We start from the raw sequence: 121,896 nt of genomic DNA on the forward strand, positions 1-121,896 counted from the left end.
TATTCAGTGACAATTCATTGTCACGAAGGCACCCTGGCAGCATTATAGTGCCAACACGACCTCTGGAGGTAGAAAATGACCAAGAAGACCTCTATAGGAATATGTTGGCCAAGAAGACACCACTTTAGGCAAAAGGGATAACCAGGAGATTCTCCAGGATAAGGTATCCCACTTCCCATGGCCAGTGGTACCGCAATAAGTCCTCTGGAGACCTCTATCCAAGGGTCGGCTATGCTTCTAAGGCACGTTAGGTTAAGGGACTTAACATTGCACTAACCTGCACTAACCCACACTAACAACCTGCACTTAGACGTACTATTTTATATCAAGACACTTCCAAATTCTGTAGATTTAGGTCCAAAATATTTTGTAGTCAGGGGCAGTGTCAGCCTCATTTTATCCGCCTGAAGCATGCCCGACCAATGGATAACAACGGTCACACACTGGAGGCAACAGATGGTCAATAAGACCTCTGGAGGTCGAAGGCAATGATTGCCAAGAAGATATTCAGTGACAATTCACTGTCACGAAGACGCCCTGTTGGCAGAAGATTTCCATGAAGAATAACGAAGGCTATCATAGCCAAGAAAATATTCAGTGACAATTCACTGTCACGAAGACGCCCTGTAGGCAGAAAATTTCCAGGAAGAATCATAAAGGCTATCCTAGCCAAGAAGATATTCAGTGACAATTCACTGTCACGAAGACGCCCTGTAGGCATAAGATTTCCAGGAAGAATAATGAAGGCTATCCTAGCCAAGAAGATATTCAGTGACAATTCACTGTTACGAAGACGCCCTGTAGGCATAAGATTCGAGGAAGCATTATGAAAGCTATCATAGCCAAGAAGATATTCAGTGACAGCTCACTGTCACGAAGATGCCCTGTAGGCAGAAGATTTCGAGGAAGAATTATGAAGGGTATCATAGCCAAGAAGATATTCCGTGACAATTCACTGTCACGAAGACGCCCTGCAGGCAGAAGATTTCCAGGAAGAATTATGAAGGCTATCCTAGCCAAGAAGATATTCAGTGACAACTCACTGTCACGAAGACGCCCTGTAGGCAGAAGATTTCCAGGAAGATATATGAAGGCTATCCTAGCCAAGAAGATATTCAGTGATAATTCAATGTCACGAAGACGCCCTATAGGCAGAAGATTGCCAGGAAGAATTATCAAGGATATCATAGCCAAGAAGATATTCAGTGACAACTCACTGTCACGAAGACGCCCTGTAAGCAGAAGATTAACAGGAAGAATTATGAAGGCTTTCCTATCCAAGAAGATATTCAGTGACAATTCCCTGTCACGAAGACGCCCTGTAGGCAGAAGATTTCCAGGAAGAATAATGAAGGCTATCCTAGCCAAGAAGATATTCAGTGACAATTCACTGTCACGAAGACGCCCTGTAGGCAGAAGATTTCGAGGAAGCATTATGAAAGCTATCATAGCCAAGAAGATATTCAGTGACAGCTCACTGTCACGAAGATGCCCTGTAGGCAGAAGATTTCGAGGAAGAATTATGAAGGGTATCATAGCCAAGAAGATATTCAGTGACAATTCACTGTCACGAAGACGCCCTGTAGGCAGAAGCTTTTAAAGGAAGAATTCGGAAGGTTATTATAGCCAAGAAGATATTCCGTGACAATTCACTGTCACGAAGACGCCCTGTTTGCAGAAGATTTCCAGGAAGAATTATGAAGGCAATGCTAGCCAAGAAGATATTCAGTGATAATTCACTGTCACGAAGACGCCCTGTAGGCGGAAGACTTCCAGGAAGAATTATGAAGGCTATCCTAGCCAAGAAGATATTCAGTGACAATTCACTGTCACGAAGACGCCCTGTAGGCAGAAGATTTCCAGGAAGAATTGTGAAGGCTATCATTAATAAGAATATATTCAGTGACAATTCACTGTCACGAAGACGCCCTGTAGGCAGAAGATTTCGAGAAAGAATTATGAAGGCTATCCTAGCCAAGAAGATATTCAGTGATAATTCAATGTCACGAAGACGTCCTGTAGGGAGAAGATTGCCAGGAAGAATTATAAAGGCTATCATAGCCAAGAAGATATTCAGTGACAACTCACTGTCACGAAGACGCCCTGTAGGCATAAGGTTAACAAGGAAGAATTATGAAGGCTTTCCTATCCAAGAAGATATTCAGTGACAATTCCATGTCACGAAGACGCCCTGTAGGCAGAAGCTTTTGAAGAAAGAATTTGGAAGGCTATCCTAGCCAAGAAGATATTCAGTGACAATTCATTGTCTCGAAGACGCCCTGTAGGCAGAAGCTTTTGAAGAAAGAATTTGGAAGGCTATCCTAGCCAAGAAGATATTCAGTGACAATTCACTTTCACAAAGACGCCCTGTAAGCAGAAGATTTCCAGGAAGAATTACGAAGGCTTTCATAGCCAAGAATATATTCAGTGACCATTCACTGTCACGAAGACGCCCTGTAGGCAGAAGATTTCCAGGAAGAATTATGAAGGCTATCCTAGCCAAGAAGATATTCAGTGACAATTCATTGTCACGAAGACGCCCTGTAGGCAGAAGATTTCCAGGAAGCATTATGAAAGCTATCATAGCGAAGAAGATATTCAGTGACAGCTCACTGTCACGAAGATGCCCTATAGGTAGAAGATTTCGAGGAAGAATTATGAAGGGTATCATAGCCAAGAAGATATTCCGTGACAATTCACTGTCACGAAGACGCCCTGTAGGCAGAAGCTTTTAAAGGAAGAATTCGGAAGGCTATTATAGGGAAGAAGATATTCCGTGACAATTCACTGTCACGAAGACGCCCTGTAGGCAGAAGATTTCCAGGAAGAATTATGAAGGCTATCATAGCCAAGAAGATATTCAGTGACAAGTCACTGTCACGAAGACGCCCTTTTAGGCAGAAGATTTCCAGGAAGAATTATGAAGGCTATCCTAGCCAAGAAGATATTCAGTGACAATTCATTGTCACGAAGACGCCCTGTAGGCAGAAGCTTTTGAAGAAAGAATTTGGAAGGCTATCCTAGCCAAGAAGATATTCAGTGACAATTCACTTTCACGAAGACGCCCTGTAAGCAGAAGATTTCCTGGAAGAATTACGAAGGCTTTCATAGCCAAGAATATATTCAGTGACCATTCACTGTCACGAAGACGCCCTGTAGGCAGAAGATTTCCAGGAAGAATTATGAAGGCTATCATAGCCAAGAAGATATTCAGTGACAATTCATTGTCACGAAGACGCCCTGTAGGCATAAGATTTCCAGGAAGCATTATGATAGCTATCATAGCGAATAAGATATTCAGTGACAGCTCACTGTCACGAAGAAGCCCTATAGGCAGAAGATTTCGAGGAAGAATTATGAAGGGTATCATAGCCAAGAAGATATTCCGTGACAATTCACTGTCACGAAAACGCCCTGTAGACAGAAGCTTTTAAAGGAAGAATTCGGAAGGTTATTATAGGCAAGAAGATATTCCGTGACAATTCACTGTCACGAAGACGCCCTGTAGGCAGAAGATTTCCAGGAAGAATTATGAATGCTATCCTAGCCAAGAAGATATTCAGTGACAACTCGCTGTCACGAAGACGCCCTGTAGACAGAAGATTTCCAGGAAGATATATGAAGGCTATCCTAGCCAAGAAGATATTCAGTGATAATTGAAAGTCACGAAGACGCCCTGTAGGGAGAAGATTGCCAGGAAGAATTATAAAGGCTATCATAGCCAAGAAGATATTCAGTGACAACTCACTGTCACGAAGACGCCCTGTAGGCAGAAGATTAACAGGAAGAATTATGAAGGCTTTCCTATCCAAGAAGATATTCAGTGACAATTCACTGTCACGAAGACGCTCTGTAGGCAGAAGATTTCGAGGAAGAATTATGAAGGCTATCCTAGCCAAGAAGATATTCAGTGACAATTCACTGTCACGAAGACGCCCTGTAGGCAGAAACTTTTAAAGAAAGAATTTGGAAGGCTATCCTAGCCAAGAAGATATTCAGTGACAACTCACTGTCACGAAGACGCCCTGTAGGCAGAAGATTTCCAGGAAGAATTGTGAAGTCTATCATAAACAAGAAGATATTCAGTGACAATTCACTGTCACGAAGACGCCCTGTAGGCAGAAGATTTCCAGGAAGAATTATGAATGCTATCCTAGCCAAGAATATATTCCGTGACAACTCACTGTCACGAAGACGCCCTGTAGGCAGAAGATTTCCAGGAAGATATATTAAGGCTATCCTAGCCAAGAAGATATTCAGTGATAATTCAAAGTCACGAAGACGCCCTGTAGGGAGAAGATTGCCAGGAAGAATTATAAAGGCTATCATAGCCAAGAAGATATTCAGTGACAACTCACTGTCACGAAGACGCCCTGTAGGCAGAAGATTAACAGGAAGAATTATGAAGGCTTTCCTATCCAAGAAGATATTCAGTGACAATTCCCTGTCACGAAGACGCCCTGTAGGCAGAAGATTTCGAGGAAGAATTATGAAGGCTATCCTAGCCAAGAAGATATTCAGTGACAATTCACTGTCACGAAGACGCCCTGTAGGCAGAAGCTTTTAAAGAAAGAATTTGGAAGGCTATCCTAGCCAAGAAGATATTCAGTGACAACTCACTGTCACGAAGACGCCCTGTAGGCAGAAGATTTCCAGGAAGAATTATGAAGGCTATCCTAGCTAAGAATATGTTCAGTGACCATTCAATATCACGAAGACGCCCTGTAGGCAGAAGATTTCCAGGATGAATTAGGAAAGCTATCATAGCAAAGAAGATATTCAGTGACAATTCACTGTCACGAAGACGCCCTGTAGGGAGAAGATTTCCAGGAAGAATTATGAAGGCTATCCTAGCCAAGAAGATGTTCAGTGACAATTCACTGTCACGAAGACGCCCTGCAGGGAAAATATTTCAAGGAAGAATTATGAAGGCTTTCATAGCCAAGAATATGTTCAGTGACCATTCACTGTCACGAAGACGCCCTGTAGGCAGAAGATTTCCAGGATGAATTAGAAAAGCTACCATAGCTAAAAAGATATTCAGTGACAATTCATTGTCACGAAGGCACCCTGGCAGCATTATAGTGCCAACACGACCTCTGGAGGTAGAAAATGACCAAGAAGACCTCTATAGGAATATGTTGGCCAAGAAGACACCACTTTAGGCAAAAGGGATAACCAGGAGATTCTCCAGGATAAGGTATCCCACTTCCCATGGCCAGTGGTACCGCAATAAGTCCTCTGGAGACCTCTATCCAAGGGTCGGGTATGCTTCTAAGGCACGTTAGGTTAAGGGACTTAACATTGCACTAACCTGCACTAACCCACACTAACAACCTGCACTTAGACGTACTATTTTATATCAAGACACTTCCAAATTCTGTAGATTTAGGTCCAAAATATTTTGTAGTCAGGGGCAGTGTCAGCCTCATTTTATCCGCCTGAAGCATGCCCGACCAATGGATAACAACGGTCACACACTGGAGGCAACAGATGGTCAATAAGACCTCTGGAGGTCGAAGGCAATGATTGCCAAGAAGATATTCAGTGACAATTCACTTTCACGAAGACGCCCTGTTGGCAGAAGATTTCCATGAAGAATAACGAAGGCTATCATAGCCAAGAAAATATTCAGTGACAATTCACTGTCACGAAGACGCCCTGTAGGCAGAAAATTTCCAGCAACAATCATAAAGGCTATCCTAGCCAAGAAGATATTCAGTGACAATTCACTGTCACGAAGACGCCCTGTAGGCAGAAGATTTCCAGGAAGAATAATGAAGGCTATCCTAGCCAAGAAGATATTCAGTGACAATTCACTGTTACGAAGACGCCCTGTAGGCATAAGATTTCGAGGAAGCATTATGAAAGCTATCATAGCCAAGAAGATATTCAGTGACAGCTCACTGTCACGAAGATGCCCTGTAGGCAGAAGATTTCGAGGAAGAATTATGAAGGGTATCCTAGCCAAGAAGATATTCAGTGACAATTCACTGTCACGAAGACGCCCTGTTTGCAGAAGATTTCCAGTAAGAATTATGAAGGCAATGCTAGCCAAGAAGATATTCAGTGATAATTCACTGTCACGAAGACGCCCTGTAGGGAGAAGACTTCCAGGAAGAATTATGAAGGCTATCCTAGCCAAGAAGATATTCAGTGACAATTCACTGTCACGAAGATGCCCTGTAGGCAGAAGATTTCCAGGAAGAATTATGAAGGCTATCATAAACAAGAACATATTTAGTGACAATTCACTGTCACGAAGACGCCCTGCAGGCAGAAGATTTCCAGGAAGAATTATGAAGGCTATCCTAGCCAAGAATATATTCAGTGACAACTCACTGTCACGAAGACGCCCTGTAGGCAGAAGATTTCCAGGAAGATATATGAAGGCTATCCTAGCCAAGAAGATATTCAGTGATAATTCAATGTCACGAAGACGCCCTATAGGCAGAAGATTGCCAGGAAGAATTATCAAGGATATCATAGCCAAGAAGATATTCAGTGACAACTCACTGTCACGAAGACGCCCTGTAAGCAGAAGATTAACAGGAAGAATTATGAAGGCTTTCCTATCCAAGAAGATATTCAGTGACAATTCCCTGTCACGAAGACGCCCTGTAGGCAGAAGATTTCCAGGAAGAATTATGAAGGCTATCCTAGCTAAGAATATGTTCAGTGACCATTCAATATCACGAAGACGCCCTGTAGGCAGAAGATTTCCAGGATGAATTAGGAAAGCTATCATAGCAAAGAAGATATTCAGTGACAATTCACTGTCACGAAGACGCCCTGTAGGGAGAAGATTTCCAGGAAGAATTATGAAGGCTATCCTAGCCAAGAAGATGTTCAGTGACAATTCACTGTCACGAAGACGCCCTGCAGGGAAAATATTTCAAGGAAGAATTATGAAGGCTTTCATAGCCAAGAATATGTTCAGTGACCATTCACTGTCACGAAGACGCCCTGTAGGCAGAAGATTTCCAGGAAGAATTATGAAGGCTATCATAGCCAAGAAGATATTCAGTGACAACTCACTGTGACGAAGACGCCCTGTAGGCAGAAGATTTCGAGGAAGAATCATGAAGGCTATCCTAGCCAAGATTTCCAGGAAGAATTATGAAGGCAATCATAGCCAAGAAGATATTCAGTGACAATTCACTGTCACGAAGACGCCCTGTAGGCAGAAGATTTCCAGGAAGAATTATGAAGGCTATCCTAGCCAAGAAGATATTCAGTGACAATTCACTGTCACGAAGACGCCCTGCAGGCAGAAGATTTCCAGGAAGAATTATGAAGGCTTTCATAGCCAAGAATATGTTCAGTGACCATTCACTGTCACGAAGACGCCCTGTAGGCAGAAGATTTCCAGGATGAATTATGAAGGCTATCATAACCAAAAAGATATTCAGTGACAATTCATTGTCACGAAGGCACCCTGGCAGCATTATAGTGCCAACACGACCTCTGGAGGTAGAAAATGACCAAGAAGACCTCTATAGGAATATGTTGGCCAAGAAGACACCACTTTAGGCAAAAGGGATAACCAGGAGATTCTCCAGGATCAGGTATCCCACTTCCCATGGCCAGTGGTACCGCAATAAGTCCTCTGGAGACCTCTATCCAAGGGTCGGGTATGCTTCTAAGGCACGTTAGGTTAAGGGACTTAACATTGCACTAACCTGCACTAACCCACACTAACAACCTGCACTTAGACGTACTATTTTATATCAAGACACTTCCAAATTCTGTAGATTTAGGTCCAAAATATTTTGTAGTCAGGGGCAGTGTCAGCCTCATTTTATCCGCCTGAAGCATGCCCGACCAATGGATAACAGCGGTCACACACTGGAGGCAACAGATGGTCAATAAGACCTCTGGAGGTCGAAGGCAACGATTGCCAAGAAGATATTCAGTGACAATTCACTGTCAAGAAGACGCCCTGTTGGCAGAAGATTTCCATGAAGAATAACGAAGGCTATCATAGCCAAGAAAATATTCAGTGACAATTTAACTGTCACGAAGACGCCCTGTAGGCAGAAAATTTCCAGGAAGAATCATAAAGGCTATCCTAGCCAAGAAGATATTCAGTGACAATTCACTGTCACGAAGACGCCCTGTAGGCAGAAGATTTCCAGGAAGAATAATGAAGGCTATCCTAGCCAAGAAGATATTCAGTGACAATTCACTGTCACGAAGATGCCCTGTAGGCATAAGATTTCGAGGAAGCATTATGAAAGCTATCATAGCCAAGAAGATATTCAGTGACAGCTCACTGTCACGAAGATGCCCTGTAGGCAGAAGATTTCGAGGAAGAATTATGAAGGGTATCATAGCCAAGAAGATATTCAGTGACAATTCACTGTCACGAAGACGCCCTGTTTGCAGAAGATTTCCAGTAAGAATTATGAAGGCAATGCTAGCCAAGAAGATATTCAGTGACAATTCACTGTCACGAAGACGCCCTGTAGGCGGAAGACTTCCAGGAAGAATTATGAAGGCTATCCTAGCCAAGAAGATATTCAGTGATAATTCAATGTCACGAAGACGCCCTATAGGCAGAAGATTGCCAGGAAGAATTATGAAGGCTATCCTAGCCAAGAAGATATTCAGTGACAATTCACTTTCACGAAAAGCCCTGTAAGCAGAAGATTTCCAGGAAGAATTATGAAGGCTTTCATTGCCAAGAATATATTCAGTGACCATTCACTGTCACGAAGACGCCCTGAAGGCAGAAGATTTCCAGGATGAATCATCAAGGCTATCAGCCAAGAAGATATTCAGTGACAATTCACTGTCACGAAGACGACCTGTAGGCAGAAGATTTCCAGGAAGAATTATGAAGGCTACCCTAGCCAAGAAGATATTCAGTGACAATTCACTGTCACGAAAACGCCCTGTAAGCAGAAGATTTCTAGGAAGAATCATCAACGCTATCATAGCCAAGAAGATATTCAATGACAATTCACTGTCACGAAGACGCCCTGTAGGCAGAAGATTTCCAGGAAGAATTACGAAAGCTCTCCTAGTCAAGAAGATATTAAATGACAATTCACTGTCTCGAAGACGCCCTGTAAGCAGAATATTTCCAGGAAGAATTATGAATGCTATCCTAGCCAAGAAGATATTCAGGGACAATTTACTGTCAAGAAGACGCCCTCTATGCAGAAAATTTCCAGGAAGAATTATGAAGGCTATCCTAGCCAAGAAGATGTTCTGTGACAATTCACTGTCACGAAGACGCCCTGCAGGCAGAAGATTTCCAGGAAGAATTATGAAGGCTTTCATAGCCAAGAATATGTTCAGTGACAATTCACGGTCACGAAGACGCCCTGTAGGTAGAAGATTTCCAGGATGAATTATGAAGGCTATCATAACCAAAAAGATATTCAGTGACAATTCATTGTCACGAAGGCACCCTGGCAGCATTATAGTGCCAACACGACCTCTGGAGGTAGAAAATGACCAAGAAGACCTCTATAGGAATATGTTGGCCAAGAAGACACCACTTTAGGCAAAAGGGATAACCAGGAGATTCTCCAGAATCAGGTATCCCACTTCCCATGGCCAGTGGTACCGCAATAAGTCCTCTGGAGACCTCTATCCAAGGGTCGGCTATGCTTCTAAGGCACGTTAGGTTAAGGGACTTAACATTGCACTAACCTGCACTAACCCACACTAACAACCTGCACTTAGACGTACTATTTTATATCAAGACACTTCCAAATTCTGTAGATTTAGGTCCAAAATATTTTGTAGTCAGGGGCAGTGTCAGCCTCATTTTATCCGCCTGAAGCATGCCCGACCAATGGATAACAACGGTCACACACTGGAGGCAACAGATGGTCAATAAGACCTCTGGAGGTCGAAGGCAGTGATTGCCAAGAAGATATTCAGTGACAATTCACTGTCACGAAGACGCCCTGTTGGCAGAAGATTTCCATGAAGAATAACGAAGGCTATCATAGCCAAGAAAATATTCAGTGACAATTCACTGTCACGAAGACGCCCTGTAGGCAGAAAATTTCCAGGAAGAATCATAAAGGCTATCCTAGCCAAGAAGATATTCAGTGACAATTCACTGTCACGAAGACGCCCTGTAGGCAGAAGATTTCGAGGAAGCATTATGAAAGCTATCGTAGCCAAGAAGATATTCAGTGACAGCTCACTGTCACGAAGATGCCCTGTAGGCAGAAGATTTCGAGGAAGAATTATGAAGGGTATCTATCATAGCCAAGAAGATATTCAGTGACAATTCACTGTCACGAAGACCCCCTGTTTGCAGAAGATTTCCAGGAAGAATTATGAAGGCAATGCTAGCCAAGAAGATATTCAGTGACAATTCACTGTCACGAAGACGCCCTGTAGGCGGAAGACTTCCAGGAAGAATTATGAAGGCTATCCTAGCCAAGAAGATATTCAGTGACAATTCACTGTCACGAAGACGCCCTGTAGGCAGAAGATTTCCAGGAAGAATTATGAAGGCTATCATAAACAAGAACATATTCAGTGACAATTCACTGTCACGAAGACGCCCTGTAGGCAGAAGATTTCCAGGAAGAATTATGAAGGCTATCCTAGCCAAGAAGATATTCAGTGACAATTCACTTTCACGAAAAGCCCTGTAAGCAGAAGATTTCCAGGAAGAATTATGAAGGCTTTCATTGCCAAGAATATATTCAGTGACCATTCACTGTCACGAAGACGCCCTGAAGGCAGAAGATTTCCAGGATGAATCATGAAGGCTATCAGCCAAGAAGATATTCAGTGACAATTCACTGTCACGAAGACGACCTGTAGGCAGAAGATTGCCAGGAAGAATTATGAAGGCTATCCTAGCCAAGAAGATATTCAGTGACAATTCAATGTCACGAAGACGCCCTGTAGGCAGAAGATTGCCAGGAAGAATTATGAAGGCTATCCTAGCCAAGAAGATATTCAGTGACAATTCACTTTCACAAAAAGCCCTGTAAGCAGAAGATTTCCAGGAAGAATTATGAAGGCTTTCATTGCCAAGAATATATTCAGTGACCATTCACTGTCACGAAGACGCCCTGAAGGCAGAAGATTTCCAGGATGAATCATGAAGGCTATCAGCCAAGAAGATATTCAGTGACAATTCACTGTCACGAAGACGCCCTGTAGGCAGAAAATTTCCAGGAAGAATTATGAAGGCTATCCTAGCCAAGAAGATGTTCAGTGACAATTCACTGTCACGAAGACGCCCTGCAGGCAGAAGATTTCCAGGAAGAATTATGAAGGCTTTCATAGCCAAGAATATGTTCAGTGACAATTCACTGTCACGAAGACGCCCTGTAGGTAGAAGATTTCCAGGATGAATTATGAAGGCTATCATAACCAAAAAGATATTCAGTGACAATTCATTGTCACGAAGGCACCCTGGCAGCATTATAGTGCCAACACGACCTCTGGAGGTAGAAAATGACCAAGAAGACCTCTATAGGAATATGTTGGCCAAGAAGACACCACTTTAGGCAAAAGGGATAACCAGGAGATTCTCCAGAATCAGGTATCCCACTTCCCATGGCCAGTGGTACCGCAATAAGTCCTCTGGAGACCTCTATCCAAGGGTCGGCTATGCTTCTAAGGCACGTTAGGTTAAGGGACTTAACATTGCACTAACCTGCACTAACCCACACTAACAACCTGCACTTAGACGTACTATTTTATATCAAGACACTTCCAAATTCTGTAGATTTAGGTCCAAAATATTTTGTAGTCAGAGGCAGTGTCAGCCTCATTTTATCCGCCTGAAGCATGCCCGACCAATGGATAACAACGGTCACACACTGGAGGCAACAGATGGTCAATAAGACCTCTGGAGGTCGAAGGCAGTGATTGCCAAGAAGATATTCAGTGACAATTCACTGTCACGAAGACGCCCTGTTGGCAGAAGATTTCCATGAAGAATAACGAAGGCTATCATAGCCAAGAAAATATTCAGTGACAATTCACTGTCACGAAGACGCCCTGTAGGCAGAAAATTTCCAGGAAGAATCATAAAGGCTATCCTAGCCAAGAAGATATTCAGTGACAATTCACTGTCACGAAGACGCCCTGTAGGCAGAAGATTTCGAGGAAGCATTATGAAAGCTATCATAGCCAAGAAGATATTCAGTGACAGCTCACTGTCACGAAGATGCCCTGTAGGCAGAAGATTTCGAGGAAGAATTATGAAGGGTATCTATCATAGCCAAGAAGATATTCAGTGACAATTCACTGTCACGAAGACCCCCTGTTTGCAGAAGATTTCCAGGAAGAATTATGAAGGCAATGCTAGCCAAGAAGATATTCAGTGACAATTCACTGTCACGAAGACGCCCTGTAGGCGGAAGACTTCCAGGAAGAATTATGAAGGCTATCCTAGCCAAGAAGATATTCAGTGACAATTCACTGTCACGAAGACGCCCTGTAGGCAGAAGATTTCCAGGAAGAATTATGAAGGCTATCATAAACAAGAACATATTCAGTGACAATTCACTGTCACGAAGACGCCCTGTAGGCAGAAGATTTCCAGGAAGAATTATGAAGGCTATCCTAGCCAAGAAGATATTCAGTGACAATTCACTTTCACGAAAAGCCCTGTAAGCAGAAGATTTCCAGGAAGAATTATGAAGGCTTTCATTGCCAAGAATATATTCAGTGACCATTCACTGTCACGAAGACGCCCTGAAGGCAGAAGATTTCCAGGATGAATCATGAAGGCTATCAGCCAAGAAGATATTCAGTGACAATTCACTGTCACGAAGACGACCTGTAGGCAGAAGATTGCCAGGAAGAATTATGAAGGCTATCCTAGCCAAGAAGATATTCAGTGACAATTCAATGTCACGAAGACGCCCTATAGGCAGAAGATTGCCAGGAAGAATTATGAAGGCTATCCTAGCCAAGAAGATATTCAGTGACAATTCACTTTCACGAAAAGCCCTGTAAGCAGAAGATTTCCAGGAAGAATTATGAAGGCTTTCATTGCCAAGAATATATTCAGTGACCATTCACTGTCACGAAGACGCCCTGAAGGCAGAAGATTTCCAGGATGAATCATGAAGGCTATCAGCCAAGAAGATATTCAGTGACAATTCACTGTCACGAAGACGACCTGTAGGCAGAAAATTTCCGGGAAGAATTATGAAGGCTATCCTAGCCAAGAAGATGTTCAGTGACAATTCACTGTCACGAAGACGCCCTGCAGGCAGAAGATTTCCAGGAAGAATTATGAAGGCTTTCATAGCCAAGAATATGTTCAGTGACAATTCACTGTCACGAAGACGCCCTGTAGGTAGAAGATTTCCAGGATGAATTATGAAGGCTATCATAACCAAAAAGATATTCAGTGACAATTCATTGTCACGAAGGCACCCTGGCAGCATTATAGTGCCAACACGACCTCTGGAGGTAGAAAATGACCAAGAAGACCTCTATAGGAATATGTTGGCCAAGAAGACACCACTTTAGGCAAAAGGGATAACCAGGAGATTCTCCAGAATCAGGTATCCCACTTCCCATGGCCAGTGGTACCGCAATAAGTCCTCTGGAGACCTCTATCCAAGGGTCGGCTATGCTTCTAAGGCACGTTAGGTTAAGGGACTTAACATTGCACTAACCTGCACTAACCCACACTAACAACCTGCACTTAGACGTACTATTTTATATCAAGACACTTCCAAATTCTGTAGATTTAGGTCCAAAATATTTTGTAGTCAGGGGCAGTGTCAGCCTCATTTTATCCGCCTGAAGCATGCCCGACCAATGGATAACAACGGTCACACACTGGAGGCAACAGATGGTCAATAAGACCTCTGGAGGTCGAAGGCAGTGATTGCCAAGAAGATATTCAGTGACAATTCACTGTCACGAAGACGCCCTGTAGGCAGAAAATTTCCAGGAAGAATCATAAAGGCTATCCTAGCCAAGAAGATATTCAGTGACAATTCACTGTCACGAAGACGCCCTGTAGGCAGAAGATTTCGAGGAAGCATTATGAAAGCTATCATAGCCAAGAAGATATTCAGTGACAGCTCACTGTCACGAAGATGCCCTGTAGGCAGAAGATTTCGAGGAAGAATTATGAAGGGTATCTATCATAGCCAAGAAGATATTCAGTGACAATTCACTGTCACGAAGACCCCCTGTTTGCAGAAGATTTCCAGGAAGAATTATGAAGGCAATGCTAGCCAAGAAGATATTCAGTGACAATTCACTGTCACGAAGACGCCCTGTAGGCGGAAGACTTCCAGGAAGAATTATGAAGGCTATCCTAGCCAAGAAGATATTCAGTGACAATTCACTGTCACGAAGACGCCCTGTAGGCAGAAGATTTCCAGGAAGAATTATGAAGGCTATCATAAACAAGAAGATATTCAGTGACAATTCACTGTCACGAAGACGCCCTGTAGGCAGAAGATTTCCAGGAAGAATTATGAAGGCTATCCTAGCCAAGAAGATATTCAGTGACAATTCACTTTCACGAAAAGCCCTGTAAGCAGAAGATTTCCAGGAAGAATTATGAAGGCTTTCATTGCCAAGAATATATTCAGTGACCATTCACTGTCACGAAGACGCCCTGAAGGCAGAAGATTTCCAGGATGAATCATAAGGCTATCAGCCAAGAAGATATTCAGTGACAATTCACTGTCACGAAGACGACCTGTAGGCAGAAGATTGCCAGGAAGAATTATGAAGGCTATCCTAGCCAAGAAGATATTCAGTGACAATTCAATGTCACGAAGACGCCCTATAGGCAGAAGATTGCCAGGAAGAATTATGAAGGCTATCCTAGCCAAGAAGATATTCAGTGACAATTCACTTTCACGAAAAGCCCTGTAAGCAGAAGATTTCCAGGAAGAATTATGAAGGCTTTCATTGCCAAGAATATATTCAGTGACCATTCACTGTCACGAAGACGCCCTGAAGGCAGAAGATTTCCAGGATGAATCATCAAGGCTATCAGCCAAGAAGATATTCAGTGACAATTCACTGTCACGAAGACGACCTGTAGGCAGAAGATTTCCAGGAAGAATTATGAAGGCTACCCTAGCCAAGAAGATATTCAGTGACAATTCACTGTCACGAAAACGCCCTGTAAGCAGAAGATTTCTAGGAAGAATCATCAACGCTATCATAGCCAAGAAGATATTCAATGACAATTCACTGTCACGAAGACGCCCTGTAGGCAGAAGATTTCCAGGAAGAATTACGAAAGCTCTCCTAGTCAAGAAGATATTAAATGACAATTCACTGTCTCGAAGACGCCCTGTAAGCAGAATATTTCCAGGAAGAATTATGAATGCTATCCTAGCCAAGAAGATATTCAGGGACAGTTTACTGTCAAGAAGACGCCCTCTATGCAGAAAATTTCCAGGAAGAATTATGAAGGTTATCCTAGCCAAGAAGATATTTAGTGGCAATTCACTGTCACGAAGACGCCTTGCAGGCAGAAGATTTCCAGGAAGAATTATGAAGGCTTTCATAGCCAAGAATATATTAAGTGACAATTCACTGTCACGAAGACGCCCTGTAGGCAGAAGATTTCCAGGTAGAATTATGAAGGCTATCCTAGCCAAGAAGATATTCAGTGACAATTCATTGTCACGAAGGCACCCTGGGAGCATTATAGTGCCAACACGACCTCTGTAGGTAGAAAATGACCAAGAAGACCTACAGGAATATTTCAGCCAAGAAGACACCACTTTAGGCAAAAGGGATAACCAGGAGATTCTCCAGGATCAGGTATCCCACTTCCCATGGCCAGTGGTACCGCAATAAGTCCTCTGGAGACCTCTATCCAAGGGTCGGCTATGCTTCTAAGGCACGTTAGGTTAAGGGACTTAACATTGCACTAACCTGCACTAACCCACACTAACAACCTGCACTTAGACGTACTATTTTATATCAAGACACTTCCAAATTCTGTAGATTTAGGTCCAAAATATTTTGTAGTCAGGGGCAGTGTCAGCCTCATTTTATCCGCCTGAAGCATGCCCGACCAATGGATAACAACGGTCACACACTGGCGGCAACAGATGGTCAATAAGACCTCTGGAGGTCGAAGGCAGTGATTGCCAAGAAGATATTCAGTGACAATTCACTGTCACGAAGACGCCCTGTTGGCAGAAGATTTCCATGAAGAATAACGAAGGCTATCATAGCCAAGAAAATATTCAGTGACAATTCACTGTCACGAAGACGCCCTGTAGGCAGAAAATTTCCAGGAAGAATCATAAAGGCTATCCTAGCCAAGAAGATATTCAGTGACAATTCACTGTCACGAAGACGCCCTGTAGGCAGAAGATTTCCAGGAAGAATAATGAAGGCTATCCTAGCCAAGAAGATATTCAGTGACAATTCACTGTCACGAAGACGCCCTGTAGGCAGAAGATTTCGAGGAAGCATTATGAAAGCTATCATAGCCAAGAAGATATTCAGTGACAGCTCACTGTCACGAAGATGCCCTGTAGGCAGAAGATTTCGAGGAAGAATTATGAAGGGTATCCTAGCCAAGAAGATATTCAGTGACAATTCACTGTCACGAAGACGCCCTGTTTGCAGAAGATTTCCAGGAAGAATTATGAAGGCTTTCATAGCCAAGAAGATATTCAGTGACAATTCACTGTCACGAAGACGCCCTGTAGGCGGAAGACTTCCAGGAAGAATTATGAAGGCTATCCTAGCCAAGAAGATATTCAGTGACAATTCACTGTCACGAAGACGCCCTGTAGGCAGAAGATTTCCAGGAAGAATTATGAAGGCTATCATAAACAAGAACATATTCAGTGACAATTCACTGTCACGAAGACGCCCTGTAGGCAGAAGATTTCCAGGAAGATATATGAAGGCTATCCTAGCCAAGAAGATATTCAGTGATAATTCAATGTCACGAAGACGCCCTATAGGCAGAAGATTGCCAGGAAGAATTATGAAGGCTATCCTAGCCAAGAAGATATTAAGTGACAATTCACTTTCACGAAAAGCCCTGTAAGCAGAAGATTTCCAGGAAGAATTATGAAGGCTTTCATTGCCAAGAAGATATTCAGTGACCATTCACTGTCACGAAGACGCCCTGAAGGCAGAAGATTTCCAGGATGAATCATCAAGGCTATCAGCCAAGAAGATATTCAGTGACAATTCACTGTCACGAAGACGACCTGTAGGCAGAAGATTTCCAGGAAGAATTATGAAGGCTACCCTAGCCAAGAAGATATTCAGTGACAATTCACTGTCACGAAAACGCCCTGTAAGCAGAAGATTTCTAGGAAGAATCATCAACGCTATCATAGCCAAGAAGATATTCAATGACAATTCACTGTCACGAAGACGACCTGTAGGCAGAAGATTTCCAGGAAGAATTACGAAAGCTCTCCTAGTCAAGAAGATATTAAATGACAATTCACTGTCTCGAAGACGCCCTGTAAGCAGAATATTTCCAGGAAGAATTATGAATGCTATCCTAGCCAAGAAGATATTCAGGGACAGTTTACTGTCAAGAAGACGCCCTGTATGCAGAAAATTTCCAGGAAGAATTATGAAGGCTATCCTAGCCAAGAAGATGTTCAGTGATAATTCACTGTCACGAAGACGCCCTGCAGGCAGAAGATTTCCAGGAAGAATTATGAAGGCTTTCATAGCCAAGAATATGTTCAGTGACCATTCACTGTCACGAAGACGCCCTGTAGGTAGAAGATTTCCAGGATGAATTATGAAGGCTATCATAACCAAAAAGATATTCAGTGACAATTCATTGTCACGAAGGCACCCTGGCAGCATTATAGTGCCAACACGACCTCTGGTGGTAGAAAATGACCAAGAAGACCTCTATAGGAATATGTTGGCCAAGAAGACACCACTTTAGGCAAAAGGGATAACCAGGAGATTCTCCAGGATCAGGTATCCCACTTCCCATGGCCAGTGGTACCGCAATAAGTCCTCTGGAGACCTCTATCCAAGGGTCGGCTATGCTTCTAAGGCACGTTAGGTTAAGGGACTTAACATTGCACTAACCTGCACTAACCCACACTAACAACCTGCACTTAGACGTACTATTTTATATCAAGACACTTCCAAATTCTGTAGATTTAGGTCCAAAATATTTTGTAGTCAGGGGCAGTGTCAGCCTCATTTTATCCGCCTGAAGCATGCCCGACCAATGGATAACAACGGTCACACACTGGAGGCAACAGATGGTCAATAAGACCTCTGGAGGTCGAAGGCAGTGATTGCCAAGAAGATATTCAGTGACAATTCACTGTCACGAAGACGCCCTGTTGGCAGAAGATTTCCATGAAGAATAACGAAGGCTATCATAGCCAAGAAAATATTCAGTGACAATTCACTGTCACGAAGACGCCCTGTAGGCAGAAAATTTCCAGGAAGAATCATAAAGGCTATCCTAGCCAAGAAGATATTCAGTGACAATTCACAGTCACGAAGACGCCCTGTAGGCATAAGATTTCGAGGAAGCATTATGAAAGCTATCATAGCCAAGAAGATATTCAGTGACAGCTCACTGTCACGAAGATGCCCTGTAGGCAGAAGATTTCGAGGAAGAATTATGAAGGCAATGCTAGCCAAGAAGATATTCAGTGACAATTCACTGTCACGAAGACGCCCTGTAGGCGGAAGACTTCCAGGAAGAATTATGAAGGCTATCCTAGCCAAGAAGATATTCAGTGACAATTCACTGTCACGAAGACGCCCTGTTTGCAGAAGATTTCCAGGAAGAATTATGGAAGGCAATGCTAGCCAAGAAGATATTCAGTGACAATTCACTGTCACGAAGACGCCCTGTAGGCGGAAGACTTCCAGGAATAATTATGAAGGCTATCCTAGCCAAGAAGATATTCAGTGACAATTCACTGTCACGAAGACGCCCTGTAGGCAGAAGATTTCCAGGAAGAATTATGAAGGCTATCATAAACAAGAACATATTCCGTGACAATTCACTGTCACGAAGACGCCCTGTAGGCAGAAGATTTCCAGGAAGATATATGAAGGCTATCCTAGCCAAGAAGATATTCAGTGATAATTCAATGTCACGAAGACGCCCTATAGGCAGAAGATTGCCAGGAAGAATTATGAAGGCTATCCTAGCCAAGAAGATATTCAGTGACAATTCACTTTCACGAAAAGCCCTGTAAGCAGAAGATTTCCAGGAAGAATTATGAAGGCTTTCATTGCCAAGAATATATTCAGTGACCATTCACTGTCACGAAGACGCCCTGAAGGCAGAAGATTTCCAGGAAGAATCATCAACGCTATCATAGCCAAGAAGATATTCAATGACAATTCACTGTCACGAAGACGACCTGTAGGCAGAAGATTTCCAGGAAGAATTACGAAAGCTCTCCTAGTCAAGAAGATATTAAATGACAATTCACTGTCTCGAAGACGCCCTGTAAGCAGAATATTTCCAGGAAGAATTATGAATGCTATCCTAGCCAAGAAGATATTCAGGGACAGTTTACTGTCAAGAAGACGCCCTGTATGCAGAAAATTTCCAGGAAGAATTATGAAGGTTATCCTAGCCAAGAAGATATTTAGTGGCAATTCACTGTCACGAAGACGCCTTGCAGGCAGAAGATTTCCAGGAAGAATTATGAAGGCTTTCATAGCCAAGAATATATTAAGTGACAATTCACTGTCACGAAGACGCCCTGTAGGCAGAAGATTTCCAGGTAGAATTATGAAGGCTATCCTAGCCAAGAAGATATTCAGTGACAATTCATTGTCACGAAGGCACCCTGGGAGCATTATAGTGCCAACACGACCTCTGTAGGTAGAAAATGACCAAGAAGACCTACAGGAATATTTTGGCCAAGAAGACACCACTTTAGGCAAAAGGGATAACCAGGAGATTCTCCAGGATCAGGTATCCCACTTCCCATGGCCAGTGGTACCGCAATAAGTCCTCTGGAGACCTCTATCCAAGGGTCGGCTATGCTTCTAAGGCACGTTAGGTTAAGGGACTTAACATTGCACTAACCTGCACTAACCCACACTAACAACCTGCACTTAGACGTACTATTTTATATCAAGACACTTCCAAATTCTGTAGATTTAGGTCCAAAATATTTTGTAGTCAGGGGCAGTGTCAGCCTCATTTTATCCGCCTGAAGCATGCCCGACCAATGGATAACAACGGTCACACACTGGAGGCAACAGATGGTCAATAAGACCTCTTGAGGTCGAAGGCAGTGATTGCCAAGAAGATATTCAGTGACAATTCACTGTCACGAAGACGCCCTGTTGGCAGAAGATTTCCATGAAGAATAACGAAGGCTATCATAGCCAAGAAAATATTCAGTGACAATTCACTGTCACGAAGACGCCCTGTAGGCAGAAAATTTCCAGGAAGAATCATAAAGGCTATCCTAGCCAAGAAGATATTCAGTGACAATTCACTGTCACGAAGACGCCCTGTAGGCAGAAGATTTCCAGGAAGAATAATGAAGGCTATCCTAGCCAAGAAGATATTCAGTGACAATTCACTGTCACGAAGACGCCCTGTAGGCATAAGATTTCGAGGAAGCATTATGAAAGCTATCATAGCCAAGAAGATATTCAGTGACAGCTCACTGTCACGAAGATGCCCTGTAGGCAGAAGATTTCGAGGAAGAATTATGAAGGGTATCATAGCCAAGAAGATATTCAGTGACAATTCACTGTCACGAAGACGCCCTGTTTGCAGAAGATTTCCAGGAAGAATTATGAAGGCTTTCATAGCCAAGAAGATATTCAGTGACAATTCACTGTCACGAAGACGCCCTGTAGGCGGAAGACTTCCAGGAAGAATTATGAAGGCTATCCTAGCCAAGAAGATATTCAGTGACAATTCACTGTCACGAAGACGCCCTGTAGGCAGAAGATTTCCAGGAAGAATTATGAAGGCTATCATAAACAAGAACATATTCAGTGACAATTCACTGTCACGAAGACGCCCTGTAGGCAGAAGATTTCCAGGAAGATATATGAAGGCTATCCTAGCCAAGAAGATATTCAGTGATAATTCAATGTCACGAAGACGCCCTATAGGCAGAAGATTGCCAGGAAGAATTATGAAGGCTATCCTAGCCAAGAAGATATTAAGTGACAATTCACTTTCACGAAAAGCCCTGTAAGCAGAAGATTTCCAGGAAGAATTATGAAGGCTTTCATTGCCAAGAAGATATTCAGTGACCATTCACTGTCACGAAGACGCCCTGAAGGCAGAAGATTTCCAGGATGAATCATCAAGGCTATCAGCCAAGAAGATATTCAGTGACAATTCACTGTCACGAAGACGACCTGTAGGCAGAAGATTTCCAGGAAGAATTATGAAGGCTACCCTAGCCAAGAAGATATTCAGTGACAATTCACTGTCACGAAAACGCCCTGTAAGCAGAAGATTTCTAGGAAGAATCATCAACGCTATCATAGCCAAGAAGATATTCAATGACAATTCACTGTCACGAAGACGACCTGTAGGCAGAAGATTTCCAGGAAGAATTACGAAAGCTCTCCTAGTCAAGAAGATATTAAATGACAATTCACTGTCTCGAAGACGCCCTGTAAGCAGAATATTTCCAGGAAGAATTATGAATGCTATCCTAGCCAAGAAGATATTCAGGGACAGTTTACTGTCAAGAAGACGCCCTGTATGCAGAAAATTTCCAGGAAGAATTATGAAGGCTATCCTAGCCAAGAAGATGTTCAGTGACAATTCACTGTCACGAAGACGCCCTGCAGGCAGAAGATTTCCAGGAAGAATTATGAAGGCTTTCATAGCCAAGAATATGTTCAGTGACAATTCACTGTCACGAAGACGCCCTGTAGGTAGAAGATTTCCAGGATGAATTATGAAGGCTATCATAACCAAAAAGATATTCAGTGACAATTCATTGTCACGAAGGCACCCTGGCAGCATTATAGTGCCAACACGACCTCTGGAGGTAGAAAATGACCAAGAAGACCTCTATAGGAATATGTTGGCCAAGAAGACACCACTTTAGGCAAAAGGGATAACCAGGAGATTCTCCAGGATCAGGTATCCCACTTCCCATGGCCAGTGGTACCGCAATAAGTCCTCTGGAGACCTCTATCCAAGGGTCGGCTATGCTTCTAAGGCACGTTAGGTTAAGGGACTTAACATTGCACTAACCTGCACTAACCCACACTAACAACCTGCACTTAGACGTACTATTTTATATCAAGACACTTCCAAATTCTGTAGATTTAGGTCCAAAATATTTTGTAGTCAGAGGCAGTGTCAGCCTCATTTTATCCGCCTGAAGCATGCCCGACCAATGGATAACAACGGTCACACACTGGAGGCAACAGATGGTCAATAAGACCTCTGGAGGTCGAAGGCAGTGATTGCCAAGAAGATATTCAGTGACAATTCACTGTCACGAAGACGCCCTGTTGGCAGAAGATTTCCATGAAGAATAACGAAGGCTATCATAGCCAAGAAAATATTCAGTGACAATTCACTGTCACGAAGACGCCCTGTAGGCAGAAAATTTCCAGGAAGAATCATAAAGGCTATCCTAGCCAAGAAGATATTCAGTGACAATTCACAGTCACGAAGATGCCCTGTAGGCATAAGATTTCGAGGAAGCATTATGAAAGCTATCATAGCCAAGAAGATATTCAGTGACAGCTCACTGTCACGAAGATGCCCTGTAGGCAGAAGATTTCAAGGAAGAATTATGAAGGGTATCTATCATAGCCAAGAAGAAATTCAGTGACAGTTCACTGTCACGAAGACGCCCTGTTTGCAGAAGATTTCCAGGAAGAATTATGAAGGCAATGCTAGCCAAGAAGATATTCAGTGACAATTCACTGTCACGAAGACGCCCTGTAGGCGGAAGACTTCCAGGAAGAATTATGAAGGCTATCCTAGCCAAGAAGATATTCAGTGACAATTCACTGTCACGAAGACGCCCTGTAGGCAGAAGATTTCCAGGAAGAATTATGAAGGCTATCATAAACAAGAACATATTCAGTGACAATTCACTGTCACGAAGACGCCCTGTAGGCAGAAGATTTCCAGGAAGATATATGAAGGCTATCCTAGCCAAGAAGATATTCAGTGATAATTCAATGTCACGAAGACGCCCTATAGGCAGAAGATTTCCAGGAAGAATTATGAAGGCTATCCTAGCCAAGAAGATATTCAGTGACAATTCACTTTCACGAAAAGCCCTGTAAGCAGAAGATTTCCAGGAAGAATTATGAAGGCTTTCATTGCCAAGAATATATTCAGTGACCATTCACTGTCACGAAGACGCCCTGAAGGCAGAAGATTTCCAGGATGAATCATCAAGGCTATCAACCAAGAAGATATTCAGTGACAATTCACTGTCACGAAGACGACCTGTAGGCAGAAGATTTCCAGGAAGAATTATGAAGGCTATCCTAGCCAAGAAGATATTCAGTGACAATTCACTGTCACGAAAACGCCCTGTAAGCAGAAGATTTCTAGGAAGAATCATCAACGCTATCATAGCCAAGAAGATATTCAATGACAATTCACTGTCACGAAGACGACCTGTAGGCAGAAGATTTCCAGGAAGAATTACGAAAGCTCTCCTAGTCAAGAAGATATTAAATGACAATTCACTGTCTCGAAGACGCCCTGTAAGCAGAATATTTCCAGGAAAAATTATGAATGCTATCCTAGCCAAGAAGATATTCAGTGACAATTTACTGTCAAGAAGACGCCCTCTATGCAGAAGATTTCCAGGAAGAATTATGAAGGCTTTCATAGCCAAGAATATATTAAGTGACAATTCACTGTCACGAAGACGCCCTGTTGGCAGAAAATTTCCATGAAGAATAACGAAGGCTATCATAGCCAAGAAAATATTCAGTGACAATTCACTGTCACGAAGACGCCCTGTAGGCAGAAAATTTCCAGGAAGAATCATAAAGGCTATCCTAGCCAAGAAGATATTCAGTGACAATTCACTGTCACGAAGACGCCCTGTAGGCAGAAGATTTCCAGGAAGAATTATGAAGGCTATCATAGCCAAGAAGATATTCAGTACAATTCACTGTCACGAAGGCACCCTGGCAGCATTATAGTGCCAACACGACCTCTGGAGGTAGAAAATGACCAGGAAGACCTACAGGAATATTTTGGCCAAGAAGACACCACTTTAGGCAAAAGGGATAACCAGGAGATTCTCCAGGATCAGGTATCCCACTTCCCATGGCCAGTGGTACCGCAATAAGTCCTCTGGAGACCTCTATCCAAGGGTCGGGTATGCTTCTAAGGCACGTCAGGGGCAGTGTCAGCCTCATTTTATCCGCCTGAAGCATGCCCGACCAATGGATAACAACGGTCACACACTGGAGGCAACAGATGGTCAATAAGACCTCTGGAGGTCGAAGGCAGTGATTGCCAAGAAGATATTCAGTGACAATTCACTGTCACGAAGACGCCCTGTTGGCAGAAAATTTCCATGAAGAATAACGAAGGCTATCATAGCCAAGAAAATATTCAGTGACAATTCACTGTCACGAAGACGCCCTGTAGGCAGAAAATTTCCAGGAAGAATCATAAAGGCTATCCTAGCCAAGAAGATATTCAGTGACAATTCACTGTCACGAAGACGCCCTGTAGGCAGAAGATTTCCAGGAAGAATTATGAAGGCTATCATAGCCAAGAAGGTATTCTGTGACAATTCACTGTCACGAAGACGCCCTGTAGGCAGAAGATTTCGAGGAAGCATTATGAAAGCTATCATAGCCAAGAAGATATTCAGTGACAATTCACTGTCACGAAGACGCCCTGTAGGCACAAGATTTCTAGGAAGAATTATGAATGCTATCATAGCCAAGAAGATATTCAATGACAATTCACTGTCACGAAGGCGCCTCAAGGCATAAGATTTCCAGGAAGAATTATGAAGGCTATCATAGCCAAGAAGATATTCAGCCTGAAGCAATAATGAACTTTAAGTGAAAGTACAGTCAACTGCGGTTATAACGAATTCAAAAGGGTCACTAATTTTAGTTCGTAATAACCGTAGTTCGTTATAAGCGAACCCTACCTCCCGGCCTGACAGTACACACATAAGTACTACAGCCAACAGAAATATAAATAATCCAGACAACTGAGCCACCTATCCCCATCCCCACCCCACCCCACCCCACCACCACCACCACACACACACACACGCGCGCCTAATTGATAGTCTGAAGTGCCGCTTACACAAAACGGACATTTGTTTTCTTAATATATATTTATAGGATAACGCGCCATCGAAGTCCACTTGCAGTCACTGCAAGACGATTCAATGAACAGTACTCTTTCTTTTACCCATCCAATACATATGTGTGCGAACTGCTACACCTTTTACATGTATCTGTACAATTTAGTTATCTTCCCTAATTATGTTTATAGTCATCATCAATTTTTTCTTTTAAATATCTATTTATCTATTCACATATTGTTAGCTAATATTAACCCGTGACCAGAATAAAGTCGTGTCCACTTGAACATGATATTGTCTGAGGTATTAAGGAGAACCGCCGTGTTGTCAGACTGTAATTACTCATCCACTGTCAGTACCAAAGCATAGACAGACGTTTCCATCCCATGTTGACCGTTTGTCCACGTATCGGCCCACTACCTCTAACACCGTGTTGACTGACGCGGATGGTATTGACATTGAACTCCATAAACATTTGCTTTTCTAAGCATTTAACCTCTTTATAACAGATTGAGTGGACTGTCCGCAAACAAATACAAATCTCTACGAGACCCTGTAACGGTTTTCTTAATAGCATGTCAAATAATCAACGGGCTAAGTGCTTGTGTTTTTTCTGAAAAAGAGATCAATCTGTCACATCGTGCTGCGTAATAACTAAATATAGTTATTTGGTAGGCAGGGTGATATGAGATGGTAATTGTAATCATCAATCATCAATCATCATCAGTCATCATCAATCATCTTCAATCACCATCAATCACCATCAATCGTCAATCGGGGGCACAGGTGGCCCAGTCGTCTAAGGTGCCGCGATTCGCTGTGCACGCGTGCTGTGTCAACCGTGCTGACTGTTAACTGTCAACTGTCCTGACTGTTATCTGTGTCATCTGTGCTGACAGTTAACTGTGTCAACTGTGCTGATTGCTAACTGTGTCAACTGTGCTGACTGTTAACCGTGTCAACTATGCTGACTGTTAACTGTGTCAACCGTGCTGACAGTTAACTGTGTCAACTATGCTGACTGTTAACTGTCAACTGTCCTGACTGTTATCTGTGTCATCTGTGCTGACAGTTAACTGTGTCAACTGTGCTGACTGTTAACTGTCAACTGTGCTGACTGCTAACTGTGTCAACTGTGCTGATTGCTAACTGTGCTGATTGCTAACTGTGTCAACTGTGCTGACTGTTAACTGTGTCAACTGTGCTGACTGTTAACTGTGTCAATCGTACTGACTGTTTACTGTGTCAACTATGCTGACAGTTAACCGTGTCAACTGTGCTGACTGTTAACTGTGTCAACTGTGCTGACTGTTAACTGTGTCAACTGTGCTGACTGTTAACTGTGTCAACTGTGCTGACTGTTAACTGTATCAATCGTCCTGACTGTTATCTGTGTAAACTGTGCTGACTGCTAACTGTGTCATCTGTGCTGACTGCTAACTGTGTCAACTGTGCTGACAGTTAACTGTGTCAACTGTGCTGACTGTTAACTGTCAACTGTGCTGATTGCTAACTGTGTCAACTGTGCTGATTGCTAACTGTGTCAACCGTGCTGACTGTTAACTGTGTCAACTGTCCTGACTGTTAACTGTATCAATCGTCCTGACTGTTATCTGTGTCATCTGTGCTGACAGTTAACTGTGTCAACTGTGCTGACTGTTAACTGTGTCAACTGTGCTGACCGCTAACTGTGTCAACTGTGCTGACTGCTAACTGTGTCAACTATGCTGACAGTTAACTGTGTCAACTGTGCTGACTGTGAACTGTCAACTTTGCTGATTGCTAACTGTGTACTGTGCTGATTGCTAACTGTGTCAACTGTGCTGATTGCTAACTGTGTCAACCGTGCTGACTGTTTACTGTGTCAACCGTGCTGACAGTTAACTGTGTCAACTATGCTGACAGTTAACCGTGTCAACTGTGCTGACTGCTAACTGTGTCAACTGTGCTGACTGTTAACTGTATCAGTCGTACTGACTGTTTACTGTGTCAACTGTGCTGACTGTTAACTGTGTCAACTGTGCTGACTGTTAACTGTATCAATCGTACTGACTGTTTACTGTTTCAACCGTGCTGACTGCTAACTGTGAACTGTGCTGACAGTTAACCGTGTCAACTGTGCTGACTGTTAACTGTCAACTGTGCTGACTGCTAACTGTATCAACTGTGCTGACAGCTTACTGTATCAATCGTGCTGACTGTAACCTGTGTCAACTGTGCTGACTGTTAACTGTATCAATCGTGCTGACTGTAACCTGTGTCAACTGTGCTGACTGTTAACTGTGGGATCTGTGCTGACTACTAACTGTGTGAACTGTGATGACTGTTAACTGTACTGACTGTTAACTTTGTTAACTGTGTTAACTGTGCTGACTGTTAACTGTGTCAACTGCGTTGACTGTTAACTGTGTCAACCGTGCTGACTACTGTGTCAACTGTGGTGAATTTTAACTGTGTTAACTGTTCTGACTGTTAACTGTGTCAACCGTGCTGATTGCTAACTGTGTCAACTGTGCTGACTGTTAACTGTGTCAACTGTGCTGACTGTTAACTGTGTCAACTGTGCTGACTGTCAACTGTGTCAACCGTGCTGACTGATAACTGTGTCAACCGTGCTGACTGCTAACTGTGTCAACTGTGCTGACTGTTAACTGTGTCAACTGTGCTGACTGTTAACTGTGTCAACCGTGCTGACTGATAACTGTGTCAACCGTGCTGTCTGCTAACTGTGTCAACTGTGCTGACTGCTAACTGTGTCAACTGTGCTGACTGCTAACTGTGTCAACTGTGCTGACTGTTAACTGTGTCAACTGTGCTGACTGTTAACTGTGTCAACTGTGCTGACTGTTAACTGTGTCAACTGTGCTGACTGTTAACTGTGTCAACCGTGCTGACTGATAACTGTGTCAACCGTGCTGACTGCTAACTGTGTCAACTGTGCTGACTGTTAACTGTGTCAACTGTGCTGACTGTTAACTGTGTCAACTGTGCTGACTGCTAACTGTGTCAACTGTGCTGACTGTTAACTGTGTCAACTGTGCTGACTGTTAACTGTGTCAACTGTGCTGACTGTTAACTGTGTAACCCGTGCTGCCTGTTGACTGTGTCAACTGTGCTGACTGTTAACGGTGTCAACTGTGCTGACAGTTAAATGTTGCAACTGTGCTTTTAACTGTGTCAACTCTTCTGGCTTTTAACTTTTTATCAATTGTGCTGACTGTTAACCGTGTCAACTGTGCTGACTGCTAACTATGTTAACCTGTGTATTTGGGCTGACTGCTGGCTGTGTTGTAACTTGTGTCAAAATTGTGTTGACTGCTTATTGTGTTAACTGTTTTGAATGTTAACGTTTTAAACTGAGTTTGTGGACTGTTTGCTGTGTTGACTGTGTGTGAATGTTACCTGTGTAGACTGTGCTGACTGTGTGTGAATGTTACCTGTGTAGACTGTGCTGACTGTGTGAATGTTACCTGTGTAGACTGTGCTGACTGTGTGTGAATGTTACCTATGTTGACTGTGCTGACTGTATGTGAATGTTACCTGTGTAGACTGTGCTGACTGTGTGTGAATGTTACCTATGTTGACTGTGCTGACTGTATGTGAATGTTACCTGTGTTGACTGTGATGATTGTGCCGTGTTAACTATATTGCCTGTTGACTGTTAACTGCGTGGACGTTGCTGACTGTGTTCACTTTTTTAACTGCTGACTGTGTTAATTGTTGCCAGGACCGTCTCTGTGGTCTAGTGGTAGAGCGTCCGCCCGGAGAGCGGAAGGTCCGGGGTTCGATCCCCGATCGCGTCATACCAAAAGACGTTAAAAGATGGTACTTGTTGTTACCCTGTCTGGCGTTCGGCATTAAGGGACTAAAACAAGGACTGGTCGGCTTGGAGTCAGTATACTGTGTCTGAGTGGGGTATTCATGTTAAACTGCGGCATGGTATCTCAGTGAGCTAGCACTATAAATCGGCATCAGTCCGGACTAGTACAAGCAGCCACACAAACACACACACGTACATGCACGTCGCTATATAAGTGCAATAATCTTGGACGCGACGTTAAACCTCATTTCACCTCACCTGAAAATTGTGAACATTGTGAACATTGTGCCAAGCATGATCATGCGATTGTATATCACGATGTGTCCACTTAACGTCGGAATCATAAATAATGGAATTTGCGATTTAAACCAATTGCAACGAACATAGGATTCGCGTTTCGTTGACAGCCGAAGCCCACAAATTCCTCAACATTTAACACAGCTTGAAATGTAGCGCTACTCTACTGTGACGTCATGTCTTTCTCGTCACGTGAACTGTACGACTTCACAAAAATGGTGTTTAATTCATAAATAATCTCTTTATTTTCTCTTGGGATCCCAGTTTGAATAATGCTTACATGATATTTGCGCCAGATCATGCTATTGTATCTTTGTGAAGTGGTTTATATACTAGTATCGTGGTGCAAATTGTGATTTGATGGCTCTATAAACATAAACTTCAGGGTTAGAATAGGCTTTCAGCAACCCATGCTTGTCGTAAGAGGCGACTAACGGGATCGGCTGGTCAGACTCGCTGATTTGTTTGATGCACGTCGTCTTATACCAGTTGCGTGGATCGATGCTGATGATGTCAATCACCGGATTATCTGGTCCATATTCGATTATGTACAGACCACCATCGTATAGCTGAAATATTGGTGAGTGCGGCGATGAAAAACTAAAAACAAACAAACAATATAAGGTAAGGCGATACGGGATTGAAAGTCGGGTTTATGAATAACACACATTTTGCGACCTGCATGCGCGTATGCGTTTAACAACATACACACTACAGACGCAAATATATGTCTGCTGATAAAAGCCAGTCTACTGATCCCTGAATCCGTCCATTCACCCTACTACAACATTAGACTCAGCGGAATCCACAGCACCCCGTCGCCTCCCTGGTTTGTGGATAGAGTGAGTGAAAGGTCGGCTGCTTGATCCCCACCCGCGCTATACCGAAATACCTTAAATCATTCGTCACCACTCGCCCCTTTCCGTCACCTGCAAGAAGACTCGTCCCCCTGTGGATGAACGTTATGTGCGAAAATACGACCAACCAATCAGAATGCGCGTATGATTTCAAATTCTTCGTCAAAGAATCCCTCAGAAATAATTTTTGATTTTACATATGTCTTGCATCTAAAACACAGTTAGATGTGTTCAATCATACTGTATAATTCCGCACGTCCCGATGTGCTTTAAATTACATCTGAAATAAATATAATATATTGGGAAAATGTGTGAACCCTTACGCAACGTGTTGACAATTGTTTTAGGTATGCCCGTTTGCGCAAAGACGGAACCCGGTCGCAAAAATGGCCACGAGAGGGGCACGAGTCGCTATTCGGCTTGTCCCAGAATAACACGATTTGGTCACGAATGACCTTAAATAGACCCGTGAAGACGCCGGGGTAGAATAGGTCTTCAGCAACCCAAACTTGCCGTAAAAGGTGACTATGCTTGTCGCAAAAGGCGACTAACGGGATCGGGTGGTCAGGCTCGCTGACTTGGTTGATGCATGTCATCGATCCCAATTGCGTGGATTGATGCTCATGATATTAATCTCTGGATTGTCTGGTCCAGACTCGATTATTTACAGACCGCCGGCATATAGCTGGAATATTGCTGAGTGCGGCGTTAAACAAACAAACAAACAAACCTTAAAAAGCTGTATTTGTTTTTCCCCTTGATGGCGCTCGGGGTTAATGAGAAAAAAGACAAGGGCTGGTCACACGCACGCACGCACGCACGCACGCACGCACGCACACACACACACACACACACACACACACACGTTGTGTAAAACTAGAGTGGAGGATTCGATAAATTGAGAACACAGTAGGTATATATCCAAAGTGGCGTATCTAAGGTTCATAGTATGTATGTATATTTCTCAAAAACAAGGTCATGAAAACTATTTAGTACGCACCCTCCTTCTTGATACGCATATATTGCAATTCGGTACCGATCACAATTACCAACTGCAGAATAACATGCATTGTAGTCTGCGGCATAAAACATATATTCCAAACCATTTCATATTTATAATCAAGGTGCTCACGTGATTTGATGCACTTCGTGAAGTCAGACCCGTTTAATTACAAAAAAGAACCTGATTATTGATCAGATCGTCTTGAGTGGACGCCGCAATTTTGTTTGAAGCAAATGCATGTGATATGAGGTGGAATCTGATTGGTCAATAAGAGGGACATAGAAGGGACATAACTCGTAATAGCCACACAGCTCGTAATTCCAGCCGAGTTCGGCAAGGGTGGAAACTGGCATTTTACAATCAGTTAACTCCCTTGCCTCGGCAAGATGCATGTCCTGAGCAAACTGGCGGATCAACATGCCGTGGGTACTGTCCAAGAAAGAAATATAAAAAAAAACCGCACAAAACATGTTTTATTAAAACAAATGATCTCCAGTTAGGTTTTAATTGGTTGGTATCAACCACTTTCGAGGGCAGTGAACATAAACAGTATCTACGTATTACCAGTGTCCTCAATACACCGTACATCTGACACCAGAAGTAACACGGGCGTCCTTGGCCCTATTTATGGTGTACTCGGTGTACAGTGTACTAGGCAGGTGGGTACGTCACCTCGGGTCTAGACTAACATTTAGTCTCTGAAATCTTATATTACACAATATCCTTCTTGACTCTAAAAATAAAAAAAAATCCCTATGCTGTGGAATAGAACTAGCTTGAGCTGGCTAGACTTGCTTTTGTATGCATTTCTAGATTATTATTTTTTCATAAAATAAATGTATTCCACAGTCATGGTGCAGGACTACCTCGGGTTGTAACACCGGTTTTATGGGCATTGCTTGTACCAATCCTAAAAATAGGGATTAATAAGCAATCTGTTTGTAACAAACTTTTTATCTGGTTGCACGAAACTTAAAAGCAACACACGAATAAATTTGTTTTTTATTATATCAGAATAATAACGAAACAAAGTAAAATAAATACAATCAATCAGAGATTCGCATCAACTGATGAGGTACTAAAAACAAATGACCGATAGACAAATTGAGTAAATTAGTGCCATTTATGCGCTAATCGAGCGTCAACAGCCATTAAGCGCAATGTTGATGTACTGGAATTATGTCGCGCCGCGAACAGCTGTAACATTGTTGATGCGGCGTAAAGCAATATTCACTCACACACTGGAATTATGTCGTATGCTGATTAACAAAGAAATGATTAGATACTCTAGTCATTCATATTAGCTTACCTCGAGACGGTAAACAAGCTATGGGTGTTGCGTATAACTTATTGCTTCCTTTCTGATTCAACCATAGCGTTACACATCTGATATAAATATAATGTCACACAGTGTACACACAATATGCAGACCACCCCTACACGAAACATCGCTGTTTTGACGCCTGTATTGTTCTAGGATAACACAGATGTGCGTTTTTTGGCCTCCCATCAACAAAACCTTGGATTAGACGAAGTTTGGATTGTCTGTTGTTTAACGCAATATTCCAGATATATGACGGCGGTCTGTAAAAAATCGAGTCTGGACCAGACAATCCAGTGATTGACATCATGAGCATCGATCCACGCAATTGAGATACGATGACATGCATCAACCAGATCAGCGAGCCTGACCACCCGATCCCGTTAGTCGCCTCTTACGACAAGCATAATCGCCTTATATGTCAAACATGAGTTGCTGAAGACCTATTCTAACCCAGATCTTCACGGGTGATGATTGCCGTGACTCTTACCTCGGCTTAATTATTTTCATTGTTCGTCAGTTTGAATTTTTATTTCATTTTAACTATCATGTAATTGGTATAGTAAGAATGTATTAAGTTGGGGATTTTCCGTTAGTCTTAAAAACTCGAACCATTCTGAGTGAACAAACAAAAATGACAATTCACCTGGACAATCCAAAACGTTTTCAAAATTCACTATGGTGGCTTTCCCAAAGACATAGACCACATCATTCAAAGTACGTTTATTTCTACCATAGTTTTAATCGTAGTATACTTGTAATTTTAATTGTTGGCTTAACCTTCAAACAATCACAAGTAGCCAGAGGGTTGTGTAAATCCTGCTGGAGTACCCTCTAGGTAGCAGAAGTACCGTTAGTCCCCATGGTAACTAGTATGGTGACCTACCTTTGGTTGTTGGTGATCTATAGCCCATTTTTATTTTGTATTGTTATGAATAGTTCAAATTTTATAATGACATGCTAGTTTTAATATAGGTCTGTGATAATCTAGTTATTTTACTGTCCTTTGTCGACAGGTTTTATAGTTCAGTTTTGTGTTTCATGAATATATATAACTTGATTTAGTCACGATATGGCTGAAATATTGCCGATATGACTATAATCCAAAACTCACTCAAAGACATAAACAAAAATATCAAACGTGACTACATTTGGGGTAAGAGGACAAATTTCAAGATTCGTGTAATGGTCGCTTCAACACTGACGGCAACGATGATACCCAGAGTGTAACGAAGGTGTCACGCACTGGGAAGGAGCTTGCTTCAGTGTCAGTCGTGGTTTCCATATTGTGGGTGTGAACACAGAGGATATATGTTCTTGAATGACAGAGTCTTTGATGATGTGGAGCAGAGTTCCTCAAGGCTCTGGTAGAGTATACCCACGGGGAATATTACCACATCTCTTGCTGCCATAGAAACGGGACATGACTTCAACTGTGTTCTTTACGGTTCGTTGCTGTTCTTCTTTGCTGCCAAGCAACGCATTAACTTCCACACAGTCAAGGACACTAAGACGACCTGTAACACGGGCAAGTTACACGTACAACCACAAACCGCAAAACACAACTATTTTGTTTTCGTTAATAACTGGTAATCTGCACCCCCCCCCCCCCAATGAGTGTGTATATTTATAATGGACCGAGCAATTACCTGAACAACATGTGATGCATCTTCCCGAAGCAAGAGAGTTAACTGACTTTAAAAGTCCAGTTTCCACCCTTGCCGAACTAGGCTGGAATTACTGGGCTCGACCGTTGCGCCCCCTAGTGGCTATTACCAATTATGTCCCTTCTAAGCTTCTCCTATGGACCAATCAGATTCCACCTCTCGTATCACTTGCGTTTGCTTCACACAAAAAGGTGGCGCCAAGTCAGGACGATCTGATTGATAATCAAGATCTATATTGTGATAAAACGGGTCTTACATCGCGAAATGCATCAAATCACGTGAGCACCTTGATTGAAAACATGAACGGATTTGGAATATATCTGCTGACGGTTCGTTGCTGTTCTTCTTTGCTGCCAAGCAACGCATTAACTTCCACACAGTCAAGGACACTAAGACGACCTGTAACACGGGCAAGTTACACGTACAACCACAAACCGCAAAACACAACTATTTTGTTTTCGTTAATAGTGCGAAAGCGGCGGTCGGGTAGCCTAGTGGTTAAAGCGTTCGCTCGTCACGCCGAAGACCCGGGTTCGATTCCCGACATGGGTACAATGTGTGAAGCCCATTTCTGGTGTCCCCCGCCGTGATAGTGCTGGAATATTGCTAAAAGCGGCGTAAAACCATACTCACTCACTAATAGTGCGAAAACGGCCATGAAACTAATCATAAGCATCCTATTTGGTCAGCCTTGAATGACGTGCAAACACGAGGGTTTGTTTGTTTGTTGTTTTACGCCGCACTCAGCAATATTCCAGCTATATGACGGCGGTCTGTAAATAATCGGGTCAGGACCAGACAAAATAAACAAACCCTTTGTCCATTTTCTAAGCTCCCGGACGTGTATTACGTCGAATACGGTATTTCAGTTACATTACAGCTGGTAAAATGAAAGAGAATAAACTATCATTAACAAGGTAACTTTCAATACTGTAAAACCCCGTAAATCCGGAATTCACCGCCTGAACAAAACAGTCCGGATTAACAAATGTCAGGATTAGCTTGGGTAATTTGTAATATCGGGTAAGTTACATTTCGACCAGCGTCCCCAACAGAAATTTTTGGGAAGCGAGGATTCCGGTTTAACTTGGTCCGGAATATCGAGGTTTTTATGTATACGGATAGTATCGTAAAGGGGTGAGACACGTATGTTGTTGATAACGGTATTCTATCTCACCTGTAGCGGCCACCTCCTCAGCTATGTAGTACGCCTCTCTCAGGGACAAACCGCCGGGCACTGTAACACATACATGACATAATGGTGAGGTGAGGTGAAATTGGGTTTAACGTCGCGTCCAAGATTATTGCACTTATATAGCGGCGTACATGCACGTGTGTGTGTGTGTGTGTGTGTGTGGCTGCTTGTACTAGTCCGGACTGATGCCGATTAATAGTGCTAGCTCACTGAGATACCATGCTGCAGTTTAACATGAATACCCCACTCAGACAGAGTATACTGACTCCGAGCCGACCAGTCCGCTCTCCGGGCGGACGCTCTACCACAAGACCACGGAGGCGGCCATGACATAATGGAATCTGCTGGAGTATAAATGAGTACGTACAGTTTCGGGAATTTCGCCAGATTCGTTTATATTGGACAACAAATGCGCTTCACACTTTAAACTGGTCAAGAAACGTTAAACTGGTCAACATACGATAAACTCGTTAAGGTGGGCAGGATACTTTAAACTACGAAAGAACCTTTTAAACTTCGTAAGATGCGTTAAACTTCGTAAAATACTTTAAACTTGGCAAGATAACTAAGATTTGACAAGATACGGTATTCTACTCCATCATATTGGAGCTAGTGCCAATGGCCTGGCGACTAACCTGCTGTCCCCGTGGAAGGGATGATGTCGGGGTCCATGGCGTCGACATCAAAGCTCACGTGGATTGGGCGAATCCCACTGAAACAACAGTTCACACATACACTCTGGTCAGACACTCTCTGGCCATGCTAAGTGTTAATAGTCATTGGTAATGGCTAAAACGCATCGTTCTTGTTTGTTTGTTTGTTTGCACAGCATGACCTTCGATTTACCCAATAGGGATACGATGACATGCATCAACCAATTCAGCGAGCCTGACAATCTGATCCCGTTAGTCGACTCTTACGACAAGCATGGGTTGCTGAAGATCAATTCTGACCCGGATCTTCGCGGGTAGCCAAATTCGGTGGCTCCTTATACGACCAGCAATGGGGTGCTTGGGACACATTCTACCCCACGCCCCACTGCACTTGTCACTTATCATGAATTCTACAACTGGTGAGGGGGCACGGGTGGCCCAGTCGTCTAAGGCGCCGCGATTCGCTGTGCAGAGTTGCGTCCCTTGGGCACGCCAGAAACCTATGATTGTGGGTTCGAATCCCGGTTCGCCCCGATTATGTTTCTAGGTTTGTCAGCACCATACCCGTGCTCGTTGGTTTCACCGAAGTGGTAAACGTCTGAGACCTGCATCACTTCGGGCTTTCCTCCCACATTAAGCTGACACGCCGCGATATAGCTGGAATACTGTTAAAAGCGGCGTTAAACCTAACTCACTCACTCACTACAACTGGTGATGCCTTCCTACCTTGGATCCATTGCATTCAACGCTCTCTCAACAACAGCTGCCACGCCGAACTTGTCAACCTCGTGCATGGAGAAACTGTGTATGCCCAACTTGTCAATTATCGCCCTGAAATACACACCAATCGATTTCATAACGAAACACTTCATAACTGGCCCATTTGTAAAATTGTATTATAGTGTGTTTACATATTGAAGTTCTAACAATGCGAAAACTCACTTCTCTCCACCGTCCACGTCTCGTAGGCCGATGTACGCTATGTCTTTAGCTGCCAAACTGAAAAGTAAGTAGGGTTTTATATCTTTTCATAATTCGTAAATATTCAACGAAGTGTGTAAATGTTATCTGAATTGAAAATAATTGTGAAGAGCATGAGAATATTACCAACCATTTTATACAGGTACCGTAATACATGCACACCTCTGCAAAATGCTGCATTATCAAAACGTATAACCACATTGATAGACTATATCTTGATGGCGTAGCACCCTTTCTTGTGGAAACGGATATACAGTGAATGAGTGAGTATGGTTTTACGCCGCTTTTAGCAATATTCCAGCAATATCACGGCGGGGGACACAAGAAATGGGCTTCACACATTGTACCCATGTCGGGAATCGAACCCGGGTCTTGGGCGTGACGAGTGAACTAGATTGTCTGGTCCAGACTCAATTACTCACAGACCGACCCCACATACCCGGATTTTTGCTGATTGCGGCGTCAAACAACAAACAAACAAATCTAATTATATTTGCATTCAACTTCTGCAGGCGATCCTAACATTTAGGATAGTAAGTTCAGTACTGCGGTGATAGTCTACCAAGCTGAACATACAAATACAGTCTTCCACTCACCACGGCTTGGCCCACTCGAACCCAGGGATAGTGGGCATGTATGGCTCCAGTTCCTTCACGATGAAGGAGAGAGGCATGCCGTGCACGTTGCCGCTAGGAGACGTGAGGGGGGTGTTGATGTCGGCATGGGCGTCCACCCACAGCACCACGAGGTCCGGCTCCGCCTGTATGTGGCCCTGGATAGAACCCATGGCGATGCTGTGATCCCCGCCCAGTACCAGACATCCCTGCTTCTGTCGCACGACCTTCTCCACATTCTCACACAGCTGAAGGATGAGGATGATGATGGTTGCAACATTAACATAAAATCAAAAATATTACCACAAAAAAGCCAACTTGTTCCCCATGCTACCATCACAGATGCTTTGTTGTGTGTTTGTTGTTTAACGCCGCACTCAGCGATATCACAGCTATATGACGGCGATCTGTAAAATAATCGAGTCTGGACCAGACAATCCAGTGATTGACATCATGAGCATCGATCCACACAATTGGGATCGATGACATGTATCAACCAAGTCAGCGAGCCTGACCACCCGATCCCGTTAGTCGCCTCTTACGACAAGCATAGTCGCCTTATTACGGCAAGCATGGGTTGCTGAAGACCTATTCTACCCCGGAATCTTCACGCCTGTTTGGAGTATGGTTTAACGCCACTTTTAGCAATATTCCACCAATATCACGGCGGGGAACACCAGAAATGGGCTTCACACATTGTACCCATGTGGGTAATCGAACCCGGGTCTTCGGCGTGACGAGCGAACGCTTTAACCACTTGGCTATCCGACCACCCCTGTTTTCCTCAGAGCTCTTTAGATATAGGAATAATATCACCAACAATTTCATTTGTTATCCAGTTCCGTACGATGTTATCAGGCGTTAAATGAGAATCAAAGGGAAATATTGAAACAGATTTACCTCTATACACGGGGAAAACATACGCATCTGAACATGAATGTTACGCAACGTAAATACTGCCTGAAACCAGTATGTGTACTGCACATGACATTCGTATGCTCTCGGTTGAGAACGAGATGTAAAATACGTAGATTGGAGAAAAAAATGGCGCTTGTCGGGCACAGATTACTGCATGAGGGTACTAAATGTATTGGATGGTCAGATTCGGTGATTGTGAAATCAATCATTGGTTTGTCTGACACAGATTCAGTTGTATAGATGAAGTGTTTATTTTTTTAACAATTGTATCGGTTTGGGTTTATAAAAATGTAATGCCATTATAACAAACTATTAATTTTGGAATAAATACCAGCTTGTTGGCTGCTCCCACGTTTTTGGGTCTTGAAACGTTTTTGATTGGTTCGTCAGAGGCGATGTCAACCACTGCCAAATCTCCGTGATCTATCACGTCGTTCCCTGCAACAGCGTCGTGAGGAAAATAAATCGCGAAACAGGTGACCGTTAACCAGATAACTAAAGAGTGCAAAAGACAGTATATTTGTGCATAAATTAAACAATCACCTGATTCATTTCATGCCACAGTATGTATTCCTACAGTGAGTGAGTTGGGTTTAACGCCGCTTTTAACAGTATTCCAGTTATATCACGGCGTGTCAGCTTAATGTGGGAGCAAAGCCCGAGGTGATGCAGGTCTCAGACGTTTACCAGTTCGGTGAAACCCACGAGCACGGGTATGGTGCTGACAAACCTAGAAACATAATCTGTATTCCTACATCTGGAATGTTTATCAATCTCGTTATTTTGGACTGCTTTGATATAAACAACTGTTTTTGGTTAAACTATTGTATGTTTTCGTTGCCGAATTTAATTATAAGCATTGACTGTGTACATTGAGGTTTGAATCGAAAAACCGATATGCAAACTGTATAAATCCGCTACTACGCCGATGAATCGAAAGAAATACACAGTCAATCCTTAATAAATAAATAAATAAATAAATAAATAAATAAATAAATAAATAAATAAATAAATAAATAAATAAATAAATAAATAAATAAATAAATAAATAAATAAATGTCACGTTGGTGAAGTAGTAATGGGTCCTACGGATGATCTACAAACAAGGATCACCTGCTTCCCTCATCTTCTCCAGCATCCCAGCCTGACGGATCAGCTTCGGGGCAAGCTGCGTCCCCGCCTTGGGCTGCACAACAAAACACTTCATTATAGATAATCAGCATATTACATCACGTTACTTATATTTTTTAGCCACAATATATCAAAATATTCGATTGCGATTGCATGCAACAAAACACCGCGCCTCACATAATGGTATTGTCTCTAAATGTATCTACACGGGCGAAGAAAATGGTAACGTGTTTCAGTTCTTCTCAGCTGGTCTCAAAAATCCGAGGTGGTGCAGGTCTTAGACGTTTACCACATACTGACTCCCCCAGCACGGATTAGGTGCTGACAAACCTACTTGCCTAAGGCACGCAGCTCTGCACAGGGATTACAGTCGTCTAAGGAGACCGAGCCACCTCACTACCTGTAACGTATTCATTGCCTATGAAATGTCTCAATCTCATTAAAATGAGATCTTAGTTCTCGCTGCCACTAAACAAAGATCTGAGGACATCACATTACGGGTCACGTCAGACCGACCTTGCGCGAACTTTGACCGACCGATAGAAGGACTGACAAGAAGTCGACATTAGCCAATCAGAAGGCAGCTTTCTCGTGCTTTACGGCACTAAGTTCAAATTGGCCACTAGGCTTCGAAACATATTTTGACAAATTCTCGATTACAAATTTGAAACCTGAACAAAAGAACATTCTGGAATGGCTTATAGATGGTATACATCATATGGATTCAGTCGTTAAACCCGTAACTATCGTTCGGAATACCGAGTGTTCAAGTTTTCGAGTTTGCATTATCAGAATTCACATTCCGAATGTCACTTTCATGATCTGGTAAGCGACGCTCTGATTGATCGGATGAAAGGTCATTCTGACGTGACCCCTAATGGGATGTCCTCAGATCTTTGTTTGGCGGTAGCGAGAACTAAGATCTGATTTTAATGAGATTGTGATATGTCTATGCAAAACACGACATAAGGATAAGATATAGATGAACAACTTCTTTATTACCAGTAGCTTCACTGGAGTGGAGAAACCTAATATGTGCACAAAAGGGGTTATGTAAGGTAAACATCTTAACAGGGGAAGCCAGCAGTATAAATAAAAGGAAATATGACTGATTGGGTCATTAATGAGCTGGTGATACGCAGGGGGTATGTTATAGCATTGATCACGGTTGATTGGTGGTTGGAGCGACAGTCTTCTGGTTCTGGGCCGGGAGAGCGAAACCTAGCCATAATGAACTCTAAAATCTCTTCGCTTTCGTGAAGCTACAGTAAGACTGGTCACGCTACAGTAAACACGGGATATTGCTATACCGGGACTCTCAAATTACAAGAAAAACACAGAAATGCGTATACCGTAATTACAGTAGTAATTTATTAGATGCTGAAGTATAGTATAGTTGCACAAAAGCACTTTACATTTAACAAATTTCATAACTCTAATACTTTAATATTTCATAGATGTACATTATAATTTCTACAAAAACAATAACTTATATCTTAAAATATAATGGTAAATACCGAAATACATTCTATAATAAATTTGAGGTTACACTGGCATACACGTTGTGTTCAAGTCATTCACTCCAAGTGGATCAGGTCACCAACGTGATCTGTGTGTTTGGAGGTCGGGCGCTAATCTAAACTACGGTAATCCGGTGTTTTTATAGCAATTACTCATTTTTCGCTTTCGTAGGACAACTACCCCAACTTGGGTTTTCGCTTTACTGATACTAGGGAAAATTGGATTTTCGCTAACCCGGCACGACACCGTCTTCTACCGTCCGGTGTAACAACATCCTAATCTACTGCCAGGGCTCTGTTCCACAAAGCGATCGTAATTCTACGACTGTCATAGGTCTATGTTAAAGTATGGGAGTTACGATCGTCTCAGCGCTACGCTCGCTTTGTGAAGCAGGGCTGTATCAACCCTGCCTCATATATAAATGCTTGTCAACCATACTCTGATAATGATGTTAGAACTTACAACGAAACGCCGCTCCTAATTGTTATAAAGTTGTTCATCCATATATCTTATCCCTACTTAGTACTCCAACTTCTGAATGCGACCCGTGAAGTTCTGGGTTTGAATATGTCTTCGGGAACCCATTCTTGCTGTAAAAGGCGACTATGCTTGTCGTAAGAGGCGACTAACGGGGTCGGGTGGTCAGGCTCGCTGACCTAGTTGATGCATGTCATCGATCCCAATTGCGTGGATCGATGCTCATTATATTAATCACTGGATTGTCTGGTCCAGACACGATTATTTACAGACCGCCGTCATATAGATGGAATATTGCTGAGTGCGGCGTTAAACAACAAACCAACCAACTAACTTCTAAATGCCTGTCATGTATGGTATTATTTCAAGTATAGTTAATTCTTTATGTTTGTGATTTTTTTTTTTTTAAACAAAAAACTCTAACGTGTCTGCTTTTATGAATGCTTCGCTCACTAATATCGAGAATTAAGAAGCCTTGCGGCTGAATGACTGAGGAGAAAGCTCACCTGACGTGACCTCCTATGAGGTGTCCTCAGACCCCACGCAACCCCACCAACCGGGATACAAGAGACCACACAATATACACATTAACATAATTTAGATCATATAACAAAAATGGTTACGATTTACAATACAACCAAAGAATTCTCAAATGTGCTTAACTCATACATTTACATTCTGGAAAGATTGTGATAAATGATTATGTTCCCTCGTCTTTTGAGAGCATAAAATGCGTTTGGATTTATATAAATTAGGCCATATATAATACATTTAACTAATACACTGATTTCTCTCCCTTAAAAGGCAGTACATTTAAAGATATACAGTAAACTACGTTTATAACGAACCCGCTTATAACGAACTGACCGATATAACGAACTTATGTTTTAGTCCTGGGCCCCGTCCCTCAAAGCGATCTTAGCACTAAGATGATCGTAAGTCCCATACTTTAACATAGGCTTACGATCATCGTAGCGCTAAGATCGCTTTGAGGAACTTGGCCCTGGACATTTGTTGCATATATGCTGTATATAGATGCTTATAACGAACTACGGTTATTACGAACTAAAATTAATAGTCTCTTTGAGTTCGTTATAACCGTAGTTTACTGTAATCGTATGGAAGAAAATTATTTGATTTTTCTTTCAACATTGTACTTTCAACAATGTATAACAATGAAATATATTAATCGTTATATCACGAATATGGACCTGATGTCAATATTACACATTTTTATTTGTAGCTATTAATGAACGCGTCAACTAGCAATTGAACAAGTTTCCTTCTATATGGATATTACATACCTGTCCTTTCGAGAAGGGCATTCCGATAACGCCGATCTTCATTTTTGCACCTGTAGTAGAGATAGGCATGGTCATACGTGTAGGTGTTGAAATAATTCTCCTGGAATCAGCCTCTGACTGCCGACAGTTTTAAATGAACTGGTTAAATACCTGCAGTGTCACTAAGGTGTCTTCTCCCATTGGCTGGGAACACTTGTTGCGTCAAAGGGGCGGGGCTAATTCATCGGCAACATATGTTCCCAGAAATGGGCGTGAGAGTCGTGTGCTTCTTCTTCTGGAGATTTAACGAGCCTTTCCGGTGGATCCAATTTCGCACTCGGGGCATATCAAGAGGGACATAGTATATTAATGAGATGATAAATAAAACTGAAAGAAGTATTTGCAATTGATGCCCAACTTTTTTTCCATGGGTGGTTATGGGTGTTGAGGGAAGAAAATAATCACGAAAGAATAAGAGGGATATTTGGAATATGGGACTTGGGAGCAGTGGATGGCTGTGCCTGGGTTTCTTGTGGGGGGGTGTTCGGTTGGGTAGTTATATTCTACTGTTTTATTTAGTTTTTATTACGTGAGTGAGTATGGTTTTACGCCGCTTTTAGCAATATTCCAGCAATATCATTGCTGGGGACACCAGAATTAGCTCCACATATTGTACCCATATCGACGTCATTTTCTTAGGAGATTATGGAAGACTTGAGATCCATAATCAAGGCTTGGCCTTATTAGTGTTTGGAAGATATTTAGTACGGTTTGTTTGTTTGTTTGTTTGTTTGTTTGTTTAGTCCCCAGTTTGAGCCACTTTTCGCTCACATGATATTTAAGTCCTAAGCACACCTGCTTTTAAGGTCTTGACGTGTGCTTCCCTAGTGAGATGTAGAACAACCCCAGGGATTTTGGTTGCGTGTTGAATGCTATATTTTGTCCATTTATGGAAATTAGGTTTTTTGGGGGGCGCTACTTGCAGAGTTTGAATACTATGCCTGTGTTTTTTTTATATGTTTAGATTGAAAGTTCATTTGGCTGACCACTCGGCGACGGTGAGGTGAGGTGAGGTGAAATTGGGTTTAACGTCGCGTCCAAGATTATTGCACTTATATAGTGACGTGCATGCACGTGTGTGTGTGGCTGCTTGTTCAAGTCCGGACTGATGCCGATTTATAGTGCTAGCCCACTGAGATACCATGCCGCAGTTTAGCATGAATACCTCACTCAGACACAGTATACAGACTCCGAGCCGACCAGTTTCTTTTAACGTCCTTTGGTATGACGCGGCCGGGGATCGAACCCCGGACCTTCCGCTCTCCGGGCGGACGCTCTACCTCTAGACCACGGAGGCGGTCACTCGGCGACGGAGTTAATTGCGTTTGTTGCTACTTGGATTTGGTTTGTGCGGACCCAGAGGGTCCCGTCGCCTGCAAACATAGATGTATTAACTGCGGGAGGTCGTCTATCGTTATATTGAGGGGGCACGGGTGGCCCAGTCGTCTCAGGTGCCGCGATTTGCTGTGCACAGTTGCGTCCCTTTGGCACTCAAGAAACCTATGATTGTGGGTTCGAATCCCAGTTCTCCCCGATTATGTTTCTAGGTTTGTCAGCACCATACCCGTGCTTGTGGGTTTCACCGAAGTGGTAAACGTCTGAGACCTGCATCACTTCGGGCTTTCCTCCAACATTAAGCTGACACGGCGTGATATAACTGTAATACTGTTAAAAGCGGCGTTAAACCCAACTTACCCACTCACTCACTCACTCACTCACTCAATATATTGAATAGAGCTGGGCTTCGTACGCTGCCCTGAGGTGGACCGTTTTCTAGCTTATAGGTCGAATGTGGTGCCATCAGCTCCAACTACAAAAAGACGTGGATTAAGTTTGTCATTGTACCTTTCATGCCTTTGTTTTTTAGTTTTTACATTAGAGCGTGGTGCCAGACCATGTCAAATGCTTTAGAGAAATAAAGGAACTGCTACTGTATATTGTTTTCGAACTGTTCCTCCACCAGCATCCTCTTGGAGCCTGTTAAGGCACCCGATCCAGGAAATATTACCTACTACTAGCACAGCTTTGTTAGCAACTGTGAGCAGCTACTAGTAGGTACAAAGACGGTCTCTACGTCTCTGGAGACTAACATTTACTGCTGCAATTAGCAAAGATGGTACTTGTTGTTACCCTGTCTGGCGCTCGGCATTTAGGGGCTAAAACAAGGACTGGTCGGCCCGGAGTCAGTATACTGTGTCTGAGTCGGGTATTCATACTAAACTGCGGCATGGTATCTCAGTGAGCTAGCACTATTAATCGGCATCAGTCCGGACTAGTACAAGCAGCCACACACACACACACACGTACATGCACGTCGCTATATAAGCGCAATAATCTTGGACGCGACGTAAACCCAATTTCACCTTATTGAAAGGCAACAATCCAAACAGTGTTAGTATAACTGTAAGCTAGATACAAGGGGGCATGCAATGGGTATGACCATGGCATGATAGGCTGAATCTCAAATCTGAAAAAAACAGTAGATCTATTTTATACCATTGTTGGAGTGCATGATAACACACATTTATCACCCAAATCTGGCTCCCACAGGAGATATCGCTTGAGTGAGATCAAGCGATATCTACACTATAGATATCGCTGCAATGAAATTGCATCACAATGCTTTGCAGACCATTGTGACGTCATTGGTTACCATGACGTCACAATCAATGACATCACTAATGGCTCTGCTACTGAAGCTGTTTGCAGTACTTTTTACTATTACTGTCTACAAACTGAAAAAGTTGGAAGAATGATGTTGGATATAAATAAAATCTCACCCTCGTGTCTTTTGATGTCAAATATATCAACACTCGTTGATAAAAGTGGAAAAAATCCTCGGCAAGCCTCGGAGTTTTCCCACTTTTATCAACTCGTGTTGATATATTTGATATCAAAAGACACGAGGGTGAGATTCTCTATATATAACCAATCATAGCTTCACTTCCAAACAGATTCATAGGAAACAATGCAAGTACAAGGTTATTACACTTACTAGTACATTCCATTATTAGGACACAAAAAGGTGAAAGATGATGGCATGACTAAATGGAACTTATGATTGAAACATAGCACATTGCAGATTGCAATATAGTATTATAGCCTGTTAAATGAATAACACCATGATACATGAGTACCTGGCCAAAATAACATTCAATATGGCTGCAATGTCGTCAGCTAATTGAGGCCAGATGTGCCCATTGTATTAAAGTGGTGCCATTAAACTGACTCATGTAACAGAGCTCCAGAGAACTTTTTGAGCACTTGAGTTTTTACTCTAAAGTTTCTATTTTAATTGGGTTAGCACATTTTTCATTGGGTAACCAATATTTTTTCACTCATCTATTCATCACTCTATTGGGTCTTTCCCAAAATTAGTGAACATTTTAAGATTTAAAAAAAAAAAATGAAATAATGTTCTAAATACATAGGTGTTTCAGAAATTAGGTCCTGTGTACGCATGCTGAAAAAGCTTCATTGGGCATTTACGCGAGCTGTTTTAATAATTTAATGATTTGAGTTTTTCATTTAATGCATGCCTTTCTGTACACAAGTTAATTGAAAGTAGTTGGGTTTTAAATAATTTTGGGGGTATTTTACACAAATACGCTGCTTATCTGTAGCTCTGATGTAATAATTTTCCCCTTCATTACCTTTTGGCTGTCCCCTCACATGACTGACAGAAATACTGTTCAAACAAACTTTAGGTGTTAAAATGGCTCTGTAGCTCCCTTGAATTTTTTCCGGAATATATTATTACATCAAAAAGGCAATACAAGGGTATAAAAAATAAGCGATAGAAACAAAACAATTTATCTACAGAACAGACTTTCTCACAGCATCTTGGCCAAATATAAGGATGACAGTATATGCAAGAAGACAAATTCACCATTATCCCCTAAATATTAAATACTTGCCATGGAAACTAAATATTTGTTTAAAAAATCCCAAATTATCAAAAGGCACCAGTTCAACACTTGACCTATCTATGTGCCATGCTTGTTAAGGAAATCTTGTAAGTTTTGTTTAATCTGCCCAGAAAGGAGCACTACCCTCATTTTCAGTACGACTCAAAGTTGTGGCATCTCAAAAAATTAATTTTAAAAAAAATCCTAAACTATCAAAAGGCACCAGTTCACCACTAGTCCAATCTGTGTGTCGGGTTTGGTGAAGAAATATTGTAGGTTTTTAAGGTCTGTTCCAAGAACGAACACTACCCTCCTTTTTCAGTCAAAGTTGTTGCCATGGAAACTAAAAAGATACATTTTACAAAAACTATCAACAGGCACCAGGTCACCACTAGGCCTATCCATGTACCAAGATTGGTGAAGAAAATAGTAAACGTTTTTCAAAATCTTACACAGAAGTATGAATGCAAGGACTGACCATGTCCATTTTAATACCCCGCAAAACATGTTGTGGGGGATAGTAATTGGTAATGTAATTAGTCAAAAGAACTCATTCATCATGACTGCTGCAGCAGCACATGAAGACAAAATGTTGCAGTTAAATATAAGAATAACTTGCAAAATATTACCCTGTTGTTGGGTTTACCAAATATTTACTGTATATCAAATTTCATAATGTAAACGCAGAAGTGGCTTTCTAAAGGGTGAAAAGTATATATAATAGTTGCCATGTCTAGACAGCTTGAAGTTGTATTGGCATCATGTTAGTGGGAACAAATACACAAAATCTCAGGTTTTTGAAAATATGATTTTCAGAGAAGATATTGAAAACACAAACAAACTTCATAACTGTTGTTTTGTTATTATGAATTTATTTAGATTTTGTGATTTGAGTTTGGATAAGTGATTCTTGAATAAAGCAATACCATTAGAGTGTATGTTTAGTTTGGTTGCTATTTTGAGTGCCTGATCTATATAGTAGTTTTAGGGCGATGAGACGCATATGATCACACACTGACATTTAAAAAGTGGTCAAATGTAATGAATTTGGGATAACAATTTCTTTGTAAAGTACAGATTCAAGTTCTTTTTTGGTTGGCCGGGACTGGGTAGTGTTGTGGTTTTATGTCCGATTCCTCTGGGGATACTTAGGGGCACGGGTGGCCCAGGCGTCTAAGGCGCCGCGATTCGCTGTGCAGAGTTACGTCCCTTGGGCACGCAATGAACCTATGATTGTGGGTTCGAATCCCGGTTCGCTCCGATTATGTTTCTAGGTTTGTCAGCACCATACCCGTGCTCGTGAATGAACTAGGCGTGAATTCCTGGGCTCGATCGAAGCGCCACCAGTGGCTATTACGAGTTATGTCCCTTCTATGCATCTCCTATGGACCAATCAGATTCCACCTCTCTTATCACTTGCATTTGCTTCAAAGAAAACGGCGGCGCCTCAAATCACGTGAGCACCTTGATTAAAAACATGAAAAGATTTAGAAAATATCTGTTGACAACGAGCTAGCGGTGCACATGCTTTGCAAATCCTGCAGTCGACCGAAATCTGCATGACACTTTACAAACCGGATTTCGATTTCGGTGCGCGATTTTGATTGGACTATGCATAGACTCGGTGTACGATAAAGCGGAGAAATTTACTGTTTTTCCTTGCAGAATAAATTCTCGGACAACACTTAGAAATGTCTATTTTTAAAAAACAGGTTTAATATTTGCGCTTAAATTTACACCATCAAATAGGAAATTTGATATTCCCCACCTCTGCGTAATTTTATAGCCAGAGGAAGATCCAGTGCCGCGTGAGCGCAATTCTCGCAAAACCTTCACTTTTCCGATCTTAGGAAAATGTGCGCCAGAAAAATAACCTCGGCATCCAGAGGGTTAAAGCGGGAAAACTAAAAATGTTGCCGCTTCCACATGTATCTAAATGTTCACTGAGTGGAATCGTGCGGTTGTGTGGCTGCTTTATTTGTGAACGGTGAAGATTCATTCTTCTTTTTAATTTATGTTCTGTCTTCCCGGTATACTTTTCATTGCATCCACTACAAACAATCAAGTAAATATCGTTTCTAGTATCACAAGTCATATTTTGTTTTACAGTAAATTTAGTGTCCTTTGTAATTTGGACTGAACAGCCTTCAATTATATTGCTGCAAGTAAGGCAACGTTTGTCACCGCACTCAGAAACCTGTGGAGGGATGACAATAGATTCAAAAATGTGAACTTGGCACAATCTTCAGATTCACCGAAGTGAGCTAGCACTATAAATCGGCATCAGTCCGGGCTAGTTAGTATAAGCTGACACACACACACACACACACACACACACACACAAACATACACACGTACAAGCACGTCGCTATAGAAGTGCAACGTTACACCCCAATTAACCTCAATGATTCTGAAACGTCATCTAAAATCTTTGACATGAATTGTGAACACGAACAAAGGCGTTTCCCAAATTGAACAGCTGCTGTTTACATAAACGTATATTGTATTGCATGGCTTCTTGCATGCAGTGACATCTGCGAGCTTCGTGTCATCAATATATCAATAATGTGGTTCCTATCTTTTCCCCAGTCAATTTACACCCAAGTGCATCTTTAGAATTCAGCACTTCTGGTGAGGACGATGTTTGCCAAAGGACACATGTCAAGGGCAATGCCGTACCAATAACCTAGTGACGCACGTAACAACGACTGTCAATCTGTCTGCTACAGCTACCATACCATCATCCCTGTCACAACTGGCTTATTAACGGCTTATTCAAAATATTAATTGTAGAAAGTTCGTTAAGACCAACGTATGTCGTATACAGTCCTCTTATTTGATAAAAAAAAGTTGGTTGGTTGGTTTGTTGTTTTACGCCGCACATCAATATTCCAGCTATATGACGGCATGGGAGTGTTATTGTATCGACCTGTTCCATATGTAAAGAGCGTGAAGCGAGCCATTGTCGATGTGGTGAGGTAAAGTGAAATTGGGTTTAACGTATATTTAACGCACTTATGTAGCGACATGCATGCACGTGTATGTGTGTTTGTGGCTGCTTGTACTAGTCCGGACTGATGCCGATTTATAGTGCTAGCTCACTGAGATACCATGCCGCAGTTTAACATGAATACCCCACTCAGACACAGTATACTGACTCCGAGCCGACCAGTCCTTGTTTTAGTCCCTTAATGCCGAGCGCCAGACAGGGTAACAACAAGTACAATCTTTTAACGTCTTTTTGTATGACGCGGCCGGGGATCGAACCCCAGACCTTCCGCTCTCCGGGCGGATGCTCTACCACAAGACCACGGAGGCGATCGCATTGTCGATGTAAAATTTATCTAAATATACAACTGGTAAATAACATCCAACAGCGAACGTTGGTTTAAAAAGAGCATTCTGGTGCATCCTTGAGCTACAAAAAATGCTGAGTGCCAGTCCTGTTCATAAGCCGATTTCAAACGTTTTACAAATTCAGAAATAAACAGTTTAGATAAATCGACACCCTGACTCTCCCAAATATACCCAAAACCAAACTTATACAAAAGCAGCTTTATTTTAGATGTCAAATTACATTTACCATTGGCAGCTGATACAGCATGTTATATGGTAATGAGATTCAGGTATATTTACAATCTTACACCAATATGAAATACATCCCTAAAACACTTTTGACGTGGATGACGTTACATCTAAAAACTGCTAACATACAAATAAATGGACAGATTCAATTTCTTTGTAGATAGCTAGCCCCCAAATTTCAGCTCCATATAATAAAATTTGGGCAACTTTCGTATAAAAAATCTTAAAATACACATCATAATAATATGGTTCAAATTCCTCGGGGACTTTAAAACAGAGAACAAAACCTTTTTGCCTGCAGAGATATATTTGACACATGTTTGCTCCAATTTAATTTTTTGGTAAATATGGCCCCACGTATTTATAAGATGACACACATTCCCAGCAACAGTCACCATAATAAGTTTCCGCCCTTTATGAACATAATTTTTGTTTTATCAAGATTTACACTAACAGAATACCTACTACAATAACTCCTAAGAAAGTCAATACGCTTGTGGAGACCAAATACAACGTCAGCAACAACGCGAACAACAGAAAAAGCTCTATCATGTATCATTCAATCTTTAAAAGAGGCAATTATTAAAATACGAAACGAGCCATAATACCATGTTTTTTTAACCTAGCAAAACAAAACAATTGATAGCAAACTGTTCACGTCAGCAACAACGCGAACAACAGAAAAAGCTCTATCAGCTCTGGGTGGAATTGGGCCATGATACTATTTTTCATTTTTTGACAATTTTCCGCCCTTTATGAACACAATTTTAGTTATATCAAGATTTACACAAACAGAATACAGAAAAAGAAAAACAGAAAAATCTCTATCACCTCTGGGTGGAATTGGATTCCTGGAGAGCACCCCGATTCCATCTCCTTTGCTACATCATTCATGAACATATTGAATAAAACCGGACTCATTATACATCCCTGCCGAACCCCATGGTAACATTCAAAACTCTGAAAAGTGATGGTCATATTAAAGTAAGAATATACACATTTACAGATAGCTAAAATAGTATTATACATCTTTGGAGAAATCATATTGTCATTCAACCCACACATATCTTAGTCCCATCGATAGAATCAAACGCTTTAGTGAAGTCCGCAAAGAGAGTCTATATTTTACCCCTTTTCTTAGATATATAACGCAGAAGAACTGATTGGAGAATGAAACCTACCTGTGATTCCACTAGTTTATCACACGCCTCACTCCAAAACGGCAATCTTGTATTGAGAATGGAAATATAAACCTTACTAAAGCTACTTAAAATGCAATGCCTCTAGTTTGCTAGTGAGTAGTATAGACAATGACAGTTCTGGACCACTTCCACAAGAGCCTGATTTATATACCTATATCATTACTTCAGATGGAATTTTTTATGGAAAAATGATGACGCGATTCAACGATCGTCATGATTCGTATCAAGAGGGCGTCTTTTTCTTCTTTGGCACCCCCAATTTCGGCACCCGCTACAATTTTTTTCCACTAGAGCAATAGGATGTGCACAAAGCATACAACTGTGCCCAACGAATTCCCAATTGAAGATTTGTGCCCAACTACAGTATAAGAACAAAAATGGAAGAAGCGAACAGCGCACGGGTGGCCAAGTAGACTAAGGCGCCGCAAGAAACCTATGATTGTGGGTTAGAAACCCGGTTCGCCCCCATTATGTTTCTAGGTTTGTCCGCACCATACCATACCCACATTAAGCTGACACGCCGCGATATAACTGGATTACTGTTAAAAGCGGCGTTAAACCCAACTCACTCACTCACTCACTCACGATTACACTGATCCTGGTCGCTGATCATGTGACTGAAATCTACAAGTGAGTGGCAGGTGCACCGACACTGACCTAGAAATGACCTTAAAATGGCTACAGAATGTAAAACAGAGTAGTTGGTGATGTGATTTTGTCTACAACACTTGTCCGTATAGCACCGCTGGGTGCAAAGTCGCCCTTACCGGCGTCAGCACCACACAGCCGTTTAATATACTCAAGTTCATTGCACTGGACACGTTTAACAGGACTTTTCCAAATGAGTTCACAAGGATATCGCACGAGAGGGCTTTAGGTTAATATATTCACCAAGTGCAGAAGAGTCATCAATTCCTAGCCATCCTGCAATATCGTCATCAACCGAATCTACTTCAGTTCCCGTTCTTGCGTTAAAATCGCCACGAGTCAGTATGTGAATAATTTATGCAGTAATTCAAACAACCATTCAATAGGCATTGCTATTCCACAGTTTTTTGGGGTTTTGTTTGTTTGTTGTTTAACGCCGCAATATTCCAGCTATATGACGGTAATATATGTAATATATGTCTGTAAATAATCGAGTCTGGACCAGACATACCTTGGTGATTAGTCAGACTTTAGTCATGCAACAAGACTGAGTGGGTATTATTTTACGCCGCTTTCAGCAATATTCAAGCAATATCACGGCGGAGGACATCAGAAATGGGCTTCACATACTATACCCATGTCGGGAATCGAACCCGGGTTTTGGGCGTGACGAGCGAACGCTTTAGCCACTAGAAACAAGAATCTTTTTTTAGATTCAACACAAACAATCAATAAACATTAAAAATACAATAAATACAACATCCCCAAATACATGCTCTTTCACATATTTGACTAATGAATGGTCAGGCTCGCTGACTTGGTTGATGCATGTCATCGTATCCCAATTGCGTGGATCGGTACTCATAATGTCAGTCTCTGGATTGTCTTGTCCAGATTCGATTATTTCCAGATCGCCGTCATAAAGCTGGAATATTGCTAAGTGCTTAGTTAAATAACAAACAAACAAACAGAAGTTGACTACATTCGTTTGACTTTGATGCGGATTTCGCGGGTTCGAATTCTGCCGTCTACTCACGTTTTTCGTGAAATTGTCCTATAATCAATGCCAGTTCAACTGTATATCAAAAGTTCGTCCGTAAAAGAATACGTTACTCAAATACTCAACGTAATTTATATCTTGATACAAACGATGATAAAGCATTGTTGAACTTAGAAATCAATATCAGGGTTGTGTCAAACTTCGACGCATGAAATAAGATGCGTCTATACAACTGTGTATACCATATAAAATATGTATGAGTTATATTTCATCTAGTGTTTATTATATTATTTAATTTGAATTTCATAATGCTGGAAATCAGAGGACATTTTAATTGAACACCATAACCCTTTACATGTCATCGTGTCCCAATTGCGAGGATCGATGCTCATGTCAATCACTGGATTGTCTGGTCCAGACTCGATTATTTACAGACTGCCGTCATGTAGCTGGAATATTGCTGAGAGCGGCGTTAAACAAAAAACAACATAAAGTCTACATTTAAAATCAACACACTTATGTCGTGTTTACCCATTACCTGGTATCGCCTGTAATATCAATATTCTGCTGATTCTCGTATTTTAAACACAACCTACAGTAACATACGTCTTCTATCAAAAGTATTTATGTTTCAAAACCAAACATCCAAATCTAAACAGTTCCTTTTGGAGTGATTGTCCCGTAGGGTCTGTTGATTGATTTTCAATATACGTATTTATATATAACAAAATAATGTCAAACACGTGTCAAACATATATTTGGTAGTCAACTAAAGAAGATCTTCAACACATTATTGTGTAAGTTGTAGCAGTATCACGAGGGGAGCATGGGGTTTTGTTGTTGTTGTTGTTGTTGTTGCTGCTGCTGTTGTTGTTGTTGCTGTAAGTGTTTAAGAGGTCGCCTTCTGCCTAATCAATTTCGGTTGACTTGTCCCTCTGTGTGTGAGTAGGGTACACATATCTATTGCGAGTTTTGGTATTCATAAAATTTCTGTTTTTGTCTTGATATGATTTCTATTTTCGTATATTGATATAATTTCATTTTTATATTTGGCTGCTCTGTTTTTATACGTTCGAGTAGCTGTCCATCTCTCAGAAATAGAGTTAGTTTGGCCTTCGCAAAAGCATCTCTTGGCTTTAGGAGATCTATGACAGATAGCGGATCTAACTGCAATTCTTGTTTCAACCGAGCCAGGGTTGGGGCGTGGTCTTAACATTCCAGTAACAAGTGAGTAATTGATTCAGGTTGATTGCAAGATGGACAATCCTTGTCATAGTGCTTTTTGTGACCGAGTCTGAGGCGTGAGATGGCTACTTCAACTTTACTTCCATTTGGTCTTATGTGTGCCGCGTTAGGTTTTATGCCACGAGCCAGAGACGAGTGGCATCACACCTAACGAGCCGAAAACGAGTGGTATCACGCCTAACGAGCCGAAGACGAGTGGTATAAAATTTAACGTGCTGGAGACGAGGGGTATAAAATCTAACGAGCCGAAGACGAGTGGCATAAAACCTAACGAGGGCACATAAAAACACATGTGATACTGCTATAACGAATTTATCTGACCGACATGTTTTAATTGACATTATAAAAACAAATTGAAACAAATTCAAAATTGATAGAAAACAGCTGTTCGATTGAGCCGAGGTTAACTTGTGCTGTCACGTGATTTTCATTGACTCGGAAATAGCGTGAGGCTTTTTGCTTCAAAGCAAGTTTTTATTTTTACCTCTCAGAAATCCACGTGCGGTCTGTCTTTTTCGTGGCGGGGTATAAGGGATTTTTTCTCCCGTTCCAAAACTTATTTCCCTCCAAGGCGGGATACATAGAATTTTATCAAGATCACGTGAACCAATCAGATCTCACCATTCTCACGTGGATGTATGACAATGCATATTGTTTTGAAATGTCGTTATTATCACGTTCATTATTTCAAATTATTTCAATATCGTTCTCAATTCAGTACTGTACACAACATTTGTCTATTTTACATGTATACGACGGCTAAATGGGCTATTTGCAAACAGTTTGGGTCTGGCACATTTGTGTGTGTTAAACCACGTGTTATTTTAAAAGGGAGGTATACATATTTAGTTGTCTGTCCAGGTAACTAATTTAAACTGTTCTTTTCTGAATAAAATATTATTTAAACCACGTTAGCTTACATCTTGCTGAAACGTGCGGCACGGACAATATCAAATATCCGTGTCAAACAAAACCCCTACACCACTGGCCTACAACAGTTGTACCTGCTATTATAGAACACCAGCTGTTGTTATCAATCAATAGTTGTAGAAATATGAAACGTCAATGCTAGAAAGTAACCAGTCAACGAACCAGATTCCACTAGGCGTAAAATTGTCAAATAGAGGTGAATTGATCACTAAAAACCAGGAATGACATAAGGTTACATCGGTGCGCGTCAGCTTAATGTGGGAGGAAAGCCCGAAGTGATGCAGTTTACCACTTCGGTGAAACCCACGAGCACGGGAATGATGCTAACAAACCTAGAAGCATAATCGGGGTTAATCATAGGTTTCTGGCGTGCCCAAGGGATGCAACTCTGCACAGCAAATCGCTGCGCCTTAGACGATTGGGCCACCCGTGCCCCCTTATTAACCTAGTGAATTTCACAGTCCACTCAGACACTCACATACTAATCAGTATTTTTTACGAGGTTAAAAAGGTTAAGTAGTCATCAGATTTACTTTAATTGTCAGCTTCCTGTATAATACTGTTAGGCACACAGCTCATTGATGAACACGACCCGTGAAGATCCGGGTTAGAATAGGTCTTCAGCAACCCATGCTTGCCGTAAAGGGCGACTATGCTTATCGTAAAAGGCGACTAACGGGATCGGGTGGTCAGGCTCGCTGACTTGGTTGATGCATGTCATCGTATCCCAAATGCGTGGATCGATGCTCATGATATCAATCACTGGAGTGTCTGATTCAGACTCGATTAGTTACAGACGGCCGTCATATAGCTTGAATATTGCTGAGTGCGGCGTTAAACAACAAACAAACAAACAAACAAACATTGATGAACACAAAGAACCTCCTTGGGATTCGAACGTGCAATCAATTGATTTGTAGTCCGACGCTATGGAGACTGTTGTTGCTACAAGTTTCAAGTTTCCTAGTCGCCATTACCTTGGTGAATATTGTACCAAGTTCGTTGTAAGTCCTGGAGGTATATGTGTTGTGCAAGTGCCTGTGAGTGAGTGAGTGAGTTGGGTTTTAACGCCGCGTTTAACAGTATTCCAGTTATATCACGGCGTGTCCGCTTTATGTTGGAGGAAAGCCCGAAGTGATGCAGGTCTCAGACGTTTACCACTTCGGTGAAACCCACGAGCACGGGTAAGGTGCTGACAAACCTGGAAACATAATCGGGGCGAACCGGGATTCGAACCCACAATCATAGGTTTCTGGCGTGCCTAAGGGACGCAACTCTGCACAGCGAATCGCCGCGCTTTAGTAACTGGGCCACCCGTGCCCCGCAAGTGCCTGTGAATCTATCTTCAATTTATATTCAATATACATCTCATCCATATTTGACTTATTGCCTGGCGATACGTACTTTATCAAACATGATTAAGGGGTTTAAATTCATACAATGTTTGGATTTGTGTAGTGCTGGGTTAAGGTGATGTTTAGACTATGAGGCGATTGCTATTTTATGCGTTTAGACCTTGTACATATTGTTTAGGACTACAACACATGATGCCTAAACATGTCTGGTATGTGTTTACATTTTTTACAGTGTGGTGTAGGAGGTGAATTATATCGTAATGTACTCTTGATGCGCTCTTTAGACATAAAGGCCTGTAAAGATCCAGGGTAGAATAGGTCTTCAGCAACCCATGCTTGCTGTAAAAGGCGACTATGCTTGTCGTAAGAGGCGACTAACGGGATAGGGTGGTCAGGTTCGCTGACTTGGTTGATGCATGTCATCGTATCCAAATTACGTGGATCGATGCTCATGATATCACTCACTGGACTGTCGAACCCGGGTCTTCGGCGTGACGAACGAAGCTTTAATCACTAGGCTACCCGACCGCCCGTTTCATGTTGGAAGTCAGCAGGCAGAATTTACCTTCATTCATGTACCGGTGGAAGAGTGAGTGAGTGAGTGAGTTATTATGGTTTTACGCCGTTTTTAGCAATATTCCACCAATATCACAGCGGGGGACACCAGAAATGGGCTTCACACATTGTACCCATGTCGGGAATCGAACCCAGGTCTTCGGCGTGACGAGCGAACGCTTTAACCACTAGGCTACCCGACCGCCCACAAACGATATGAAAGCCCACCGTATGATGCTAGATGTACATGGTGTGATGATATGCATCTTCATCATAAACAATCCAGATTTCTTTATTCACAAATTCCTATTAATTTATTTGAATGACAGGTCAAGGTTGATAGTCTCTGTTTAACAATACTTAATGCTGATTTTGACGAACGAGTGTTGACGAGCTGATACACGTCTGGGCGTGGCATGCGCGTGGCATGGGCGTGTCACTGTCCAGTCGGCATATTTATGTATTTATGATACACCACCTCTGTGTTATAATTACACGTGATTTATGTAGGGATTCGAAAATTAACAAGAGTGTCTGCTTTCGAATGATTTTAATCAAACCAACCACGGTAACTTAATCCCATCTCCGACTACAGCCCCATAACTGATAGCGTTCCATGGTATTGATTTATGGTGTTATATTGACAATTCTGTTATGTGCGTAAATAATACATATAATTCGCATCACCCGGTGCCAAGCGTTTGCCAAGCTATCCGGAAAACTAATTAATGTCGCCATCGCATGAAGGTAATGGAGGGTAATGATCGTCACACACTGTTTGTTTGTTTGTTTGTTGTTTAACGCCGCACTCAGCAATATTCTAGCTAAATGAGGCGGTCTGTAAATAGGCGATTCTGGACCAGACAATCTAGTGATTGATGTCATGAGCATCGATCCACGCAATTGAGATACGATGACATGCATCAACCAAGTCGGCGAGCCTGACAACCCGATCCCGTTGATCGTCTCTTCCGACAAGCACAGTCGCCTTTTACGACAAGCATGGGTTGCTGAAGACCTATTCTAATCAGGATCTTCACGGCAGTACATCTGTAAAAGTGAAAAGTTCCGGCTTTCGACTAAATAGCCTTGGAGGTAAAAAAAATTTAGTTGTCTGTCCAGGTAACTAATTTTAACTGTTGTATTCGGAAAAAATATTACTTAAACCACGTTAGCTTACATCTTGCTGAAACGTGCGGCACGGACAATATCAAATATCAAATTGAGACAGATTTTTCACAGGCCCATGACTCATTTCAAGAAGTTTTTGTTTTTGGAATTTTGGATCTTCCCATCTCCCTGACTCGTGTGTTACAGCTGAAATTTAACCATCGCTATCCTTGATCCTTCGCTGAAGACCATCGCTGTCCTTGATCCTACACTGACGTAGGGGCAGTTTTCCTGTGATACCATGCATGAGTGTCACCATGCATGAGCCAGTGAATGTTGTTTAACGCCGCAATATTACAGCTTTATCACGGCTGCCTGTAAATAATAGAATCTTAATAAATAATCCAATGATTGACAGCATGAGCCTCGATCCACACCCACGGGTTACGATGACCTGCAACCATCCATGTCACAGAGCATGAACACCCGATCCATCCCGGTAGCCTCTTAAAAGTGTTGGTTCCCGGGGACCAATACCACTGACTCCCCATAGGGTACACCATGTATAAAAAAAAACCTCCCCCCAAATACCTTTTCAAATCTACAAATACACTACACATTTTTCGTGCCTCTCAAGAGTATTAAATAAACCATAAAAAAGGTGGTTCACAAATAGGCGACTAACGGGATCGGGGTCACCATTGCACCTCTTTACTGAACCATTTCTGCATGTATCGTATGAATACACATGAAGATTTAACCTCTGGGACTTTTTGTCTACCTTTTTATTATGACTTTTATGTTGCACATATTCAACATGTTCAAGAAAAGTTGTCTTAAGAGGCGACTAACGGGATCAGGTTGTCAGACTCGCTGACTTGGTTGATGATGCATGTCATCGTATCCCAATTGCGTGGATCGATGCTCATGATGTCAATCACTGGGTTGTCTGGTCCAGACTCGAGTATTTACAGACTGCCGTCATATAGATGGGATATTGCTGTGTGCGGCGTAAAACAACAAACAAACAAACTAAACACAACAACAGGTGTTCTAGTAAGCAGTGTTTAAATTGATGTATGTCACTCACGGGGTCTGTGAGGACTGCCAACGTGGTGGTCACGTGCTGCAGTGGTGACAATCGATACCAGGGACGTCTCCTTGACCTGGTCAGTGCGTGGCGCAGATTACAGTATACACATGATACCTGCACAGACAGATTTATTGGTATGTGGAGCCAATGCTACAAACCAAAAGTGTATTTGATTACATTGTGGTGCTTATTACATGAATGTTTGAGAGATTTCTTGGCCCATTGGAAATAGCACACTGATTACTGTTATGAGTTATGGTCATAAATAGCTTAGTTAATGTGACTGCCATGGCAAATTGAAAGTCAGGTTTGAACCTCTTGAGGTGAGGTGAAATAGGGTTTTAATGTCGCCTCCAAGATTATTGCACTTATATAGCCAAGTGCATGCACGTGTGTGTGTGTGTGTGTGTGTGTGTGTGGCTGCTTGTACTAGTCCGGACTAATGCCGAATTATAATGCTAGCCCACTGACATACCATGCCGCAGTTTAACATGAATGCCCCACTCAGACACAGTATACTGACTCCGAGCCGACCAGTCCTTGTTTTAGCCCCTTAATGCCGAGTGCCAGACAGGGTAACAACAATTACCATCTTTTAACGTCTTTTAGTATGACACGGCCGGGAATCGAACCCGGACCTTCCGCTCGCCGGCGGACGCTCTACCACTAGACCACGGTGGCGGTCTTGAACCTCTTGAACAAATTGGTGTGTGATCGCTGGTGAGAGCAAGTATGTGCCGTTTCAGCTTCATAGGTCCAGTGGTTTTCTGGGTAGAAGTTCTTTACGGTGTGAGAAACGGCATTCGTATAATATTCAACACTATTTTGTCTTTTAAGGACACTGGAATCTGTTTCTGAGATAAATAACGTGAATTTGTGTCTGACAGGAAATGCATATTTCAGGAAAATACACAAAAATGTTCTTTCAAGATGTTGATAACTGTCACAATCAGAAATTTTAGCAAGGGAATACTGAATTTACCACATGCTCTGAATGTGTCACATCTTGTAACAGTGTTAAATACTTTCTAAGTTGTATCTAAGCGCAGGAGTCCGTATCTAAAAATAGACGCCCTCATGCATATTCATGACCATCTCCACACGCGAGCCCGAGATGGTCATGAATATGCATGAGGGCGTCTATTTTTTAGATACGGACTCCTGTGATCTGAGACTTGACACTCGCATAAGGCCATACATAATTTGTTTGTGTTTCTCATCTCCAACTTAACCAGCAATAGATCGGGCGTCCGAAAGAAAATGTTTGATATTTTATGACATTTTAAAATTTAGAAAACATGTTGCTAGTCCCACCATTTTCATCTTTCCTCAGCTGACCTGTGAGTATTTTTTTTATCACATCGGGGCATTCATTGTCAAAAATTGTAAACTTGAGATAAGAATGTCTGTATTTCTTCACGTCGGAATGAAAATTCAGGGCGGGCGGGAGATTCGAAACACAGAAATAAATACGGACATAAGGACATACGGACACACGGACATGGAATCTGCTGGTGGTAGGTTTGGCGATACATGTCATTTAGTCTGCGTAATTGAATACAAAAATAACTCTTGATAACCATTTCTCATGAAACCCGTACACAAAAATATCTACACATAAATGCCGGTAGAAACTTCCTTACTACAGATACCAGTTGCTCTGACCATTTTCATCTGATTGCTTTTCATTAGCATTTAGTAAGAGTGAAATGGATACTTGTGTCCATCCTTCATAATTTCAAACAATATTTTTTAACTGACAAAAAACATAGGACGGCCAGTTTCACCAAGAATTGTATCAAAAATAAGGTCAAATATCGCTTTAGGTACCAAATGTGATCTTTTTCTGTGGAATCATGATAATTGTTCCCCATAATGTCGGATTCATATAATAGAATACGTGCAATTTTAAGATACTGAGAGGACTTTGAACATTATATATAATTGTTCTCCTTGAATAATTTATATAATGTGAGTGAGTGAGTATGGTTTTACGCCGCTTTTAGCAATATTCCAGCAATATCACGGCGGGGGACACCAGAAACGGGATTCACACATTGTACCCATGTCGGGAATCGAACCCGGGTTTTCGGCGTGACGAGCGAACGCTTTAACCACTAGGCTACCCGACCGCCCCAATTTATATAGAACCGGGGTAAGAATTTAGGTCTACATTTATAGATTGCCATACTTACTTTAGATGCTTGTAGAAGTGGTTCTTTACTGGCCTTATTAAGCCCCCGTTACACTATCGTCGGGGTAGGCAAAGGACTATATTGTGCTAGGTTTGGCTTCAGAGGAAGCACCAGCTTAGTGCCTTTAATTGTTGTCTCCAAGAGAGGATTCCAGTGCCGATGTCAGCTATTTAAGAATGAACAGGGAAACGTTTGGGTTTCTTCTTGAAAACGTGAGGCCGTACATTCAACGACAGGACACAAGACATCAAATCCATTAAAGTTTGATGAGAAACAGGATTGGTTTCTGTTCCATTAAAGCCGGTCAAAATCGTTTTGGACGGTATGTAACACTAGTGCTTGAGACTGTAACGGGGGCATTAGATCACATTAGTCTCGAAGACAAAACCAAATATTTATAAAATGTAACAACTTAGGTAATATTACACTTTATCATTTTCAAGTTTCAATTATTCTGCAAAACTTAAAATAATCCGAGGAACCTTTTTTCCTCAGCGAAGGAATATGCCATGTAGGAGTTAACAGATTGTTTATTTTGGTTCACAGCAACTTAACACGGCAATGGAAAACATGTATCACTACGCACGATCTATACGTAAGATTTCGACAATTTTCTGATATTAATTTTAATGCATTTATTTCTCAAAAGGGAAACAATAAAGTGGAAATGATAACTAGAATTCATCACTCGTGTTTCAAAAATGGGGAAATATCAACATCGTTCCGTTAATATTAAAATTTTAAAAAACTCTCGTGATGAATCCCCTTTATATCCAATGCCCCAGTTTCTTAATACAATAGTTTCATTCAGATTTACTGACAAATGAAATCAGACCATAAAACCTTTAGTGAGAATATCAGTACCCTTCATCTGTACCAGATGGGACGTGTACCTTCACATTCAAATCATTATCAGATGGTTTATCATCAGATATGTAAATATAAAATAACTTCATGATACGTGTGGTATGTTTAAGGCCTTCTAGTGTATGATGTACTGGAAGACGTCATGCATGGTTGGGGTGTTATTGTGCCAACAGCTACAAAGGAGTTTCTGTTAATGGTAGCCAATCACTGAGGCCGTTTGTAACCTGATTATTTGCAGGTGGCGCAAGTGTTCGTTCGTCATCTGGTAATAGTACCAATATCACAGAAAAGGTAATAAATAACATACCAATATGTAAACCCTGCAAGAAAAGAAAAGCACAAGTGATTTTATATGATTTATATTATATATATCATATAAATAATCAACAGATGGTAATTGATTGTTCAAATTTGGCACAGATCATTCTCATTGACCCAGATTCCTTGTGGTACACGAGGACAGTAGATTTTCATGGTGAAGGTCATCTGTTCTCAATTTCTTGTATGGCCACCATTAGAGTCCAAGTCTAATTGGTATGGTCATCCCATGGAAGCAATCAGATCCCGAATTGTGGCGTGCTGCAGTGCATGTGCCGGAGGTTCTGTGTCGCTGATCCAGTGCAACCCATAAATGTTCGATTGGGTTTAAATCTGGAGACCTGGAGGGTCATGGCAGGACCTGGATGTTGTGATCCCTGAAAAAGGATGTTGACAGTCTTGCTGTGTGAGATTGGGCGTTGTCTTGTTGGAAAATGACGTTCGTTGGTTGCATTATGGGAAGGACGTGTGGCAGAAGAATCTCATCTGTGTAACGCTGTTCCGTTAAATGTCCCAGAACTTGCACCAAGTCGGTTCTACCAGTGTAGGAGATGGCTACCCACATCACCACACTACCACCACAAAATCTGTCCGCTTCATGTATGCAGTTTAACAAAGTTAAATCTTCATGAGTATTCATAGGATACATGCAGAAATGGTTCAGTAAACAGGTGCAATGGTGACCGGGTCAAAATTGAATCAGAAGTGTGAGAAGTTTACCAACAGCATTTAGTTACATAAGCTTATGTGAATTTTGAGTCCAGGGTCCCCTTCCACAAAACTATCTTAGCGCCATGACTCTCATTTGAATACTGGAGTTAGGATCATTGTAGCTCTAAGATCATTTTATGCAAGTGGAACCAGGTGACCTACAGAATGTAATTCAAAGTGAGTGAGTGAGTGAACTGGGTTTAACGCCACTTTTAACAGTATTCCAATTATATCACGGTGTGTCAGCTTAATGTGGGAGGAAAGCCAGAAGTGATGCAGGTCTCCGTTAACCACTTCAATGAAACCCACGAGCATGGTGCTGACAAACCTAGAAACATAATCAGGGAGCATGGGCGGAAACAGCTTTTTTGAAAAGGAGGGGTGCACAATTAAGATCTATTTATTGTCTTTGGTGGTAATTTATACAGAAATAAAGATTTTTTTCGAAATAAAAAGGGGGGGTGCGCACCCCCGCAACCCCCCCCTCTGTATCCGCCCATGAGGGAGAACTGGGATTCGAACCCCTTATCATAGGTTTCTGGCGTGTCCAAGGGACGCAACTCTGCACAGCGAATCGCGGCGCCTTAGACGACTGGGCTACCCGTGATCCCTAACGCCAAGTTACTATTACTAAGACTTTGATCTCAACTATCATGCTAGACATCTTCCACAGGTTTCAGGTTCATGAATTCATCCCTTTGACTGCGTCAGAGAAGCTGGATGTGCTATGGACAGACAATACAACATGTGATAAACTCACTTAGACCTTCGGTCGTGGTGAGCTAAAAACATTAAAACATCCTTTTCTTTGGTGAAAATTGTATTGATTTCTGAAACATGATACAATATATACAAGACAGAAGCACTTTGTTTCTGTTAGTGAGAAATACAATGACAACACTGCAGCTGCTGATTCACATCCTCTGAAGGCAAACTGAACTCCAGCACAGGACCATTCCTCATGCTGGACTCATTCAGTTCTCCCCCACAGCACACTGTATACAGTGATTGGTTGGCCCAGGCTCCTTCAGTTCTCCCCCACAGCACACTGTATACAGTGATTGGTTGGCCCAGACTCCTGCAGGTACAGACTGGGCGGGGGTTCGAGAAGCACTTCACTCATTTCATGTAATGTAAGAAAGACAAGGACATCCACTGTGTTAGGTTGAACTTAGATGGGAATCTCCTGATGCCTCTCAGTCATCCCTGCACAGCTTGTCTGTCAACTAGTTCGATAATGTTTCTGTATTCTGGCCTTGACACATGCTTGATTAAAAACAACAGTTCTCTTGGCAATGATATCAACATGTTCATGTCAGATCATCACAATGTTCACAAAGGAGAGCACTGGATAAACCAAAGCAGTGTTGGTGCTGGGCCATAGACCAAGGCAGTGTTGGTCCTGGGCCGTAGACAATGGCAGTGTTGCTGCTTATAAGCATTGGCAGGCTGGCCAGTGTTGTTGGTAGATTGTCGGAGTATTGTTGCCTGACATTGTTTGTTGGTGGACCATGTCATTGTCATTGTCTGACATCGTGGGGAGACCGGTCGGCTCTAGGCCATGATGTTCTTCATGTGTTCATAGCCTGCTTTGATGAGGTATTGGAAGTTGGAGTTGTGTCTGCAGGCTCCGAGCTCCTCGCTGGACAGGATCGCCTCCTGGCATGGCAGCACATCCTCCAGGTCTCCTCCTGCAACAGCAAACGGGCAGGATCAGACTCTCCATATCACATCTCAATTATAAGGGATGAAACTGTACAGATCTGTAGATTAGGGCACAAAGACACACACCCAGTCAAATCACAAAGTTTGATCACTGGAATTCTTACAGGAAGCATGTTATGTTTTGGTATAAGGTAAGATGGAGGTGGAAAATAAAATATGATGATTTGTGGAGCTGGCAGTTCCTAAACTGTGGATACATATGTGAACTCAGCAGAGCTAATCTCCCCCTACTCCACTAGCACTAGCACAGGGAGACAGATCACCAGCACCAGCACTAGTGAGATAGATCACAGCACTAGCACTAGCACTAGCACTAGCACAGGGAGAACAGATCACCAGCACAGGGAGACAGATCATCAGCACCAGCACTAGCACAGGCAGATAGATCACAGCACTAGCACTAGCACAGGGAGATAGATCACAGCACTAGCACCAGCACAGGGAGATAGATCACCAGCACTAGTAGCAAAGGGAGACAGGCCCACTAGCACCAGCACAGGGAGAAAGATAACCAGCAAAAGGACAGGTGGACAAAGTCACCACACCAGACAGTGGGGGTCACATGATATACCTGCCAGGTGTATAGATCTACTCTGGACATTCCACGTTACAGGGACCTACCTTCTGTGTATGCTAGATCGATGGTCTTGAAGAACACTGTTTCCCGGATGACATCCAGTGGGTCACCGTCTGCAGGGTTGGTCCAGCTGTGAACACAAACACCGGTCAGTGGAGTCCCTGGTACAGGTGTCCAGGCCATGGATCTGCCACCTGGTCCTTATCACGCGAACTTTCACAAATTACAATACGTATTTTGTTGTGATCGTCAGTATTGTTGACATCGGTTGATAATTTTATCATTTAGTTTTTATGTCTACTGCAGGAACTTCCAAAAATGAGTGGAGTTTCTCGAATGGACCGATGCTAAATAATTACCCTCTCTTAACAGATTTGCAAATGATTTGTATGAATTTAGTTGCAAATTCTTAACACATACAGGAATTTGGGACAGCTGGCAAGATTGAAAGGCATTTAGAAGTGATGCACATAAAGAAGAGAATTTATGGATGTCAACTTCCTAATTATGAGGAACACAACGTTTCGGAGTATATACTTACTAGTACATCAGGTGAATGATGAAGGAGTAAGTATATACTCTGAAACATAATGTTCCTCATAATAAAGAAGTTGACATCCATAAATTCTCTTCATCCAGTCTAGTTGTGAACCTTCTCCTTGGTCAAAATCTTATAACTTCAAACTCGGTCAAAAGAGAAAAGCCTACTCAGTTTTTGGCAAACGATCTGTGCTTTGATTTCTACTATTGGATATCCTGGTTGCTATTCACAAGATGCACCATTCAGACTAAAGTCTGACTTACTTGTCTCTTAAAATGGCTCGGCACCAGATGTGTAGCTTGAGATCATTGAGGTCAGCACCTCCTTCAGCCTGAAACACACAGACAAAAGTATTCCAGGTACATCCACACGGGGCTCTCTCGAGAAGAGACAAAGGCAGATCACAGACACACTCAAGGAGGTGTCACTAGGGGTACTACTTGGGGAGAGACTAAGGCAGATCACAGACACACTCACGGAGGTGTCACTAGGGGTACTACTAGGGGAGAGACAAAGGCCGATCACAGACACACTCACGGAGGTGACTCTAGGGGTACTACTTGGGCAGAGACAAAGGCAGATCACAGACACACTCACGGAGGTGTCACTAGGGGTACTACTTGGGCAGAGACAAAGGCAGATCACAGACACACTCACGGAGGTGTCACTAGGGGTACTACTTGGGCAGAGACAAAGGCAGATCACAGACACACTCACGGAGGTGTCACTAGGGGTACTACTTGGGCAGAGACTAAGGCAGATCATAGACACACTCACGGAGGTGTCACTAGGGGTACTACTTGGGCAGAGACAAAGGCAGATCACAGACACACTCAAGGAGGTGTCACTAGGGGTACTACTAGGGGAGAGACAAAGGCAGATCACAGACACACTCACGGAGGTGTCACTAGGGGTACTACTTGGGGAGAGACAAAGGCAGATCACAGACACACTCACGGAGGTGTCACTAGGGGTACTACTTGGGCAGAGACAAAGGCAGATCACAGACACACTCACGGAGGTGTCACTAGGGGTACTACTTGGGCAGAGACAAAGGCAGATCACAGACACACTCACGGAGGTGTCACTAGGGGTACTACTAGGGGAGAGACAAAGGCAGATCACAGACACACTCACGGAGGTGTCACTAGGGGTACTACTAGGGGAGAGACAAAGGCAGATCACAGACACACTCACGGAGGTGTCACTAGGGGTACTACTAGGAGAGAGACAAAGGCATATCACAGACACACTCACGGAGGTGTCACTAGGGGTACTACTAGGAGAGAGACAAAGGCAGATCACAGACACACTCACGGAGGTGTCACTAGGGGTACTAGAGACAAAGGCAGATCACAGACATACTCAAGGAGGTGTCACTAGGGGTACTAGAGACAAAGGCAGATCACAGACACACTCAAGGAGGTGTCACTAGGGGTACTACTTGGGCAGAGACAAAGGCAGATCACAGACACACTCACGGAGGTGTCACTAGGGGTACTACTAGGAGAGAGACAAAGGCAGATCACAGACACACTCACGGAGGTGTCACTAGGGGTACTAGAGACAAAGGCAGATCACAGACACACTCAAGGAGGTGTCACTAGGGGTGCTAGAGACAAAGGCAGATCACAGACACACTCAAGGAGGTGTCACTAGGGGTACTACTTGGGCAGAGACAAAGGCAGATCACAGACACACTCAAGGAGGTGTCACTAGGGGTGCTACTTGGGGAGAGACAAAGGCAGATCACAGACACACTCACGTAGGTGTCACTAGGGGTACTACTAGGGGAGAGACAAAGGCAGATCACAGACACACTCACGGAGGTGTCACTAGGGGTACTACTAGGGGAGAGACAAAGGCAGATCACAGACACACTCAAGGAGGTGTCACTAGGGGTACTACTTGGGCAGAGACAAAGGCAGATCACAGACACACTCACGGAGGTGTCACTAGGGGTACTACTAGGAGAGAGACAAAGGCAGATCACAGACACACTCACGGAGGTGTCACTAGGGGTACTAGAGACAAAGGCAGATCACAGACACACTCAAGGAGGTGTCACTAGGGGTACTAGAGACAAAGGCAGATCACAGACACACTCAAGGAGGTGTCACTAGGGGTACTACTTGGGCAGAGACAAAGGCAGATCACAGACACACTCAAGGAGGTGTCACTAGGGGTGCTACTTGGGGAGAGACAAAGGCAGATCACAGACACACTCACGGAGGTGTCACTAGGGGTACTACTAGGGGAGAGACAAAGGCAGATCACAGACACACTCACGGAGGTGTCACTAGGGGTACTACTAGGGGAGAGACAAAGGCAGATCACAGACACACTCAAGGAGGTGTCACTAGGGGTACTACTTGGGCAGAGACAAAGGCAGATCACAGACACACTCACGGAGGTGTCACTAGGGGTACTACTAGGGGAGAGACAAAGGCAGATCACAGACACACTCACGGAGGTGTCACTAGGGGTACTACTAGGGGAGAGACAAAGGCAGATCACAGACACACTCACGGAGGTGTCACTAGGGGTACTACTAGGGGAGAGACAAAGGCAGATCACAGACACACTCACGGAGGTGTCACTAGGGGTACTACTTCGGCAGAGACAAAGGCAGATCACAGACACACTCACGGAGGTGTCACTAGGGGTACTACTTGGGCAGAGACAAAGGCAGATCACAGACACACTCATGGAGGTGTCACTAGGGGTGCTACTAGGGGAGAGACAAAGGCAGATCACAGACACACTCACGGAGGTGTCACTAGGGGTACTACTTGGGCAGAGACAAAGGCAGATCACAGACACACTCACGGAGGTGTCACTAGGGGTACTACTTGGGCAGAAACAAAGGCAGATCACAGACACACTCACAGAGGTGTCACTAGGGGAGAGACAAAGGCAGATCACAGACACACTCAAGGAGGTGACTCTAGGGGAGCTACTAGGAGAGAGACAAAGGCAGATCACAGACACACTCACGGAGGTGTCACTAGGGGTACTACTAGGGGAAGAGACAAAGGCAGATCACAGACACTCACGGAGGTGTCACTAGGGGTGCTACTTGGGGAGAGACAAAGGCAGATCACAGACACTCACGGAGGAGACCCTAGGTGTGCTACTTGGGGAGAGACAAAGGCAGATCACAGACACACTCAAGGAGGAGACCCTAGGGGTGCTACTTGGGGAGAGACAAAGGCAGATCATAGACACACTCACGGAGGTGACTCTAGGGGTGCTACTTGGGCAGAGACAAAGGCAGATCACAGACACACTCACGGAGGTGTCACTAGGGGTACTACTAGGGGAGAGACAAAGGCAGATCACAGACACACTCACGGAGGTGTCACTAGGGGTGCTACTTGGGGAGAGACAAAGGCAGATCACAGACACACTCACGGAGGTGTCACTAGGGGTACTACTAGGGGAGAGACAAAGGCAGATCACAGACACACTCACGGAGGTGTCACTAGGGGTGCTACTTGGGGAGAGACAAAGGCAGATCATAGACACACTCACGGAAGTGTCACTAGGGGTGCTACTTGGGGAGAGACAAAGGCAGATCACAGACACACTCAAGGAGGTGTCACTAGGGGTGCTACTTGGGGAGAGACAAAGGCAGATCATAGACACACTCACGGAGGTGTCACTAGGGGTGCTACTAAGGGAGAGACAAAGGCAGATCACAGACACACTCAAGGAGGTGACTCTAGGGGTGCTACTAGGAGAGAGACAAAGGCAGATCACAGACACTCAAGGAGGAGACACTAGGGGTACTACTAGGAGAGAGACAAAGGCAGATCACAGACACACTCAAGGAGGTGTCACTAGGGGTGCTACTAGGGGAGAGACAAAGGCAGATCACAGACACACTCACGGAGGTGTCACTAGGGGTACTACTAGGGGAAGAGACAAAGGCAGATCACAGACACACTCACGGAGGTGACCCTAAGGGGTGCTACTTGGGGAGAGACAAAGGCAGATCACAGACACTCACGGAGGAGACCCTAGGTGTGCTACTTGGGGAGAGACAAAGGCAGATCACAGACACACTCAAGGAGGAGACCCTAGGGGTGCTACTTGGGGAGAGACAAAGGCAGATCACAGACACACTCACGGAGGTGTCACTAGGGGTACTACTAGGGGAAGAGACAAAGGCAGATCACAGACACTCACAGAGGTGTCACTAGGGGTGCTACTTGGGGAGAGACAAAGGCAGATCACAGACACTCACGGAGGTGACTCTAGGGGTGCTACTTGGGGAGAGACAAAGGCAGATCACAGACACACTCACGGAGGTGACTCTAGGGGTGCTACTTGGGGAGAGACAAAGGCAGATCACAGACACACTCAAGGAGGTGTTACTAGGGGTGCTACTTGGGGAGAGACAAAGGCAGATCACAGACACACTCACGGAGGTGTCACTAGGGGTGCTACTTGGGGAGAGACAAAGGCAGATCATAGACACACTCACGGAGGAGACCCTAGGTGTGCTACTTGGGGAGAGACAAAGGCAGATCATAGACACACTCACGGAGGTGTCACTAGGGGTGCTACTTGGGGAGAGACAAAGGCAGATCATAGACACATTCGCAGAAGTGTCACTAGGGGTGCTACTTGGGGAGAGACAAAGGCAGATCATAGACACACTCACGGAGGAGACCCTAGGTGTGCTACTTGGGGAGAGACAAAGGCAGATCATAGACACACTCACGGAGGTGTCACTAGGGGTGCTACTTGGGGAGAGACAAAGGCAGATCATAGACACACTCACGGAAGTGTCACTAGGGGTGCTACTTGGGGAGAGACAAAGGCAGATCATAGACACACTCACGGAGGAGACCCTAGGTGTGCTACTTGGGGAGAGACAAAGGCAGATCATAGACACACTCACGGAGGTGTCACTAGGGGTGCTACTTGGGGAGAGACAAAGGCAGATCATAGACACACTCACGGAGGTGTCACTAGGGGTGCTACTTGGGGAGAGACAAAGGCAGATCACAGACACACTCACGGAGGTGACTCTAGGGGTGCTACTTGGGGAGAGACAAAGGCAGATCACAGACACACTCAAGGAGGTGTTACTAGGGGTGCTACTTGGGGAGAGACAAAGGCAGATCACAGACACACTCACGGAGGTGTCACTAGGGGTGTTACTTGGGGCAGAGAACAGTATGTGACATTACTATAGATATGATGCACCTGCCACTAACCACATGGTCCTGGAGGTCACTCACCTTGTCGAGGTACTGTAAGAGGTCCAGGGCCTTCTTGAAGTCATACTCCGATGCCATCTTGTTCTTGTCCCCCACATACAGCTGAAACATAAGGCCATGTGTGTGTACGTATGTCAGTGTGTACATGTGTCAGTGTGTACATGTGTCAGTGTGTACATGTGTCAGTGTGTACTTAACCCAATTGTATGGATCGATGCTCATGATATCAATCACTTGATTGTCTGGTCCAGACTTGATTATTTACAGATCACTGGCATAAATACTTGATCAAGTGTAACAGAAAAACAGTTCTTCTCCTAATTGATGAAGCATAAAAGAGACAACCTAAAAACTTGTGGTGTTTTCTGTGAGACTGCTCCTGACCTCACCTCAATGAGTTCCGTGGTGGACATCACACCCATGTTGGCGGGGTCCATCCCCAGCGTCTGCAACACGTGATTGAGAGAAAATCTCATATAATCCCACTGAATCAATGAATATGGGATCGAAATAACTTCATGACCAGCTGACCTCAATCCTTGTGAGCACCTCACAGTCAAGGCTGTTTGCAAATAGTACATTTGACGTGGTGAACAGGAGAAATTCACTGGTCAAACAGTCAATTTGCCACACAATAGAAAAACTAACAACATAAGGACCATGACATGATTCATATTTTTCACTACCAAGTCGGACAACATCGACATAAAAATGACAAGCCAACTGGCATTTGTGTATGGCTTATCTGTACAAATCCCTTGATTTTAATGATAAAGTTACTTCCTCCTGTGAATAGCTTGAGAAGACCTAAGACAATACTTCACTATTTACCCATGAAGATTCGGTGTAGAATAGGTCTTCAATAACCCATGCTTGCCATAGAAGGCAACTATGCTTGTTGTAAGAGGTGACTAACGGGGCCGGTTGATCAGGCTCACTGACTTGGTTGATGCTTGTCATCGTATCCAAATTGCATGGATCGATGATCATGACATGAATCACTGGATTGTCTGGTCCAGACTCGATTATTTACAGACCGCCATCATATAGCTGGAACATTGCTGAGTGTGGCGTTAAACAACAAACAAACAAACAAACAAACATCACTATTACACATAAGTATAAACTTATTGATGACAGTGGGACAGAATGTGAATGTGTCTGAGTGAGGTGACGTAGGCCAATGGCTGGACTGTGTCACTGTGTCACTGTGTCACTGTCTCACCTCCAGGACCTCCTCCGGGAGCTGCTCCTGGTGCAGGATCAGGGTAAGCTCATCGTTGATGCCTGCAACACACACAGAGTCATTTCCTTCACAGCAATGTCCAGCCCACACATCTATACATCAGAGGGGAGAGGTACACACACACAGAGTCAGTTCCTTCACAGCATTGTCCAGCCCACACATCTATACATCAGAGTGGAACACACAGCCATACACACACAACACACACAGTCAGTTCCTTCACAGCATTTTCCAGCCCACACATCTATACATCAGAGTGGAACACACAGCCATACACACACAACACACAAACAGAGTCAGTTCCTTCACAGCATTGTCCAGCCCACACATCTATACATCAGAGTGGAACACACAGCCATACACACACAACACACAAACAGAGTCAGTTCCTTCACAGCATTGTCCAGCCCACACATCTATACATAAGAGTGGAACACACAGCCATACACACACAACACACAACACACACACAGAGTCAGTTCCTTCACAGCATTGTCCAGCCCACACATCTATACATCAGAGTGGAACACACAGCCATACACACACAACACACAAACAGAGTCAGTTCCTTCACAGCATTGTCCAGCCCACACATCTATACATCAGAGTGGAACACACAGCCATACACACACAACACACAAACAGAGTCAGTTCCTTCACAGCATTGTCCAGCCCACACATCTATACATCAGAGTGGAACACACATCCATACACATACACACACAACACACAACACACACACAGAGTCATTTCCTTCACAGCATTGTCCAGCCCACACATCTATACATCAGAGTGGAACACACAGCCATACACACACAACACACAAACAGAGTCAGTTCCTTCACAGCATTGTCCAGCCCACACATCTATACATCAGAGTGGAACACACAGCCATACACACACAACACACAAACAGAGTCAGTTCCTTCACAGCATTGTCCAGCCCACACATCTATACATCAGAGTGGAACACACAGCCATACACACACAACACACAAACAGAGTCAGTTCTTTCACAGCATTGTCCAGCCCACACATCTATACATCAGAGTGGAACACACAGCCATACACACACAACACACAAACAGAGTCAGTTCCTTCACAGCATTGTCCAGCCCACACATCTATACATCAGAGTGGAACACACAGCCATACACACACAACACACAAACAGAGTCAGTTCCTTCACAGCATTGTCCAGCCCACACATCTATACATCAGAGTGGAACACACAGCCATACACACACAACACACAAACAGAGTCAGTTCCTTCACAGCATTGTCAAGCCCACACATCTATACATCAGAGTGGAACACACAGCCATACACACACAACACACAACACACACACAGAGTCAGTTCCTTCACAGCATTGTCCAGCCCACACATCTATACATCAGAGTGGAACACACAGCCATACACACACAACACACAAACAGAGTCAGTTCCTTCACAGCATTGTCCAGCCCACACATCTATACATCAGAGTGGAACACACAGCCATACACACACAACACACAAACAGAGTCAGTTCCTTCACAGCATTGTCCAGCCCACACATCTATACATAAGAGTGGAACACACATCCATACACACACAACACACAACACACACACAGAGTCAGTTCCTTCACAGCATTGTCCAGCCCACACATCTATACATCAGAGTGGAACACACAGCCATACACACACAACACACAAACAGAGTCAGTTCCTTCACAGCATTGTCCAGCCCACACATCTATACATCAGAGTGGAACACACAGCCATACACACACAACACACAAACAGAGTCAGTTCCTTCACAGCATTGTCAAGCCCACACATCTATACATAAGAGTGGAACACACATCCATACACACACAACACACAACACACACACAGAGTCAGTTCCTTCACAGCATTGCCCAGCCCACACATCTATACATCAGAGTGGAACACACAGCCATACACACACAACACAAAAACAGAGTCAGTTCCTTCACAGCATTGTCCAGCCCACACATCTATACATCAGAGTGGAACACACAGCCATACACACACAACACACACAGTCAGTTCCTTCACAGCATTGTCCAGCCCACACATCTATACATCAGAGTGGAACACACAGCCATACACACACAACACACAAACAGAGTCAGTTCCTTCACAGCATTGTCCAGCCCACACATCTATACATAAGAGTGGAACACACATCCATACACACACAACACACAGCCATACACACACAACACACAACACACAAACAGAGTCAGTTCCTTCACAGCATTGTCCAGCCCACACATCTATACATCAGAGTGGAACACACAGCCATACACACACAACACACACAGTCAGTTCCTTCACAGCATTTTCCAGCCCACACATCTATACATCAGAGTGGAACACACAGCCATACACACACAACACACAAACAGAGTCAGTTCCTTCACAGCATTGTCCAGCCCACACATCTATACATAAGAGTGGAACACACATCCATACACACACAACACACAACACACACACAGAGTCATTTCCTTCACAGCATTGTCCAGCCCACACATCTATACATCAGAGTGGAACACACAGCCATACACACACAACACACAAACAGAGTCAGTTCCTTCACAGCATTGTCCAGCCCACACATCTATACATCAGAGTGGAACACACAGCCATACACACACAACACACAAACAGAGTCAGTTCCTTCACAGCATTGTCCAGCCCACACATCTATACATAAGAGTGGAACACACATCCATACACACACAACACACAGCCATACACACACAACACACAGCACACAAACAGAGTCAGTTCCTTCACAGCATTGTCCAGCCCACACATCTATACATCAGAGTGGAACACACAGCCATACACACACAACACACACAGTCAGTTCCTTCACAGCATTTTCCAGCCCACACATCTATACATCAGAGTGGAACACACAGCCATACACACACAACACACAAACAGAGTCAGTTCCTTCACAGCATTTTCCAGCCCACACATCTATACATCAGAGTGGAACACACAGCCATACACACACAACACACAAACAGAGTCAGTTCCTTCACAGCATTTTCCAGCCCACACATCTATACATCAGAGTGGAACACACAGCCATACACACACAACACACAAACAGAGTCAGTTCCTTCACAGCATTGTCCAGCCCACACATCTATACATCAGAGTGGAACACACAGCCATACACACACAACACACACAGTCAGTTCCTTCACAGCATTGTCCAGCCCACACATCTATACATCAGAGTGGAACACACAGCCATACACAAACAACACACAGACAGACACACACAACACACAGAGTCAGTTCCTTCACAGCATTGTCGTGCCCACACATTTATACATCAGAGATTACAGGAACACACACACAAACACACACAACACACAGACACTCTGGTACTTCACAGCAATGTCAAGACTACATATCTATACATCAGAGTGGAAACATCTTCCCTAGGCAAGGGAGTTAACTGACTATAAAAGTCCAGTTTCAACCCTTCCCAAACCAGGCTGCAATTATGCATAGTCCAATCAAAATAGCGTAACGAAATCGTCATCCGGTTTGAAAACTGCCGTGCAGATTTCGGCGGACTGCATGATTTGCAAAGCATGTGTACCGACAACTTAGGGTCAGCCAATATTTGTCAAATCTTTTAAAGTTTTTAATCAAGGTGCTCACATGATTTGATGCATTTCACAAAGTAGGACCCGTTTTATTACAATATAGATAAATGTATTATAAATCAGATCGTCTTCACCATGTTCACTGGGCGAAGCCATGTTATTTAAAGCAAATGCAAGTGATAGAGAGATAGAATCTGATTGGTCAATAGGAGGAACATGGAAGGGTAATAACCCAGAATAGCCACTCGAACCTGGAAATTCCAGCCTAGTTCGGCAAGGGTGGAAACAGGACTTTTATAGTCAGTTAACATGGAGTGGAGAGGAACATTCTTGTTTGTGCGCTCACGTCCATACCCACCAGTACCCACACCCACCTATACATACATCAGAGTGGATTGCCTACAACCATGCTTGGTGTTGAACTCGCAACCGTTTGACCGGTATGTTTACAAACAAGTGATGACTATGATAATTCCGAACACTCTTCCCAAATTATTTTGTTGGTTTGTCAATTTGAATTTCTATTTCAGCTATCATGTAATTAGTTAAGTGAGAATGCAAGGGGGAAGTTGGGTGTTCTTCAAACAGTCCGTAATCTCACCCCAATCTGATCTAACAAACATGAATGCATCTGGGAAATAGTCAGTTGTAAACATTTTCCCAGTTCACCAGAATGGCATTCCCAAAGACATACACACAATATATATATATGGGGTTAGAGGAAAAATTTGGAAGATTGTTGTCATGGCACTTGCACATCAGTGGCAGTGATGATACTGAGGGGTGATGAGGGTGTCACGCGCTGGGAAGGAGCCATCTTCCCGAGGCAAGAGAGTTAACTGACTATAAAAGTCCAGTTTCCACCCTTGCTGAACTAGGCTGGTATTATGGAGTTACATTTTGGCTCGACTAACGAGTCTATGCATAGCCTAATCAAAATCGCGCTACGAAATCAAAATTCAGTTCATAAACTGTCATGCAGATTTGGGTTGATTGCAGAATTTGCAAAGCATGTGCACTGCCAACTCGTTGTCAACAGATATTTTCCAAGTATTTTCATGTTTTTAATCAAGGTGCTCACATGATTTGATGCACTTCGCGATGTAAGACCCGTTTTATCACAATAAAGGTCTTGATTATTGATCAGATCGTCCTGACTAGGCGTGAGTGAGTATGGTTTTACGCCACTTTTAGCAATATTCCAGCAATATCACGGCGGGTGACACCAGAAATGGGCTTCACACATTGTACCCATGTCGGGAATCGAACCCGGGTCTTCGGCGTGACGAGCGAACGCTTTAACCACTAGGCTACCCGACCGCCCCTGGTCCATAGGACAGGCATAGAAGAGACATAACTCGTAATAGCCTGGGAGCGCTAGGATCGAGCCCAGGAATTCCAGCCTAGTTTGGCAAGGGTGGAAACTTGACTTTTAAAGTCAGTTAACCCACTTGCCTCGGGAAGATGGGAAGGAGCTTGCATGGCCAGTGGTCAGTGCAGGCTGACAATTCTTGCATTACTTCCTGGTACATAGAGGCCATGTTAACTGGGAAGGATTGCTTTTGATTTGTTACGTTGTGGCCGGTGTTGAAAATGTTCAAATCACAGATCATCTCTTAAAAGTGTAGTGAGTATAACAGAAATGTTAGGAAGTAAATTTCATACTTTTTGTTAAATGGATGTTTCGTACATTGTGGGAGTGAGTGGGAAGAAAGGATCCAGTACAAGTTTTCTCAATGTTCTACTGGAACAACAAACATGTGATACAGTATCTCACCTTCTACATTCTCCTCCAAGGACTCGGGGTCATCAGCTGCCAGGGCGGCCAGCTTGCTCAGGCTTAGCAGAGTCTGTAACAAACCATAGCAACCTGGCTCAGCCATACAGATGCTGAATACACAGATGGACATGTAGCTGACTCAGCCATACAGATGCTGAATCAACAGATGGACATATAGCTGTCTCAGCCATACAGATACTGAATCAACAGATGGACATATAGCTGACTCAGCCATACAGATACTGAATCAACAGATGGACATATAGCTGACTCAGCCATACAGATACTGAATCAACAGATGGACATATAGCTGTCTCAGCCATACAGATACTGAATCAACAGATGGACATATAGCTGACTCAGCCATACAGATACTGAATCAACAGATGGACATAGAGCTGACTCAGCCATACAGATGGACATATTGCTGACTCAGCCATACAGATACTGAATCAACAGATGGACATATAGCTGACTCAGCCATACAGGTACTGAATCAACAGATGGACATAGAGCTGACTCAGCCATACAGATGGACATATAGCTGACTCAGCCATACAGATACTGAATCAACAGATGGACATATAGCTGACTCAGCCATACAGATGCTGAATCAACAGATGGACATATAGCTGTCTCAGCCATACAGATACTGAATCATCAGATGGACATATAGCTGACTCAGCCATACAGATGCTGAATCAACAGATGGACATATAGCTGACTCAGCCATACAGATACTGAATCAACAGATGGACATATAGCTGTCTCAGCCATACAGATGGACATATAGCTGACTCAGCCATACAGATGCTGAATCAACAGATGGACATATAGCTGACTCAGCCATACAGATGGACATATAGCTGACTCAGCCATACAGATGCTGAATCAACAGATGGACATATAGCTGTCTCAGCCATACAGATGCTGAATCAACAGATGGACACATAGCTGACTCAGCCATACAGATACTGAATCAACAGATGGACATATAGCTGACTCAGCCATACAGATACTGAATCAACAGATGGACACATAGCTGACTCAGCCATACAGATACTGAATCAACAGATGGACATATAGCTGACTCAGCCATACAGATGGACATATAGCTGACTCAGCCATACAGATGCTGAATCAACAGATGGACATATAGCTGTCTCAGCCATACAGATACTGAATCAACAGATGGACATATAGCTGTCTCAGCCATACAGATACTGAATCAACAGATGGACATATAGCTGACCCAGCCATACAGATGCTGAATCAACAGATGGACATATAGCTGACTCAGCCATATGTACCTTGTACCATATGGATCAAGCACTTCATATGGAAGTACTAGGTAGCACAGGGTCAATTTTAACATGACTTGAAAAATACAGAGGCATGTTAATCCAAATTTGACATTATCATCAAAATAGGTTACATCTAGTGTATGCACTGAGATACATTAAAATAGTCATAAGGCTGCCATCAATTATCAAAATGTTGCTAGGTTTATGAATTTGTCATGGATATTTCCTGCACACATTTAGAGAAACATGACGACTTTACCAAACAGCTCAGCTGGATTCTATTTTCATAATTAGAGCCTCTTACAGTGAATTACACTATTCTAGTGTTGTCTCATTGTGGACCTGCAAAGTTTACAGCAATTACATTCTCTACAGTTACGGAAGTCATCTACTAAAGTGTGAGAAATCACAATGATATTAAGGGGATAACGACACACTACCTTCTTCTTTGCTAGGAAAGCTGTTTCTCCTTGAGCCAAATCAAACAATGTTTCGTGCGCCTGTAATGACAAATAATGATCACAAGAAAGCTCTTCACAGAAAAGAGAGTGCACTAAAATAGAAGTCTCTGTCTCCAGACTCATTACTAAAGCTTTCAGCAAATTCCATGACTGTAATAGCCAAGAAAAAGAACGTGTGTGAAAAAAGAGGAAGTAACCATTTCAGGAGTGAGTGAGTGAGTTTGGTTTTATACCACATTTAGCAATATTCCAGCAATATCAAGGCTGGGAACAGCAGAAATGGGCTTCACATGTTGTACCCATGTGGGGAATCGAACCCAGGTCTTCGTCGTGTTGGGCAAATGCTTTAACCACTAGGCTACCCCACCACCACCCATTTCAGGGGGTCTTGGTAATAGTGGAATATCATTGGCTTGTAGAAGACACACAGAAACTGTCTACCACAGAGATGCCAGCTCTAATTGAAGATTTGAAGCAATTAGTGGGGTAAGAAAGCTTAATTTCATGTGAAAAAGATATTGTTTGTTTGTTGTTTAATGCTGCACTCAGCAATATTCCAGCCATATGACAGTGGTCTGTAAATGATCGAGTCTGGACCTGACAATCCAGTGACTGACATCATCAGAAATCGATCCACACAATATTGGATAAGAAGACATGCATCAATCAGTCAGCGAGCCTGACCACCCGATCCCGTTAGTCACGTCTTACAACAAGCATAGTCACCTTTTACAGCAAGCATGGGTTGCTGAAGACCTATTCTACCCCGGATGTTCACGGGTCATGTGAAAAAGAGAAATGTTAACAGTGCTATGATGTGGGTTTGGGGCTTATCGGTAAACACATCAAATTAACACAAATCTTAAAACCCTGGACAAGTAGACAGTGTACTTATCCAGAGACAAATGGCTACCTTTAAGATCACCACACCCCTGATGTTACTGACCTTATCAAAGTTGTTGGTGCCGATGTCGTGCAGCCAGCTAAGGTACCTGGTGTTGTCAGAGTTAAGGAACTGACTGAGGTCGGAGTCGGTGCCGATAGGCTGGGACAGGAGGCGGCCACGCTTGCCTGCAACACACACACAGACAGTCAGCCTGCTTCCTGGCCTGTGTCGACACGGAGAACCAACATGGAGAACCAATGGAGAACCGACATGGAGGACCAACATGGAGAACCAACACGGAGAACCAACACGGAGAACCGACACGGAGAACCGACACGGAGAACCGACATGGAGAACCGACATGGAGAACCAACATGGAGAACCAACATGGAGAACCAACATGGAGAACCAACGGAGAACCAACATGGAGAACCGACACGGAGAACCAACATGGAGAACCGACACGGGGAGAACCGACACGGGGAGAACCAACGGAGAACCGACAAGGAGAACCAACACGGAGAACCAACACGGAGAACCAACGGAGAACCAACGGAGAACCGACAAGGAGAACCAACGGAGAACTGACAAGGAGAACCAACACGGAGAACCAACATGGAGAACCAACACGGAGAACCAACACGGAGAACCAACGGAGAACTGATAAGGAGAACTAATATGGAGAACTAATATGGAGAACCAACATGGAGAACCAACGGAGAACCAACATGGAGAACCAACATGGAGAACCAACACGGAGAACCAACATGGAGAACCAACATGGAGGAACATTCAGTACTGGGTGAGGAAACTAAGTTAAACTATTCTGTGAGTTCTCAAAGAGATTCCAATCTCACCAATACAGAGGCAGACAATACAAGTATGAGAAGTCAAACAAATCAAATTGTTTACAGTTCAACTAAACATGTCAACCGTATTGATGATATTCTAACACCAAACCTAGACCATATTCAGGACAACTTTCAGTGTATACTTCTGCCCAAGATCTATATGGACATGTACTGGCAGTCAAGTTGAAACCGTTCGAATAGATCTGTGTTATGTTAAAACTCCTCTGTTATATTGGCAATATATCCCCAGCAGCAAGATGTGGAGTGAGGGAGTGAATTAAAACTAAAAGTCAATCTGGCAATATTTCAGCCATATTGTGACTAGAGCATTTGCAAACTTCACATCAACAAAACAAATCAAGCCAACAAATGCAGTAAAACAACAAGTAACATCGAACTGTGGAACTGTGCCAACATCAAACTGTGGAACTGTGCCAACATCAAACAGTTGATTGCATCATCTACGTATTGATGGACAAATACAACATCATATCAATCATAAACTTAAATGTTTCGTTAACAACCGACAAGTCCCTTGAACCGTTTACGGAACACTGCAATGTACATGATATTGACAGGTGTACATGTCTCACGACTCACTTTACACAGGACACTGATCTGCCCAATAACTCAGTAAGTGATACTGTAACATGTCAATCTTCAGGTTCACAACTTCATTATTAAATGTATCAAGCATTACAATTTACTGTCAAGTTAAGGATGTCTCTCATGTGAAATCAACACAATCAACAACATAATAATAAGAAGAAGAGGGAGAAGAAGAGGGAGAAGAAGAGGGATAAGGAGAAGAGGGAGAAGAAGAGGAAGAAGAGGGAGGAGAAGAGGGAGAAGAAGAGGAAGATGGAGGAAGAGAAGCTGAAGAGGGAGAAGAAGGAGCAGGAGAAGGAGGAGAAGAAGAAGAGTGAGAAGAAGAAGAGGGAGAAGAAGCAGAAGAGGGAGAATGAGGAGGAGGAGAAGGAGGAGGAGAAGAAGAGGGAGGAGCAGAAGGAGAAGAAAAGAAGAAGAAGAGGGAGAAGAAGAAGGAGAAGATTTATAACAACACACCAGTAATTTGACATGTCATGTTACTATATATATATGTACTAAATAGGTGAGGTAAGGTAAGGTAAGGTGGGGTGAAATGTGATTTAACGACTTATTTATGCACTCATTTAAGCTATTGTTTATTTGTTGTATTAAGCCACACTGGTAACAGCAAAACCAGTGGTTAATAGCAGGAGCACCAATGCTGTCATCAGGGTACAATGGCACCCACTCACTTCGCCACACATCTAGAGCAGTTGATCCAAGGTACATTCCTAATGAGAACGAGGCCATTCTAGGGTGAGTTTCATGTTGGAGTGAGTGTGAGTATGGTTTTACGCCACTTTTAGCAATATTCCAGCAATATCATGGCGGGGGACACCAGAAATGGGCTTCACACATTGTACCCATGTCGGGAATCGAACCCAGGTCTTTGGCATGACGAGCGAACGCCTTAACCACAAGGCTACCCGACTGCCAGTTTCATGCTGGAAGTCAGAAGGCAGAACTTACCTTCCTTCATGTACCAGTGGAAGAGGAAGTTGGAGAAACCCTGCAAGCAATACAGAGAACCATGTACACACTGCTCTGGTTAGGGAACATTTTTAAACTTAACATAAGTTAGTTCAGTAAAAATGTTGATATCCTCAGAGGGATAGTGTTTGACTGTTGCCAAAGGAATCCTACTTCGTAAAATTATTCATAAAGCTGGTGCAGACTGACATTTAGTCACAGAAATAAAGTTCTTATTCAAAAGTATATCTACAAAATATAAAGTAAAATCCAAATGGAACCCATAACAATGCTTAATTTTTAGAGCTGAGGCAATCAAGACTTGAGTTGGATTCAATTTTGATTTATTCACTAGGGTCTGGGAGACAGACTGAAGCTGAGGCTGAGGATGGAATAAAATCCACTTGTGATCATTCCTAATCATTATCCAATGTAATGGAACTATAACTCTAAAGAAAAAATACTCTGCCTGCCCAAATTGGATTGCTTCCTTTATCCTAATGATTCAAACAATTTTAATGTTATCCCAATTCATCCAAACCTCATTCTTGTCACTATACACATCTATAAATTCCACACCAACTTCACTCTTCAATAGTTGGTATACATACTTTGTCTGCAAACTGCTGTGTGTAACGCTGAAGCCTCTCCTCATTCTTCGTAAGTTCACAAATCTTTACCAAATTTTCAAAATCGAAGTATTTTTCAGCCAGAGTGGCAGCTCTCTCGTACTGTTCATGGTCCACTGAAACAAGTACAACCATGGCAATCATAACTGCCGCATAGTGATTCCACAACTGAATACATCTGAACAAAGACGGCCAGTATAGATGTCTTCAGCATGTTCAGAGCTTCCAATAATGTTTCTTTAAGTGAACGACTTTTACAAAACACTTTGAGTCAGGAACTAGCACATTATGCAGCTATTGCATCACACAAGGCACCAATATACAGGGAGACAAGAATCAATCACTTTCCAGGTGCTTTTGTCTGGACGACTTAAAGCATATATGTAATACCAGTTTTAGAAATGATGATACTGGAACGTCTTTCAATGTACCCCTGAGATTAATGTACAAGGCCCCCAGTACACTTGACATGAATCTACAGTCCTAAATACACCCAACATGCATCTACACGGTCCCAAATACACCCAACATGAACCTACACGGTCCCAAATACACCCAACATGCATCTACACGGTCCCAAATACACCCAACATGAACCTACACGGTCCCAAATACACCCAACATGAACCTACATGGTCCCAAATACACCCAACATGAACCTACATGGTCCCAAATACACCCAACATGAACCTACACAGTCCCAAATACACCCAACATGAACCTACTCGGTCCCAAATACACCCAACATGAACCTACATGGTCCCAAATACACCCAACATGAACCTACACAGTCCCAAATATACCCAACATGAACCTACTCGGTCCCAAATACACCCAACATGAACCTACATGGTCCCAAATACACCCAACATGAACCTACACAGTCCCAAATACACCCAACATGCATCTACACAGTCCCAAATACACCCAACATGCATCTACACAGTCCCAAATATACCCAACATGAACCTACTCGGTCCCAAATACACCCAACATGAACCTACATGGTCCCAAATACACCCAACATGCATCTACACTGTCCCAAATACACCCAACATGCATCTACAGAGTCCCATATACACCCAACATGAACCTACACGGTCCCAAATACACCCAATATGAACCTACACGGTCCCAAATACACCCAACATGCATCTACACAGTCCCAAATACACCCAACATGCATCTACACGGTCCCAAATACACCCAACATGCATCTACAGTCCCAAATACACCCAACATGAACCTACACGGTCCCAAATACACCCAACATTTATCTACACAGTCCCAAATACACCCAACATGAATCTACACGGTCCCAAATACACCCAACATGAATCTACACAGTCCCAAATACACCCAACATGCATCTACACGGTCCTAAATACACCCAACATGCATCTACACAGTCCCAAATACACCCAACAGGTATCTACACAGTCCTAAATACACCCAACATGCATCTACACAGTCCCAAATACACCCAACATGTATCTACACAGTCCCAAATACACCCAACATGCATCTACACAGTCCCAAATACACCCAATATGAACCTACACGGTCCCAAATACACCCAACATGTATCTACACAGTCCCAAATACACCCAACATGTATCTACACAGTCCCAAATACACCCAACATGAACCTACACGGTCCTAAATACACCCAACATGAACCTACACGGTCCCAAATACACCCAACATGAACCTACATGGTCCCAAATACACCCAACATGAACCTACACAGTCCCAAATACACCCAACATGAATCTACAGTCCTAAATACACCCAACATGAACCTACAAGGTCCTAAATACACCCAACATGAACCTACAAGGTCCTAAATACACCCAACATGAATCTACACGGTCCCAAATACACCCAACATGAACGTACACAGTCCCAAATACATCCAACATGAATCTACACAGTCCCCCTGACATGAACCTACACGGTCCCAAATATACCCAACATGAATCTACACAGTCCCAAATACACCCAACATGAACCTTCACAGTCCCAAATACACCCAATATGAACCTACACGGTCCCAAATACACCCAACATGAACCTACACGGTCCCAAATACACCCAACAAATCCTACACGGTCCCAAATACACCCAACATGAACCTTCACAGTCCCAAATACACCCAACATGAACCTACACGGTCTCAAATACACCCAACATGAACCTACACGGTCCCAAATACACTCAACAAATCCTACACGGTCCCAAATACACCCAACATGAACCTTCACAGTCCCAAATACACCCAATATGAACCTACACGGTCCCAAATACACCCAACATGAACCTACACGGTCCCAAATACACCCAACAAATCCTACACGGTCCCAAATACATCCAATATGAACCTTCAAGGTGCCCGGTTACCCTGACAAGAATCTACAAGGTGCCCCGTTACCCTGACATGAATCTACAAGGTGCCCCGTTACCCTGACATGAATCTACAAGGTGCCCCGTTACCCTGACATGAACCTACAAGGTGCCCCGTTACCCTGACATGAATCTACAAGGTGCCCCGTTACCCTGACATGAACCTACACGGTGCCCCGTTACCCTGACATGAACCTACAAGGTGCCCCGTTACCCTGACATGAATCTACAAGGTGCCCCGTTACCCTGACATGAACCTACAAGGTGCCCCGTTACCCTGACATGAACCTACAAGGTGCCCCGTTACCCTGACATGAACCTACAAGGTGCCCCGTTACCCTGACATGAAGTGAGACATACTGAGTGGGGAGATGAGTTTGTCTCGCTCCTGTTCATATTTGCGATGCAGCTGGTTGTACTGGTCCTGTCTGCGGGGACACTGCTGCAGCGACACCAGCTGACTCTTGTAGCCGTCCAGGAGGACGTCCGCCAGCCCCAGCAGCTGCTGGAACAACACACCCTGCGTCTCGATGTCGCGCGCCTCCGGCACTGCACTCTCTATCGTCAGCATGTACTGGAGGAGCAATACAAAAACACTCTTAGTAGACAGTAATACTCTCAGTAGACAACACTCTTAGTAGACAGTAATACTCTCAGTAGACAACACTCTCAGTAGACAGTAATACTCTCAGTAGACAACACTCTTAGTAGACAGCAATACTCTCAGTAGACAACACTCTCAGTAGACAGTAATACTCTCAGTAGACAACATTCTCAGTAGACAGTAATACTCTCAGTAGACAACACTCTCAGTAGACAGTAATACTCTCAGTAGACAACACTCTCAGTAGACAGTAATACTCTCAGTAGACAACATTCTCAGTAGACAGTACTCTTAGGAGACAATAACACTCAGTAGACAACACTCTCAGTAGACAATACTAATTTCAGCAGACAACTCTCAGTGGACAACTCTCTTAGCAGACAATAATACTCTCAGTAGACAATAATACTCTCAGTAGACAATAACACTCTCAGTAGACAATAACACTCTCAGCAGACAATAATGCTCTCAGCAGACAATAACACTCTCAGTAGACAATAACACTCTCAGTAGACAATACACTCAGTAGACAATACACTCAGTAGACAATACACTCAGTAGACAACTAGAACTTCTCAGAATCTAATTTTCCGGCCACAAGTTTGCAGCAAATGTCAGTAACAAATACGCAAATGGAGTAGAATAATTCACATTTCTCATTGTAACTAATGTGACGTGCCTTCTATTTCATTGATAACAGGACCAATATAGAGGAGTGAGTGAGTGAGTATGATTTTACGCCGCTTTTAGCAATATTCCAGCAATATCACGGCGGGGATCACCAGAAATGGGCTTCACACATTGTACCCATGTCGGGATTCGAACCCGGGTCTTCGGCGTGACGAGCGAACGCTTTAACCACTAGGCTACCCGACCGCCCCCCCAATATAGAGGAAGGTGCTTTAATGTTCAATTTTACATCATTGCATTGAAAGATATCTTAAAATATATAAAAATTCCTCTTAAATTAGTAATATACAAACTCCCAATTGTGAACAACATAATTTCTTTACCAACTTGCCCGCTGTGGGCACTTGGTTTAGGATCATAGATAAATCCATGATCCTAAAACATATAAAATATCACAGGGACATCCTAGCCAAGATACATCCTTGTTAAGATCTGACATTAACAAAAATAGAATTCATATTCAAAGAGACTTGCTGGTTGATCTGTATAGACACTGACCTGTCTGGTGAGCATGGTGCGGATGCCGCGACTGCCACCTGCTGACGTCCAGGGTATGTACTCCAGCTGTCTGTCTGCACCCCCTTGGAACACCCCGGCCCGGGACTGGCGGTACTGCAGGCCACTGTGAAGCAGACCCTGCAGGCCAACAACAGAGTGTTACTCAGGTTTCCACCCTCATGTCTTGTATTTATATGTCATCTTCCCGAGGTAAGGGTGAGGTGAGGTGAAATGGGGTTTAACGTCGTGGCCAAGATTATTGCACTTATATAGCGACGTGCATGCACGTGTGCGTGTTTGTGTGGCTGCTTGTACTAGTCTGGACTGATGCCGATTTATAGTGCTAGCTCACTGAGATACCATGCCGCAGTTTAACATGAATACCCCACTCAGACACAGTATACTGACTCCGAGCCGACCAGTCCTTGTTTTAGCCCCCAAATGCCAAGCGCCAGACAGGGTAACAACAAGTACCATCTTTAAACGTCTTTTGGTATCACGTGGCCGGGGATCGAACCCCGGACCTTCCACTCTCCGGGCGAACGCTCTACCACTAGACCACGGAGGCGGTCCTGAGGTAAGGGAGCTAACTGACCATAAAAGTCTCTACCCTTGCCGAAATAATCTGGAATTTCAGGGCTTGATCGTAGCGCCACCAGTGGTGATTATGAGTTATGTCCCTTCTATGTCCCTCCTACTGACCAATTAGATTCCATGTCTCATATCACTTGAATTTGCTTCAAACAAAACTTGACACTGCTAACAGTAAATCGTCAGTGTGCCAGGTATTTGGCCATCCTGTCTATGAAAAACATGGCTTATGCACCACAGATTAAGACCACATGCAAGTATCGTGATCCTTTTGGATCGTGAGCAAGGTATCGTGATACGCATCGGATCGAATAGTTGGGAGTATCGTGTGCCCTAATAGATACATACCTCCAGTATTCCATTGACTGAGGACACAATCATCACACACTGTTTCGGAGACAGGTCCGAAGACAGGCTCTCGTCTTCATATTCCAACAATGCCGAGACTATTTCTGGGACCCTTGATACCTAAATTAGGGAAAAGTTTATTAGACCTAAACAGACTGAATAAACTATAACAGCATTAGAAACCAGACCTAGTCCTGTACTCCCAACCATTACCTATGGTGTGGGTATTCATAGGACTAGTGAAAAATACTGGTGGAAATTTGGAATGAAATATAGATCCTTATATCATAAAGACAGGTTTGGAGTTTGTGTCTACAGTTAAAAGCGAAAGTGAAACACAATCTTTTAGCAATCTTCTTTGCATTGTGATGCATCCTCATTATCCATTATCATATCTCCATGTCAGAATGATGAGATCTGACTGGACCACGTGATCTTGATAAAATACCTTATGATACCTCCATGTCAGAATGATGAGATCTGATTGGACCACGTGATCTTGATAAAATACCTTATGATACCTCCATGTCAGAATGATGAGATCTGATTGGTCCACATGTTCTTGATAAAATACTGTGAAACCTGCCTTGAGGGTAATTCATTTCTCAGCAGGGGAATAAATCTCTTATACCCCACCACGAGCAAGACAGGTTGCACATGGACTTCTGAGAGACAGAATAAATCCCTTATAGCAACGCTTCAAAGCAAAAAGCTGGACGCTTTTTTTGAGTCAATGGAGGTCATGTGACTTAGTAATAGTTAACCTCAGCTCAATCAAACAGCTGTTTTCTATCAATTTTGAATTTGTATTTATTCATTTACAATGTGACATGAAAACATGTCGGTAAGATAAATTCGTTGCAGCAGGATCACTCGGTGTACATGAGGTTTTATGTGTCTCTCGTTAGGTTTTATAAACCAACAGGTTTTATAAACCTAACGCGAGACTCATAAGACCCCATCAGAGCTCCAGATAAACTTTTGGTGTTGTGGGTATTTTACCCATGCATTTTAAAATCATTGGGTATCAGTAATTCTGTCTGGGTATTCAAATTTTTGTTACCCACTAGTTTTTACACATGTGGGTATCTAAGTTAAATATTTCAAAACACTATTCCTCTAGTCCCTGCAAACTGGTGTCGTGTAGGTTCGAGAGCTTTATAGGACTCAAAAATACCATGATACTTCCACAAGAAAGTGTGATGGCAAATGATCATGATGTAACTGTCATCGTGGAGTTTGGCAAGGTTGACAGAATGCCCGTTTATAATTTCAAAAATAAGTTGCTGATTTGCTAATCGAATACGCAGGGTTACTTCACAATATTTTGATGATACGCACAAGTTTTATTTTTGTAGCTTATCTGTTATGTTCGTTGCGTATTTGATACGCTTGGATTTTATTTTACTGCATATTTCTGCATTTCTGATGCGTATTTTATGCAGATACGCAGCTTATCTGGAGCTCTGCCCCTTGTACCCCACGTTATCCTGCTACAACAAATTATATAGTACAACAAATCCCCATTCAATTATGATAAATACCTTGGACTCTTTTGACACCAAAAGCTTTGTTGACTATTAAGATGAAAAGGGTGTCAATGCTACTGGGTGTTCCAGTTGTCATGGAGACAGTACACAACAAGATGAGTCACGTATTGGAGCAATTGCTGCTTGTTTCAATTAAGAAAAAACAGTGCAATTTGAATCAACAGCTATTCATGGAGTTGTGCATCTGAATCGTACTCAGTATGAAGCAATGGTGGCGAATATAGAATGGAGATAACAAACTGGATGATCAAGGATGATGATGATGCTACGCTGTGAACAACTCCCTATACTACCAACCTCTCTGTAGAAGACGTCTGCTGGGGATAGGCCGGCAGGGATGTTGGAATCTCGCATGGACTCCAGCACTCGTCGGATACAGTTGTCTACAATTGCACTTTGGCTGGACATAAATGAACACATTTCAGACACATCATCAGACATTTTATTAGACAGCCTGTGGAATCATAACAATAATGACATGGGCACTGTAGCTCACCTGAACATGTAGTCAACGGTTAAAAATGTCAACAAAAACAAATATTTATAAAAACTTACAGTAAACATTGATATTCAAATATTTTCTGTATGATTACTGAGGACTAAAAACTAACACTCAAATCTGAAGATCTGAACAAAATTTGATGTCATCATAAGAAAATTGCAAAAGAGAAGAAGATGTCTAAAGAGCCAGTTTGCCTTTGAGGTCAAAACTAGGTCAAAATTAAATATTGCAAAATATGGAACATTTATATTGAGTGCCAAAAATACAAAAGACGTGTGCTTTCACAATAAGACTTGTGAGGTGGCCACATAGAAAATCGGATAAAGCATGGTCAAAGTGCAGAGGTCAAATCAAGGTCAAAATTTAAAATATCGTGAAAAACAGAACCTATCTGTTGATCCCCACTACTAACTTCACAACTACCATATTTCATTAAAATTTGAACAGAAATTGCTAAGTAATGGCTAATAAGGTTGACAAATCAGATTCAGACCTCTTGAACAACTTGGGCTGTCAAGATTGTGGAACGAGAATTTAAATATTGAGTTCCGTGGTCCAGTGGTTTCTGAGAAGATTTTTACACTGGACACCCGGGCCCACTTGCACAAAGCGACCTTAGCGCTAAAATGATCTTAACTCCCATACTTTAACATAGGCTTACAATAGTCTTAGCGCTAGGATCGTTTTGTGCAAGTGGATGACGGTCAAGCAGGTCACCACATCAGCCATCTTCCCCAATGTAGCTAGCACTCAACTGAGTGGCTATGAACGTTTTTTATAGGTGTCAGGTGCGGTCGGGTAGCCTAGGGTTAAAGCATTCGCTTGTCACGCTGAAGACCCGGCTTCGATTCCTGTGTGAAGCCCATTTCTGGTGTTCCCCTGATATCGCTGGAATATTACTTAAAGCGGCATAAAAACGTACTCACTCACTCACTCAATTATAGGTGTCAGGCAAGTAGGCCATTAACACCTTGCCCTTAATACAATTTGGATAAAAGTCAAGAAATAGGGCTAAATATCATAAATAGAGAAACATCATATGTTTTAATCATGTTAATCATGTTAATAGAATGAGTCAGATTTTATGCTGCTTATATATTCCAAGCGATATTCAGCGATATCACGACAGGGGATACCAGAAATAGGCTTCACACAGTGTACCCATGTGTACCCAACCCAGGTCTTCAGCGTGACCCTGTGCTTTAACAGAGGCATGAATTACATCTGGAACTTCCTGGCCAACAATAACCCTAGAACATCCTAGACCAGCCAATGACATCAATACTCAGAAAACTCATGGACTCAACCATACCATTACACAGATCTTTTTGGACAGTGCAGCAAATAAGGCGGTGAGAGTTAGTTCCCCTTATACAAAGAGGTGCATGCTCCTTCCCAGCGCGTGACACCTTCGTTACACTCTCGGTAACATCGCTGCCACCAGTGTGGGCGCGGCCATTTCAAGAATCTTGAAATTGGCCCTCCAACCCCATATGTAGTAACGTTTATACTTTTGTTTATGTCTTTGGGAATGCCATCATATTTCAATTTGAAAAGGTTTACGACTGACCATGTTTTTCAGATGAATTTACTTTGTTGTTTTGATAATCAGATTGGTTCGAGATTGCAGATTAACGGAAAATCAACCAACTTCTCCCTTACATTCTTACTATATCAATAACACGATAGTTTTAATGAAACAGAAATTCAAATTGACAAACGAAGAAAGTAATTTAGCAGCGATAAGTGTATTCGGCGTCACTACAGTCGTCACTTGCTTGTAAACATAACGGTCCTTCGGTTGCGAGTTCAACTCCAAGCATGGTTGTGGCCACCTATTCACAGTGGGGAGTTTTGACTGGTGGCAGCGATAGTATAGAGAGCTCCGGGAACGTACTATCGCTGTGAGGAGCTTGCCATCTTCCCAAGGCAAGGGAGTTAACTGACTATACAAGTTTAGTCTCCACTAGGGCTGGGACAGGAAACTTGGGTACCCGAGTCAGGTGGGTACTGAGTAAGGCCTGGGTACCCACAGGACTACCCGGACCTGTGGTTAGTCACGTGATCATATTGTTTAATGGCAAAAATTATCTGGAACTCTATGGTTACACTATAAGTGATAAATGTTCACATTTCTTTCTGACTTTGCACACATTCCTTCTGACATTATATGTTTGCATTATGATAAAACATCAGTCAACTTCAGTGTATGCATGACCAGATCGGTTTATACGTGTATCTAAATTATTTTGACAGGAGTACGGTCAAACTATTCCCAATCGGACATGTTTTCCCTATCTCTTGAGATCTACAGCAGGTCCCCTGGTAGGGTCGGGTAATAGGGGGTTGGGTACCCGGGTAGTAAATTTGGACTCGTCCCAGCCCTAGTCTCCACCCTTGCCGAACTAGGCTGGTATTATGGAGTTACATTTTGGCCGGACTAACGAGTTGATGCTTAGTCCCATCAAAATCGCGGAGCGAAATTGAAATCCGGTTTGTATGCACATTTCGGACGTTTGCCGGATTTGCAAAGCATACGTACTGCCAAATCAGCATTTTCAAATCTTTCATGTTTTTAATCCTGGTGCTCATGAGATTTGATGCACTTCGCAAAGTAAGACATATTATATTACAATACAGATTTTGGTAATCGATCCGATCATCTTGACTGGGTGTCGCCATTTTGTTTGAAGCAAATGCATGTGATATGAGGTGGAATCTGATTGGTCAATATGCGTATGACTTCAAGTATTTCGATCAAAGAATCCCTCAGGAATAATTTTCGATTTTACTTATGTATTGCATCTTCAAATATACCCTAGATACGGTTAATGTGTTCATACTGTATTAATACTGTAAGTCCTGATGTGTTTAAAATAGCATCTGGTTGGTTGGTTGGTTTGTTGTTTTACACCGCACTCAGCAATATTCCAGCTATATGATGGCGGAGTGTAAGTAATCCAGTCTGGACCAGACAATCCAGTAATTGATATCATGAGCATCGATCCACGCAATTGGGATCGATGACATGCATCAACCAAGTCAGGGAGGCTGACCACCCGATCCCGTTAGTCGCCTCTTACGACAAGCATGGGTTGCTGAAGGCCTATTCTACCCCGGATCTTCATGGGTCAAATAGCATCTGGACAATATATGACATGGGGAAAATGTGAATCATTACGCACCGAGTTGACAATTATTTAAGGTATGCCCGTTTGTGCTTAGATGGAACCCAGTCGCAAAAATGGTCACGAGAGGGGCACGAGTCGCTATTCGGCTTGTCCCGGAATAACGCGAATTGGTCCAGAATGAGGGCTATGCCTCGGTATAAATACTGTTACATTGTATGAGCTGTACATACTCGCTGTGCAGTTCTCTCAGTCCAACAGCAGCTGCAACCTTCTCTGCATGTTCACACAGCAACAGTTGGGTGGACATCATCGTGTCGCGAACAGACACTGCCTTCAACTGACACAGCAGGAAACAAATTAATTGAATAGGACAATAGAACTTTGTGGGGAGAATGTTGCATAGCATTATGAATTAAAGAAAGTGGAGATGTGGAGATGTGAAGAATTGGGAAACACTGCTGTGCAGAAGAATCCTGCATTTCAGTTGTTATTCTTCCTGTGTGGTATTGTCTATGATTTGGTGGCTTTAAGTATGACTGAATGTGGGAATTCCTGCACTGTAGGTACATGGTAGGGTGACAATTACATTCATTCACTGTGTCAGTCCTTACCACAACAGTGAACAAATCACTTAGCCTAGCTTCTAGACTTGTCTCCACATGTGTGTCCCCAACTCTCCCTGTCCCCCAATTCTGCCTGTCCCTCAACTCAGCCTGTCCCCCAACTCCGCCTGTCCTCAACTCAGCCTGTCCTCAACTCAGCCTGTCCCCCAACTCTACCTTGTCCCCTAACGCAGCCTGTCCCCCAACGCAGTCTGTCCCCCAACGCAGCCAGTCCCAACTCAGCCAGTCCCCAACTCAGCCTGTCCCCCAACTCAGCCTGTCCCCCAACTCAGCCTGTCCCCCAACTCAGCCTGTCCCCCAACTCAGCCTGTCCCCCAACGCAGTCTGTCCCCCAACTCAGCCAGTCCCCCAACTCAGCCTGTCCCCCAACTCAGCCTGTCCCCCAACTCAGCCTGTCCCCCAACTCAGCCTGTCCCTCAACTCAGCCTGTCCCCCAACTCAGCCTGTCCCTCAACTCCGCCTGTCCCCCAACTCAGCCTGTCCCTCAACTCAGCCTGTCCCTCAACTCCGCCTGTCCCCAACTCAGCCAGTCCCAACTCCGCCTGTCCCCAACTCCGCCTGTCCCTCAACTCAGCCTGTCCCCCAACTCAGCCTGTCCCTCAACTCCACCTGTCCCCAAACTCTGCCTGTCCCCAAACTCAGCCTGTCCCCAACTCAGCCTGTCCCCCAACTCAGCCTGTCCCCCAACTCTCACTGTCCCCAACTACGCCTGTCCCCAACTACGCCTGCCCCCTAACTCAGCCAGTCCACTAACTCACCCTGTCCCACAGTTCCAGGCGTTTCAGGAAGCTGATGAGGTATTCGTGAGCCTTCTCCTTGTCCTTCAGCTGCTGCAAGATGATCAGGGATGTCGTGCTGCCTGCAGAGTCTGTGACACCAACATACAGGAACATGTAAGCCAAGTCAGAGCCAGCAAAACAAGAGTAAGTGCACTCTTCCAAATATTTTAACTTTGCACTCAGCAATATTCCAGCTATATGACGCAGTGTGTAAATAATCAAGTCTGGACCAGACAATCTATAGATTAATATAGTGAGCAACGATCCACGCCATCAGAGGATGTTGACAGGCTATAGACAAAGTCACCTAGACCTGACTATTGGATCCTTTAAATCACCTCCTACAACCAGTAATGTTTGCTGGGGACACATACTAACCTCGAATCCCATCTGACTAACTTCAGGACCTGACTGAAACTCAAGTGTTTTTGAGCTACTTTGAAATGTGCAGAACAAGAAGGAATTGAAGCAGCTTCAGCTTACCATTTCTCAAGCTCTCCGCCCACCGGGGGTCAGATGTCGGGTAGTCATCGATGAGGTCGCGACTCAACATTGTCACCAGCTTATCCATCTCAGATGTGGCTTCCTCCTCAGCATCCGTTAAAGGGAACAGGTCACTGACGATCTTCTGAGCTTCAGGCTGGCACAGGGAGAGATGGATCAGAATGTCACACGGAGAGATGGATCAGAATGTCACATGGAGAGACGGTTCAGAATGTCACAGGGAGAGATGGATCAGAATGTCACACGGAGAGATGGTTCAGAATGTCACAGGGAGAGATGGATCAGAATGTCACAGGGAGAGATTGTTCAGAATGTCACAGGGAGAGATGGATCAGAATGTCACAGGGAGAGATGGATCAGAATGTCACAGGGAGAGATGGATCAGAATGTCACAGGGAGAGATGGTTCAGAATGTCACAGGGAGAGATGGTTCAGAATGTCACAGGGAGAGATGGTTCAGAATGTCACAGGGAGAGATGGTTCAGAACGTCACAGGGAGAGATGGTTCAGAATGTCACAGGGAGAAATGGATCAGAATGTCACACGGAGAGATGGTTTAGAATGTCACAGGGAGAGATGGTTCAGAATGTCACAGGGAGAGATGGATCAGAATGTCACAGCGAGAGATGGTTCAGAATGTCACAGGGAGAGATGGTTCAGAATGTCACACGGAGAGATGGTTCAGAATGTCACAGGGAGAGATGGATCAGAATGTCACAGGGAGAGATGGTTCAGAATGTCAGGGAGAGATGGATCAGAATGTCACAGGGAGAGATGTATCAGAATGTCACAGGGAGAGATGTATTAGAATGTCACAGGGAGAGATGGATCAGAATGTCACAGGGAGAAATGGTTCAGAATGTCACAGGGAGAGACATGTCACAGACTAGTTCAACAATCAATCATTACTGTGTCGCCGGCAGCCTTATTTCTACTTTTATCCATTGTAAGGGTGCTCCTCCACTGCATATAATGAGTTGTACGGTTATGTTTCATGTTACAGGCAAATAAATACATTTTAAAGAAACTCTGTCTTTGAATACTTGTCTCGGACGACTAGAAGCTTGAGTGAGTGAGTGAGTATGGTTTTACGCTGCTTTTAGTAATATTCCAGCAATATCACGACGGGGACACCAGAAATGAGCATCACACATTGTACCCATGTCGGGAATCGAACCCGGGTCTACTAGAAGCTTGAACCTGCGACAACTGAATAAAAGCATCAATGGCTGAATGGGCTTACCAAGTTGCCATTGAGAGAGTTGATAAATGCTGCCTTGAGTCGGGCTGACTTGTCATCACTGGCTCCCATCTCGGCAACTTGTGGTCGGCTGGTTGCTAACGTGGACTAAAACATAATCGGGGCAAAAATAGAAATACTGAATTCATCTTATTTCTTGCCTGAAAGCAGAATAATCAATATCGTGTAAGTTCGTATTGCTGATGCTCAAGTTTTATTGTTTTTTTGTTTGCTTGTTTAACGCCGGACTAAGCAATATTCCAGCTATATGGCGGCGGTCTGTAATTATTAAGTTTGGACCAGACAATCCAGTGATTGATATCATGAGCATTGATCCATGCATTTGGGATAAGATAGATCTATTTATCAACCAAGTCAGCTAGCCTGACCAACCGATCCTGTTAGTCGCCTCTTACAACAAGCATAGTCTCATTTCTCAGCCGCCGTCATATAGCTGGAATATTGCTGAGTGCGGCGTTCAACAACAAACCAACCATTTCTCAGCAAGCATGGGTTGCTGAAGACCAATTCTAACCCGGATCTTCATGGGTCAGATGCTCAAGTGAAACATCTATATTCATGAATATTGAGTGAGTGAGTATGGTTTTATGCCGCTTTTAGCAATATTCCAGCAATATCACGGCGGAGGACACCAGAAATGGGCTTCACACATTGTACCAATGTCGGGAATCGAACCCGGGTCTCGGCGTGACGAGCGAACGCTTTAACCACTAGGCTACCCGCCCCTCATGAATACTGGTATGATCCTAATGTAAGATTGTTGTCCAGGAGTCGGAGAGTATCAACTCGCTCTGTTTCCAGTACTTACAACTTCAGATCTGGAGAGAGCCTCTTGTGCTGATTCCTCCAGGATACTAAAGCAAAGAAACAGTGAAACACCACATGAGTGAGAGCAGTGGGTCTCAGATGTGTGTAAGGCATTGGCAAGTCAAGAACTCTTCTGGAAATTCTCCATCAACAACCAGATACTGTTGCCCTCACACTGTGGATTACCAGATCACAGGTCGTTAACTTAAGTGCCATTATATTTAGCATGTTTAGAGGTAACCTGAATCCTATGACATGAGTGAAGATAATGTTTTGTTTATTTGTTTGTTTGTTATTTAACGCCACACTCAGCAATATTCCAGCTATATGACGGAGGTCTGGAACATAATCGAGTCTGGACCACACAATCCAGTGATTGACATCATGAGCATCGATCCACGCAATTGGGATTGATGACATGTATCATGATGTATCAACCAAGTCAGCGAGTCTGACCACCCGATCCCGTGAGTCGCCTCTTACGACAAGCATAGTCGCCTTTTACAGCAAGTATGGGTTGCGGAGGACCTATTCTACCCCGGAATCTTCACGGGTCAGTGAAGATAATGAGTGTTGTGGAATAGGTTGAGTCCAAACTTTTGAAGCATTTAAGGAACTTTGGGGAATCTCTATCACACATCATTTACACAAGAAGAAATGAAACTTGTACGTGTAGTACAGTTACATGGATATTCCTATAGAAAACGAATCAAACCAAATCAATTAGTACTAAACCTAACACCACTATTATGAAATCAAAGCAGTCATTGTGATGCAACAGGTATGAAGTCACAGCCACAGACATAGAAGCGTCTTGAGTTGTATACTCCCCAGGGAGTTGAGAATGAAAATCAAGAGCACACTGATGCATTGACCGGAGTGATAATAATGTAGCACCATTAGCAAACTCTTGGTGGAATTTGCCGCATTATTGGCAATAGACATTATTATTAAGTGCCAAATTTCAAGTGCCTGTAATTTGTCATATACTATCTGAGTCAATTTCTATCATATTTTCTGACCAAAATATTGCCACAGATGCTCTAAATATTGAGTACAGTACAAGAATTGCTAGACGTGCTAACATTGCTTATGAAATATGGCAAAGTAGGTAACACACACATGAATGAGGTGAACGTTAGGGAAGAGTGACTTCTGGCAACATTTCGCTGCAGTGGTGCATCATGTCACAACTGTGTGGAGCTATAATCACAAGTTTAGCAGCTGACGACCAGTGTTCCTGCTAGCTTTTTAAACTCCCATTTCAGAGGACTGGCATCTCTAAAAAATAACTTCCCCCAATTTTTGTCAATCCCATCTTGGAACAGAAATAAAACCTTATGAAAATTACCTGGCTTTAATTCTTTCAACATTATGTTCAATGCACTGTATGTTAATGGCTGCCATATTCAATGACATTATCCCTGAAGTAACTAAGTTAGATCTACCCACCGTTCACACAAAGTTCAGTCACAATTTTCTCTTTTTTTTCCTTGGAATATTTCACTTTTGTTTGAGACAAAGTCAGTATAAATGGATATTTAACCTCAAAGAAAAGCGAAATGTTATTTCCTTGCACCAAAAATAGACAACGGGACTTTATTTGCCAGTCCACATGTACTGGCAGTCCCATAAACTACTGGTCCAAGCCGAATTTTACCAGTAATAAACTGGTTATAACCAGTAAACAGGAACACTGGGAGTTAAGATCCACTAAGTGGACATGACACACCACAGCAGCAAGTGCTGTCAGTGGCCACACATGTAAACACAATCTCATTAAAATCAGACCTTAGTTCTCGCTACCGCTAAACAAAGATCTGAAGACATCCCATTAGGGGTCACGTCAGAACCACCTTTCATCCGACCAATCAGAGCGTCGCTTACCAGATCATGAAAGTCACAGTCGGAATGTGATTTCTAATCATACAACCTCAAAAACTTTAACACGGGGTATTGTGAACGATAGTTACGGGTTAAACGACAGAATCCATACAATCTAGACCATCTATTAGCCATTCCAGAATGTTCTTTTGTTTAGGTTTCAAGTTTGTAATCGAGAATTTGTCAAAATATGTTTCGAAGCGTATTCGCCAATTTGAAATTAGTGCCGTAAAGGAGGAGAAAGCTGCCTTCTGATTGGTCATTCCATTGGTCAGTCAGAGTTGGCGCAAGGTCGGTCTGACGTGACCCGTTATGGGATGTCCTCAGATCTTTGTTTAGTGGTAGCGAGTGCTAAGATCTGATTTTAATGAAATTGACATGTAAACACTGACTCACTCAGTTGTGGCACAACTCACAACATGTGTTGCATTCTTCCACCATATCGCATTCAGCCATCCAGATCACTCACTCACTCTCATTACCTTTGTTCCAACTTGGCGGCCGAAGATAGACAGAAGAGGCCATGGGTGCTGGAGAAGAATACAGCTGTCTCACCATAGCGGCCTGGAGCAAGGGAGATAACAATGCAAACATTTAATCACTTAAACTGAAATTAAGGTTTCATTGTAAAATCATGAAATGTGTAAAATCATGAAATGTGTAAATATCTTTACCAGAGCTCCAGATTAGCTTTTGGTGTTGTGGGTATTTTACCCATGCATTTTAAAATCATTGGGTATCAGTATTTCTATCTGGGTATTCAAATTTCTGTTATCCACTAGTTTTTACACATATGGGTATTTAAGTTAAATATTTAAAAACACTATTCATCTAGTCCCTGTAAACTGGTGTCGTGTGGGTTCGAGAGCTTTATAGGACTCAAAAATACCACGATACTTCCACAAGAAAGTGTGATGGCATATGATCATGATGTAACTGTTATCGTGGAGTTTGGCAAGGTTGACGGAATGCCCGTTTATAATTTCAAAATAAGTTGCTGATTTGCTAATCGAATACGCAGGGTTACTTCACAATATTTTGATGATACTCACAAGTTTTATTTTTGTAGCGTATCTGTAATGTTTGTTGCGTAAATGATACGCTTGGATTTTGTTTTACTGCGTATTTCTGCATTTCTGATGTGTATTTTACGCAGATACACAGCCTATCTGGAGCTCTGTTTACACATCTATATTTACTGATTGAATGCAGGCATCACCTATACATAGTGAGTGAGTATGGTTTTATGCCGCTTTTAGCAATATTCCAGCAATACCATGGCGGGGGACACCAGAAATGGGCTTCACACATTGTACCCATGTCGGGAATCGAACCTGGGTCTTCGGCGTGACGAGCGAACGCTTTAACCACTAGGCTACCCGACCGCTCCTCACCTATACATAAACTCTACTGCAATGAATAATGCACAAGAGTGTTACGACTCATATATTGCAAGTGACACACTGTTGTGAGGTTAGTGCGCAAAATCCTTTCAAAACAAGTCCCTGATTACAAAATATCCACCAGACTGGATCCAAGGGAGTAAACTATATAAATACCCAAAGAAACCTTTCAAGTACCTACAGTATTCGACGTAATAAGCGCCCCGCTCTAATAAGCGCCCACGGTGATATTTGCTAATATACTGGCTATATATTATTTGTTCGCGTATAATACGCACTCATATGTTATATGCACCCTTAATTATGGGCAATTAAATTCCGGAAAAATATATCTGTCGCATATAAACATTTCAGGCTGTCAGCATAAACCACGAAATTTACCTTTCAACTTTTTATTTACCAAAATATTTGTAGAATTTTCCTATTCGGAATATTCTATAAGTAATACGTTACCACTGGGCTGCTGCTGTGGTAGATTTCGCTATAGCAGCAGTTGTGGGAGACAACAGCCTCGGTATAACAGTGGTAACGTATTACTTAATGTAATTATTCTAATAAGAGCCCCCTAATTCTAATTTTGAAAGCACCCTGGGCGCTTATTACGTCGAATACGGTAATGTGAATGATAACGTATATCAAACAAATCTGGGGCTCTGAATGAGGTGACCTTACCTGCTCCAAGAATCTGATCTCCAGTAGACTGCAGCTCCAGCCTGTCGCTCATGGAAACCCCTGTGAACACAAGTACTAGCTCAGTTAACCCACAGGGAACATCGCAAAGTTGGGCAGGTATTTGAGGTGAGTTAAAATAGGGTTTAACGTCACAGCCAAGATTATTGCACTTATACAGCGATGTGCATACACATGTGTGTGGCTGCTTGTACTAGTTCTGACTAATGCCAATATTATAGTGCAGTCACACTGAGATACCATGTAGCAGTTCAACATGAATATCCCAATCAGACACATTGTACCGACTCCGAGCTGACCAGTCCTTGTTTTGAGCCCTTAATGCCGAGCGCCTGCAGGGTAACAAGTACCATCTTGAAACGTCTTTTGGTATAACACGGCCGGGGATTGAACCCCGGACCTTCTGCTCTCCGGGTGGACGCCCTACTAATAGACCACAGAGGCGATCGGCGGGTATTTGATGTTGGGATTTAATTTATACTGCTCTGTTTGGAACATATTTAGTGAACATTATACTTTGAATTTGGAAAATACAGATTCTTACTAATTAATCAGAGGTTTCAAATCACAATAACCTCCTCTGACTGACTGCATCACAACAGAAGCTAATATTTATAAAAAAGAACTCTGCCAGTATTGTCATTTGTTGTTGTTGTTGGTTTGTTGTTTTATGCCGCACTCAGCAATATTCCAGCTATATGACGGCGGTCTGTAAATAATCGAGTCTGGACCAGACAATCCAGTGATTAATATCATGAGCATTGATCCGCGCAATTGGGATCGATGACATGCATCAACCAAGTCAGCGAGCCTGACCACCCGATCCCGTTAGTCGCCTTTTATGACAAGCATAGTCACCTTTTACGGCAAGCATGGGTTGCTGAAGACCTATTCTACCCTGGAATCTTCACGAGTCCAGTATTGTCATGCATCAATACAAAGAATTTGTGGCCAACATACCTTGTTTGGCAAAGATGACCTTCTTATCATACACATAGGCTGTAGAGTCAGGAACAAGCAGATGGAGGTCGAGCAGATCCATCTCCGTGTCCTCCTATAACAGACAGGGCGAACTCATTAAAGTCACGTCTGATACTCTGAAACCCTCTCTGACAAATCCTCTTTAGGATTGTGATGAAGAAAGCTGAGAGAACTTTAAGCACACAATTAAATTGAACAAGGTTATTGAGTCAATCAGATGTCAACTTTCTGTAATAGTTTGGTTTCAATTGATTTTCTGTCAGCTGAGCTAAAAACTTAATATTAACATCATTCCGAGATTTTCTAAACCTATGCTTTCAAGGCCCTACCTCATATCTCTCAGTGTGTTCCAGTGACATGAAGTCATCCAGTGCTGTTGGGGGCTCCTCGTCTTCTGTTGAAAGTGTTGCTGCAACAATGAGGAAGTTTGGCTAATGTTGCCAAGAATAATGTCTCATGTTTCCATAAACTTCTGAAAACAAGTTAAACACCCACAATTGGAGTGAGTATAAGTGAGTATGGTTTTTACACCGCTTTCAGCAATAATCCAGCAATATCACGGCGGGTATCATTGTACCCATGTTGGGAATCGAAAATGGGCAGGTCTTCGGTGTGATGAGCGAACGCTTTAACCACTAAGCTAACCCCCCTCCCCCCAAATAGAAAGGCCGTTTGCTGCAATACCCATTACCCATAAAGGTGAGTGAGTGAGTGAGTAGGGTTAAACACCACTTTTAACAGTATTCCAGTCATATGACTTTGGTGAAACACAGGCACAGGTATGGTGCTAACGAACCTAGAAACAATCATGGAGAGCAGGACTCAAACTCATGGTCATAGGTTTCTAGGGTGCCATATTATGTCATATTTTCAAATATCTGTAACATCACCCTTGGTGAAATCACCAGAAAATGTTGACTAATCATAAAATTGACACCATTGACATCGCAGCCGATGATGCAGGTTCGTCAAAATGACCTCTCGAACTGGTCGTCTGGCAAACACCTTCAGAACATAATCGTTTCCTCACGCTTGGTGCTATGTGGAAAAACCTGGCTACAGGCAAAGATGACTCTCCTGCATGCAGTCAGCCGATGGCTTTATTGCAATTGGCTTCCATCAGTCTTGGCATGTTTTTATCGGCACCTGCTGTAAGATTTTGATGGCAGTCAAATGAAAACCCGATGTTTTTATAGCCCAACAAGTGATGTTGCATGTGCATGTCATGCTGGTGTGTTTCAGCACCAGGCTCTCACGTGGTTGTGTTTCGGCGATTTTTCCATCTTTTCACAAATTTCTGCAGTAGCTAGTTCTTTCCACACAAATCAATCCCAATCCATGCAGAAATGACTATATGAGTAGTATACTATTCACAAAACATACGGGGGCACAGGTGGCCCAGTCATCTAAGGCGCCGTGATTCGCTGTGCGGAGTTGCGTCCCTTGGGCACGCCAGAAACCTATGATTGTGGGTTTTTATCCCGGTTCGCCCCGATTATGTTTCTAGGTTTGTCAGCACCATACCCGTGCTCATGGATTTCACCGAAGTGGTAAACGTCCTTGACGCGCATCAATTCGGGCTTTCCTCCCACAGTAAGCTGACACGCTGAGATATAACTGTAATACTGTTAAAAGCGTTGATAAACCCAACTCACTCACAAAACATCCATACAGACTCACCAAGGGCATAGTGGACAACACTGTCGGTCTCTAGGTTGACCCCCGCTCCCAGCAGCATCACCCCATCACTGAAACACACAATAGAGGTCAGCAACCACAGAAGAGTGGAAGGAAATCCATAATAAGTGTCCCGCTCTAATAAGCACCAACGGCGATATTTGCTAATGTACTGGCTGGTGAACACTCCCAATTAGCACCCCTTCCGATTGATAAATGTACACAGGACTATTTATTCGTGAATAATACGTTTGTTATATGCATCCTTAATTATGGGCAATTAAATTCTGGAAAAATATATCTGTCGTACACAAACATTTCAGGCTGTCAGCATAAACCACGAAATTTACGATCTTTCAACTCTATTTTTCACTAAAATAATATTCTTATAAGAGCCTCGTATTTCTTATTTGGAGAGCGCCCTGGGCGCTTATTATGTCAAATACAGTAGTCACAAGTCATGGACTGGCAACGTCTATCTTCCATCAAAGATGTGCTGATACGAGAGTGTTCCGAAGACAGACTGAATTATTATAAGTGTACAGTTTTAGGCATACTGCAGTATGATGCTGATACTTGTTGGTGGAGGATTATTGGACAGATTGTACAGTGTACTGGATAACAGTTTGAACTTAAAGTGCACAAGTATCGTCGGATCATAGATTTTAGGACATCACACGTTTTCAGACAGCCATATTTGTTGCGATTACTCGCGCTATAGCAAGGGGTGTGTCGTCACACAGACATTGTAAATACTCAGATGTTGGCCAGAAGTGAGTAGGTGTTTTACAGTTGTTCTTGTGATTAGCAAAACAAATATGAATGTTTCTTAAGCGTCCGAAAACCCATAAAACGGGGATACTGCAATTTCATTAAAATCAGATCTTAGTTCTTGCTGTCGCTAAACAAAGATCTGAGGACATCCCATTAAGGGTCACGTCAGACCAACCTTTTCATCCAACCAATCAGAGCGTCGCTTACCAGATCATGAGTGATTGAGTATGGTTTTACGCGGTTTTTAGCAATATTCTAGCAACATAACGGCGGACACCAGAAATGGGCTTCACACATTGTACCCATGTTGGGAATCGAACCCGGGTCTTCGGTGTGATGAGCGAACGCTTTAACCACTAGGCTACCCAACCGCCCTTACCAGATCATGGAAGTGACAGTCGGAATGTGTTTTCTAATCATGCAACCACGAAATATTTAACACGGAGTATTCCGAATGACAGTTACAGGTTTTATGATTATATCCATACAATCTAGGCCATCTATAAGCCATTCCAGAATATTCTTCTTATCAGTTTTAAATTTTTTTAATCGAGAATACGTCAAAATATGTTTTGAAGCGGAGTCACCAGTTTGAAAGTAGTGTCGTAAAGCTCAAGAAATCTGCCTTCTGATTGGCTAATGTCGATTTCTTGTCGGTCATTTCATTGGTCGGTCAAAATTCGCGAAAGGCCGTTCTGACGTGACCCGTAATGGGATGTCCTCAGATCTTTGTTTAGCGGTAGCGAAAACTAAGATCTGATTTTAATGAGATTGGGAATACCGTAAACCCTCGTGGTACCTACACTGTGGTTTTCATGTCTATGAGCCAGGATCGGAGTTGGGGCATCTGTACCGAGTCCAGGTCCTGGAACAAACAACGAGGATATAAGTAAGGCTGTTACGATTCACTCGCGTATTCGATAAATCGAACCGTATCCATTCATGAATTGAATTCGTTATTCTAGCCACTAGATTCGAATATTTATGAATATGCAAGCATATGCATCTACATAAAAAAAATACCCATAAGAACATATTTTATGCATGGATTTCTTCATAAGACAACACTCTTATACTATTTAATTTGACAGTATTGTGGTCACTGGTCATTGTTGCATTTGAGCAGATACTAGTACCAGGATAAATGCAGTATATAAATGAATAATATATTTAATAATATATTAAAAATCAACAAACCATGTCAAATAATTTATGTTGTTGTTGCCTCAGTGACCATGCTGAATATGACAAATAATACATCAACTGCTGACTAGTTATTGTATTCGTGAATTATTATTCGTATTCGTTACCCTATATTCATGATACAAATCGTATTTGCCTCATAGTGTATTCATTGCAGCCCTAGATATAAGTACATCATCAACGCAGACAGCTCGCAGACAGTGGACTGTGCAACCTTGAAGTTCATATGTTTAACACAGGTTGGAGGACGAGTGCAAGTGGAAACCTTACTCCTCTGTCCTCACAGTGTGTAGCTAGTCCTGCTTGACTACAATTGGATTTTTCTTGTCCTCAGCAAAATTTGGAAGTCTCTGGCTTGCAGTCTAGCATGAATTTCGAGGCCTGGCATGTCATGGGTACTCCCATTTCTATCACTTTTATCAGTCTTAAAAGTAAATATTCCTCCATTACACAACAATATCCTAACATTATACAATACCTCACCCAGGTTCTGTGTGTCAGCATCTCTCTGAACAATACCTACTCACCCAGGTTCTGCGTGCCAGCGTCTCTCTGAACAATACCTACTCACCCAGGTTCTGCGTGCCAGCGTCTCTCTGAACAATACCTACTCACCCAGGTTCTGCGTGACAGCGTCTTTCTGAACAATACCTACTCACCCAGGTTCTGCGTGCCAGCGTCTTTCTGAACAATACCTACTCACCCAGGTTCTGGGTGTCAGCGTCCCTCTGACCAATACCTACTCACCCAGGTTCTGCGTGCCAGCATCTCTCTGAACACTACCTACTCACCCAGGTTCTGGGTGCCAGCGTCTCTCTGACCAATACCTACTCACCCAGGTTCTGCGTGCCGTGTCTCTCTGAACAATACCTACTCACCCAGGTTCTGCGTGCCAGCGTCTCTCTGAACAATACCTACTCACCCAGGTTCTGCGTGACAGCGTCTTTCTGAACAATACCTACTCACCCAGGTTTTGCATGCCAGGGTCTCTCCTAACAATACCTACTCACCCAGGTTCTGCGTGCCAGCGTCTCTCTGAACAGTCTGTCCACGTCAACTTGGTAGAGAAGCTGCATGACGAGAAAGAAAAATACAGTGAAACATCCATGTTTGCAATGCTAAATCTTTTATTTACGCTCCCTTCACTTAGCATTAGTTGGTTACAGTGTACACTAGAAAACAACCTTACGTAATTTATCCTAAAGTTGTCCCCCAAGAGGACTAGCTTATCTGATACCAAATGCTGATGATTTGTCAAGAATTTCGTAAAACAAATACTGTCATTTATCAGGTTTTTGGGGTGTTTTCTTCCACTTAAGTGGTTTCCTCTTTTCTATCACTGATTCAACACAGACAAGCTGCAAGTTAGACCAGAGCTGTCCCAGTAATCCATGGCAACAAGAGCAGTGAGAGGTCTGGAACCAACCTTCTCTGGGCCCGAGTTGGAGATCTCCCACTTCTGTACGTGTGTTCCTGACAAGACGAAGAACGGTCGACTCATCTCCTCCTCATCTTCATCACCAGGGACAATAGCTTGGAAAGGCTGTGAAGAAACAGATGGTCGTATTCAACTGTAACACCAGCTGGGGACATCATCTTACACATATTTAAATTTTACAATAAATTGTATTTTTATACTTTTTCTATCTCACACTATGCACTTCTTCCTGCTTCGATCCTGGTGAGGAAATGTCCAAGACCAAAGTCTCCTGTTTGAGGTGAGGTGAGGTGAAATGGGGTTTAACGTCGCAAGATTATTGCACTTATATAGCGACGTGCATGCGCGTTTAATGTGTGTGCGTGCGTGCGTGCGTGTGTTTCTGTGGCTGCTTGTACTAGTCCGGACTGATGTCGATTTATAGTGCTAGCACACTGAGATACCATGCTGCAGTTTAACATGAATACCCCACTCAGACACAGGATACTGACTCCAAGCTGACCAGTCCTTGTTTTAGCCAAGACAGACAGGGTAACAACAAATACCATCTTTTAACGTCTTTTGGTATGACGCAGCCGGGGATCGAACCCTGGACCTTCCACTCTCCAGGCGGACGCTCTACAACTAGACCTAAATTTCGGGCTTGCCTCCCACATTAAGCTGACACGTCATTATATAACTGGAATAATGTTAAAAGCGGCGTTAAACCCAACCCACTCACTCACTCTTAATCATGAAAGTGAATGGGTCCCAGTCATGACACTGATATTAGAAAAAGAAATTAAGGAGTTTTCTTGCAAACTCCAATGACCCCATTTAATTTTGAACACTGGTTTGTTTGCATCTACAAACATTACAAGTTAAACAGTATCTCTTGAGTCAGTAGAGGGTATCCTCACACTTCAGGCTATTTGAGTACTTACAGCACCCATTGTCTGCATGGGAGAAGCTCCAAATATGAAAGACGACATCCTGCGCCCGATGCCAGCAAACATGCCCTGGGCCGCCTTCAGAGGCTGGCACATGATGGTGTTCTGCAATGAAAACATTCTCCATGCACTGGAAACTTAAAGAAGATTTTAGATTTTTATACAAATTTCTCAATTGTTGGCGGGAGGCATTGTATTTTTAATATATATTTTTTTTGTACAAACTGTTGAAATCGTCTGTGTTAGTAACTGCTAACTGTCGACTGGTGTGATGCAGTGAAAGCTTGTGTGGGGAAAAGAAGGGAACACACATTGTGATTTTCTTCATGTGTAGGTATTTGGGGACAATGAAATGTTGTGAGGTGGGAAGTATGGTAGTGGAGGTCAGTGGGTATGAAAATTCAATAACTAATTTATTCTAGCCGTACATAGATATCTCAAGAAATAACAGGTACGGTGCCACACTAGGCCAGCCAGCTCACAGCAGAGAGGGGTACAGTGCCATACTAGGTCAGCCAGCTCACATCGGAGAGGGGTACGGTGCCATACTAGGTCAGCCAGCTCACATCGGAGAGGGGTACGGTGCCATACTAGGCCAGCCAGCTCACATCGGAGAGGGGTACAGTGCCATACTAGGTCAGCCAGCTCACATCGGAGTGGGGTACGGTGCCATACTAGGCCAGCCAGCTCACATCGGAGAGGGGTACGGTGCCATACTAGGTCAGCCAGCTCACAGCAGAGAGGGGTACAGTGCCATACTAGGCCAGCCAGCTCACAGCAGAGAGGGGTACAGTGCCATACTAGGCCAGCCAGCTCACAGCAGAGAGGAGTTCAGTGCCATACTAGGCCAGCCAGCTCACAGCAGAGAGGGGTACAGTGTCATACTAGGCCAGCCAGCTCACAGCAGAGAGGGGTACAGTGCCATACTAGGCCATCCAGCCAACAGCAGAGAGGGGTACAGTGTCATACTAGGCCAGCCAGCTCACAGCAGAGAGGGGTACAGTGCCATACTAGGCCAGCCAGCTCACAGCAGAGAGGGGTACAGTGCCATACTAGGCCAGCAAGCTCACAGCAGAGAGGAGTTCAGTGCCATACTAGGCCAGCCAGCTCACAGCAGAGAGGGGTACAGTGTCATACTAGGCCAGCCAGCTCACAGCAGAGAGGGGTACAGTGCCATACTAGGCCAGCCAGCTCACAGCAGAGAGGAGTTCAGTGCCACACTAGGCCAGCCAGCTCACAGCAGAGAGGGGTACAGTGCCACACTAGGCCAGCCAGCTCACAGCAGAGAGGGGTACAGTGCCATACTAGGCCAGCCAGCTCACAGCAGAGAGGGGTACAGTGTCATACTAGGCCAGCCAGCTCACAGCAGAGAGGAGTTCAGTGCCACACTAGGCCATAAGCAATAGCCAGCCCATTCAGTTTATCACAACGTGTCTTGCTGAACCTACCAATATACTGAAAAAACACCCGTTGCTAACAGAACTCCTGCTAGTTACCATGGTGACTGCTGTGTGTGTGTGTGTGTGTGTGTGTGTGTGTGTGTGTGCGTGCGTGCGTGTGCATGTGTGTACTTACCTGACCAGGGGTGGTGGTCAGCAATATGAGAGAGCTGGTGGTAGTGGCCAGGAGACATCCGAACGGCTATTAGGAAGAAAACACATTGTGAAAATATGGTGGACAGGACAGTCAGGAATTGATGTAGGCATTCTTAGAGCTTGAGAGACATAATAGCCAAAATTGAAATGAAAAGATCAGGTAATAAACGATAGCTATGCATGTGAGAGAGAGGAGGCAGTATTCCTGCTGTACATAGCCATGGCTTAAATATGATGGACACAAACATGAAATCTATGAACTCTTTTAAATGATCTGCATCTAATTTATGATACATAGTCAAGACATTAAGCAAAAGAGTTTAATTATGAAACTGATGTTCATATTCGTCGTAATTTATGAAACATTACTCAAGGGCTTTCTTCAGACAATTAAGAATCAAAGTTAGACACACAAAATTTAATTCACTCCATGAAGCTTTCAGTCAACCTGCACACCTAGCCATGGGAAAACCATTTTCTTGTGACCATTACCATGACGACCAGTAGACCTAAGACATGATTATTACTTACAAAAAAGCTGGAGCAGCAAGGTATGACAGCCATACAAAATCAAAGTTGGCCTAACTTGTCGGCTTCATTGAAAACATCTACACATTCAGTAATATTCCAGCTATATGACGGTGGTCTGTAAATAATCGTGTCTGGACCAGACAATCAAGTGATTGACATCATGAGCATCGATCCATGCAATTGAGATGCGATGACATCATGAACCAAGTCAGGAAGCCTGACCACCCTATGCCGTTAGTAGTCTCTTTCGACAAGCATAATCGCCTTTTAGTTTTCAACAAGCATGGGTTGCATGTTGTCATGTGGGAGAAAAATGTGAGAAAAATGTGAGAAAAATCACTCTTGCATTTCCGTCAATCTCAGAGATTTTAGGTGAAATGAAACTTGTTATATATTGTTAATCCTATACACCAGTACACAGATAAAATATTGCAATTCATATCGTTTGAAAAGTGTATTGCAGTATACCAAGCAGTTCTTGTAAGTATTCATCCCATGATGAGCGAATGTTACCTGAAAGTTGATGACACATGCACATTCTTCCCCCTTCAGTTCAGCGCTGACCTCGCCTGTTGAGGACTCGTATGCAATGTTGGGCCAGTACCGGACCACCCCCTCTGGGGATACGGCCACACATGCTGCAGGCTGGTTGTCGCTGGGGATGACACACACCCTCTCCGCACTGTGGGCAAGGTCACTGGGTGGCAAGGTCAGCTCTTTACACAGTACACCCTGAAAACATATCAACAGTGAGTGAGTGAGTTTAACACTGCTATTAACAGTATTACAGTTATATCGCGGCGTGTCAGCTTGATGTGGGAGGAAAGCCCGAAGTCACGTAGGTCTCGGATGTTTACCACTTCAGTGAAACCCATGATCACGGGTATGGTGCAGACAAACCTAGAAAACGGGATTCAACCCACGTGAATTGTGGCACCTTAGACGACTGGGCCACCCATGGCCCCCCAAAATGTAAATTTTTACATCTTTATGAAAATTCAAATAGGTCGTCACTCACTCTAGTCCCCGGCTGTTGCTTGTATCTCCACACAAACAGCTTGCGTCCCCCAACCAGCCACGCCCAGCCTGACGGGTCTACGTTAACTGTGATCTCTGTGTTTCCTGCAAGTAGCAAAGGAGTTTGTAAGTTGGGCACAACACTGTGTTGATCAGTATGTCAGTTATATCATAGCATGTCGGCTTACCATGGGAAGAGAGCCTAAAGTGATGCAAGTTGTACACATTTGCCACTTAAGCCCTAGTCAGAGGAGGATGGACATGATGGACCCGCTGCCTCAGAGTATCGATTGTCAAAATCACCTGACAGCCGATATATATATCGCGGTGCCTTAGACGACTGGGCCACCCGTGCCCCCACACATCTGACGGAGTCAGACAGAGAAGTATATGAGGGAGTATGGGCCAAGGCAGATAACTCCTGGGTATTGGGGCATGGCCTATAGTCTGTTTCAACTATCTCTCTGTTCGAGTACTGTCTGTTTGTATAAGGTAGGGAATCAAAAGCACTGTGTAGAGTCAGGTAAGGTAAAACATGAATTATGACGAATACTGATCTGAATATTTGGCAAACGAATCTGTATCTCCTACTCCACCCTGTCTGGCCTGAGATCACTTGGCCACTCATGCCCAAAGAAGAAACACATGCTTGGTGTTTTCAAGAAAATGTCGACATACATGATATAGTTGGAGTCAATATTTTATGCAACTCAAGCACTGTGACCTGTCTTACTTGCCCTGAAAATCACTATATCATGATTATAATGAGGACCAATAAACACGATAAATGAAAACATGATCAACAAAATTAATTATTAAATATTCATGACATTATTACATCAAAATTTAATAATTTAATGCTAATACCATGCTTGGGGTGAGTTAGTGAGTGTGTTTGGTTTTACGCCGCTTTTAGCAATATTCCAGCAACATTCCAGCAATATCACGGCAGGGGACACCAGAAATGGGCTTCACACATTGTACTATAACCAGGGTATACTATAACCAGGACAAGTATCCTTATTGACCAGTGCAGAAAATACTCGAACAGGAGGGAACTTTTCATATGAGCATCAGGATGACTCTATGTACAGAAAACAGTACATTAAAACTGGGACTGAGTGTACTGATGACCAACAACCAGTGAAGAACGGGACACAAACATTCCATCAACATCACAGAAGTGGTTATGCATCAACACATGTTAATATCAGGGACATGAGTGACAATGGTGTGCCCTGTGGACAAAACTGGAGCCCTGCTCCAAGGAATATGAGCAATGAGGAGCAAAGGGTGTCACAACCACAATTATGGAACATTTGTGGACAATGAGGTAGGACACATTTTAGTATGTCTGAGAGTCTTGTGAGATCTATGCAATGTTTTCAATGCTGTAGGATAGGGCACCTAAGCAGATTCTGCTTTGCTAATTAAGCCAAACGGGTGCAAGGGTTAACAGGGGCAGTGCTACATGAGGATTTGAGCCTGCCGCCAATATAGCAAATATTGATTTTGATAATGTTGGTAACATCATAAGCCACACTTTTACAATGAGAAATAATACAGAACCAGATCATAGAAATGATAAGTGATTTGAGCGAGATTGTTGTTTTGACTTGTAGTGTGGGCTTATCTCACAGCAGTATTAGGGTTAAGATATCTGGAAAGCCTTACAGTGCCCTATGTGACTCAGGTGAAACTTTGAGCTGTATGTATTCAAATGTATTCTCATCTATTGGAGGTGAGTGTAGATTTCCCTATAACAAAATGAGGTGCAAGGTCATTGGTTGTGCAGATGGGAAACCATTAGATGTGTTAGGTGTATCTGCAATTCCTCTTACAGATAGTCAGCTATGTGTTGTACAGGACTTTCAGGTCTTTTTTTTAGCCTTATGAATTGATGTGTTGTTAGGCTTAGATTTCTTGGAAAAGCCAGAAAGCTAACATTGATATTAGCCATAATAGGTCGACTTTGTGGGATGGACTTACAGAGACAAAGTTCATTGCTTATTCAGATTATTCCAACTTTGTTACATGTATATGTGATGTGGTACCACCACCACACGATGAAACTTTGTTGCCGGTGTACATTAAGTTAGGCGTTGTTGAGCCGATTGAGTCTATTGCAGAATGGTTATATGCGAGGTGCTAGATATCTCACTTCATCTGTCAATCAAGTACCATTGTTTAGGTTGATGAACCCTGCTAATTCAGAGGTTAAGTTAGCAATAGGTGTCATTGAAGAAGTCGATATTGCCAATGTGTATGGAGAGTTAGGAGACAGTGACAACACACATACCATGCCTATCACCACAGGTGACAAAGCATTCAACCATGTTGATATTGACAGGCCTCATTGATTGACGGGAATATGGATATCCAAATATGAAATGGGAGTTGATAAGTCGTAGAGGAATGCGATACCAAGTCCGATTAGCAGGTGTCTCAAATAGAGAAGGGGTCCTAAGTGAGTTTCTCAAATTCAGAAATTAAGGAGGATTTCCATGTCAGAAGAACAATGACAGGGAAGGTGAAGAAAGAAAACAACAAACGAGTAAACAATAGAACTGCAAGTAAGGAAGTTTGACAACCATATAGGTATATGATATACGGAGGATATGTAGATCCAAGGTTATAATAACAAGTTGGTTTTAGTCCCAAGTTATAGTGTCATGTGTCAAAGCAAATGGGTACCCAGATAGGAAATCAAGGATGATAATGAAAAGTCGTAGAGGTAACATGCCTACGCAGATATGAGATGATGAACAACGTCGTAGAGGTAACATGCCTACGTAGATATGAAATGATAGTAAGTCGTAGAGGTCACATGCCTATGCTGTCAAGCCGTGGAGGAGACATGCCCACGTAGTAATAATGTCGACAAGGACGTAGAGGAGACATGCCTACGTTATTTGAATATAAACACATAGATGAGGAAATGCCTATGCTGTTTCAAAGCTTGAAAGATCAAGTCTAGAGATGCCTGACAGTCTCTAGTGGTGAGGTAGATATGTTTCTACCTCAAGTTGCTGAGTATATTGAGGACAGTCGAAAGACTAACGATGAATTCACTCGGGACGAAGGACAGAGGGTCGATTTGTCTCGTAGCCTGGGTGAAGACCTATAAATCGGTCGTGGGATGTAGATGATTGGCCAATCATATTTGTACAGAAGAGTTTTGCCTAGTCAGAAGGCTGTTGTATACCTCCTGTTGAGGAGGGGAAATGTTTGAAGAGAGTACAGACGGAATATTAAAGAGGTTGGTTTTTTTTCATGAGTTATGATGCTGACACAGATAAAGACACAACGATAGGAGTGAAAAGGGACATACGGTTATATATTAATGGGATTGAAGATGTAACAAATCAGAAGTTGTTTAAAAACAAGGCCTTTTAACTTAAAAATATTCAACTGACCCACAAGTACAGCATATTATTCACACATGAACTGGAACTGTATGAACATAAGCGCTGTGTTCTGCGGTTTACTTAATGTTGGTAGACATTATTTATGAGAGAGTAATATGTTGTATGGTACATTGGTGACGATCAATTGGGATTGTTGTTTATTGTTTTTCACTTAGGGAAGATATGGCTTCATAGGGATAACAGAGTAGGAACTGAGATCAGATTTAAAATCTGAGAGACAACTTGGATGTTTGCGTTCTAAAGGACCCTTAGGCTTCACACTTAAGGTGATGATGACACTACTAATGGTGTGGAACCATTGACGACATGCATTCCGGATATCTATCTCTGGGGTAATACCTTCAGATATATGGGACGACTTAACATACGAACAGACATGGTATCATATATTCACTACTGAATTACCCAAGATCTCTAACTATCTGATTCTGCTCAGAGATACTTGTCTTCAGGCAAATCATACGTCCTGTGATGAGAATATGAGGGCTGTATTGAATTTTACTTATCGCATACATGACGACACTTTCGAAAACAAGTTAGAAGGGGTTACTTTGATCAGGAACATTATTCTTCAAGGTCAAATTGTTGATTCTCAGACTCGCTCCAAGAGAGCATTGCTACCTATTATTGGTGAATTCTCACACAATTTATTCGTTACCGCCGTGACATGACGTGAACATAATACGACAACATATCAATATCTTATCAAATAGAATGAGAGCGGAAGAAGCAGCTTTTTATGTGTCACAGGATTACATGGGTTTGTACATGTCTAAGGCCAATGACAGAATGGATGGTTTGAAGCAAGGTATAATTGCATAATGAATTGACTGAACTGATAAAGGTAGAGGATGGTAAGATACAATGGTTTCAGGCCATGTATGCACATTGGATACAACTGGTTGCAAAGGAGTTACATTTTGCTACTATGGTTGAAAGGAAGATTAATCGGTTGAGCACGGAATTATATAAGTTGTTAGAAAATGTACTATCACCCGAGTTGATACCTTTCCGACATTTAAGGCAGACTCTATCAAAATAAGGAGAGCATTGAAATGTCACAGTTTTAGAAATTTAAGTGATCTCAGACATACTAGTGTCCTCTTGTATAAATGTTGATGTTATACTGTATTCAATATGTTACTTTTACTACATGTTTTATGCTTTTGTGCTGACCTATATGCATTTATATATAATATATATGAATGGGTACACCTACCATATGAGAAAAACATATGTTGAATTTCATGAGAGAAAATCTATCCGTTATATGCTACCAGGATGTTGTATATGGTGCATTGTATTGCACCTCAGGAGTTGATAGATTGCATGTGCGATCACTGCCCAATGAGACATTTGACAATATTCTATATAGGTGTATGTCCAGTGACTTTATGATAAGTTGATGTTGTTTTGATATTGAAAAACAAAACAAAAAAAAACCTATTGTGATTATTGAGTCAGGTAAGATGTTGTTTGTTAACTGAGTATAGATGCTGAAGATAAAGTTCAACATTTACGTGAGAAATTATAAGAACAAACTGTTGTAATCTTCAGTTAAAGAGGACTTCATGGAGTGTAATGCATGAATTTAAAGTAATTTCCTATTTGATTTATAAATGACTGAATTTTGGACAATTAACTCTTTTGGACATCAGAGTCAAAGTTTTCACTGTCATACATGTAGGAATGAGCAACCTCATTCTATAAGATGATGGAGAGAATCATTTTTAAGTAAACTTCCACATTTAATAGGACATTTTTGATCATCTGATATGGAGAACTTTTCCCATTGGATCAAGACCATAAGAGTAAGAGTAAGTTGAATATGTCATAGAACATTCTGACATGGAACATGTTGATGACACAGAATAGTAAGATTATATATTGGATACACAGAACTCTGAAACTGATCATCAGTTGTTTATTGGTGTTGTGATACTATTGTGATTTTTGCCTGAAGGAAAATGCTCATATGTCTTTACATATAAGATCGAAATGTTAAGTAAATGTTTTTATTACCAATCTGCATCTACTGAAAAAGCGTACAAAGAAGAATTGTTTGATTATGCCTTTATAAGTCTTGGCATGTTATCATTCTCAGATAGGTACAACCCAAGACAGATCCTATCTGTGACATTATCTTGTAAAAATTTCATTGTATTTTCTGGTTCTCAGATGCATACACACACAAGTTGTTACATATTGATATTGTACTATTGTATTTACATCTTATATTTTATTATCATTGGTCAATCGCATGGGACATGCTCTACAACGGGAAGGGCATGTATAACCAGGGTATTTTGGAAAAGGGTTTTTATATTTACTTAAATGTAGTTTTACTAAATTGAGCAAATGATTATTGATTTAGCTTCTCTTAGTGATAGAGATAACATTTTCATTAGTACAATGATATTAGCAGAATCTGGTCTTGCAATATAAGTATCAGAGGGGAAATGAATGGATGGAACAAACTGTCAGTCTTGAAATGATCGAATATTTCTCACTACTACTGCTTGATTGGAATGTCTGATTAACATGATTAAGCATCTTTTAGACGCTTTCCAGTCTGACAGAGTGTTGGATTTTTGTCATAAAGAGGTTGAATTATGAGTATGCTATTAAGAGTTTATCGGTTGACCAATGAGTTAGGAAATTAGCTGAAGGTTTGGTTTAGAAGGGCTTGATAGAAGAACTGATTGGAACGGAAATTGGGGTTCATATGGAGGTGAGCGTTAGGACAAAAATTATCATGAATAGTATTTAGTGAGTTGTCCGAGAGTGGTGCGGGGAGTGGGGAGCATACAGCTGAACAGAACGGTTCACTGTGGTTTTGGGATCCCGAGTCAGAAAAGAAGTAGAGTTAACGTTCATCAGAAAAACCATCAGGCTCTTCAACCATCATCTAGGTATGTGTTGTATTTATATCAGGCAACAACAAGAATATATCTGAGGACCATGTGTGTGTATTTATGATTAACTCTATCATAAATAAAAAGGACTGGAGCAAACCATCGGACTTGTGATTCTGAGATAGCTACATCATCCCTAGAACCAAGGAGTAGTTGATAAGGACAAGTGACCATAGGTAGAAGGGTAAAGTACCCGGAACCTAAGGTTACATAACCCATGTCGGGAATCGAACCAGGGTCTTCGGTGTGACGAGCGAACGTTTTAACCACAAGGCTACCTGACTGCCCCACCATGCTTGGGACAGAGATATAGTTTGTTTCAAGTGTGGTACAGGCCACACAAAACATTTTTGGAATTAAAGCGTGCCAAAAACAACAATCAAGAATAATAATTTTGGATCCATCTTAAAACTTGTTGAAGTTATTTTATCATGAGCTAGTTAACATTGCTAAGCAGGCGTAATTTAGAAAGTCTGCAGTTTCATTGACATCCTATTCCTTTTCTGAACATGCTGAATGATCTCCAGGTTTAGTTTATGAATCATCTCATCATACTGTTCAATAAGCGTGTTCGTAAGCTTGTTTTGTTTTCCCAGATTATTTTTGCAAAAGAAAACCTTTCACCAGCTTATCATCATCACAATGCATATTAAAAAATGTGACTTCTAAGTTTTCATGTGTGCCCTTAATCATGTTCAGGTATCAGCATGATCAGGAACATACTTAAACGGTGCCACTGACACACTAATACAGAAAGCCTGCATGGCAATGTACATGATAATATGTGATGATCCTGGGTAGAATAGGTCTTCAGTAACCCATGCTTGCCGTAAAAGGCAACTATGCTTGTCATAAGAGGTGATCACCACCGAGTCTCTGGGACATACAAGAGTATGTCTCCCTGCTTCAGTTAATATGTTTGGACCTACAGTTTTTCCACTGGGCCTACAGTTTTTTAAATATGCGGGCCCCTCAAGGCTCTGAGTTTCAGACACTGATGCTCAAGATATCAATCATTGGATTGTCTGGTCCAGACTCGATTATTTACAGACCGCTGTCATATGGCTGGAATATTGCTGAATGCGGCATTAAACAACAAACAAACATATCATATTATCAATCTTAACATTCAGAAGGATCATTTCAGAGTTGGTAATTTCCTTCTCACTCACTGTCGGCCAGGGTAAGAGCTTCTGTGATCAGAACAGGAAGAGGTACGCCAAAACTCTCAACACGGTGTTGTGAGCTGACATCATCAACTATCTGTGATGTCTGCAGAGATCGGTTGGATTTTGAAGGGGTGTGGCTTCTGAAAATAATAACACAGCATTTACTATCATTAGACAGACAAGTTTTAGTATTCACTGCCAACATGCAATTGTCTGGAACCACAGGAATATGAAGATGTTAAAAATGGAAGAAAAACAGCCTTCAGCCTTCGGTCTTGTTGTATACAAGGTTTAAACCTTTGTGTCTTCAGCCTCCAGTCTTCTGGTATACATGGTCAATAATCTAATTTTCTTTACCATTGTTTACGATATGTATTTCTGTGCTTGAATAGATCAATATGTATTTTCTATACTATGAATACTGACCAGATTTGGTAATGACACTATGGGATATTACCAGTTTCTATAATCACACCCAAAAAACCCGCATGTAATTATTGCAGACATTCAGCATTACTGATACATTGGCAATTATTACATGCGCGAAAACTGACAACACATAGAAGGAGGAATAAATGCAATCTCATTAAAATCAGATCTTAGTTCTGGCTACCGCTAAACAAAGATCTGAAGACATCCCATTACGGGTCACGTCAGAGCGACCTTGCGCAAACTTTGACCGACCAATGGAATGACCAATCAGAAGGCAGCTTTCTCGTGCTTTACGGCACTTATTTCAAATTGGCGACTTCGCTTCGAAACATATATTGACAAATTCTCGATTACAAATTTGAAACCTGAACAAAAAAACATTCTGGAAAGGCTAATGGATGGCCTAGATTGTAAGGATTCAGTCTTTAAACCCGTAACTTTCGTTCGGAATACCCAATGTTAAAGTTTTCGAGATTGCATGATTAGAAATCACATTCCGACTGTCACTTTCATAATCTGGTAAGCGACGCCCTGATTGGTCGGATGAAAGGTCGTTCTGACGTGACCCCTAATGGGATGTCTTCAGATCTTTGTTTAGCGGTAGCGAGAACTAAGGTCTGATTTTAATGAGATTGGAATAAATGAATCTGCAAAATTCATATTCCGAACATAAATTTAATTTCACAGAAATATTAAAAATAGGCTAGTTCATATCATAATATTATACATGTACATCACAATAGAGTGGGTCGAGTATTAAATATGCCGTACCTTAACGAAGATAGTCGACGGCTCTGCGGGGTAAACACCCCCGATGAGCGTTTAGTTTGAGAGGCACGTTGTGATCCTGGTGTGAACGGCGACGCTCTAGCACGGGTACCAGTTGGACGTGGTGTGAACATGTTACCTACAAATCCGATAAACGGACAGACAGACACCTCCAAATATTTTTAAGGAAACAAGTACCAACTTTCAATTTGTTTCAACTCCCGCGTGTTTGTATGAAAATATCTCTTCCGGTACCGGGAAAATCGCCTACAGCAATGAAAATAAATAATTGGTATGAACACGTATTAAGCCGCCAATATTATACATCAAGGTCCCATTCATTTGAAAACCAATTAGAATTCTGTATTTAGACATTGCAGCATGATTTATATTTCGGGAAAGATAATGCTCAGTATTTCATGATTGTATGTGGCTTTGTTTTTGTAGCCAAGCTCCTTTCCAGCGCGTGACATCGGGATATCGCTGTGAGGAGTTTGATGTGTCGCGTCTTTTATCAAAACCCGCACTGAACCAAATAGAATAAATAACATTTTCATAAAACGGACGGAATTACGCAAAATGTGCACATCAGTTTTTACAATT

The 121,896-nt window shown here is 42.7% G+C and overlaps 2 protein-coding genes across 3 annotated transcripts; both read right to left on the bottom strand.

Annotated features, from left to right (window-relative positions):
* Window positions 1-32,858: 32,858 nt before the first annotated feature.
* Window positions 32,859-43,079, bottom strand: LOC124124823 (arginase-1-like). The gene is made up of 9 exons (XM_046488100.2): window positions 42,974-43,079; window positions 39,654-39,726; window positions 38,872-38,978; window positions 37,605-37,870; window positions 36,970-37,026; window positions 36,754-36,858; window positions 36,010-36,086; window positions 35,357-35,416; window positions 32,859-34,029 (listed from the first exon to the last, which is right to left on the bottom strand). The coding sequence occupies exons 1-9, from the start codon at window positions 43,046-43,048 to the stop codon at window positions 33,869-33,871; spliced, it is 981 nt and encodes a 326-aa protein (XP_046344056.2). The 5' UTR covers window positions 43,049-43,079; the 3' UTR covers window positions 32,859-33,868.
* Window positions 43,080-64,536: 21,457 nt separating this feature from the next.
* On the bottom strand, window positions 64,537-121,569 carry LOC124124817 (nuclear pore complex protein Nup133-like). 2 transcript variants are annotated; one of them, XR_007223203.1, is made up of 35 exons: window positions 121,297-121,569; window positions 120,097-120,233; window positions 112,583-112,686; window positions 112,078-112,296; window positions 111,014-111,079; window positions 109,433-109,543; window positions 108,498-108,614; window positions 108,082-108,141; window positions 106,672-106,733; window positions 105,098-105,165; window positions 103,747-103,826; window positions 103,397-103,490; window positions 102,419-102,478; window positions 100,826-100,907; window positions 98,461-98,506; window positions 97,635-97,739; window positions 96,371-96,527; window positions 95,867-95,976; window positions 94,716-94,822; window positions 91,150-91,252; window positions 89,303-89,422; window positions 88,364-88,501; window positions 86,932-87,145; window positions 84,151-84,284; window positions 83,540-83,579; window positions 81,192-81,316; window positions 80,225-80,284; window positions 78,478-78,550; window positions 73,034-73,095; window positions 72,198-72,254; window positions 71,830-71,910; window positions 66,841-66,908; window positions 66,081-66,166; window positions 65,226-65,425; window positions 64,537-65,096 (listed from the first exon to the last, which is right to left on the bottom strand). XR_007223203.1 is itself a non-coding variant. In XM_048403187.1 (34 exons), the coding sequence occupies exons 1-34, from the start codon at window positions 121,425-121,427 to the stop codon at window positions 65,289-65,291; spliced, it is 3,414 nt and encodes a 1,137-aa protein (XP_048259144.1). In that variant the 5' UTR covers window positions 121,428-121,569; the 3' UTR covers window positions 64,537-65,288. The 2 variants fall into 2 exon arrangements, 1 of the variants encoding a protein (XP_048259144.1); XM_048403187.1 differs by having other exon boundaries at window positions 64,537-65,425.
* Between the last annotated feature and the right edge of the window lie 327 nt (window positions 121,570-121,896).

This window comes from Haliotis rufescens, unplaced genomic scaffold (assembly GCF_023055435.1).
Source record: "Haliotis rufescens isolate VD_foot unplaced genomic scaffold, xgHalRufe1.0.p SCAF_3, whole genome shotgun sequence".
Lineage (NCBI taxonomy): Eukaryota > Metazoa > Mollusca > Gastropoda > Lepetellida > Haliotidae > Haliotis > Haliotis rufescens.

Coding starts and splice junctions, on each gene's coding strand:
- LOC124124823 (XM_046488100.2), bottom strand. CDS start 43,048: ATGACCATGCCTATCTCTACTACAGGTGCAAAAATGAAGATCGGCGTT. Junction 37,027..37,604: donor TTCGAGTGGGCCAAGCCGTG/GTGAGTGGAAGA, acceptor CTTACTTTTCAG/TTTGGCAGCTAAAGACATAG. Junction 34,030..35,356: donor TGAGGAGGTGGCCGCTACAG/GTGAGATAGAAT, acceptor CCCGTGTTACAG/GTCGTCTTAGTGTCCTTGAC.
- LOC124124817 (XM_048403187.1), bottom strand. CDS start 121,427: ATGTTCACACCACGTCCAACTGGTACCCGTGCTAGAGCGTCGCCGTTC. Junction 98,507..100,825: donor GCCGCCAAGTTGGAACAAAG/GTAATGAGAGTG, acceptor TCTTTGCTTTAG/TATCCTGGAGGAATCAGCAC. Junction 88,502..89,302: donor CAGTCAATGGAATACTGGAG/GTATGTATCTAT, acceptor GTTGGCCTGCAG/GGTCTGCTTCACAGTGGCCT.